The sequence below is a fragment of the Meles meles genome, chromosome 12 (assembly GCF_922984935.1).
Source record: "Meles meles chromosome 12, mMelMel3.1 paternal haplotype, whole genome shotgun sequence".
Classification (NCBI taxonomy): Eukaryota; Metazoa; Chordata; class Mammalia; order Carnivora; family Mustelidae; genus Meles; species Meles meles.
The window spans coordinates 58,668,713-58,811,150 of record NC_060077.1 but is presented as its reverse complement, the minus strand read 5'-3'; the positions used below and the strand labels follow the sequence as shown (position 1 = coordinate 58,811,150).

General features: G+C 41.9%; 6 protein-coding genes and 1 pseudogene across 18 annotated transcripts; 4 read left to right on the top strand and 3 right to left on the bottom strand.

Annotated features, from left to right (window-relative positions):
• Positions 1-26,018: 26,018 nt before the first annotated feature.
• On the top strand, positions 26,019-35,421 carry ZNF396 (zinc finger protein 396). Of its 2 annotated transcripts, none has more exons than XM_046024855.1 (5): positions 26,019-26,088; positions 26,867-26,949; positions 28,352-28,773; positions 29,457-29,598; positions 34,306-35,421. In XM_046024855.1, the coding sequence occupies exons 3-5, from the start codon at positions 28,357-28,359 to the stop codon at positions 34,758-34,760; spliced, it is 1,014 nt and encodes a 337-aa protein (XP_045880811.1). In that variant the 5' UTR covers positions 26,019-26,088; positions 26,867-26,949; positions 28,352-28,356; the 3' UTR covers positions 34,761-35,421. The 2 variants fall into 2 exon arrangements, with proteins under 2 accessions (XP_045880811.1, XP_045880812.1); XM_046024856.1 differs by having other exon boundaries at positions 28,292-28,773.
• A 915-nt stretch (positions 35,422-36,336) lies between these two features.
• Positions 36,337-36,976, top strand: LOC123954121 (coiled-coil-helix-coiled-coil-helix domain-containing protein 2-like). Its single transcript, XM_046024857.1, has one exon. The coding sequence runs from the start codon at positions 36,387-36,389 to the stop codon at positions 36,960-36,962; it is 576 nt and encodes a 191-aa protein (XP_045880813.1). The 5' UTR covers positions 36,337-36,386; the 3' UTR covers positions 36,963-36,976.
• Positions 36,977-56,130: 19,154 nt separating this feature from the next.
• On the top strand, positions 56,131-67,228 carry ZNF24 (zinc finger protein 24). 2 transcript variants are annotated; one of them, XM_046024854.1, is made up of 4 exons: positions 56,131-56,230; positions 58,105-58,605; positions 58,856-59,003; positions 61,620-67,228. In XM_046024854.1, exons 2-4 carry the CDS (start codon positions 58,186-58,188, stop codon positions 62,156-62,158), a joined length of 1,107 nt encoding a protein of 368 aa, XP_045880810.1. In that variant the 5' UTR covers positions 56,131-56,230; positions 58,105-58,185; the 3' UTR covers positions 62,159-67,228. The 2 variants fall into 2 exon arrangements, with proteins under 2 accessions (XP_045880810.1, XP_045880809.1); XM_046024853.1 differs by lacking the exon at positions 56,131-56,230 and adding an exon at positions 56,791-56,912.
• Positions 67,229-74,180: 6,952 nt separating this feature from the next.
• LOC123953905 lies at positions 74,181-75,023 on the bottom strand (annotated as a pseudogene).
• Positions 75,024-77,798: 2,775 nt separating this feature from the next.
• On the bottom strand, positions 77,799-90,172 carry LOC123954115 (zinc finger protein 271). Of its 3 annotated transcripts, none has more exons than XM_046024838.1 (3): positions 90,042-90,172; positions 88,983-89,201; positions 77,799-80,707 (listed from the first exon to the last, which is right to left on the bottom strand). In XM_046024838.1, the coding sequence occupies exons 2-3, from the start codon at positions 89,080-89,082 to the stop codon at positions 78,891-78,893; spliced, it is 1,917 nt and encodes a 638-aa protein (XP_045880794.1). In that variant the 5' UTR covers positions 89,083-89,201; positions 90,042-90,172; the 3' UTR covers positions 77,799-78,890. The 3 variants fall into 3 exon arrangements, with proteins under 3 accessions (XP_045880794.1, XP_045880796.1, XP_045880795.1); XM_046024840.1 differs by lacking the exon at positions 90,042-90,172 and adding an exon at positions 89,888-89,956; XM_046024839.1 differs by lacking the exon at positions 90,042-90,172 and adding an exon at positions 89,308-89,425.
• Positions 90,173-99,019: 8,847 nt separating this feature from the next.
• On the top strand, positions 99,020-111,608 carry ZSCAN30 (zinc finger and SCAN domain containing 30). 7 transcript variants are annotated; one of them, XM_046024848.1, is made up of 6 exons: positions 99,030-99,040; positions 100,194-100,296; positions 101,976-102,201; positions 104,336-104,861; positions 105,141-105,279; positions 108,902-111,608. In XM_046024848.1, exons 4-6 carry the CDS (start codon positions 104,454-104,456, stop codon positions 109,831-109,833), a joined length of 1,479 nt encoding a protein of 492 aa, XP_045880804.1. In that variant the 5' UTR covers positions 99,030-99,040; positions 100,194-100,296; positions 101,976-102,201; positions 104,336-104,453; the 3' UTR covers positions 109,834-111,608. The 7 variants fall into 7 exon arrangements, with proteins under 7 accessions (XP_045880807.1, XP_045880803.1, XP_045880802.1 ...); XM_046024847.1 differs by having other exon boundaries at positions 99,026-100,296; positions 102,123-102,201; XM_046024846.1 differs by having other exon boundaries at positions 99,026-100,296.
• Positions 111,609-113,881: 2,273 nt separating this feature from the next.
• On the bottom strand, positions 113,882-122,526 carry ZNF397 (zinc finger protein 397). 3 transcript variants are annotated; one of them, XM_046024843.1, is made up of 4 exons: positions 122,445-122,526; positions 120,536-121,030; positions 120,146-120,269; positions 113,882-117,451 (listed from the first exon to the last, which is right to left on the bottom strand). In XM_046024843.1, the coding sequence occupies exons 2-4, from the start codon at positions 120,950-120,952 to the stop codon at positions 116,403-116,405; spliced, it is 1,590 nt and encodes a 529-aa protein (XP_045880799.1). In that variant the 5' UTR covers positions 120,953-121,030; positions 122,445-122,526; the 3' UTR covers positions 113,882-116,402. The 3 variants fall into 3 exon arrangements, with proteins under 3 accessions (XP_045880799.1, XP_045880797.1, XP_045880800.1); XM_046024841.1 differs by lacking the exon at positions 122,445-122,526 and adding an exon at positions 121,797-122,419; XM_046024844.1 differs by lacking the exon at positions 122,445-122,526 and adding an exon at positions 121,261-121,322.
• Positions 122,527-142,438: the final 19,912 nt, after the last annotated feature.

Genomic DNA, 142,438 nt, shown 5'->3' with positions numbered 1-142,438 from the left:
CTATTTAACAAAGGTCTCAATAGACTAAATTCTTTCAACAGCTGACAAATCAGGAGAAGATATCTGCAATGCCAAAAACGAACAAGGTATTAATACCTAGATCCCACGTCGTCCAATGTAGTAGTCAGTAGTCACATTTGGCTAGTTACATTTAAATTATAATTAATTAAAATTAAATAAAATTTAAAATCCAGTTCCTTGATTGCACTAGTCACATTTCAAGTACTCAACAGCCACTCATGGCTAGTGCCTACCATATAGGAGGGCACAAATAGAACACAATTCCAAGGGCGCAAGCCCGTGTGGCCCAGCCATTAAGCATTTGACTTCAGCTCAGGTCTTGATTTCAGGGCCCTGGTTCAAGCCCCACATAAGGCTACCAACACAGCAGGGAGTCTCCCTCTCCTTCTGTCCCTCCCCCTGCACACACACATTCTCTCTCAAGTAAATAAATAAAATCTTAAAAAAAAAAAAGAACATATTTCCATCATCTCATAAAGTTCTACTGGACAGTGCTGCTCTAAAATATATATGGAAATCTTGCAGAACACAGAAAAAGATAGGGCACTTAATTAGAAAATTGGCAAAAGATATGAATAAGGCAAACCCAAGGGCTAAAAAGTATATGAAGAAAAGTTCAACCTCAGTAATGAAAGAATGAAGCATCACTTTATACTCATTTGATGGGCTAAAATCTGAAAGTTGGATAATATCAAACATTTGCAAACTTGAAGGAAACAGAACTTTCATACTTTGATGGTGAGAGGAAAGACTTGTGTAACTATTCTCAACAGTAAGCTGTTACTATCTAATGCAATTTTATGTGTACATACATCTGTGAGCCTGAAAGCCCCTTGTATCTACTCTGACTGGAAAGTTCTACATTGCTCACAGCAGTTAGAAGCAGAGAACTATACCAAATGTATAGTGGAAATTTTAAGGCAGCAAAAGGGCTATAAATTAAAGTTGAGGAATCTTTTTTTCCCTCCAGCTTTCTTGAAGTCAACTGACACTTAATATTGTGTAAGTTTAAGGTGTACAAAGTGTCAATTTGATACATTTACATATCACAAAATGATTACCACTGTAAGTATTCGCTACCACCTTCACCCATCATATAGCTAGGATTTTGTGTGTGTGAACACATTGAAGATCCACTCTCCTAGCAACATTCAAGTATATGATGCAGTATTATAGCTATAATCACCACACGGTTTGTTAGGGTCCCAAATTTGTTAATCTTATAACTGGAAGTTTGTACATTTTATCCAGTATCTCCCCACTGCCTCCACCCTCCAATCACCACTGGTAACTAAACACTCTACCTTGTTTCTCTGAGTTTCCATTTTTAGATTCTACATACGTGATATCATACAGAACTTGTCTTTCACCAATTTATTTCATTTAGCACAACGTTCTCAGGACTGATCTAAGTTGTCACAAATGGCAAAATTTCCTTCTTTCTCATAGCTGCATAACATTCCATTGTGTGTGTATCTGTATATATTCCTACACTTCCACCTATCACTTCTTTGTCCCCTCATGTGGTGAAGGACACTCAGGTTGTTTCCATATCTTGGCTATTGTGAATTATGCTGCAATGAACATGGGAGTGCAGACATCTCTACAAGATCTTGATTTTAATTCCTTTGGATATGTACCCAGAAGTAGGATTGCTGGGTCATACGGTATCATAAGAGAGTCAGACTCTGGAGGAGAGGGACAAATGGGAGTGGCACTCAGAGGTGAGGAAAACACAATTACAGCAAAATGGAGCTCGTGTTGACTGATTAAGACAGTATGGGATATAAGGAGTATTCCTGCCCTGGTGGAGACAGAAAGGCAAAGGTTAGGACTGAAAGTATAGCTCTTAGAAAGAGAGATAGTAATTCAAAAGGTCAGCCATATGGAAACAACTTTGAAGGGGAACTTCTGTATTTTCCCTTCACTTCCTAATTTACTGTCTCACTCTAGCCCCAGAGGAACAAGTCAAAGAGGAAATAAGATTCTTTGCAATTGGATTCTTCAAAAGTGGTAATCCGTAATACTTCCTCTCAAGGGAATCAAAGTATAGTTCAGGTTGAAGCTGGTACTTATCTAAATTTAATTTCACTCATAGTAAAGTACCAAAGACAGTATGATTTATACCTATTGGGTAGGAGGAGGAAAATGTGAGAAAGACTTTTAGTAGTAGTATCCTACCAGGAAACAAGGATGCCACAAAAACAGCTTCAGTATTTCCTATCACTTGTAGAATGAGATCATTCACCATCCTGCTCCTACTGACCCTTCCAGACACAATTTCCATCCCACCCCTAGTAATGGGAGCTCAGCTTCACCCACAGAGACTGACTCACTATTCTACCAGTAGTCCTTGAGATTTCCTAACCACCTGCCTGGAAAACATCCCTTGCTCATGACTCATTAGTGGCCTGTACAATCTTCACCCATCTCTTGTAATTCTTTCTTATCCTAAGTTAATGTCCCACTTATGAACTATTAAAGCACTTGCGGTCTACACCATCTATTGGCTGATATTTTCTTTAAGCATTTTGAAGATATCAGTCTATTGTCTTCCAGATTCCATTGTTTCTCCTTGGAAGTCAGTTATAAATTTATGGCTTAATACCTTTGATCCATTTTTTAAAATTCTTAACTATTAACTCTTCAAATACTGCTTCTGGCCCACTCATCTTATCCTCTCCTTATAGCATTCTTTTCTGTAACTTCTTTGTCTCTTATCTTTAATTCTGTGGTTTTCGTCTTTTCATCTCTCAATACTATATTCTGGATATTGTCTTCTAACCCATCAAAAAGTTATTAATTTTCTCTTCATCTATCTATTCTGCTATTGAACCCTTCCAACAGAGTTACTAATATCAATTGTTTTACATACAGTTCTAGAATTTCCCTTTGGTTTCTTTTTAATGGTTTATATTTATCTATCAAAATACTGTCACATTTCATCTCTCAGTGAATGCAGCAAGCACAATTGTTTTAAAGTCTGAGTTTTATAACTGCATTCTCTAGATCTCCCATGGGTCTCTGGTTTCTACTGATTGTCATTTACATTGTTTTTTTTCCTTTGCGTGCCTGGTCAGGTTTTTTTTCCCCAGGTAAAATCCACACAACATTCAAATAACCATTTAATGGCAATTCTGTGCCACTCAATACCTTCACAATGTTGTGTTAACACTACTTCTATTTAGTTCCTAAATATTTTCATCACCCCATTAAGCAGTCACTTCCTATTTTCCCTCCTTCCACTCCTGGAAACTACCAATTTGCTTTCTACCTCTATTTATGTCTTTATATTAAATGGGTTTCAGGTAGGCAGCACATAGCTGGGTCTTACTTTGCTTGGGTACCCTTCCCTGTACTGTCACCTGAAAACTCCCAAATAAGCTGGGACACTCATTTGTTTCCTTGATCTCAGGGATCACTGTCTTTTGTTGCCTGAGGTCCAGTCTCTTCAAAACCATTGTTTCATATATTTTGTTCATTTTTCTTTCTATGGTTGTTTCGAGTAGGAGGGCAAATGCAGTCTCTTGCTACTCTACCTTGGCAAGGAGCAGAATTCTGCCCTTTTATTTTATTGAAGATTTTACTTATTTATTTGAGAGAGAGAGAGTACAGCAGGGGGAGTGGTAGAAGAAGCAGACTCCTTGCTGAGCAGGACGCCAGATGCCAGTCTCAATCCCTGAACCCTGGGACCTCAGCCCAAGGCAGATGCTTAAATGACTGAGCCACCCAGGGGCCCTGAATTCTGCCCTTTTAAAAGACAATTTATGTCTTTAGTTTATCAGTTAAACTCATCCTGTTCAATTTAAAATTTGATTAATTCTATTTTAATTTTAGTTTTTTTGAGGTATGATGTCATTTGATCATGTTTTTACCAAGACATTCAACCATTCTGAAATCATTCTGTTAACTTACATTGTAACAAAATATGCCCATTTCTCCCAAGTTAACCTCCTTTGCCTATAACCAGCAAGTGCCAGACTCCACACTTTCTTTTTCCCTGGGAGCCGGTGCGAACTGCATGTGTTTATGACTAGGTGTTTCCAGTCATCAGACTAGAGCTCTCTATCCTAAAACTGGCGTCCTTCCCCTAGAATATCCATAGAACACTTGGCCTTTAGGCAAGCCTCTTCAGAGCTGTGGGGTGGGGAGGGAGTTTGGTTGTCTTAAAATCCAACATACCTTTTAGGTGTTGGTAGATTTTCAGAACTAATTTTCAATTACATGAAGATTTTTCTGAGTTATTTTCTCCTCTTTTCTCCTTCTTCAATAATCTGTTTTTATTATTTATTTATTTTTGTCAACCACCTGTAGTACTTCCAAATAATCCAGCTCTGTGCACTGTACTCCCCAGCCCAGTCTGTCCTAGAGTGGAACTTTGGCTAAGAACCACTGGCCCTGGGATATACGTGTGATCAGGTGCCATTACAGTCTTACCAGAGATGTCAAAGCTCGTCATGTCATCCCTACCTATGACTGACTACCTACTGCCTTGGCCTTAACATGTTAGAACCAAGGACTGTTTAAACATAAAATGGGCTTTTTTTTTATCGATGCTCAAACCTCGCCCATCGTAAAAACATCTTTCATGCAGTTGTTGCCCCATTTCTCCCCACCCTTTCTAAGCCAGAGTTGCTGAAAGAACTGCCTGCACTTGCTTCTTCCATGTTCTCACACCTAAACTGATTGCAATCTGGCTCTATACCCCACCCCCAGGTTTCATCAGCATTTCTCAAGGCTCCTGCAGTTGCCCTGTGGGTCTTGTCCTGCTTGCATGGATAGTGTCTAATACTGCAGACTCACATCCTTCTCTTTCCCTGCTTCTCCTTTACTTCTCCACTCTCCTTCTGCCCCTTCCTGTTTTTCTGAAGCCCTTTCTCTTCTTCCAGGAAAACCCAGAGGCTCATGTGGCTTTGAGGACCTCAACCTTGATGGAAGGATTGGGGTGAAGAATGAAGACTCTGTAGACCAGGAGTGTGTGCCAGGCCTTGGACTAGATCTTCAGCAGATTTCTGGGGAAGAGAATTAAGCCAGCTGGAGGACAGTGTGATGTTAATGACATGGCAGCTGCTTTCAGGTGTGGCACCGAAACACTGACAAGTCAGGATTCCTGTGGATCCAGAACAGGGCATTCCCATGGAAAAATGATTATAACATCTGAAATTTCATGCAAGCACAGAGCAGTATATCAACCTAGAATACTGAGTAAGGCTTCATTGTCTCAAAGTGCTAAGAGAAGTATGATTTATATATTGAAACTCCCCTCCCTGGGGGGAAAGAGCCATTCAGATGTGTTGTTCCAGTTTACTTTATACACGTATACGTGGTACAGAGAAATGACAGAGGACACTACCCTTCCATAGCTGCTGTTTCAAACACCGCGACCTATTAAACATGATTGTGTCTAATTACCAGCCTCAGCCATCCATCAGCCATGAACAGCCACTTGGAGAGCCCTAATGAGGCACCTAGCTAGCCCTTGCATCAGACAGATAATTCTCTACCTCAAACGAAAGAGTGAAGGCAGACGAGCTGAAGGAAAGCACAGGCCATCCAGCCTCACTCCCACTGCAGCATGTCCGGTCCTAAGGGTCCTTGGAGGGTGTCAGTGATGGTGAGAGCAGGTAAGTTCCGTTTGTCCTAGATTGAGACTGCATAATGGTCCAGACCCTGCTCAGCTCAGGGTGTGTGCATGCATGTGTGTGTAGGGGGGGTGGGGTGAAAGGTCTAAAACTTAATAATTGAATATTATACCATAGCATTCCAGTCACTGCAACCATCCAGATCCATTTCCCATCTATTTGTCCTCCCTTGAAGTGGAGCTCCCTGAAAGTTCATGCCCAGAAGACTTTATCACATGTGACTCTACTTCCGACTGATTTCTGTTTCTTTTCTTTCTTTTTTTTTTTTTTTAAGATTTTATTTACTTATTTGACAGAGACACACAGAGAGAAAGGGGACAGAAGCAGGGGGAGTGGGAGAGGGAGAACCAGGCTTCCCACCAAGCAGGGAGCCTGATGCGGGGCTTGAGCCCAGGAGGCTGGGATCATGACCTTAGCCGAAGGCAGAGGCTTAATGACTGAGCCACCCAGGTGCCCCAACTTCTGGCTGGCTTCTACTCACCTCCTTAGGCAGCAACTTGAGCACCTGACTGACTGAACCAGTCCTCTCCACCAGTCCTCTCTCTGCTGTCAGTTCCATGCCATGGATGAGCCACCGCACTCTGGCTTCTCAGTCTTCCCATCCTTCCCATACTCTCCCTTACCCTCCCGAACAGCTCAGCTACCGTGATGCCCACATCCTAAGGGATGCCCAGATCTCTGTTCTCACAAGTGAAAGTACCACCTTCAGAAGGCTGCTTCAAAGACTGCTGTTCTGACACCGCCATTTCCTGTGCTTCCCACTCACTACAGAATCCCAGTTCCGATATTGGACCCATAGGGCCTGGTCTGCAGGGCCAATGTTTCATTTTCTCTCTCATCTAGCTTAGACAACCCGTGGTCCAGCACATTAGCCCTTGCCTTCTGATATCCTTAACTACCCTGCAGCTCTCTTCTACCCCAGCACCAGTTAACCGGAACCATTCAGCCATCAGACCTGAGCAGCAGGTACCAGAGACAGGGATGCCATAGCCGGGAAGGTTCTTTCACAAATCTCAAATGACCACTAGCCCTGCCAGCCAGGTTCCCCCCATACCTTAGACAAATTCACAACCCCTTACTCTGAACAGTCTATTTCCCACCTTCCCCTTTCTGTCTGCTCCGCTATCCCATCCCAAGCTTTGCTGAGACCCACTGTTTCTGGGGGAAATGAAAGCCCTGTGCTCTGAGGAGTAGGACCAGAACACTCTTGGGCTGGATCCTGCACCAGAATAAAGCCCAGAGCCACTGCCACTCCTTATGTCCACTCCACGGACTCCTAACTCTGGCACAGAACACCAGGCTGGCCTTTCTGTGGAGCAAACAAGCTTCCTGGAGGTGGGGATCGGAGAGCATCACTCTTTTCCCATATGACGGGGTTAGTTCTTCCCTGCCCTGTGCAGAAACATGGGCAGCAACTAAGATTTTTTGGTTCCTTATGAGTAACAAAGGTCCTCTAGTCACTGTAAATCCAGTAATTCAAGTGTGGTGTCCAGAATAATAATAATAATAATAATAAAAAATAATAATAATTAACTTTTAAAAATTAGTTTCAGGGGTAGAATTCAGTGATTTATCAGTTGCTTATAACACCAAGTGCTCATTACATTAAGTGCCCTCCTTAATGCCCATCACCCAATTACCCCATTCTCCAGCAACCCTATTTGTTTCTGAGAGTTAAGAGTCTCTTATGGTTTGCCTCCCTCTGTTTTCATCTTATTTGATTTTTCTTTCCCTTCATCTATGTTCATGTTTTGTTTCTTAAATCCCACATATGAGTGAAATCGCATATTTGTCTTTGACTTATTTCACTTAGTATAATACCCTCTAGTTCCATCCACGTGGTTGCAAATAATAATAATTAACTTTAAATTTCATGTTTGGGCTGGGTTTTTCCTCCTCTGCCATGACACTGGCAGGGGGAAAAGTCCTAATAAATTTCTCTTTTCTCTCCAACCTGTTACATGATTTTCACTCCACCCTTTGCCATGGTTTCTGACCCCACCCAGGGTGGAAGTGAAAGTGGGGCAGGACAGTTCCCATACGATTTGGAATTCTATGATGATCTGGCCTCAGCCCTCCCCAGGAAGCGAGTGCTTTCCTTCCTGAGGTAATTTTGTGAGGTTTTCAGAGATTCCATGGAGTGTGTGGATCTTTTTCTAGCCAGTCACTCAAGACCCCTTCCTCAACATTTATGTGTCTGATTGAGCCTCAGACCTTACTCTGCTGTGGGGTTCTACTCATCAGTCAGCCTTCTAGGTTGGGATATAAAACAGCTTTCTCGCTGGAGTGGCCCACGTCTGGTTCTTGGAAAATACTCACACATTCCCTCTGCCCCTACCAACTGTGGCAGCACCAGGCCCTCCTACACAGCCCCTCTGGTTTCTCCCTCTACTGCACTGGCTAGGACCGGCACCACCAGCAGCTCTTTCCAAAATCCCTTCTCATATCCAGCCTTTTCTCAGTCTTTTAAACTTCTTTTTTAGGTCAGAGATAGGAAGTTAGCTGGGATCACAGAAGCAGTCTTTGGAAACCTCCCTTGTGAGTAGTCTTGACTATACCTGGGAAAGCAGCATCTATCATTCAGCCCAAATTGGGCCAATTCAGGCTCCATTTTCAAACCCTGCCATGCTAGACTACACGTGCAATGAACAACGGGTTGACTCATGGCTGCTGTAGTTCTAAAGCTGGAAAGCAGGAAAAAGCCAAAAAGCAGAAATGTCCTGCGGGGTGCTGGGCAACCGGATCAGTTCAACACATCGTGAGGATTCAGCCCTCCCTCAGGCCCAGAGAAGCTGCCCCGTTGCAGGCTCTATGAGATTTCGCTCCAGAATAGAAATAAAAACATTTGTATACAACAGGTGGTTTGTCATGGCAACCAATATGGCATCTTTTGGCCCGTTTTCATACCTAGAAACTCAAATGTGAGCAGAGGTGGCGGTGACTCCTCTGGTTTGGCCTGTGTGTGCAGGTGTCTGGGGCTGACTACCCAGATGGTGAAGCCACTGCACCCAGAACTGAAAAACTCACTCTTTCAAGCAGAGAGGAATTTAGTGCAAAGAGCTCTTTATATAGGTGTTCCAAGGACTGGGGTGAGGTGGAAGTTGCCAGAGAAGGAAAGGAGAGATGAGAGAAGCTATAAGGACTGAGTTATAAACCATGACCAGCACATATGGCAAATTGTATTTGACAAACTCAGAAGACAGAGCCTGAAGGAGCCTCTTGGAGATAATTCAGGCTTCCCTTGGCAATCTCACTTGAGTTTTACAGATGAAGAAATAATAGTAATAATAATAGCTACATTTTTTTAGTATAGACACTTAGTAAATACTACTTCATTTCTTACCTCATTTATTTTTCGAGACATTCCTAGGAGGTAATTACTTTCATTTTACAGACGAGGAAACTGAAACTCCAAGAGGTAAATTCACTTGCCCCAGATGCCCTGGCCAGGAAGGGCAGCAAAAGGAGGACAGCCTATGCATTAGGACCCCTGGTTTGGTCTGATTTCCATGACACCATTATATGGCACAAGGGAAAAGCTCAATTAAAAATCCTCTCCCAGTAACATTTGAAACATAGTACATACGTTTCTACTTCTCAAGTTCCGTCCAAAGCAAAGGCGTGGCTTTGAAAATACTTGTATTCAATTGAAATGCCAAGAATCGAGCTTGAAGAAGCCATAAAAGGAAAAATGGAAGCATGGAAACACTGCCAGCCATATTCATGAGAACCCTGTGTTTCTGGGGAGTCAGTTTCTGGGCCTTCAGAGAGTTAGCTGACTGGGTGACAGATGTGACCATGGGGAAAGAAGGAAGACAATGCTGGTGGTGGGAGAGGGGAAGAGGCGTAGAGACCAGGGAAGCTCAAGAAAGGAAACAGGCTAAAAGAGGAGAATAGTTGGTAAGAGAAGCTTAGAGGTCCTGCATAAGAAGGTAGCCAAGGCTTGATAGGTGAGAGTAAACCTTCAGATAAGTGGGGAGAGTCCTGAAGGAAAACACCAGTCTCTAAGAGGAAAGAGCCCTGGACAAGGAAATGGCCTCTGTGAGGAGAGGATGAAGTACACCAGAAGACTGCCCTGGGGTTGTGGTGGGCAGGGCAGTGTGGGTGTGTGCAGAGATCAGGGAGCCTGGAGTGAACATAGAACACAGCAGGCTGCAAGAAGCAAAGAAGGGAGAACAGACCTGGCTCTGCCCAGTGTTTGCAGGCAGAGTCTTGGTGGTGAAACCTTTCCTCCCCACCCCCAAGTCTTCTAGAGTATGATCTCCTGCAATCCCAGGGCCATCCTGGGCCCTCAGGGTTCTCACAGCTGCTATCTCCATGTGCAGGCTATCCCATCCCCACTGCCTCACCCAAATGCATCACTGACAATTCTCCCAGCTGTGCCCCCCCCCACGATTCCAACCTCTCCAGAGGAACACCCCCAACTCATGATCTGCAGGACCCCTTGGGCCCTTAGTGTGCCCTCCAAATGTACTGCTCTTTACCCCTCTGGGATCCCATTAGATTCTGGGTGCCTTGAATCACTCCTTCCTGGTCTGGACATCCCTTTAGTAGTGCCCTGAACTCAAAGATGGTTGTTTAGATGTTAACAATAGCATTTTATTGGGGCACCTGGGTGGCTCAGTGGGTTCAGCCTCTGCCTTGGGCTTAGGTCATGATCTCAGGGTCCTGGGATGGAGCCCCACATCAGGCTCTCTGCTCAGCAGGGGGCCTGCTTCCCCCCCCCTGCCTCCACCTGCCTCTGTGCCTACTTGTGATCTCTTTCTCTGTGTGTCAAATAAATAAATGAAATCTTTAAAACAATAGCAATTTGTCAACAATACCAAAATGGAAGTACACGGTTGGCTGGTAACAGCCAAAGGCCTGCAGCGAAAACAATGGAATTGAAAATCTTATTCATCTTGTGCCCTCTTGTGGAAAGGAGGGCAAAGAACACTGTGTTACCGCTTGGGAAGCTAGGGATTTACTTCTTTCCCTATCACATCCTTCTTCTCTAAATGTAGTTATTATAAGACAGTGTTAATGAATAAAAATATGTTTAAATATAAATGTATTATTCTGTTTAATTTTAATGTAATATTGTTCTATATTTAAACATAACTACAGTATATCTAAATATAGTTATGATACAATATTAATGAATCATGATTACCAAATTATGATTTATGAGTTCAAAAATACTGTTCAGAGATGAACCACAAAGTACTGTATAATTATGTTATTTCTGGTAACATCCTTGTATGTTTTTGCTCCTGAAAAATCATTACATGGCTTCATTTTTTTTTTTTTATTTGCTTAGTTTTCTAGGTACTTAACAAAATTAAAGCCCAAACTCTATACTGAAGCTATAAGGTCCTTTAATTTCTTTTTTAAACAAATCTGGAACCTCCAACAATACTACTTTAAAAGTTGCTGGAGCTCTCTTCAGTGCTGCCGCTCCAATGAGATTAATTACTTATCCTAGGATTCCACACTTGTTGCCTTTTCAGTCTTTTGAGGAATACAAGTTCAGAATTTTAATAAGTCAAATTCATAATTTTTCCCTTTGTGACTGTGCTTTTAGTGTCCTATTTTTGTTTCATAGCTTTAAGATTTATTTATTTGAGAGAGAGAGAGAGAGCATGCGTGCACACGAGCACACACACACACACACACACACACACACAGACAGACAAGTGAGGGAAGGGGCAGTGGGAGAGGGACAGAATCTCAAGCAGACTCCCCACTTAGCGAGAAGCCCAATGTGGGGCTGGGTCTCACAACCCTGAGGTCATCACCTGAGCCAAAATCAAGAGTCAGAAGCCCTACCAACTGAGCCACTCAGGCTCCTATTTCTAAAATCACTCCCTATCCCAATACCTTGAAGACATTTTGCCGTATTATATTCCAAAATCTTTATTGTTTTGCTTTCCACATTTAGGTCCACAACTGACTTGGGAATGATTTTTGTGTATGGTGTGAGGTAAGAATAAAATTTTATTTTACTTTTTCTATATATTTAATTGGGCCACATAATTTATTAAAAAGACCATCTTTCACCTACTATTCTGCAGTGCTATTCATGTCAATCATCAAATAACTGTGTATGTGTGAATCTATTCCTGGAATCTTTAATCTCTTCTACTGATATGTTTATTATCCTTACACTTTTCTAGTTACTGCAGACTTTTTTTTTAAAGATTTTATTTATTTATTTGACAGAGATCACAAATAGGCAGAGAGGCAGGCAGAGAGAGAGGAGGAAGCAGGCTCCCCGCTGAGCAGAGAGCCCGATGCAGGGCTCCATCCCAGGACCCTGGGATCATGACCTGAGCCAAAGGCAGAGGCTTTAACCCACTGAGCCACCGAGGCACCCCCCTACTGCAGACTTTTTTTTTTTTTTTAAGATTTTTACTTATTTATTTGACAGAGAGTGAGAGATCACAAGTCGGCAGAGAGGCAGGCAGATGGGGAGGGGGAAGCAGGCTCCCTGTGGAGGAGAAAGCCTGATGTGGGCTGGATCCCAGGACCCTGGGATCATGACCTGAGCTGAAGGCAGAGGCTCAACCCATTGAGCCACCCAGGTGCCCCTTTACTGCAGACTTTTAATACATCTTGACAACCAATAGGGCAAACCCTTCCACCTCATTCTTCTCCTTTAAGTGTGTCTTGGCTCTTCTTAACTCTGCATTTCTATATAAATGTTAATATCAGGCTTTTTTATTTTCCAGAAAAAGTGTTGAATTTTTTATTGGGATTGCAATACATCTACAGATAAATCTACAGATGATTTTAGAATAAATTTTCATTTCACAGTATCGGGTCTTCTAATCCTCCTAATCTAATCATTCCATTTATTTTGGTCCTCTTTAATTTTTCTTAATAATTTTTACTGGTTCCTGAATAATCTTCTCTATAAATTTCATTTTATAGACTCTGTTGGATTTTTAAAAATTGCGATGAAATATACATAACATAAAATTTACCATCTTAACCATTCAGTGTATAGTTCAGTAGTGTTAAGCATATTCATGTTTGCAACCAATCTCCAGAATTCTTTCCACCTTGCAAAACTGAAACTGTACCCATTAAACAACAACTCCCCCTGCCCCTCCCCCAGTCCCTAGCAACCTCCATTCTATTTTCTGTCTCTATGAATTTCACTGCTCTGTTGATTCCATTCATGTAAGTGGAATTATATAGCATTTGTCTTTCTGTGATCGGCCTATTTCACTTAGCGTAATATCCTCGATATTCATTCATGTTGTAGCATGTGTCAGAATTTCCTTCCTTTCTAAGGCTGAATAATATTACATTGCATGTATAATACCACATTTTGTTTATCTATTCATCTCTCAATGAACACTTGTTTGACTTCCATCTTTAGGCTACTGTAAATAATGCTGCTATGAACAAATACCTCTTTGAGACTGTTTTCAATTCTTCTCAATTTGTACCTAGAAGTGGAATTACTGGATCACATTTTTAATTTTTTGAGGAACTACAGTATGTCCTTTTAATTCTTCTTACATAATTATTTTTAAGTAATGGGAAAAGTCATATTAACAAACATTATAGAGTATATTTTTAAAAGAACTTTATGTTAATCCAAAGTAAAATATTTTATATAAATCACTGCTATATACAAAGCAAAAATTGATGAGTTTTTTTTTTAATTCCCAAGTGGTTTTGAGACATTATCTTTTTTTTTTTTTTTTTTGAGGCATTGACTATTAATGTTACAAGTACTTGTTAGTTAAATTAGGTTGGGAAACAATGTATTACCTGAAAGTGAATTTGCAGCAAGAAGCAGATTAACCAGTGAGGCAAGTGAATACGGACAGCTATTTAATTAAGGTGTATTTATTGAGTGTGTATTCATATGCGTGTTTTTGGTGGACAACAACAAAAAGAAAAAGAGATGTAGTCCTAAAAGAACTTAGGATTTGGTGGGTTGGGGCTAGTGGAAAGGCAGCATAACACATCAAATAATTAGAGGAAAATTACATTCAGAGTATAATTAGGTGCTAAAGGTGTGATGTAGTCAAATTCTACAGGGGAGGAAATCACTATAGGATGAGGTCATTGGAAGAAACTTCATGGTGAAACAAGCTGGGCCTCAAATTTGAGCAAAGAAGAAGAGACATTTAAGACTCAAAGAATCGGGGTACCTGGGTAGCTCAGTGGGTTAAAGCCTCTGCTCAGGTCATGGTCCTGGGGTCCTGGGATCGAGCCCCGCATTGGGCTCTCTGCTCAACGGGGAGCCAGCTTCGCCCTCTTTCTCTCTGCCTGCCTGTCTACTTGTGATCTCTGTCTGTCACATAAATAAATAAAATCTTAAAAAAAAAAAACCAAAACTCAAAGAACCCCTTTAGCAAAAGCACAGCAATACAACTGAGGACAGCCCTGTGGCTGTTTGACTTCCAAGTACCCCCTTCTACACAGTTATCGACTTCTGTGCATCAATAAAACAACTCCCAATTTTTCTTGTAACAAAACACAGCTATCTGTCTTAAAGGTAAAGTTCTCACCTTCTCCTCAAAATAGGGAGATACACAGCCCAACAGTCATTGTATTCATCACTGGTAATCTCAACTACTCCTCAAATTCAGGCAGAGTCCCACTGAATACTGTTACCTAATGAGTACACTGTGAAGTTAACTTTCGACTCTAGGTACATGAAAGAGAAGAAACTGGTCAGCATATAAAATGAACACGTATGTTTAACAGAAAATATACAATGCTACTGCTGTCCTGGTTTCTGCGATTTGCTGGGAAGCTATCAGTGAGAACTACATCTCCCTTCTTCCACTCCCCAGTCCACATTTCCTTCATCTGGAGTGACCCAAGCCGTCACTCCTGGGCACCTCCAGCTAACTCCCTGGGTTTCACAGTCCTTCTTGTCTGCATATATAGGAGCAACTTGAGTTCACCTCACCTAGAGTGACTTTTTTTTTTTTTTTTTTTTTTTGCCAGTTGGTTCAATGGCATAAGAAGTCCAAAATGTCCAGAAGGCATTCTCACTTTCCAGTTCAACGGAGCCACTGTGTCTGCTAGTCTCCCTTGGAGACTATGACTTTCATAACAGCATTGCTCAAGGTTTCTGGGGCAGGAAAAATAATTTTGCAAATGGGTTACTGAGTTTAAGAGTGAGAAGAGCCACTCCCACTTCTAACCCTGGATGCCCAGATCCATGTGTTCTGGCTATGCGGGCGAGAACACCCCATAACAGTCACTGATTCGAAGCATGTACTGTATCCTGTGAGACAGAATCACATTGTTCCGGGGTATGGTCTCCCAACTGGCACCACAAGTGAGTCTTCAATAAGCCATTTCTTCTCTCAGGTAGGCCATCTGCTCCTAGGTGATGGACTATGTGGGTTAAGACCAGTGGATTCCATAAGCATGAGCCCCATGCTGTATTTCCTTAGCTGTGAACTGGGCTCTTGGACGAGAAGCAGTGCTGTGCAGAATACCGGCGGATGGACAAAGGATTCCCTAAGCACACAGACGGTACAGCTGGCTGAGGTATTATGTTGAGGGAAGGCAACTCCACATCCAGAAAACATGTATATTCCAAGGAGGATGAATCTCTGCTCCTCTGCGAAGAAAGAGGCCCAGTGTCATCAGTCTGCCACCAGGTGGCTGCCGGTCCCCATGGGAGAGGTGCCATACAAGGGACCTAGTGCCGGCCTCTTCGGCTGTCAGGTCTGCTACTCAGCAGTAATGTTACATCACCACTAAGTAGGGGAAGCCCATGTTTTTGAACCCCAGGCATAGCCTCCATCCCCAGCACTGCAGCCACTTTGCTGAAGGCTCACTGAGCAATCACTGGGGTGACTTGGGCAAGAGACTGATTTAGACCCATGGAATGTCCCCCTGATTGTTAGCAGCCTCCTTTACAGTGCAAGGCCGTAGCTCACTGCACAGCAGAGAAGTCTCTATGGTGCCATGGTAATGGAATTGCTGGAAACCTTTTCTCCAGAGTGCAAGGGAAAGTCATTCACTGGGAGGTACCTCACTAGTGGCACTCGAGATCACAACCTGAGCCGAAGGCAGGCACTTAACTGAGCCCCCCAGGCACCCCTACAGATATAATTAGTTAAGATGAGGTCACACTGGATGAGGTTGGGCCCTAAATCCAATGCTGGTATCCTTTTAAAGGGAGATGAGACACAGAGCCACACTTAAAACAGAGAGAAGGCGGCCACGTGATGACAGAGGCAAGAATGCTAGCAACCATGACAAGCTGGAAGGATACAAGGAAGGACTCTTCTCTAGAGCTTTCTGAGGGAGTGTGGGCCTGTTAACACCTTGATTTCAGACTCCTAGCCTCCAGAACAATGAGATAATACATTCTTGTTGTTTTAAGCCACCAAGTTTGTTGTAATTTGTTATGGCAGTCCTAGGAAACTAATATAGCACCAAATGATTAGTTCCAGTTTGGGGAGAACCAACACATACATGAATATCTGAAGCCCTTTGCCTCGGGAGAAAGGCGAAAAGCAAGACCCTATATGGACAATGTGCTGAACACCCAAGATTATAGCAGATTCTGAAATTCTGCCATATAGCTTTCCTCTCATTAGGCTTTACTATCATACCAGACATGGTTCTTGGTACTGCGGGAAATTTCCAATGTCCGTCTCTTCATGTGAAAATGTCATTAAGCCATTATGCCTTATTCCAACGTATCCTCCTGCAGCCGCTCTCTGGCCCACTGGGCTCTCCTTCTCATGGGTTTTCTGTCTTCCCTGGTAACTGCTGTCCCTTGAAATCTATCTGAGCAGTCTATTAAATTTCAGAAACTGTCCCCTTTATCAGTTTGATCCTCTTTTTTATTCATGTATTTATGGAGCATGAATTAACTGGAGATCACTGTGCCAGCTACCTTAAAGGGAACAAATGACACAGAGAACACAAGGATGAACAGGACACAGACCCTGTCTGACATGCACCTGAGCAATGCTGACACATCTTGGAAGATCCAAGATTTCTACTGGGGAGATGATGGTACTCATCCAGGAGATAAGGAGGAAAAAGAGGCGAGTGGAGAGGAAGTGAGGAAGAACTCATGTTTAGTTTACATTGCCTGTGAAACAAACAAGGAGTGTCTCATAAAGTCATCTCTACAGGGAGGAGGCTCAAGAAAATGCTCGGGCTTAGGATATAAACCGAAACTCATTCGTTTAGAGATAGTATTTGAAGGCATATATGTGGAAATAGAGAAATAGCCCAAAGAGAGCCTAAGCATGAGAAATGCAGGAACCAAAGGCAGAAGAACGAAGAACATGAATAATATGTGGGATTGCCAAACAAGAGGAACCAGTGTAAGGGGTGTTCAGGAGAAGGAAGAGAACCTGAAGACAAAGGGGTAATGAAGGACAGAATTCAAAGTGGAAGAAGTACTGTAGTTAATAATGTGAAGTGCTGGGCTCCAGGGTGGGTGAGTTGGTTAAGCGTCTGCCTTCGGCTCAGGTCGTGATCCTGGAGTTCCGGGATCAAGTCCCATATCAGGCTCCCTGATCACCAGGGAGTCTGCTTTTCCCCTGACCTCTCTCCTCTCATGCTCGCTCTCTTTTTCTCTCTCTCTCTCACAAATAAATAAAATCTTTTTAAAAAATAATGTGAAGTGCTGAGAAGATAAGGACTAAAATAAGTGAACTGTATTTTGCAACGGGGAAGACAAGTGAAGGGCGAAGGGTGCAAGCTCCTTACAGAAGGCTTATAGAGAATGGGAGGTACGATTGTGGTTTATTCCCGTAACTGACGTTATAATACACATAATGGGAAAGTCAAATTGGTCTATGAGACCTGGAATGGGCAAGGGCAGTCCCTTCCCCCATCCGACTACTAAGTCCTGCTCTCAGAACTACATCCAACCTTCTATTCTTATAGCTGTTTCTATGGGGATTTACTTACATGTTCTAAGTAACTTAAGACAACCATCTCTTTTGATATTTGACTTTTATGTGTTATTAAGTTCATTTATGGAATAGAAGGATCTAGCGCTCTTATACAGCCACATTACCTTCATACACAGAACTCTCAAGACCCCCCAAACCTCCAATATACTTCTAACTTATTTTAGTTAGATCAGATTTCAGTGTTCATATTAAAATGACTATGGACATATTATTCATAACTAAGTCTTCCAATGTACTATAATTAAATTTCTTGCAAACCATTTTGTTTGCCTGGACTTAATGATAAATGAGTGTGGTTCCCCCCCCCCACCTTTGCTTACTCTTCTATGTACCCATCACTAACCCTGCCAACATTGCAAACTTTTAGTCCAAAGTATGTATCTCATCTCAGCGATGGAACATAACAAACACACCCAGTACCCAGTGCTCTATCTGAAGTACTTTGCCCCTTGGAAGCATGTGCCTTGAGCTCTCCATCTTCTTAGCTCCAAAACTTTCACCTAGGGTCTCCGTTATCACCCTCTCGAGAATTTCCCTCATTATCTACTATGTTGAATGCCCCATCCATCTTTTCTTACTTGGATTACTCTCTCTTTTAGGTAGACCTCCAGTAGCCTCCTGAGAAAGAGTGCATGGGAGATGACTTTTTTTTAATAACACATATCTGAAAATGCCCTTATTCCTTCTTTGAATATCATTCATCAAGGCAGGGTTTAAGTTGGAAATTAATTTTCCTTAAGATTTTGATGGCATTGTCCATCATCCTCTAGACTGAGAAGTCTAATATCATCCCATTTTACAATTTTTATTTTGCAGGTAGTTAGATTCTGGAAGCTCTTAGGATCTCGAATTTGTCCTATATTTTGAGAAATTCCAGAATGATACAGGTCTTCATCCTTTGTGCTGTGCATACAAAAGACTGGCCCTTTTAATCTGTGAATTCTCATGTTTCAGTTTTGGGGCATTTTCTTGGAAAACCTTTACTTAAAACTCTGACTTTACTCAGCACCACATCACCCACACTGGGGACTGGAGGTCAGAACTCGGCCCTTATGGGTCATTCAAAGAATCCACACTAGGAAAGTGTATATCATCTTTAGGTTGTTTGATCATCTCCAGAATATTTGGTAAAATGGTTTCTACTAAGAATCTCAAGCAGACTTCACCTCAGAGACACTGCTGAGTGGGCAATTAGAAACATCTCCACCCATATCTGTGCAATAATTAAACTAGTTTAAGTAGGAGAGGAAATGGGTGAACTAGCTGATGGGTATGAAGGAGAGCGCTTGTTGTGCTGGACAACAGATGGCTTATGGAAGTGCTGAATCACTGTGTTATACACCTGGAACTAATATTACTATTTAACTAACTGGGATCTAAATAATAATGCCCTGAAAAATGAGTGTGGGATAGAGATAAAAATAGAAGGAACAGTTGCTTATCTGTTTAAAGATCATTTAGAGTACTCATTCCCTTCCATCCCTCAGCTCAGTGGACGGCTACCATGTCTACTCACCTACGCAGAAGCCTACAATTTTCTTCTCTGGAAAGGTCTCTGAACTGTAATACACCTTGCATATATAGTAGCCCTCACTCTTATCCTAACCATCACCCCAACCCAAACCCTAGTCCTACCACTAACCCATACCTACAATATCTAAGTGTAACTCTTTCCCTAACCCTAACCATAAACCTAAACCTCTAGCAAAATCTCTGAACTACAAGATACCGGGCACAAACCCTTCCCCTAAACTTAACCCTTACTGTAACCCTAACCCTAACGCTAGAATTGAGAAAAGTGGGTTCCTGAACACAAAATAAGAAAAGCTGAGAAGCAGCCAAGTTATTCTGGGGAAGATCCCAAACCTTTAAGAATTGGTAATATTTCCGAAAATAGGTGGGAAGGTAGAGATACAAACAGAAGGAACAATTGAATTTCTTTTTAGAGACTATTTAGGTGCAGGTGGGTGGCTCAGTGGGTTAAACGTTTGACTCTTCATTTCAGCTCAGGTCATGATCTCACAGTTGTGAGATTGAGCCCTGCCTTGGGCTCTCTGCTCAACAGGGAGTCTGCTTCCCCTCTCTCTCTCCCTCTGCAGCTTTCCCAACTCATACACACACACACACACACACACACACACACACACACCCCACTAAAATAAAGAAATAAATATTTTTTAAAGAAAGAGTATTTAGAGCTCTAAATCCCTTCCATGCCTCAGCTTGGTGGATGGATGCCATGTAAAATCACACTGAAAAAAAGTCTGGAGAGGTCTCTGAACTGCAGGGTACCAGGCGCATACCATAACCCTAACCTGAACCCTATCACTAACCCAACCCCTAATCCTAACCAAATCCTATGGATAGGTTTCTGAACTGCAGTATACAAGCACATAACCTCCCCATGGCCCTAAGCCTAACCCTCCCCCTTCCCCTAACCCTATCCTGAACCCTAACCCTAGAGGTGAGGGGGTAAAGAAAAAAAAGGTAGGAGTGGCATATATATACAATGGAATATTACTCAGTCATTTAAAAAAGTATGAAATTTTGGCATTTGCAACAATCTGGATGGAGCTAGAAAGTATGATGCTAAGTGAAATAAGCCATTCAGAGAAACACAAATACCATATGATTCCACTTAAATGAAATCTAAGAAGCAATACAAATGAGCAAAGGGATAAAAAGAGAGAGAGAAAGACAAACCATAAAAGAGACTCTTAACTATGGAAAGCAAATGGATGGTTACCAGAGGGGAGATGGGTGGTTGGGAGGATGGGGAAAATAGGGGTTGGGGATTAAGGAGTGCACTTATGTGATGAGCACTGGGTGTTGTATGGGAGTGTTGAATTACTATATTATACAACAAAACTAAAAGTACTCTATGGTAAGTACTATACTAGTACTCTATGATAAAAATAAAACCTTCCAAAAAATAAAAAAATAAGTTTTAATTGAGACAAATTCACTATCAAATACCAAAGAAGCCACTCCAAAGATGGGCAAAGAAATTTCATTTACCAATTGTACGGTAACCTGTCTGATATTTGGGCCAGGTTTCCAGCAGCTTGAGTTTGGCTCTTCATTAAGTTAGTCCAGGAAATAGACATCGCCTTCGTTTCTTTGTTGCTAGACACCATGAACCAGCTCCTAGATTCAGTCAGCGCCTTGTTACTCAAAGCATTATTATCACCTGAGAATGTGCTAGAAATGCAGAACCTTGCGCCCTACCTCAACCTTACTGAATCAGAATTTTGCATTTTAACAAGCTCCTCAAGTGATTGCTATGCACATTTAACTTTGAGAAGCAGTGATAATGGGTCATGGACATCTGAGAATCAGACAGATGATGCGGACCAGGGGTCTCGGACTAGAAGCTAGGCAGGTGATGGAACTGGAAAGGGGCAGGTGGGGACTTTTAGCAACTGGGGAAAGCAGCCTCTAAGTGTTCACAGATAGCAGCTACTTCGCTCTAAGACACATTCATCCACAGGGAATGCAGGACCAGTATTCTTAGATTTTTCGATTTTCCAAAACTGAGTAGTGTGGATTTTTTAAATGTATTGAATTAAAATTTAAACTTTCAAATTGAATTTACAATCCAATTGCAAAACTGCAAGGCAACTAAAACACATCAACAGGCTAGTCTTTGTCAAGGTCAGTAGCTTGTGTCTTCTGTTAGACCCTGTCCTCAGAGAAGTACACATATACCCCTAGAAACACATAGTTCAGTGGTGTCCGTTAAAGCTCTGTACCATGATGCTTACGCTGTCAATATGATAATCATTGGCCATATGGGGCTACTGAGAACTTGAAATTTGTAAAAGTGACTGGGGAATTGAATTTCTAATTTTATTTGATTTTAGTAAGTTTATACTTAAGTAGCCACATGTATTTATTGGGAACCACATCAGGCACACAGATACAGAGCCCAGAGACCATGGATTAAAACTCCTCTCAGGGTAGCAGGAGGGGTGAAATAAAGGGGATTACGAGTGCACTTACCTTGATGAGCACTGAATAATGTATACAATTGTTGAATTACTATATTATACACTTGAAACTAATCTAACAGTGGATATTCATTATACTCAAAAAACAAAACAAAACAAAACAAAAACAAATAAACCAAAAAACTTTCCCAAACAAGCTTTCTGTTTGAGGCAGTTCTTTATTTAGCTAGTAAGGAGGTTCTCAACCTCAGCTGCTGTGGGAGACCAAAAAATGGTCACAAAGACATTAGGTCCTTATTCCTGCAACCTGTAAATGTTACCTTATTTGGGGAAAAGTCTCTGCAGGAGTGGTTAAAATAGGGATCTTGAGATGGGGGGGATTATCCTTGATACTTCGGCTAGGTCTTACATGCATTTACATGCAGGCTGACCAGAGGGAGGAACAGAAAGACTTGAGGATGCTGGCCTTAAAGACCAGAGTGAGGCAGCCACAAGCCAGAGTGCCGGCAGCCATCAGAAGCTATAAGAGGAAAGGACTGGATTCTTCCCTTGAGCCTCCAGAAGGAGTGCCGCTCTGCTGATGTCTTGATTTTGGCCAGTGCAACTGATTTCAGACTTTTGGCCTTCAAAACTGTTGTTTTAAGGCACCAAATTAGTGGATGTTATAGCAGTCCTAAGGAACTGATTCAGCTACCCACTGGAATTGCCTGGGGAGCTTTACCTACCTAATTAGTTTATTTAATCTTCTTCCAACAAGATGACTATTGTGATCCCTAGTTTATAAATGAGACAAGGATTGGTAAATTTTAGGAACTTACCTACAGTTAGCTTGGGGCAGAGTTGAGGAGAGAGCCCAGTTCTGTCTGCTCACTTCCAAAAATAGTGAACAAAGAAGAGGGAAATATCCAAGATGATTTCTAAGACTTCTGCCTGCAATTTGGAGCCAACAGCAGTTTCACTATCAAAGCAAGGAATCTGAGAAGCATGGCAGTTGAGGGTGTAAGTAGGGAAAGATAAACTCAGTCTGGGATGCTTCCTCAGTTGTTTTCCTAACTCAATATTTCATTCTTGTCTTCATGACAAGAATGGTTGGCATAGTTCGCTCATCCAAACTCCCACAGCTACTCAGTGTGCACCCACACTTGGACTTCCTACACACACTCTCCACCATTCTCTTAGAAACCATAGTTCCACTGCAGGCAAATTGCCTTTTATTTCTAAACCTCTAACTAACTCTGTATCCTTGTAGAAACATGGCAGCTTGTCCCTAACATACCTGCTTCATCTCAAGGCAAGGAAAAAAACTAAGTGTGGGTACAGACGGACAACAGATCCACACCCATGAAAGTATCTAACCATATGGAGAGGAAATATGATGGGATAAAGAAAAAGAGTGACTGGGGTGCCTGGCTAGCTCAGTCCATGGAGCATGCCACCCTTGATCTTGGGGTTGTGAATTCGAGCCCCATGTTGGGTGTAGAGATTATTTAAAATCTTAAAAAAAAAAAAAGAAAAGAAAAATACAGTGATGCAAAAGAAAAGTAGAAGAGTGCATATAATATTATTACAGGGACGCCTGGGTGGCTCAGTCAGTTAGGCATCTGCCTTTGGCTCAGGTCATAATCCGAGGGACCTGGGATCAAGTCCCACTTTGGGCTCCTTGCTCAGCAGGGAGCCTGCTTCTCCCTCTGCCTGCTAATTTCACTGCTTGTACTCTCTCTCTCTCTCTGACAAATAAATAAATAAAATCTTAAAAAAGAGTTAAAAAAAAAAGAATCTCTGGATGGGTCCAACAACCTGTATCTTGGGTGCCTGAGTGGCTCAGTGGGTTAAAGTCTCTGCCTTCAGCTCAGGTCATGATCCCAGAGTCCTGGGATCGAGCCCCACATCTGGCTCTCTGCTCAGCAGGAAGCCTGCTTCCTCCTCTCTCTCTCTATGCCTGCCTCTCTGCCTATTTGTGATCTCTGTCTGTCAAATAAAAAAAATTATTACATAGTAACTGCCCTCTTCACTGTGTTAAGTGGTTTATGAAATTCATAGGGTGTTTAATATGCTTATATAAGGGAGGCATTCAAGTATAGACCTTGTTTCATATTTATTTTTACATAATCTCATAAAATGTCCAACTACGTAGGGGGTATTGATTATCACCTATTATTCAGCCTCAGATTCAATCTACTGAAAACTCTCCTCAAATGTCCACATGACCCACTGTCAAACCTGCTCATACCATCTTTTTAAAAATTTGCATAAATGATACACTATCCAATCATCTGTTAGTCCACCCACCAAGCAAGCACTGGTATCCTAAATGTTTCCTGATCTGCCTCCATCCTCACTCCCTCTGCACTAGTTCGGATCTCTAACAGCTGCAGTCCAGATCTTCGCCATAGCTTCAGAGCTGGTCACCCTGCCTTGAGTTTTGTCTTCGCCCAAATCCACCCTTCACATTGCCATCACAGAATTCTATCTGAACTGCAGATAGCCTTGTGCCACTTATTCAAGATCCTGCTTCAAATTTTAGCTCATAGCCTTCTACCTGGCCTGCCACATCTTATAAAATCACTTCTCCTTTCATCCTCACCCTGAGCCTCTCATGCCTTGCCATCCTTCCATCCCAGCACATAAAAAATTTTTGCACTGGCTCCTCAGTTTGGACTACATGACACTCAGCTTTCCCCATCAATCCCAATCTTATTCTCTCCAACCCCCACCCCATCCCAGCACCTTCTTTGTGCTTTTCTAGCATCCTGTGGATAGCTTCATCAGAACATCTGCCACATTGTTTGCAACCCATCAATTTATACACCCTTCTTCTTAATTAGTCTATCAGTTCCTAAAGAGCAAGAATCTGTGTCTTACATTTGAATTCTCAGTGAGTACCATGCATCTGGTATATATGGTAGATATGCTCTCTAGGATCTTGTTCCTGCTAATTTTTCACTCTACTCCCAAAATTAAAAAAATAAAGGCAAACAAAGCCTGTCCTTTATCTGACATACTGTGAAACTTCCATAATAGTCTTTTGCATTTGTTGTTTTTTATTTTTATTTTTTTATTTCAACTTTGGGTATCATCTGCATATCGCGGAATTCAAACCCGTCACTTCACTCCTCACCTCTTGCCAAATCCTATGGCTTTCCACAGTTCCTTACTCTCTTTGCAGCTTCCAACTATTGACATTTTCTCCTTAAACTACCTTCTATCACTTCTACACCATTATCAGGCATTGACTGCTCTTGTTTCAGATGCCTCATCGCCTTGACTAAATTAACCTATCTCCCATCAGAGTAAATACATTCTCATTTGCACTTTTGGGCTACCTTGCTATTTGTGTCAGCAGCTACCTCAACAAAAAAAATCTTATCTTGTGAAAGTCCCTTATTGATGTAAGAATTTCTTCAAATTTAATGTCATGGTAGGTTAATTAAGATACAAGTTTCTCCCCTAACCCTTTAGGTGTGGTGTAAACAGAATAAAGCAGCCTCCTCTCCCTTTATTTCAGACTCCAGTATTGGCATACTTTTTTTTTGAGGGGAGAGGTCATGCCCAGGTCCCCCCCCCCCGTATTGTTGTTTATTAATTAACAAGTGGTTTTTAAGTATCCTCTCTTCTCTTCCTAAATCCCTACTTCCCTCCACAAGTACATTTTCCAAGAGTCCCTATGGAAAGTGGGTGGAAGAGGAAGCCAATATGTGGGGTTGTGGCCTTGTAGCTCATTTAGCCCCCAATTTTTTTTATTTTTTTAAAAATATTTTATTTATTTATTTGACAGAGAGAGATCACAAGTAGGTGAAGAGGCAGAGAGAGAGGAGGAAGCAGGCTCCCAGCCGAGCAAAGAGCCCGATGCGGGGCTCGATTCCACGACCCTGAGATCATGACCTGAGCCGAAGGCAGAGGCTTTAACCCACTGAGCCACCCAGCCGCCCCCCAAATTTAGTTTTAAATTGACTTAAGATTTACCGGGGGGGGGGGGGGGATATATATATATATATATGTATATATATATATATATGCCAAAATACGTGTACAGGTGGGTTCTCACCTTTCTAAGGGCCATTAGGTTCTCCCGTGAAAGCCTGGGGCAGGGGTGAGGGGTCAAAACCGTTCCTTAAAACAGCACTATTTGGAGCATAACCCCAGGGGAGCGGATGATATTAGGAGCAAGTTGTACTTAAAGGCAGAAAGTGCAGGAGTCTTTCCCCTCTGTGATCGTGAGCGAGTCACAGAACTTTGGGGCTTATTTCTTGTAAACTGGGAATAACCGTACTGGGTTATTGAGAGTAAATGGAATAACCTAAGTAGAAGCACCTTGAGAAATTAACAACGCCGGTTTATGTGAACAGGGACGCCGAGCAGCGGGACTCCTACCCGTCGGGGTTAACCCCTTCCCCTAACTCCGGGGCCGCGTCACACTGAAAGCCGGCGGCGGCCGCGGCTCGTCTCCATGGCAACCGCCGCTCCATCCCCGGCTGGCCCCAGCCCGCCACGGGGACCGGAAGCAGCTTCCAATCGAGCGCTTCCCCCGCGTCTTCCGGATAACGCGGGGTCGCTTTCCCCGGTCGCGAGGTGAGAACCGAGGCCTCTTCTGATACCCTAGGCCGCGGGGAGAAGCGTCCTCACCCGGGGGTGGGCGGAGGCGGCCGCGGACGTCGGCACCGCCGCCCAGCGGCCCTCCCGGCTCCTCCCTCCGCTCACGCCCTCTATTCCCGCCGCGACTCCTGTCGCCCCCTGGCGCTTCCCGCGGCCCCTACCTGGCCCCGCACCTCCTTGCCCCTCACCTTGTCGGCAAGCCCTTCGCTCCGTCCTCCCCGCGCAGCCCCGCGGCGCCTAGGCCGCAGCCGAACCCGCTCGGTTCCCAGTCCGCGCGCGCTCACCTGCGCTCGGCGCAGCATCCTCTGCGGCCGCGCGCCGCCCGCCGCCCGCAGTCTCGCCGGGCCGGGACCCGCGCGGAAGGGGCGCTGGCGGGGCGGGTAGGCGACGCGTCCGGGGACCCTCGGGCACCGGGCCTCAGCGAGCCGGCCCTCTAGGAGTGGGATTTTGGACTGAAAGTCCGTCCTCCGCGGAAGGACCCCGGATTCGGGGCTCTCGGCGAAGCCCCTGCAGGGAGCCCGAGGGTTGCTGGCCCGCTTGCGGTGTTGGGGGTTCGGTCTCCCAGTCTCCCGAGGAGCGCCGAGAGCTGGTGTGCAGGAGGCATGTATCGGCTGCTGGTGCTGAAGAGGCACAGTGCACCCCGGCCGCCCCTCTCTCTCCGTGACTTCCCGAGGCTGCTTTAGTTTAGGGTCCCTCAATGTAACGCCCTCAAACGGCTTCCAGACTCATGGCCTCAACCCTTCCCGCCGTTCAGGTCTCCACCCTACATTCTATCCTGGCCCAGTTTATCATCCAGGTCTGCTGCTCCTTCTCTGCCCTGGGACGTCAGCACCGTGGGTAAGTGGACGGCCTGGATTCATACCCCTTGCCCGTGGTCTCGCTCCCTGAGCTTGCCTTGTTAAGTTCCTCATCTACAACGCGGGCAGGAAAATTACCGTGCAGGGCTTTTGAGAGGATTTAAAAAATTTATATTTAAGGTGCTGAGAAGCTTGCGTCGTAAGTTCTCTGTGTGTCATTTGCTACATTGCAATCACTGTTGTATCATTTATTTGGTAACATTGTTGTCTCTCCTGCTAGAATGTAAGCTTTAAGGAGTCACAGGCTTTGTTCAGGTCACTGCTGTATCATTGGTGTCCAGAACAGCGCTTGATGAAGTCGGAGGGAAATGGTAGACTGCCTAAAGAGGAAAAACGGGCACGTACGAGATTTTTAAATTAGCCATCAGTTACCAGTGATGCATATACTAAAATAGGGCTAAAAGTGTCTTTCATCCCCCCTTTCTGCGAACAAGCTAATGACACTTGGGGAAATTGCTGCCCTCATACATCACTATGCTGCTGTTGACACTGTGGATCGATAAACAATCTTTTCTGTAATTCATTTGATAATACATAGCAATACATTTGCCACTCTCCTTAGAGCTGGATAAGCCAAGTCCTTGGGATATCCTTGACTAACTTGGGGGGAAAAGAATATATTCCTGAAAATGTGCCTCCCAACATTATTTATGATAGTATTTATGATAGTAATTTATGCTAGTAAAAATTTATGATAGTAAAAATTTGAAACAACTAAATATTCTATGATAAATGAAGGTAAATAATATATTATGGATCAGAAGCAGAATATGAATAAATGGAAGCACATTAAGATGGAAGAATATGAAATTATTTTTTAATAGTTCCTTTACTGTCAAAATAGTATGAATACTCTTTGATAGTATGAAACATGATGTTATATTTAATACTGTTTAATAGTAAATGTTGAAAAAAATCCACACGAAACTACTTCTCTCATGAGACTATTTCTTAGCACTCTTTGCAGCAGGCTAGAAAAAAATTAATTAGCTCTTTGAGCCTGCCCCAGAGTCATAATTTTTCTCAAGCTTCCCTTATGTCTGCTCTCTAGGAGTTCCTGCACAATCCCGGCTGATCCCTTATTGTTACACTTAGTCAGCCTCGTGTGCATGATTTGCAGAATAAATTGGGAATTACTCATGCATATGAATGAATGCATCTTAGGTCTTTGATTCTCCTAAGGAAGTATTCTTTGAAAGCATGGTTTATACTAAGATTAAGGGCAGTACTTTCTGTATAGCCTGTTACTAATCTTAGATGTGTTGTTCTAGGAAACATTTGTCTGTGTCATGTTCCCACTTGTTTCTTTAATCATATTTAAGGAGTGTCCTTAAGGAAAACGTCACCTTCTTGGAGATTAAAGCCTAGGTCTCTGTTCCCAGTCCAAATGTCTGCAGAGCTGAGAAAGTCATCACTCCTTCCACACACTTCAGAGGGGTCTGACAGCCCTCTGCGAGTGAAGATGGAAGAGGAAGAGCAGACCTGTGATCTGGACCCCCGCCTCCCCTGGAGCAGTGGCTGCAGCCCAGAGACCTTCCGCCAGTGGTTCAGGCAGTTTGGCTACCAGGAGTCCCCTGGACCCCGGGAGGCCCTGAGCCAGCTCCGGGAGCTTTGCCATCAGTGGCTGAGGCCGGAGGTAAACACCAAGGAGCAGATCCTGGAGCTGCTGGTGCTGGAGCAGTTCCTGGCCATCCTGCCTGACGAGCTGCAGGCCTGGCTGCGAGAGCACCGGCCCGAGAATGGAGAGCAAGCCGTCACTCTGCTGGAGGAGCTGGAGAAGGAGCTTGATGAGCCAGCTGAGCAGGTAAAAAGGCATCTCGTGGCGATGAGTGACCAGGTTGAGTCAGGAGCTCTGGGCATCACTGGGGATAGAGCTCTCAAACTGTACTCCTACTGGGGCGCCTGGGTGGCTCAGTGGATTTAAGCCTCTGCCTTCGGCTCAGGTCATGATCTCAGGGTCCTGGGATCGAGCACCGCATCGGGCTCTCCACTCAGCGGGGAGCCTGCTTCCCTTCCTCTCTCTCTGCCTGCCTCTCTGCCTACTTGTGATCTCTGTCAAATAAATAAAGTCTTTAAAAAAAAAAACTGTACTCCTACTTAGCACACTAAACACGGAGGGCAGTGAATGTACTTCCACCTGTGCCAGAAAACAGACTGTGGCTCTGCTTTCTTCCTCCCTTTTCCTGAATCCCAGGGTATTTTCCATGTAGTATCTTCTCTATTATTTTTTTTAAGATTTTATTTATTTATTTGAGAGAGAGAACCCAAGCAGGGGAAGTAGACAAGGGAGAGGGAAAAGCAGACTCCCTGCTAAGCAGTGAGCCCAATGGGGAATTGATACCAGGACCCCGGGATTATGACCTAAGCCGAAGGCAGACACTTAAGCCAGAATCACCCAGGCACCCTTCTTCTCTATTATTTTATCCCAAGTCCCAACAAGATTCCCTTCTTCAGTCTCAGTTATACCTCAGTTATACCTGCTTTCAGGTCCTTTTTGGACAAAATGAGGACACGCTTGCAGAGAAACTGGCATCTTGGGAAATCACTCAGGAGTCACCATGTAGCTGGATCAAGCCCGTAAAGCAGCAGCTGCCATTGGCTTCAAGGGAGTTCTACTCAAGACAAAAAGGTGAGAGGTGGGATTCGGTTCATGGGGACAACCCACCATGTGTCAGCCCACCACCCACATCCCAGCTGCTTCCCGCAAGAGGTCTCCAATCTCTGCTCCTGCCTCCTCTTACCGTGGGGTCTTCCACCATTAGAAGTTGTGCGAATGATCATCCTCAGTGTTTTATTCTTGTTTCTTTCCCAGAGAGTTTCATAATCTCTTTCAGATTTTTAAATCCTTGACATCATCTCCATGGGGATTTTCAAACCTTTTATAAAGGAGCATGACCTTTGGGGCTCCTGGGTGGCTCAGTGGGTTTAACGTCTGCCTTCAGCTCAGGTCCTGATCCACATGTCCTGGGATGGAGCCTTGAGTCAGGGCTCCCTGCTCAGAGGGGAGTCTGCTGCTCCCTCTCCCTCTGCCCCTTTCTCCATGTGTGCTCATGCACTCTCTCAAATAAACAAAATCTTTAAAACAAACAAACAAACAAACAAACATGACCCTTTTCTCAAATGAAATCTTGCATGGAGTTCCAGTACATAAAACAGACGAAAACACAGCTACCCTCACTGAAGCAGGAGCAAGCAGCGTCCATCCACAAGGACTCCAACTTGACCTGTTCCCCCCATGGTACCTTCAGGCAGCCCCTGAGGGACCCCAAAGTCGCAATCTAAAGACCACGGTCTACCTCCTCATTTTCTATCTAGCTTCTTGCTTGGTTACTGGTGCCATGTAGTATGAAAATCACCATATAGCTGCTCAGATGACTTTGCCCTCTCGTAATGACTTGAATATTTTCCTCTTCTCCCTCACCTCCTAAACTGGCCTCGGTGGCTGGTCACATCACTTTTTACAAACTTGCTCCAAAAAAGCTTGCATAACAGTCTGTTCTTTTGTTGCAGATACTCAAATATACTCAAAAATAATATACTCAAATATACTCAAAAATAAGAGCTGTGGGAAAAAAGCAAAGCAGAAGACGGGAGCTAGGTCTTCCTAAATAAAGTAGGGACAGAGCCTTATTAAATAAAGTGGTGGAGAAGGCCTCTTTGGTGAGCAACATTTGAGCAGAGGCCTTTCTTCTACATGACCATGCGGGATGAAATGGAAGTCAGAAATGAAGAGGGAAACCCCACTTGGGAGGATCTCCCCTTCTCCCCCTCCTCCCCCTCACATGGCTTCCATATTCCACGGGGTTGATCAGCTAAGTAAGGTTAGAGTTTTTCCAAGACACTTTTGATAAGAAAATCTAGGAAAAACAAAATATAAAAATGTAGAGACTTAGAAAGTAGTTCTCTTTGCTGACAGGTACCTGCTCCCAAGAGGCTTGCACTGGGCACTTAACGTCTCCAGTGTAGCAGGTGTCTTGGCTTAACATCAGAGGGAACCGCCCCTACCTCAGCAGCTTTTTCTGGTAATGACAACAAAGTAATCAGCCTCAAAGCCAGGTCTTGGGACCCCATTGTTGACAAGAACTACGTTCTACCTCTGAATTCCCTCACAGAGGCCTTTCTTACATTTGTTGTTTTGTTTTTCATTTTATTTTTTTCATCATAATAACTGTACTCTTTAATCCCCATCCCCTATTTCCTCTATCCTCCCAGTCCCTTACTGTCTGGTAACCATCAGTTTGTTCTCTGCAGTTAAGAATCTGTTTCTTGGTTTGTCTCTCTTTTTTTTCCCTTTCCTTGTTTTTTTTGTTGTTGTTGTTGTTGTTGTTTCTTAAATTCCACATATGAGCAAAATTATGTGGTATTTTTCTTCTTCTGACTGAATTATTTCACTTCCCATAATACACTCTAGCTTCATCCATGTCGTTGCAATGGCAAGATTTCATTCTTTTTGTGGCTGAGTAATATTCCAGTGTGTGTGTGTGAGAGAGAGAGAGAGAGAGAAAGAGAAAGAGAGAGAGAGAGATCACATCTTCTTTCTCCTTTCATCTACAGATGGACACTTGTACTGCTTCCACAGTTTGGCTACTGGAAATAAATGCTGCTCTAAAATAGGGTGCGCATGTATCCCTTTGAATTAATGTTTTTGTATTTGTTGGGTAGATATCCAGTAGTGCAATTCCTGGATTATAGAAGAATCCTATTTTTAACTTTTTGAGGAACCCTCATACTGTTTTCCACAGTGGCTGCACCAATTTGCTTTCCCACCAACACTGCAAGAGGAATTTCCTTTGTCTCCACATTGTCACTATCACTTTTTCTTGTGATTTTGATTTTAGCCATTCTCACAGGTGTAAGGTTGTATCTTACTGTAGTTTTGATTGGCATTTCCCTGATGATGAGTGATGCTAAACATCTTTTCATGTGTGTGCTGTCCATCTATATGTCTTTTTTGGAAAAATGTCTATTCTTGTCTTCTGTTCATTTTTAAATTGGATTATTTGTTTTTTTGGTGTCAAGTTGTATAAGTTCTTTATATATTTTGGATACTAATCCTTTATCAGATATGCCATTTGCAAATATCTTCTGCCATCCAGTACCTACTGGATGTAAATGGTAAGCCTTTTAGGTTTATGGATGTTTCCTTTGCTGTGCAGAAACTGTTTATTTTAATGTACTTCCAAGAATCGATTTTTGCTTTTGTTTCCCTAGCCTCAGGAGACATATCTAGAAAAATGTTGCTTTGGCTGATGTCAGAGAGATTACTGCCTTTGTTCTCTTCAAGTATGTTTATGTTTTCAGGTCTCACATTTAGGTCTTTAATGCATTTTTTAGTTTATTTTTATGTGTGATGTAAGAAACTGGTCCAGTTTCATTCTTTTGCATATAGCTGTCCAGTTTTCCCAACACTTTGTTGAAGAAACTGTTCTTTTCCCATTGTATATTCATTCCTTCTTCATTGAAGACTAATTGACCATTAAATTATAGGTTTATTTCTGGGTTTTCTTTCCTCTTTATTGATATATGTATTTATTTTTGTGCCAGTACCATACTGTTGTAATTACTGTCACGTTGTACTATAACTTGAAATCTGGAATTGTGATACCTCAAGTTTTGTTTTTCTTTTTCAAGATGGCTTTCACTATTTAAGGTCTTTTGTGATTCCATACAAATTTTAGGATTGCTCTAATTCTGTGAAAAATGCTGCTGGTATTTTGATAGGGATTGCAGTAAGTCTGTAGATTTCTTTGAGTAGTATAGACATTTTAACAATATTTGTTCTTCCAACCCATGAGCATGGAACGTCTTTCCATTTCTTTGCATTGTCTTGAATTTCTGTTATCAGTGTTTCATAGTTTTCAGAGTACAGGTCTTCTACCTCTTTGGTTAAATCTATTCCTAGATCTTTTCTTCTTTTTGGTGCAATTATAAATGAGATTGTTTTCTTAATTTCACTTTCTGCTGCTTCATTATTAGTGTAGAGGAATGCAACAGATTTCTGTACATTGATGTGTATCCTGTGACTTTACTGAATTCATGTATCAGTTCTAATAGTTTTTTGGTGGAATCTTTAGAGTTTTCTAGATAAAGTATCATGTCACATGCAAATAGTGAGAATTCAGCTTCTTCCTTACCAATTTGGAGCCTTTTATTTCTTTGCTGTCTGATTGCTGTGGCTAGGACTTTAGTACTATTTTGAATAAAAGTGGTGAGAGTGGACAGCCTTGGATTTTGAAGGTAGAGATCAGACATTGAAGTCACTTTGGAATTTGAGCTATCAAAAATGAATTTGAGAGAGAATCCTTACCATTTACAAAATGATTTCTATTTACACCAATAATAATGCCATTCACCTAGTACTATAAAATACATATAAGAGTAGAGATTTTTTTGTAACTGGGTACTCTGTGCTACCCTTGATTCATCTGAGGTGACAGTTATGCTAGTCTATAATCCTCCCCTTTCCCCCCCCCCATTTTGTATTTCTGACCTTATATTCCATATTCATTCTTGACCCCTTGGCTTTCTTCATTTATCATTATTAAACTTTTATTTATTGACCTTCATACTAAGTCTTGGTTATTACTACCCACTGCCACATCTGGCTGCTCTCTTTTGGTTGCCTCTCTGCTTCTCGCATAATTGCTCATCTTCTAGTCCCTTTTCTTCTAGAATTTTTTTTTCAGTCTCTGATAAAAAGATATATCAGATATATATCTTTTTACCTCTAGCTTTTTTTTTTTAAGATTTTATTTATTTATTTGACAGACAGAGATCACAAGTAGGCAGAGAGGCAGGCAGAGAGAGAGGAGGAAGCAGGCTCCCTGCTGAGCAGAGAGCCCGATGTGGGGCTCGATCCCAGGACCCTGAGACCATGACCCGAGCCGAAGGCAGAGGCTTTAACCCACTGAGCCACCCAGGCGCCCCTACCTCTAGCTTTTGCATGGAGATTTTCATCTTTTAATTCTCCTCAGTATATAATATATATACGCAGTATATATATATATAATATATATACGCAGTATATATATATATAATATATATTATATATATATACTGTATCTATACATATATACATATATATGTACATATACATACATATATATATATATGTATATATATACTGTATCTCCTCAGTATATAAATCTTTCCTTTTGCCTTATGGTCTTCTTAAATGTTTTGTGACTTACCATCACCATCTTCCACATTGTGGTGCTTATTTTATAGACATGCTAGCAATAAATAATCCGTATATATTTTCTTTGGATCATTCTATTTGCCTTTCTTTCTTTCCGAACAGAGAACAGTGACATTGCTTTTCTGTGTATTATTTCAGCTAAAGACACGAAAATTACAAATGTGAATTCAGCTTCGACACAGAAGACTTCTCCAGCTATGGAGCTGTACTCCACTGTTTCCAACACCCTTCATCTGGACGCTCCCCAGAGTTGCACGTGTAGAAGAGCCTGTGAACAAGACGGCAACTTTGAAAGAAGACGGAGAAACCCTTTTGGGAAAAAACAACACAAGTGTGATGAATGTGGCAAAGTCTTCAGTCAGAGCTCAGCCCTCATACTCCATCAGAGAATCCACAGCGGGGAGAAGCCTTATGCATGTGATGTGTGTGCAAAGGCTTTCAGTCGGAGTGCCGTCCTGATTCAGCATCGAAGAACACACACTGGAGAAAAACCCTACAAGTGTCATGAATGTGGGAAAGCCTTTAGTCAGAGCTCGAATCTTCTCAGACATAGGAAAAGACACACAAAAGAAAAAGTCCCATCAGTGTTGTAAGGGAATCAAAAGCATTTGCTCAGCGCTTTTTCAGCAGGAAAAGACACAAAGCACAAACACTCTTTTAGTATTTCATTGGTTTTAGTGGGCACGAGTTTGCTTTCAAAAGTCATGAAAGCTGCAGGAGGGAATGTAAAATATCTCTGCCAACACTGTTTGCTCTTCTGCTTGTCAATACAGTGTCGATTCAGATGTTCGAGATTCGAAAGCTTAATTCATATTTCCATCTCTAGGGCAGCTCTTGAACAGACATTCCCAAACATATTCTATCTCCATTACTAACACAAATCACAAACTAGCACATTTCTCTTTAGACGAGTTTTCCCTGTTGAGAAGGAATGTGTGAGTTACTCAGTATAAAAATAAGTATCTTCCTCCATTCCATAACGAACATTGGAATACCCAGACCAAAGATTAGAGCATGTTAAAAACTTTTACCATTTGTTTTTTGTTACCAGACTCAAAATATGAGAATAGGGTTGAGGAGGCCCAAAAGAATGTGTACTTTCAGACCAAATTATTGTTAGGGGGTAGATGAATAAAGACATCTACTCTCTTACAAAAATTCACAAAAGCCTATGCTATTGATGATACTAAGTAGTTTTTTTTTAGTTTTTTTTTTTTAAGACTTATTTATTTTTAGAGAGAATGTGTGTGTGAGTGGGGGGAGGTGCAGGGGGAGAGAGAATCTCAAGCAGAATCCCCTGCTGAGCGAGGAGCCCACGACCCTGAGATGATGACTGGAGCCAAAATTAAGAATTAGATGCCTAACCAACTGAGCCACCCGGGGCCCCCTAAGGAGTTTTCTATGTTGGAAAAAAATAATCTCCTTTACAATGTAATTTGGAAATAATCCAGTGAAAACAGTAAGATGGCTCTACATGTCTTAGGGAATGGCATGGGAATGTTGTAATAAACAGGGCTTTCTATGGGTGCTTATATAAGGTTTATGAGCATGTTAAAATGAAAAAAGGGAGATGAAGAAAGACTGTCCAAATAAGACTGATAGAACACGAATATGAGCAAGCATATTGAGACTTGTGCCACAGCTTACGTGGAAAAGGAAACCCTTAGCAGCTGACAGGTCTCCTTTGGTGTTCTTCAAGGCCCCTTTTCTGGCATAAATCAGCTGTGAGCATGTTTCAGGCATTGCAAGACAAGCTTTTCAGGGTCTTACGTACATTCTCAGTAAAGTCTGTTTCTAGACAAAAACTGTCTAGACACCAGCCCCTGGGTTTTGACACTCTTCCACAAAATTCTAAAGTTTAGTTTTAAGAGTCCACTGAGTTTTGCCCATATTTATGTCAATCAGATTTCCTGTTTAAAATGAATGATTATTTGTTATTACAATTATTCTGACAGTATACAGCATGATGTTCCCTTTTCTAGGGAATCTTGATAAAACTATTACAAGAATACATGCATTAAAATGTGTTCTATGGGGTGCCTGTGTGGCTCAGTGAGTTAAAGCCTCTGCCTTCGGCTTAGGTCATGATCCCAGAGTCCTGGGATCGAGTCCCGCATCGGGCTCTCTGCTCCGCAGGGAGCCTGCTTCCTCCTCTCTCTCTGCCTGCTTCTCTGCCTACTTGTGATCTGTCTCTCTGTCAAATAAATAAAATCTTTAAAATGTCAGCGCAGGCCCAGCCCGCCCCCCCCCGTGTTCCGTTCTCCCGCGCCGCCGAAGCCGCTGGGGTCTCCGCCAAGTCTCGGACGTCTGGAAGCGGGGCCGCTCCGCCAGGAACCATGCCGCGTGGAAGCCGGAGCCGCACCTCCCGCATGGCCCCTTCTGCCAGCCGGGCCCCTCAGATGAGAGCTGCGCCTGCAGCTCAGCCACCAGCAGCGGCTCCCCCATCTGCTGTTGGCTCACCTGCTGCTGCACCCCGGCAGCCGGGTCTCATGGCCCAGATGGCAACCACTGCAGCTGGTGTGGCTGTGGGCTCTGCTGTCCGGCACACGATAGGTCATGCCATCACTGGGGGCTTCGGTGGAGGAAGTAGCGCCGCGCCTTCAAGGCCTGGCATCACTTACCAGGAGCCTCCGGGAGCCCAGCCAGCGTACCAGCAGCCACAGCAGCAGTTTGGCCCATGTCACTATGAGATGAAACAGTTTCTGGAGTGTGCCCAGAACCAGGGTGACCTTAAGCTTTGTGAAGGTTTCAGCAAGGTGCTGAAACAGTGCAGATTTGCAAATGGATTAGCCTAATCAAGAAGTTCAAATTAAAGATACAGAAAATCATCTCTCATGACCAAGTTAATTTAGCATAAAAATATAATTAATAGTGAATATATAAAGTATAAAACGACCAGTTAAGCCTCTCCATCATTAATTACAGCTTTCTTCAGAATTGGAATGAAAAAGCATGTTCCTACTGAATAGAAGTTCATTGAGATGGTTTGAGTTTGGGGCTGGGAGGATGTTTGTGTGCCTCCTTAAATAACCTTTTGTGATGTTCTCATTTGTGAACTAATTAGAATAAAGTGATTTTTCTCTCAAAAAAAAATCTTTAAAATGTGTTCTATGTTGCCATAGTTACTCAATATTAAAGCAGATGTTAGAAATGAAAGTCCTTAACAGAAGGGAAGAGGGAGCTCATAGTGAACTTTGGAATCTTTGTGATGTGTTCTATTATCAGAAAATCCAACCACATCTAGTGCTTAGAGTAACTCCAGAAACAAACATGGGGTTACTGTGCTCTACTTAGAATACTGATAATGTACGATTGGTAAGGGGAGAAGTGAATGTAAATTGTAATTATAGAATTTTCTGACAGCAATTATACTTTGTAGCTCTAGCAATATGTGAAAGTATCTTCGGGCTCATTCTCTTTGTAATTAAAGGAACAAGCCATCTATGAAAGCAGTGAATGCCTCAGATATGTGTATTGTGAATTACTGCTTAATTATGGAAAGATAATTTCTTGTTACTATGAATAAAATGACAGAATGTCAATCAAGTGTGCTGAGGAAAGTTGTCTTCACTTGGTACTGCCATAAACCTTAAGAGATGACATTCTCTGCATTGTGAATAATCTGAATTTCTCCCTGAGAAAGTGCTATGAGTCATATCTAAGTACGTGACAAGTCTTTAAAGGGTGTTGCTGTGTCCTAGAAGTTACTCATGGACTTATATAGTCTCCTAATGCTAGTTCACTCAAATGGAGGTTTAATATGACTTGGGCTAAACTTGATTTGAAAATTAGCATGTTAGCAACCCCATTAGATTTATTTCTGTAGATAGTAAATACTCCCAAATGAAACGGATATTTTTATGAATTTCACTTCATCGTGGCCTTTAACATTAGCTATAATCCTATGCTCTCTTTTTACCTCTCATTCTCTTCAGAGACCAGATCACATGTTGGTCACAGCTCTTAAACCTTCTGGAACTGGGAATGCTTCTCGATGCAAAATCCACATGTGATGGTTTAAACAAGTAAGGCTTTGTAGCCAGAAATCTGGAGGTGAGTTGCTGCTGGCTATCAATCAGCAGGTGGACAACAACTGGTCTGGATGTGGTCTCTGCCCTTTTGGCCTTTCCCTCCTGCTTATTTTCTTAGGCAAGAGAGCTGTCCAAGCTCCAAGAATGACATCCTGGGCCAAGCCAGGAAGGAAGAGGAAAAGGAGCTCCAGTCATGGCCATCTCCTTTACTAGGAAAAGTAAAAGTTTTCCATGGAATCCCAACAAAATTCTGCTTACGTTTCCTTGTTGCAAAAGTGTTTAATAAAGCATGAGTTTTCAACCTCTAGACGGAAAATGGCAGGGCAGGTCGGTTTTGGCAATGACATTGGGTCAGCCAACAGTGTTTGCCACACTCCTTGGCCACCTTCCTTTTCATGGGCAGATGGCTGTTTGTGACTCCTGCATTATGGGGAAAAAAAAAAAAAAGGTAACTTACAACTTCCTGACATCAAATTTGTCAACGTACCTACACCCACCCATCATTTCCGCTCCAAATGAAAGGGGTCTCTCTTCTCCCTCACCATTCCTTCTCACCTCCGAAGAAGCTTGGCTGCCATCAGTTATTATCCTTCTCTTCTATTTCATCATCCTTTCCCCTCTTTGAGGATGCATCTCTCAACATTTAAATATGTGATGTGACTGGCCGTATACTTTTCTGGTGTATCTTTATAAAATTTTACAAAGGAAGAAAATGGCCCTTAGCTTTGACTTCTTCATATGCATCTATTTTTTTCAACCAGAATGATCTTTCAAAAACAAATATTTGATCATATCCCTTCCCTGCTCAAAACATGGGCTTCCCATTGCTTTTTAAAAATTTTTTAAGGTTTTATTTATTTATTTATTTATTAGACAGAGATCACAAGTAGGCAGAGAGGCAGGCAGAGAAAGAGGAGGAAGCAGACTCCCCGCTGAGCAGAAAGCCCGATGTGGGACTTGATCCCAGCACCCTGGGATCATGACCTGAGCCGAAGGCAGAGGCTTTAACCCACTGAGCCACGTAGGCGCACCCCCATTGCTTTTAATATAAAGTTTTTGAGGCTTTTTGTGATCTGACCACAGCCTACCACTTCAGCTTTATCCCTTGCCATTGCATCCTTCATATTCTATGCCAAAGCCATTCCGGATTAGCTAAAGTCCTTCTGCCTCCAGGCCTTTGTGTGGGTTCCTTTGGAACTCTTACCAGCTTCTGCACTTAACTCCTGTGTGTTTATCCTAGCCAAACCAAGAGGGAGATAGGAAACAAGAAGGCAAAATGTGATGCTTACACATTAACTGTAAAAAAAAAAAAAAAAAAAAAGAGAAATTTTAACTCCTGTGTGTTCTAGCTTAGATGCCACTTCTTCCAGGAAGCCCTCTACCCTAACACACCAACAATAGATTGGGGACCACTCCCACACCCTTCTATTCATTACATAGCAGTCTGTTCTTAACTGATATTACATTTATCATACAAAATGTCAAGCTGCAAATGTGGTCCAAGAAGAGGAAGATGAGTGACACTTGGGGAAGAAAGAAGTCATGAGATAGCAAAAGAAAAAAGTGAAAAAGCCCTCCCATCTCCTGGAAAGGGTGAGGCAAAGAGAAGGTCTGACACAGGCGTTCTTCTACCTCTGCGCCCAATCCCTGCAGAAATGCCAGAGGGGATTGGGAGAGAACTTGAAAGGGGAGAAGGCTGGGCCCACCTGCTATTGAGTGCATTGGCAGAGCAATTGCTGAACAGCCCTTCCGTCCTCCAATACTGGACTACTGTAAAAATGGTAACGCAGTGTCGGGCAAAGGACCTCTACCAGCTAACATATGACTTATGGCATATGGCAGTTATGACTTATGGCATATGACATATGGCAGTTCTCCATGCTCATTGGGAGCCCTGGAAAAGAGCCGATTGCTCCACTGGAGAGCTGGGACCATTGCACAAAGGAACTTTGTGGATCTTACAGCTAAAAGCTGCAGGACCTGGCTGGGAGTCTCACCCATACTTTAGAGGGTGGCTAAAACCAATGTAGAGATGACAAATGAAGGGAAAGATACTGGCCTCCAGCCTAACCAAAAGAACAAATCACTGGTTGCTGTAGGTTAGGTGAAAAGACACCACAGCAGACTACCCGTGAAGGCTAGAGACGAGAAAAGAAGGACAGCAAGCCCTTCTGAGACCCAATCCACAGCACGGCCTCACCTAGGCGAATGTAAACCCCCTCCCCAGATATCCAGATGGCAGCAAAGGGCAGAGGAAGTAAGAGCCATGTTAGGGAGTTGAACTTAAAATGGACTGAATAATTGAATTCTTTCACCACCACCCACCCACCCAATGGGGTGGGAATTCAAGCAGCAAAAATATCAGTTATAAGAAATTAGCTTCATTTTCCTTTGCATATTTGAGAAGAATTGTGATAACTTTTTACCCTGCCAAATGGGCACTTATATCTGCTTCTGTGTTGGTGCTATTTTATGTTTCTTGAAAACATGAACTGACCCATTCACTGGTGTTTCTGAAGCATTTGGCACAGTACCTGACCCATAACAGGCACTTGGGTATTTGTGGAATGAGGGGTGCCTGGGTGGCTCAGTCAGCTAAACGTCTGCCTTCAGCTCCGCTCATGATCCCAGGGTCCTGGGATCGAGTGCCACATCAAGCTCCCCACTCAATGGGGAGTCTGCTTTTCCCTATCCCTTTACCCCTCCTCCCCATCTGTGCTCTCTCTCTCACTCTCTCTCAAATAAATAAATAAAATATTTAAAAAAAATACTTGTAGAATGAAAATATTTGCAAATTGTATATCTGATAAGGGATCAATATCCAGAATATATAAAGAATTCCTACAGCTCAACAAGAACAAAAACAGCAAAAACAAACAATTTACTTCAAAAATGGGCAAAGGACATGAATAGATATTTCTCCAAAGAAGACATACAAATGACCAATAAGCACAGGAAAAGATGTTTAATACCACTTATCATTAGGGAAGTACAAATTAAAGCCAAAATGAGATATACCCCTTAGGGTGGCTTTGATTAAAAACAGAAAAAATAAGGGATACATCAGTGACTCAGTGGGTTAAGTGTCTTCCTTCAGTTAGGGCATGATCCCAAGGTCCTGGGATCGAGCCCCACATGGGGCTCCCTTCTCCTCAGAAGGCTACTTCTCCCTCTTTATCTGCCTCTCTCCTTGCTCATGCTCTCTCAAATAATAAATAAAGCTTTTTAAAAAATACAAAACATAACAAATATTGGCAACGATGTAGAGAAATCAAAACACTTGTGCATTGCTGATGGGAATGTAAAATGGCACAGTGGAAACCAGTTTGATGGCTCCTCAAAAAGCTGAACATAGAATTACCAAATGATCCAGCAATTCCACTCCTAGACATATTATCCAAAAGAACTAAAAGCAGAGACTCAGACAGATACTTATACACCCCTGTTCATAGCAGTATTATTCACAATAGACAAAAGGTGGAAATAACCAAGTGTTCATTAATAGATCAATGGACAAGCAAGGTGTGATATATATATGCAATGAATGTCATTTGGCCTTAAAAACAATGAAATTCTGGGGGTGCCTGGGTGGCTCAGTGGGTTAAAGCCTCTGCCTTCGGCTCAGGTCATGATCCCAGGGTCCTGGTTGATTAAGCCCCAGGTCGGGCTCTCTGCTCAGCAGGGAGCCTGCTTCTCCCCCTCCCCTCTCTCTGCCTGCCTCTCTGCCTGCCTGTCTGCCTCCTTCTGATCTCTGTCTGTCAAATAAAAATTAAAACAAAAACAAAAACAAAAAAACAATTAAATTCTGATAATGCTACAGCATGGATAAAACTTGAAAACATGCTAAGTAAAATAAGGCAAACACAAAAAGAAAAATATTTTATGATGCCATTTATATAAGGTACCTAGAATGGCAAATTACAGGGACAAAATAGACTAGTGGTTACCTGGGCTGGGGGAAGAGGAATGAAGAGTTATTTAGTGAGTACAGAGTTTCTATTTGAGGTGATAAAACGGTTCTGGAAATGGGTAGTGTGATGATTGCACAACATTATGAATGTATTTAATACTACTGAATTATATATTTAAAAGTGGGTAAAATGGTATGGGGCGCCTGAGTGGCTCAGTCAGTTAAGCATTGGACTCCTGATTTCAGCTTGGGTCGTGATCTCGGGGTCGTGAGATCAAGCCGTGAGTTGGGCTCTTTTTTTTTTTTTTTTAATATTTTATTTATTTATTTGACAGAGAGAGAGAGAGAGATCACAAGTAGTCAGAGAGGCAGGCAGAGAGAGAGGAGGAAGCAGGCTCCCCGCTGAGCAGAAAGCCCAATGCGGGGCTCGATCCCAGGACCCTGAGATCATGACCTGAGCTGAAGGCAGAGGCTTTAACCCACTGAGCCACCCAGGCGCCCCTTGAGTTGGGCTCTTGCTGTCAACATGGGGTCTGCTTTACATGCTCCCTCTCTCTCTCTACCTCTCCCCCTCATGCCTGCTCTATCTAAATAAATAAATCTTTTAAAAAATTGGTTAAAATGGTAAATTTTATGTAAATGTTGACATAATTAAAAACAAAAGCATTGAAGGAAACAAAAAGGAAATTACTTTATATAATCCCTGCCCTAATAAAATTTATATTCTAGCAAAAGTAGAAGCAAAACCATACAGAATGAATGTTGTTGCAAGGCAGAGGATCTGGAAGACAAAATCCAGACAAGTGTTTGGTGAAAGCACTGACTGAATGTGAGCCCAAATAATGCTGTCTTTGCCACTAACATTGCGGGCAGCAAATGAAGAGACTATACCAGCAGCCCTAGAGGAAGATTGGGATGGACTATATCTGTAACAAATCCTGGACAGTTAGTAAATAATATTAAAATCAGTTGTACTTTCCATCTTGAATACAAAGTATTTCCTTGTGGGGCACCTGGGTGGCTCAGTTGGTTAAGCGACCAACTACTGATCTCAGCTCAGGTCCCGATCTCAGGGTGGTGAATTCAAGCCCCGTGTTGGTCTCCACACAGGGCATGGAAACTATTTTTTTTTTCCAAAAAACATTTCCTTGTATAAAACTATATGCTAAATTAGTTTATTGATTCCTGAAATTTTACCTAATGGATGTGCCTTATTATTTGGGTCTCTTAATCTTACTTGAATTTGAATTTAGCTCAGATTAACTAGTTTGTCTTCGACTGAAGGATTATTTTTATTCAGAGGCAGAATGACAGGGTTGGCAGTTTATATAACGTGTGCAACTCTAGTGTCAACTAGGATCTGAAGTTCTACTGAACTGCATTGAATTTACCCGCTTTTTCTCCTTTATCTCCTAGCCCAGACTCTGCTTCCCAGTCTGAAACCCAGAAGTGCACACAGAGAGAAAACAGGAAGAACTCCAAGAGAAATGTAGAAATGTACTGTGTCTGGCCTAAGTGGTAGGAAAAAGGCTCCTAAGGGTCAGAAAGAATGGGGGAAGTCTCTATCCTTTTTTCTTTTGTTTTCTTTTTTAGAGAGAGAGTGAGTTGGGAGAGGGGCAGAAGGAGAGAAAACTAGAGAATCTTAAGCAGATTCTATGCCCAGCGTGGAGTCTGACACAGGGCCCAATCTCACAACCCTGAGATCACCCCCTTAGCAGAAATCAAAAGTCAGATGCTTAACTGAGCCACCCCGGCGCCCCAACCGCATATCTTTTTTTCTTCATTTGACTTCTCTCCTACTGCAACCTACAGGCAACACTATGACCATGGCAGCAGCAACACAGCAATGGCAAGGGGTCCTAGGGAAGTCACCTTAAACTCAGAGGGAGGGGAACCTTTAGCTCTGATCAGAGGAGCTATTATTCCAAGAGCATGGTGCCAATCCCTGGGCTTTTATTCTGTGTCCTATCACTGACTGACCAGGATGCAGACGTAGTTGAGAGAAGACAACAGCAGAGCAAGGAAACGATAACCTGATCTTTCTGGCTGGAAGACTACTAACAGAGGCCTTGGGGAGCCAGAAAATGTTGAATTGATTGCAAAGAATAGAGAGATGAGGGTAATCCCTAAAAGCAATGTCTGAACACTTCTGCTCACCGCTAAAGTGCACATGCATGGGTGTGACCTTGAATTGCTGAGCACAGGCACTGAGCACTGAGCTCCAGAGTAGACTGCTTCCTCAGATCCAGACTGGCCACCAGGTGGCATGCATAAAGGACTGGAAATGTTTGAAAACTGAACTGACTTTGGAACCACAGCCCACACAGAACTTGTGGCCAGACCCTACCTGGGGCAACTGCCTATTAAAACAAACAAATTAACTTTCTGCTTAGGATTTAAAATGACATCCAGAATCTGATAACATACTATCAAAACATGCAGGATACAATGCTAAATTATTAGGCACAGGAAGAACCAGGAACATCTCAATTTGCAAGGAAAAAGAAAATCAAATTATGCCACTGCCTAAATGACACATGTTAGAACAGTCAGAAAAAGACTTTAAATCAGGTATTATAACCAAGCCTAAGAAGTAAGGGTGAATAAATGGAAAACAGAAACATCAGGAAAGAAATCAAAGATAAAAAGGAAGACACAAATGGAAATTTTAGAGCTGAAAAATACAACAACCAAAGTAAAATAGTCACTGGACGGGCTCAGCGGAAGAAAGTAAATGACAGATGAAATAGTCACGTATACAGATCAATGGAAATTACCCAATTTAAGCAACACTGGGAATAACAGATTGAAAAACAAAATTCTTAATAAACATAGGCACAGAAGTCCTCAAAAAATATTACCAAATTGAATTCAGCAATGTTAAAAAGAACAAACACCTGAACCAAGTGGGGTTTATCCCATGACTATTAGGTTGGTCCAGTAGCAGTTTCAAAAGGAAAAACCACATGGTCATATAAATTGATGCAGAAAAAAAATACTTGGCAAAATTAATCATCCATTTATGTTACAAATAGAGGGAAACTTCCCCAGACTGATAAAGTGCATCTGTTAAGAACCGAGAGTTCACCACACACCAATTAGAAGGGCCAAAATGTGAAATGTTAAAAACACCAAATGCTGGTGAAGATACAGAACAACAGGAACTCATTCATTGCCAGTGGGAATGCAAAATGGCACGGACACTTTGGGAGACCTTTTGGCAGTTTCTTACAAAACCAAACATACTTTCAACTTATGATTCAGCAATCACGCTCCTTCATATTTACCCAAAGGAGTTGAAAAGTACAATCACACAAAAACTTGTACACAGATGTTTATAGCAGCTTTAGTCATAATTGCCAAAACTTGCAAGCAACCGAGATGTCCTTCAGTAGGTGAGAGGATGCATAAACTGTGGTACAAACAGACAACGGCGTATTATTCAGTGCTAAAGAGAAATGAGCTATTAAGCCATGAAGAGATACGGGGAAACTGTATGAACATGGTACTAAGTGAAAGAAGTCAATCTGTAAATACTTTATACTGTATGATTCTGCTATATAGTGGACTTCCTAGAAACTATGAAGACAGAAAGATAAGTAGTTGCCTGGGGTGAAGGGGATGAGACAAGCAAAGCACAGAAGGTTTTTTAAGAGCAGTTAAAATACTCTGTATGAGGGTGCCTGGGTGGCTCAGTGAGTTAAGCGTCTGCCTTCTGTTCAGGTCGTGAGCTCGGGGTTCTGGTATTGAGTCCCACAATCAGCTCTCTGCTCAGCAGGGAGTTTGCTTCTCCCTCTCATTCTCCCTCTGTGCTCTTCCTCTCTAAAATAAATAAAATCTTTAAAAAAAAAAAACCCTCTGATTGATATCATAATAATGGATGTGTTATATCCATAATAATGGACATAATAGAATGTATAATATTAAATGTGAACTCTAAGGTAGACCATGGATTTTGGGTGATTATGATATGTCCATATAGGTTCATCCTTAGTAAAGTTATTTACCATTCTGGTAAGTGATACTGATAATGGGGAAGGCTATGCATGAGTGGGGGTTGAAGGCATATGGGAAATCTCACTATCTCCCTCTCAATGTTGTAAACCTAAAATTGCTCTAAAAAAATAAAGTCTTATACAAAACAGGGGCACCTGGGTGGCTCAGGGTTAAGCCTCTGCCTTCAGCTCAGGTCATGATCTCAGGGTCCTGAGGATTGAGTCCCACATCGGGCTCTCTGCTCAGTGGGGAGCCTGCTTCCCCCTCTCTCTCCGCTGCCTCTCTGCCCACTTGTGATCTCTCTGTCAAATAAATAAATAAAATCTTTAAAAAACAAAACAAAAATCCTAGAGTCAATATCACACTCAGTTATGAAAGACTGAATCCCTTCCCCCTGATGACCGGCAACAAAGAAATTATGTCCAGTTTTCCATTCCTACTCAACATTGTATTAGAAGTCCTAGCCAGTGCAATACAGCAAGAAAAAGTAAAGTAATATAGTTTGGAAATTAAGAAATAAGCTTTCCCTATGCTCACTTCGGCAGCACATATACTAAAACTGGAAAGAAATAAACTTTCCCTTTTTGTAGATAACATGATTATCCACATAGAAAATTGCACTGGATCTATAAAAATCCTCTAATAGAGTTGTGATGGTTAATTTATGTGTCAACTTGACTGGATTAAGGGATGCACAGATAACTGATAAACCATTATTTCTGGGTATGTCTATAAAGATATCTCCAGAAGAGATTAGCATTCAAATCAGTAGACAGAAGAAAGAAGTTCATCCTCACCAATATGAGTGGGTATCACCCAGTCTGTTGAGAGCCTGAACCAAACTAAAAGGCAAAAGGCGGGCAATTTCGCTCTCTTTGCTTTAGTTGAAATATCCTTCTTCCCCTGTCTCTAAAAGAGCAACCAGACTGAATTATATCATCAGCTTTCCTTGTTCTCCAGTTTGCAGACAGCCCACTATGGGACTTCTCAGCCTCCATAACTGCATGAACCAATTCCTCTAAGAAATCCTCATTATATATATGTTCTATATCCTTTGTTTCTATTTCTCTGGAGAACACTGATTAATACAGGAATTTGTCAAGGTTGTAGGATAAAAGTCAATACACAAAAACCAATTGCAGTTGACCCTTAGACAATGTGGCATTAGGGGCACCAAACCTTCTGCACAGTCAAAAATCCATGTAGAATTTTTGACTCCCCAAAAACTTAACTATTAATAGCCTACATTTGACCAGAAGCATTACCTATAATATAGTCAATTAACACATATTTTGTATATATATTCTATACTATATTATGATAAAGTAAGCTAGAGAAAAAAAGGTATTAAAAAATCATAGGGAAGAGAAAATACATTTGCTGTACAGCACTGTATATATATATCCATAAGCAGATCCACACAGTTCAAACACATGTGTTCAAAGGTAAGCTATGTATTTTAAATATTGTCAATGTACAACTAGATATTTTATTTTATTTTTATTTTTTATTATTTTTTTTTAAAGATTTTATTTATTCGACAGAGATCACAAGTAGGCAGAGAGGCAGGCAGAGAGAGTGAGAGGGAAGCAGGCTCCCCGCCGAGCAGAGAGCCCGATGTGGGACTCGATCCCAGGACCCTGAGATCATGACCTGAGCCGAAGGCAGCGGCTTAACCACTGAGCCACCCAGGCGCCCACAACTAGATATTTTAATATATCATTTTAAATAGCTCCAAAAACCAGTCCCACTCAGGAATAAATTGAACAAAACATGAGCAGGATTTGTACATTGAATTCTACAAAGTACTAATGAATAAAATCAAAGAAAATCAAGCATTGGAAATATAGTCAATACTATCATAATAACTTTGTATGACACCAGATGATAACTACACTTATCAAAGTGAGCATTTCATAATTTATGTAATTGTTGAATCACCTGAAACTGATATAATATTGTATGTCAACCGTACTTCAATTAAAATAAATATTTTTTTACAAATTTTATTTATTTATTTATTTATTTGACAGAGAGAGAGACACAGTGAGGGAACACAAGCAGGGGGAGTGGGAGACGGAGAAGCAGGCTTCCCACTGAGCAGGGAGCCTGATGTAGGGCTCAATCCTAGAATGCTGGATCTTAATCTGAGCTGAAGGTAAACGCCTGACGACTGAGCCACCCAGGTGCCCCTAAAAATAAAAATTTTTTAAATTTTAAAAATCAAAGATCAAAATGAATGTCAAGATACAGTGTATTAATGGATTGATGGACTCAATATAATTAACATACAAATTGTCCTTAAATTGATCAATAGATTTAATGCAATTCTGATAGAAATTCTAGTACAATATTTTTGTAGATATAGGCAACTAATTGGAAGAGTTGCATGGAGCACTAAATGAATTAAATATTTGAAATAATTTTGAAAAAGTAAAACAAAATTGGATGATTCATGCTACCAGATTTTTAACTGTTATAAAGCTATAGTAATCAAGAGTATGGTATTATCAAAGAGACACATAGATCAGAATAATAGGCTAGAGAGTTTGGAAACAGACCCACAGAAATATGGTTAGTTGATTTTTCATAAAGATGAGAAGACAGGGTGCCTGGGTGGCTCAGTCAGTTAAGCATCTGCCCTTGACTCAGGTCATGATCCTGGAGTCACAGGACAGAGTCCTGGGATCGAGCCCTGCATCGAGCATACTGCTCAGTGGGAAGTCTGCTTCTCCCTCTGCCTCTGCTCGTGCTCTCTCTTTCTCATTTACTCTCTCTCAGGTAAGTAAATAAAATCTTTTAAAAAAAGATGAAAAGGTAATTTAATGGAAACAAAAGAAACTTCTTATCAAACAGAACTGGACATCTGTATGCAAACCTTCCCCCTCATGCAAATCCTCAACTTATAATTCACACGTTTTACTAAAGCCAATGCAAAATAAGTCATATATTAATATTAAATATAAAAATATAAAATTTTTAGAAGAAAACATGAGAGAATCTTCATGTCCCGGTGTTATGTATTCTCAGCTATGACACCAAAAGCACTACTTCTAAAATTAAAAAATGGATGAATTATATCATCAGCTTTCCTGGTTCTCCAGTTTGCAGACAGCAGTTCATCAAAATTAAACATTTCTCTCTGTGAAACACACTATTAGGAATAAAATTCAAGCTACAGACTGGGAGAAGTAATTGCAAATGACAACATAAGAGACTTGTATCTAGAATATGCATAGTACTTTAAAAATTGAGCAACAAAAAAAATTTTTTAAATGAGGTGGCATGGGGGGTGGAGGTACTTGAACAGACACTTCACAGAAGAGTATTTATGGATGGCAAATAAGCAAATGAGAAGTCGCTCAACGTTATTAATCTTTAGGGAAATGCAAATGAAAACCATGATGAGATATGGCCATACACATCTTAGAATGGCTAAACAACAACAACAAAAGATAACAGCAAGTGTTGGTGATTGTGGAGCATCTGGAACACTCATACGTTGCTGATGATAATGTAAAATGGGACAGCCATTCTGGAAAACACTTTGGCAGTTTCCTATAAAAGCAAGCATATAGCATATAGTGTGTGTGTGTGTGTGTGTGTGTGTGTGTGTGTGTGTGAGAAAGAGAAAGGAAAAGTGTTGTGGCCAGCACGACAAATTGACCAGGAACATGAGTGTAAGAGGATGGTGAAAGAAAAAGACTTGAGAGACAAAGAGATGGGGGCAGGAGGAGCACTGAGGAGGATGTCCAACAATGCCGAGTTTATTCAAGGCAGTGAGACATTATATAGCCAAAGTAACTATTTTTAACTGATTGCAAAAGAATTTGCTACATGCATAAAAAAACCCTCCAGACTTCCCCATTATCTACTTCTCACGGTCTAAATGCAGACCCTCCAAGGCCAGTGATCTCTGTTTTCAGATAATTCCTTAACCAGCTGCACTGACTCCAAAGTAACTCAAAACATAGTTTACAATGGTGCAGTTCATGGCTCGTGCAAGCACAGCACAAACCTATAATGATTTGTTGACCAGGCCTCTTTTGCCTACTCCAGATAAGCACCTGCAGGCAATGGCTGATGTTAGTACAATTATTCCGTACTGAAACTAGGAGTAATAACAAACCTGAGAGTGATTCATGAGCTGTGCTGGAACAGCAAGGATCAGTTATAAATTTATGACCCCAACCAAATTGCTCTCATCTAACTAGTAAACGTATGGGAAATTGCGTAGGTGAGCGTACAACACATAGCACAGACCCTTTGTCAGTGCTACTCAACTTTTCCATCCTAAACCTTTTGTTAGGCTATTTGGACTTTAAAGGAGACACAAGTCAGGGCCTGGTTTGGTCCTCGTCTCAAGCCTTATCGTGGCCTCCCACAGAAAAGACCCAGACTCTCCTTTCACTGTGGACTTCATTACAATGCTAAAACATAGCTATCAACATATTTCCAGTTGCACATTTTACATATTATTCACCAACATTATTCTCTAGGCAGATTCTCTAGAGAAGGGGGAAAAGCCATACATAAAAAATACATTATACATACTATAGATATAATTTCTTATATATGTAATTTTTTAATGCTAACTTTCTAAATTCATATTTTATGTGCCATATATTATTGATTCTGGCTCAATGTTTCAATTTATTTAAACTAAAATAAAAAGTCAAGCAGAGTTGCGCAGCAGAAGCGTGCTGGGCCCATAAAGTAAAAAGTCATATGTTTATATCAGTCAACTGCTATAACAAAATACCATAGACTGGGTGGCTTAAATAACAGGAATTTATTTCTTATAGTTCTGGACGTTGGGAAGTCCAAGATCCAGAGGCCAGCTGATTTGGTTCTCTGGTGAGGACTCTCTTCCCAGCCTGCAGATGACCACCTTCTCACTGTGTCCTTATGTGTCCTTATGTGGTGAGGAAAGAGAGGCAGCAAAGCTCTCTCCATCTCTTCTTATAAGTGCACTAGTCCCCACCTTCATAACCTCATATAAACCTAATTACTTCCCAAAGGGTCCATCTTCAAATACCTACACATTGGGAGTTAGGGATTCAACATGTCAATTTGGGGGGTGGGCACAAACATTCAGCCCATAATACTATATTCAGCAATACATTCAGCAGTATAATACTATACTCAGCATTCCCTCTTCCAGATATTTACTTTATAGAAATCAAAACTTATGTTCACCCAAGGCCTGTCCATGAGTATTTACAGTAGTTCTATTCATAATTGCCCAAATCCAGAAACAACCCAAAAGTCCTTCAATGGTTGAATGGCTAAACAAACTATGAGAGCTGCAGTAAAATACTACTCAACAATAAAATGAAATGAACTGGGGTGCCTGGGTGGCTCAGTGGGTTAAAGCCTCTGCCTTCAGCTCAGGTCATGATCCCAGGGTCCTGGGATTGAGCCCCGCGTTGGGCTCTCTGCTTAGCAGGGAGCCTGCCCCCCCCCCTCTCGGCCTACTTGTGATCTCTGTCAAATAAATAAATAAAATCTTTTTAAAAAATAAAATAAAATGAGCTATGGAGACATGCAATAACATGGATGAGTCTCAAAGGCATTATGCTGAATGAAAGATATGTACAAGCTTACATTATGATTCCATTTATGTAATACTCTGGAAAAGCCAAAACTATTCTTTTAATTCTTTTTTTTTAAGATTTTGTTTATTTATTTGATGGAGATCACAAGTAGGCAGAGAGGCAGACAGAGAGAGAGGGGGAAGCAGGCTCCCCGCTGAGCAGAGAGCCCAATGTGGGGCTCGATCCCAGGACCCTGGGATCATGACCTGAGCCGAAGGCAGAGACTTTAACCCACTGAGCCGCCCAGGCACCCCGCCAAAACTATTTTGATGGGTAATAAATTTGATGGGTAATAAATTAGTTCTTGCTATGGGTTAGGGATGTAGAGAAGGGATGTAGAGAAGTTGTGAGTACACCCTGAGTACATCCTGAGGAAGTTTTATGGAATGATGGAAATATTCTGCATGATTTTGGTGGTAGTTTCACAAATCATGTATTAAAATTCATAAAGCTATATGCCAAAAACAAGTGCCAATTTTATTGTATATTGTTTTAAAAGAAGTAGAACTCCATGAAATAAGCAAATAATTGAGCAAATAAAGCCAAAAATGTTGATTCTTCAAAAAAAATAGTAAAATTGATAAATTAATAGCAAACTGACAAAAAAAAAAGCAAACCAAAAACTACTGATTTTAGGAATGAAAGCGGGGACATCACTACTGATACAAAAGACATTAAAAGGATATTAAGGAACTAGTATGAACAACTTTATGCCAATAAATTTGACAACTTACATGAAATAGAGAAATTTCTTGAGGGACACAAACTACTTCCTCTTACCTCTCATTGACCAGAACTGAATCACATGCCCATTCCTAGCTGCCAGAAAGGCAAAGTGAGTATATGGCAAAGAGAAACAGAATGGTCATGGAGGGCTTAGCTCAATCACAGCTTACTCTCTATGGCTGGGCACAGTGTTGCCTCCCCCAATCAAACAATCAGGACTATATTAGAAGTAATGGGGAGTACTTTTCTTTTTTAAAGATTGATTTATTTATTTGAGAGAAAATGAATGAACATACACACCTGCAAGCAGGGGGAGACGTAGAGGGGGAGGGAGACAAGCAGACTTCCTGCTGAGCCGGCAGCCAGAGAAGGGCTCCAGCCCAGGACCTGAGATCACCACCTGAGCTGAAGTCAAGGCTTGACGCTTAGCTGACTGAGCCACCCAGGCGCCCGGAGAGTGTTTTATGTAGGGAGTTAACAATGCCTACCACATTTAGCTACTTGCAATCAAGACTCCTGGTACAGTGCACTTATTGGCTAAAACAGAATATTTAACCAGTGTACTTTAAATACCCAGAGGGAAATACTTCTCAACTGGGAGGAAGGACTGAGACCTTCAAAGTAATTGATGTAGAAAAGCCTAGAAAAGATTGTGATTATTTTTGAATGAAATCTGGTTAAGATTTCACAGGTCTGAGGGCTGTACTTTCCTTCCACTGTGAAATTTTTTTCTACTTTGCTTCCTCTATCTTTGGGTGCCTCTCTTCCCCTTCAGCACACTCCCTCATGTAGGTGTCCCTCCCTGCGTGTGTTATTTTCTTCTTTTACTGGAGTACTTCTCTACTGCCTTATAAATACTAGGGGTTTTTTGTTCATCTCCTAAACAAGACAGTAATATTAAAAGAAGGAATCATGACTTCACTGTAGTCACGTCTAGGTCTCTAGAATCCAGGTAGTATCTACCTGGTTTTTGTTTTTTACCATTACTTAATGAGTGAGATGCTTTCAAAGCAAGGTCTAAAGATTTAACTGGTAAAGAAATAATGAGGCTTTTTTTTTTTAAATTTTATTTATTTATTTGACAGAGAGAAGATCACAAGTAGGCAGAGAGGCAGGCAGAGAGAGAGGAGGAGGAAGCAGGCCCCCCGCGGAGCAGAGAGCCCCGATGCGGGGCTCGATCCCAGGATTCCGAGATCATGACCTGAGCCGAAGGCAGCGGCTTAATCCACTGAGCCACCCAGGCGCCCCATAATGAGGCTTTTTAAAACTGAGACAGATCAGTACTTACGTAGACAGTGAAGCCAAGAATTGCCAAAAGGTGCCAGTTCCCCATGAAGGATCATCTCACATCAAAAGGACAACTCCAAAACAGAAGGAGTCAGATGACTTCAACTTGAGTTGTGGAATGCTTTGTTGCCAAAGGGCTAATGCCACGCTGTATCTGAGCCTTTTAATAGTCGGCAGTTGTAGGCCAGGCAGGTGAGGCCGACACCCTCATCACAAACCAGCAAGCAATGAAGAACTGTCTCAGGACAGCCTCCTTATTGCAGCTCCTCGGAAGCCTCTCGTGCTCTCATCTTCTGGGAGAATAACAACATTGTTCTGCCAAGACTCAAATCAGCTGCAGTTCAAGCCTCACCTACATGACCTATGTAGGTATGTGCAGCTGGTGTGGAGATATTCCTTACTCAGGTTGCTCAGAGGAACATGATGCTCTATCTTGACTGTATCTTTAAGATGGCAACAGGGGCCGCCATTCAGGAAAGAGCCCACATAATGGGGCTCAGAAGGATGGTGTTTCAAAGTGGGTGTTGTGGGTCCCTGCCCTCAAAAGAATAAATTAAAGAAGGAAACCTCATTATGGTTTCCATTTACTCTCTTAGAATTAGGAATAACAAAATGAATCCCAGGCAAAGAGTTTTTTATAAAATTTTGCAACACTTTCGGGGCGCCTGGGTGGCTCAGTGGGTTAAAGCCTCTGCTTTCGGCTCAGGTCATGATCCCAGGGTCCTGGGATCGAGTCCCGCATCGGGCTCTCTGCTCCACAGGGAGCCTGCTTCCTCCTCTCTCTCTGCCTGCCTCTCTGCCTAGTTGTGATTTCTCTCTGTCAAATAAATAAAATATTAAAAAAAAAAAAATTTTGCAACACTTTCAATGACCCCAGAATGTTTGGTACTGTTTATCTTTTTTCTTTTCTAACTTTAATTAGATGTAAAAACTCTTAAAGAAAAACGAAAATGCCTTGAGCTAGCCTTTAGGGTCACTAAAGAGTGAAAAGCTGAGAAGAGCAGCCAAGCAGTTTGGTGGCAGTAGCCAAGTAGGAGAGTGAAGTGGCAGGATTTTGTAGCCTCCTAAATGAGGAAATAGAGAAGAGGCACCAGTTAGCAGGAGTTCTGGGGAGACAAAGTTCCTGTCAGGTAGTAAATTAGTGCTATCCCATCAGCAGCTTGCTCTCATTCATGAATCCAGCAGAGGCTGAGGGCAATTTATGAAGCCCTGTATGAAGCAGAAAGCTGAAGCCTGAGGATCTTGAAATGTTTCTGGAAGGCTGGAACTGCACTTCTAACAGAGACCTTAAACAACAGGGCTCTTTTGTGCGGTTTCTGATGCCTGACATGTGACCTAGCAAAAGGGGCAGTGTGGCAAGCCACAATTCATTTATTTAACAAATATTTATTGAGTTCTCTATGTACCAGGCAGTTAGCATCCTAGAACTAGGTGGGGATACTGTGGTGTACAAAACAAACAAGGTCCTTGACCTTATGGGACTTACATACAAAAAAAAAGAAAGAAAGAAAAAAAAAGTAAAGAATGGGGAAATGAATAAATGAGATCACTCTACTCTGATAGGAAGCGTGGGGAGACTACCAGTAAGGCTAAGAATCCAGGGTCCCAACGAGCCTAAGAGCTGAAGTCAGAGTCGGGAGGCAGGGAACAGATCGCAGGGGCCCTTGCAGGCCAGTGTGAGGAGTTTTTATATCACACTTAAGGCAGTAGGGATCCTTTGAAGGCCTTTAAATAGGGGAATGAAGTGGGCTGGCTTACTTTTCAAATGAAAACGTCAGCAGCTGTTTTGTGATGTAAAATGTCAAGTCTGAAGTCAGAAGATGACCATGCACTCTGCGAATTCACTGAGATCACTGCCAAAGCTCTTAAGAGTCTCATCTTGCTTGCCTGACAGATGATTTGGTCAAAATAAAGATGCGTAATATGTGTGGGAGCCGAAGGTTGAAGTCATGCTTTGGTTTCAAATTTTGTCTCCCCCTTACTAGTTATGAGCTCTAGGCAAGTAATTTACTTGTGCCTCGGTTATCTATCTCGGCTGTGATATGGGGACAAAAAAAGTTCTTGCCATCCAGACCTGCTGTGAAAACAATATAGGTAGCTGGTCCAATGTAGCAAGCACTCATAAATACTCGCTTTTATTACTTCTTTCAGAGGGTTACAGTGAGCTTCGTATGAGATAATACCGCCTGTGAGACGGCTTATGAAACCGTAAAGACGATCTTAATGGCAGAATTCTCTCTTTCTTTTCTCTTTCTCTTAAGCGGAACACAGAACTCCCGGATCTATGAGGAGAGAGGCGCAATGCCAAGCGCAGCCTCAAAGCGGTCATTGTCGTCTTGCCGCCCCTCCCCCGCCCGGAGCGCATCTCCATGACAACGCGCGGCTTCGCCTCTCCCCGCCTCCTGGGACCCGCAGACCGGAAGCAGTCCGCGCCGGGGGCTTCTGGGAAACGGCTTGTGAGCGGCGTTTCTGCGTCTGCTTTGGACAGCGAAGCTGCTGCGAATCCTGAGTTGGAGGTTTGCGCGAGAATGGGGGGAAGGGGGTGAGGGGGCCTCTGGGCTAAGAGGCTGCGGACCTCTTGGCAGGAGGCAGCGAAGAAGCTTGGCGGGGACCTTCCTCGGCTTCCCTGGAAGCGCGGAGGACAGGCCGCGGTCGCCGGGTCCAGTAGTTGGGGGGCGGATAGGTGGAGAAGGAAAGCCAGATTGGACTTTCAGCACCATCGGAGAATCCCCCATCTCCTCTGCCCTCCGCGACCCTCGGTTCTCCCCCTCCCCCATCGGCCGGTTTTGTTCTATTTCGAGGCCTGGCGTCTCGCGGAGGGTTCTGGGACTCGTTTTGGGCGGAGGTGGGAGAGGGCGGGCCTTGCGCGGGTGCTGCCGGGGCTTGTAGTTCCGCCGGACGCGGACGGAAGTGCCGTCGCCCCGACGCTGTTGGGGCAGTGTGGCCTTTGGTCATCTGAAATCCGCCGGCGGGAATAAGGGGAAGAGGGTCTGGTGGACGCCGGGGCGGGGACGGGGTTTGCATGAAACTCCGCGGAAGTGAGGCGAGATCACCTGGGACGTGGCTCCGCTTCCAAACACTGTAGCGACCGCGGGCCTTTCCTCCTTGTGCCTCCTTGACGGGCCAGGAGCAGGCTGCCGTTAGAGGACATAAAAGGGAGAGATTTCTTTCCTATGGAATGATTGAGTCTGTGATAAGGTAGGGTCCTGGAATAGGAACCAACGAATCTGTTGGCTAAACCCTATTTAAAAGGCCGCCACACTCCAGAGTAATTAAACGTGTTTGCGTTACTTCTCTGATAAGGTTTATTCTGATAACTAGCCTTGTTAGGGTTACAGGAAGTTTTGTGAAATCTTTGGTTTTCAGATTCCGGGCCCTAATAGATACACGGAGTAGCTGCATCGCTCATTCCTAGTATGTGTGGTAAACAGTGGCATGGGCATGACTGTGCAAATACAAGGAAAGGCTCAGAAATCACAGCACAAGGTTTCCCTGAAGGTAGAAGCTGGGAAAACTGTGAGTCATCCAGTGTGAAATGATGAAACTGAGCCGGCCGATGCAAGAAGTTAACGGTGTTATTCTAGTCCCTTCTCTTCATTGAATTCGCGGTGGTTGGTGCGGGTCATTATGGATTTAAATGTAGTTACGGTGTCGTGGGTGACTGAATAGTATTTGCATTTCATGGCACCTGGTGGTTAGGTTTCTTTTCTGTATTAATCTGTTACTGAGCAAGTGGATATTTCTTCACACACATTTTAAGCTCAGGGAGTTCTTGAACATTTAAAAGATCTTTCTTAACTCCTAAAAGCATTTTGTTAAATAATTTTTAAACAGATAACAGAAAAAGCAGTCCCTGCTTTGAATTGACCTGCATAGGTCAGAGACCACAAGTCTTGAGTTGCAAGTAATGTGTTCCAGGGTCAAATGCATTTAAAAAACACTGAGTTGGGCAGGTTTCTACTTGGACTCTTTTGATTATTGAAATAAGGTTTGTTGACTTAGCAGGTCACATATGGGCCAATTTTTTTCTAAAGGACTGGATAGTAAATATTAGGTTTTTCATACACTACTCAACTCTGCCTTTGTAACATGAACCGTGGACAAATAAAATTATTTATGGACTCAAACATTTTAATTTCTTATCACTTTCACACATCATGAAGTATTGTGGTTTTTTACAACCATGTAATAATGAAAACTCTTAGTACACATTGTACGAAAATCTGTAGCAAGCCAGATTTGGCTGTAGTTTGCCAGCTTCTGTAGGTTATTGATTGGAATTTTTAATCTGGTAAAAAAAAAAAAAGTATCTTTTACTTCCTTGTCAGTATATGTTCAGATTTTTAGGATATTTGGTTATTTACGTTTGTTTTAATTTCTTGTCCCTCAGGAGTGCCTGTGAAGAAAACGGTATTTCCCTGAGGCTTGTATCCTGCCTTGATTGACTTTTCTTTAAGTATTATAAATCAGGATGTCTGCACAGTCCGTGGAAGAAGATTCAATACTTATAATCCCAACTCCAGATGAAGAGGAAAAAATTCTGAGAGTGAAGTTGGAGGAGGATCCTGATGGTGAAGAGGGATCAAGCATCCCCTGGAACCATCTTCCTGATCCAGAGGTTTTCCGACAGCGATTCAGGCAGTTTGGATACCAGGATTCCCCTGGGCCCCGTGAAGCTGTGAGCCAGCTTCGAGAACTTTGCCGTCTATGGCTCAGGCCAGAGACACACACGAAAGAACAAATTTTGGAGCTGGTAGTGCTGGAGCAGTTTGTTGCCATCCTACCCAAGGAACTGCAGACCTGGGTTCGAGAGCATCATCCAGAGAACGGAGAGGAGGCCGTGACAGTGCTGGAGGATTTAGAGAGTGAGCTCGATGACCCAGGACAGCCAGTGAGTCTGCTCCTGTCACTCTCTTGGGTCAAAAGCACTGGCATAGCAGTAGGCAAAGCTCCTTAGTTAATTCTGCTCAAATTAAAAATAATGTTTATCCCCACCCTGCCCACCCCCGCACTGTTCCCCTCTAACCATGCTTTGTCATACCGGCCCCTGCAGAATGTGTGTCGTTATGGTTTCTCTTGCGTGTTTTTAGTTCTGTCTTGTAAGATTTCTTCTCACCTGAGCCAAACTTCATTTTTTCCAGGTTTCTCTCCGTCGACGAAAACGAGAAGTTCTGGTAGAGGAAATAGTTTCTCAAGAAGAAGCTCAGGGATTACCAAATTCTGAGCTTGATGCTGTGGAGAACCAGCTCAAGTGGGCATCCTGGGAGCTCCATTCCCTAAGGCACTGTGGTGAGGACCAAAACTCCAAGTGGGCTAGAGGGATAAGGGGAGTGTGGGCTTTTTGTCCAGAACTCCTTGCTTGTTCCCACTAGGGGATAGGGAATAATCACCTTAACCTGGTTTTGTAGACATAGACACACTACAGGATCTTGATTCTTACAATGGTTTGCAGACTGCAGTTTTAGGGAATAATCACCTTAACCTGGTTTTGTAGACATAGACACACTATAGGATCTTGATTCTTAAAATGGTTTGCAGACTGCAGTTTTTTTAATTCTTAGGCATTAACATCATCAGCCTTTTCTTCCCTTTACCTCTTGAAGACCTGCCCATTTCAGGCTGACATTTGCCTTAAGTTGAGCCAGCACCCACTTGTAGATTAGGTCCCTTATTTATTTATTTATTTACTTATTAATATTTTATTTATTTTTTGGAGAGAGAGAGTGTGTGACAGAGATCACGAGTGGAGAGGAGAGGGAGAAGCAGGCTCCCCACTGAGCCAGGAGCCAGACGCAGGGCTTCATCCCAGGACCCTGGGATCACGATCTCAGCCGAAGGCAGACACTTAACCACTTAACCAACTGAGCCACCTAGGCGCCTCTAAGTCCCTTATTTTGCATGCAGTATTCTCTGTCATCTGTTTCATATCCTTTCAGTCTCCTGCCTAATCCTCTTGGCATAATAGGCTTACCTGAAGCCTCTTCAAATCCATTCTTTTTGTTGCTGACCACTGAAGTCTTTCTAAATTTTTTTTTTAAATATTTTATTTATTTGACAGAGAGAGATCACAAGTAGGCAGAGAGGCAGGCAGAGAGAGAGGAGGCAGGCAGAGAGAGAGGAGGAAGCAGGCTCCCTGCAGAGCAGAGAGCCCGATGCGGGGCTTGATCCCAGGACCCTGGGATCATGACCTGAGCCGAAGGCAGAGGCTTTAACCCACTGAGCCACCCAGGCGCCCCGAAGTCTTTCTAAATTTTTGATTATTTTTGTTTTTTCTTCAACATCCTACTTAGAGCCTTTTTTTTTCCTAAGAAGCATCTTTTGTAGAAATGATACTTGGATAAAACTTTAATATTTTCCAGGTATTTATGCAAAAACAGGCTCTGTGCCTAAAATATGCTTTAAGTACAGAAAAATAACTCATGATTATAATATGTCATTTAAACTAGTCTTTCCCAGTGTATTGGCAATCGACACCATAGACTAGTGTACTTTGATACAGCCCAGTATGTTCTAAACCTGCTGGGTTTGTGTTCATATTTATTTGAGACTGCTTTGGGAATCTTTCAGTGAGGTAGTTGTAAATAATGCTGGTATGTGCCAGAGATGGGGTCTCATCACGTTTTCTTCCCATCTGAGAGGACCATGCTAGGGAACGAGAACTGGCGGGGTGAGACTGACGTCTGCTGAGAGCCTGTAGTTTTACATGTTTCGTGAAAACAGTTTTCTCTGGAAGGAAGTTCCGGAACCACTATCCATGGTCATTGGAGGTGATATTTTCTTGGGTAGAAAATTTCTCCCCTGCCTGAATTTTCGAATAGTTTTCCCCTATTCGTAAATGGCATCATTTCAGGGGTCTGGTCTCTGTCACACTGGGGAACTTCTTTCTTTCTGTGCCATTTGTCCCCACATAACTTTAACACTTGTTTATCTGTTGTTCATGTCTCCACGCCTCCGTGATCCACTGCACCCTTCAGTTGTTAGTCTTCTCTCTTGACTTTATCTCTTTTGTAATTGTTATAGAATTGCTCACTGTTTACCACTTTTCTGATTGCTGCTGCTCACCCTCTAACTGTGCTCTTCAAAGCTTGAAGTTTCAGGAAAGTCTGAAATGAGACTTGCTCATACTGCTTCTTGCAGGAGTTTAATGGTCCCATGTTGGTAATTCAGGTTTTTGTTTCACTGGACTCACTTAACTGAGGCTCAGAAATAATAACTCCTCTAAGTACCACGCCAAATACCAAGTAGGGCAACCTTCATTTACAGGAAAACTGTCACTTTGCAAGAAACTTTTGAATATATGTGTTATGTCCTGAGTTAACAGAGAATACCCCCAGTTTATCTTCAGTTTCTTATTAGGACATCTTCTGGGTTCTGCTTTTAGTGTAGTGTTGGCTGTAATCTGCCTGGTCTTGCTCATTTCAGAAATAGTCATTTTTCTGACGGATTGCTTGTTATTTACACCATAATAATCTGATGTAATTTCTCCCTTCCTCAGAACAAAAAAATATTGTAATGACTTCCTGATGGCCAATTTTATATTTCTTAGGACATTTCAACCAGACCTAGCTTGTATCACTTTGTCTGACAATCTTAGAATTTGCCATCATTCTGCCCGTTGTTGTCTGACTAGTATTATATAGCCCACGTGCTTATGTTACCACTTTTATTCAGGTGCTAACCTTTTAATTCCTCATTATGTTAGCATGCCATTACCTCCCTTAGCCTCATAATCGGTCATTTCCTTTTTTTTTTTGGAGTAGGCCACCTTACCACCAGTTTTCAGAGTGCTCTTTGTAGATATATGCAGGCTCTTTACTTTTAGTTCAGTTTTACTAAATTTTTCTTTAGGTCTCTCTCCTTCCAGAATAGAAAACGAGTGATAATAACATTTTTTCTTTATTTCAGACAATGATGGTAGGACTGAAAATGGAGCACTAGCTCCAAAGCAGGAGATTCCTTCAGCAGCAGAATCTCATGAAGTTCCTGGAACTCTCAATATAGGTGTTCCTCAAATTTTTAAGTACGGAGAAGCCTGTTTCCCCAAGGGCAGATTTGAAAGAAAGAGAAATCCCTCTCGAAAGAAACAGCATATATGTGATGAATGTGGAAAACACTTCAGTCAGGGTTCAGCCCTCATTCTTCATCAAAGAATCCACAGTGGGGAGAAACCCTATGGATGTGTTGAATGTGGGAAAGCATTCAGCAGAAGTTCTATCCTTGTGCAGCATCAGAGAGTCCATACTGGAGAAAAACCTTACAAATGTCTTGAATGTGGAAAAGCCTTTAGCCAGAATTCTGGGCTCATTAATCATCAGAGAATCCATACTGGGGAGAAACCTTATGAATGCGTTCAGTGTGGGAAATCTTATAGTCAAAGCTCAAATCTTTTTAGACATCAGCGAAGACACAATGCAGAAAAACTTCTGAATGTTGTGAAAGTATAAGAAATTACAAAAAAAAATCAGCACTCAGGTCTTTTTCTTCAGAAATGAAGACAAAATTAAAAACATGAAATGATAAATAATAGTTTTATTTCCCTATATAGACTGTTAGAAAATCCACTGGGAAATGTAGAAAATCTTCACCCACCATTATTTTATCTTGAAAGAAACGATGTCATACCTGCCTAGAAACTGAAATTTTCAACTTAATTCAGGTGTTAATGCCTAAATCTTCCATGTGATATTTATATTATTATTTTTCCAAAAAATGAACTACCTGATTCTTTGTCCCTTGAAAGTTTCCTTTTTAGACAGACATTATTTCTTTTTTGATCATTAAAATGTTCTTTGCAAGGATACATTCCCTTCTACATTAAAAGGCAACATAGGAATTATAAAACCTGAAAACCGAAACCATTTTTAAAAGATTTACCCTTCTGCTTCCTTTTACCTAGTTTGAATATGCATTTCAGAAAATAGAAGATAAAGGATGACCAAAAGCCTCAAAGTAAAATGAGCCTTAAAACTCAGATAAGTGATGGTGATAAAACATCAAAAAGTGAATGGGACACCTAGATTGGGCAAGACAAATACTTTGATCCAAGAATTGAAGCATATCAAGAATTTATCTCAGTGTAATTATCTGCCTGCAGGGAAACTCAAACACCACTTATACTGTCTAATTTGATGGCATCCCACTAATGAGAATAATGGTCTCCTGTGTTACCAGTAGAAAGTGGACAGTGAACAGTAAACACTTGTAAAGCTATGGGAGTAGACATTCTAACACTAGGGAAGAATTTGTAGTGAACGGCAGTGTTGAAGGGCAAATGTAAACAGGAGGGTAATGGTCTGTCTTGGCTTTTAGAAAATAAGAGACTTGAAGATCTAATTTATTATTTTGCCTTTTTTTGGTTAAGGACATAAAAATCCATGACAGGTAGGCAACAAGTATCAGGTTTGCTGTTTTATTCTTTTGGTACAAAAGGGTTGCACACCAGGCTAACAAAACAGCCATGCATTTATTATTAAACATTTTCTACCGACAAGGCACTGTGCTAGGTACTGTAACCCTACCATAGGTAGGTAGATATTTCTTCCACTGTAAATCATTGGGGATTTGGTCTAAAGCTGTTTCATGTGGGTTAGCTGTTTCATGTGGGTTAGCTGCTTCCCTCTGAGCAGTCCTGGGGGAGGTCATCTCTGAGATTGGCAGAGCCATAGTTCTCTTACCAGGGTGTCGTATTTGGGGGAAAAGAAGACTCTGCTCATAGAGCTAGCCAGCTCTCCAGCAATCTTCAGAGGTGAGTCCAAGATACTCTTAACACAGTTTGGAGGTTTGTGGGTCTTTTAAAAAAACTAATCAATCTCTAATAGCATTGAGGTTGTACTTACATGTTAAGTTGAATGGATTGTTCTATTTAAAAATAATAGGTTATTAACAACTAGTTTATTAACTATCAGAATTGACTGAACTATTTTTTTTTTAATTTTAAGTCTTAACACATTTTAAAAAATGTATAAAAAGTAATACATTGTAGTAGTAGGATTATATACTCCTTGGCTGAGAATCCCAAGTACTGTGGTTTTACTGTTTAGTGGAAAACTCTGGAAGTTAAAATAGAGAATATGAGGAAAGACTTTTTTATAGGGGGCATTAATTGTGTGGAGAATGACCCATGTGAATAAAAAGATTTCATAGTTCCAGGGATTTTGGTTACATCTGGTGCTTGGATCAAATTTGAAAACGGAAGGTGAGATTTGCATGAGCCTGTTAAAAAGCATAGTAATAAATGCAAGGCCAGCTGGTGGAAAAGTGAGGCAGAATGGAGCTTGTTTATAGATTTCCTGATAACAATTAATTATAAGAAATGTGCTTTATAGATTAAGATTTATTGAAGTATAAATATGTAGTAATGATATAATGTATTTTAAGTTATACAAGAAAATGTAGGGACTTTTGTTTGGGTCTTTTTCTCTTTGTGGCTGAGAGGAAACAAGTCAATGTCCAATAAAGCTATAAACTCCTCCGCTCTAAGATAAAACAATCTTGAGTTGATTTATTTATTTATAACTGGCTTCTTTCCAAGTAGGTTTTGAGGTGGCAAAATTTTAGTACTTCTGCTGAAATGACAGAATTCTTGTATCAGAGTAGGTAAGAAGGGAGCAACCTCTCAGTAGCTAGAATTTCACCCTTTTTTTAGACTTACATCTTTCCTGTATACAAAGAAGCTTCCCTGTGGTACGTTTGTCACAAATGCCAAAGATGTTTGGTATCATGTCAGAGCTTAGAAAAAGTGGTGTTAGACTTGGCAAATACGAGTTTATCTTGTCAGCTCTGATACCTGTGCGTTGTTTAGAAGGGATTCTGAGGCTAAGGCAAGGCTCTGTGGGAAAACTGGGCTGGACCCAAAAAGACTGGATGAGGGTATATGGGAAAAGAAATGGTAGTCTGTGTACTCACCATCTTCTGTTAGGCTAAAGTCCCTAGACAAATTGATTTAAAGTAACTCTTCAGTGATTTATTATTTCATCCAGACATTAATTTATACCCCCGCAGGTAGTCACAGTTAGCAATTCTGGGGGCTGCCCAGCCTCTGATGAAGTGGTGTCCATTGCCAAGCAGTGCCATCTGTTTGGTTAGTAAAAGAGCAGTCACTGTTAATGGCATGCAGACCACTGATAACTGCCCAGTAGCTACTGAGCATTTGCTGATTATTGCTAAAGTTTTTTCTGGTTTTCTTGGAGGTTAAACCCCCAAAATTTGACTTAGCAATGTGCGTATCACATTTAGTAAATTGAAGGGAGGGTTGTACATATTGCAATAATCTGCACACCAGGCATCGGATCAGTCACTATACCTATCTCACTTAGATTGGTAGACAAGGAAAAAAAGGTTCAGAGATTGTGTGACTTGCGTGTGGCCAGTTAGATCTAAAACTCAAGTCTAGAACTGTGAACTTAACAGGGATATCTATCTATTCACGGTGTAGTGAGTGAGGGCTGTTCAACCTTGATTGCTAAATGTCAGTACGGAAATATAAAATGGAAAAAGGACATTCCTCTTCACACTCTTCCTCAGAAGTAATACTTACTTGGTTTGCTATTCTTCCAGACTTAGGAATATACATATTTAAGCAAAATGTTGTTAATAGTTGACACTGAGGTTGCTGTGCACGGGCACTGTTGGAAGCGCTTTGCCGTGGATTAGCTCTTAGTCCTCACAGCAACCATATGAGGTAGGTACATAGCCCCGTTTTCCATGTACTGCACTGAAATTGCCTCCCCTCCCTCTCACCTCGATGTAGACATTGTTCTTTATGGCTGCACACTGCTCCATTGCATGAATACACTGTAATTTATTTAACCCCTTATTGATGGAAAAGAAGTTCTTTCCAATTTTTTATTATAAAGGGATAGGTACCATCCTTATCCATTTATTTTGCTGCCTGTGTGGATATTATTTCTGTAGGATAAATAGCAAGAAATAGATTTATCAGGTCAGAGAATGTGCGCATTTAACGTGTTGAGAACTAGCACCAAAAAGATGGTACCAATTTGCAACTCCCATGAGTAGAGTGCCTGTCTGCCCCCACTCCCACCAACCCTGAATCCTGAATGTTTTTACCACTCTGGTAGGTGAAATTTGTCTTTTTATTAATAAGGAGGAACATCTTTTTATGTTTATTGGCCATTTGCATTTCCTGTTGAGAGCTGTTTGCCATTTTTCTTTTTTTAATTATGAAAGTATAGATGACTACCATCTCATTATACTAAACTTAATACACAAGTATAAGAGCAGAGAGGCCCTTTTCTCCAGCACTTCCAGTCACATTCCACCATCCACAGTTTGGCATAAATCCATCTAGCTGCCTTTCCATACATTTCCATATGAATATACATAACAATAACTGCTATTTTTACATAAATAAAATGATATATATGTATTGTTCACCTTCCTTATTTTTGGTTTTCCTTTAGTCTAAAAAAATCCTGGGGCTTTAAATTTCTTTAGTGGTTGATTAGGATGCAATACTATGAAAATCCCATTATTCAACTATTCCCTTTTTCTCTTGCTATTTACACTGCCAAAGTAAACATCTTTTTCATACATTTCTGTGCACATGTGTGAATTTCTTTAGGATGGAGTTGTGTGAGGTGGATAGTTGGGTCCAAGGATATGCTTTCTGCTTGACCCATCTTAGCCTTCCCAAAGGTCTTTATAACTTTCTATTTTTACCCTATGTATGGAAAGCGCTCATTTCCCCACATAGCCTTACCTATGCTTGGTAATTGTTATCTGATGGGCAAAAAAGAAAAAAAAAATCATCTTGTATTTCCCTGATTAATGGTGAGGTTGAGGTTATTTTCATACGTTTATTCGCCACTTCTATCATGGATTGTTTGTTCATGTCCTTTACCTATAATAGCTTTTCTGTTGGGTTATGTGTGGATCTATGTTGGGTGTTTGGGGGTTTTGTTGTTGTTGTTCAGCATCTCTTTCCCCATTGTCTGGTAACAGAATCCTTATTTATTTGTGGGGAACCCATTCCCTGTGGCTTAGATGAGTAGGTGACCCGGTTTGGCCTTCCTGAGTCCTGCAGCTTCTTAGCCACAGTGATTAAAAGAATGGGCATGTAACTCAAGCCAGGCTAAAGAGAGCTCTCAACAGAACTTCTGCTGGAACTATTGGAAAGAAGGCTCTACAGAGATTCTATGAACTAAAGACTGTGTAAGCCTGAATTTACACCATGTGGAGAGAGTCTGAGGAGAAACTCAGAAGCTAGCAGAAAGAAATGAGAACTCAGTTCTGATGTCATTTTTCTGGAGGCCCTAGATCCAGCTGTGCCTAAAGCCTGCCCTACCTCCGAACTTTAAAGTTTTGTGAGCCAATAAAGTCCCTTTCTTGTTTAAAATAACTGAATTGGGTTTCTGTCCTGATTAATATAGGTTCTTTGTATTTTCTTATTGAATTGTAGAAAAGCTTTGTAATTCTAAACTCTAGAATTAACACTTTATGCACTATATAGGTTAATAAAATTAGCATGGCCTTCCATGACTTGGCCTCTGTCAGCTTCTGCCATTTGTTACTCTACCCTGTCTGCACCACACACATAACATTTTACATTCCAACAATAACAAAACATTGGCGTTGGAAATGTGTGCATGAGAAGCTTTTTGCACAATTGTGTCTGGCATTGCTCTTCCATCCTTCATAGAGATTCATTAATCTAGGACTCGGGACTGGGGATTATGCTGCCAAGTCTATGCTGTATCCACCTCCAACCACTGCTCTTTGAATATTCCCCTCAAACACCCCCTGTATGTGACCCTTGAAGCCCCTCCCCATGGCATAATTTTGCCCTCCCCTCCCCAAACAATTCTCTGGGGCCCTAATTTTATTATCAGACCTGGGGATTTGAAGTTGCTAACGTGCAAAACTTACGAGTTCACGTCTATTGCTTCTGTGTGTGAAAACTACACACAGCAGTAGAAAAAGGAAATGCATATTCATAAGTCATGTGAATGAATGATGAGAAAATATTGGGGAAAGAAGGGAAATTTGAGGAAAGATGGGAATAAGTATAAGAAAGCAAGCCATGAGACTAGAAGAAGGACGTTCCATGTGTGGGAACAGCAAGTGCAAAGAGCTTGATGTGGGAGCAATGCCTGATTTGTTCAGGAAACAGCAAGGAGGCAGAGTCACTGAAGAAGAATAAACACGAGGTAAAATAATGGGTTAGCCTGCGAATAAATGCGGGAAAGGGGACCAGTCATTGGTAGGGCTATTACTTACTTTGAATGAGATGGGAACCCATTTTGTGGCAGAGAAGTAGCATAACTGGGTGCTAAGAATAGAACGAAGTGTCCAGCTCCATATGTAAATTCTTAAATGCTTCTTTGCATATTGTCTTTATGAAGGCAATAATAGGATTTAGAAGTGAAAATCACCAAAAAAGTGACCCATGAGTCTACAATCTTAGTAACATCCCATTAACGTTTTAAGTTTCTCTATACACATATATAAATGTTCTCTCTATACCTATCCCCATCTGTACCTATTACGCTGATATTTACAACAGGGGGAAAAAGGAAAGAGTAAGATGCCCGTATCTTGGTTTGTTAATGCCTTCTTTCCTCTTAACTTTGGATCATCTGTGCTGCTGCCTGAATCCTCCACTGGCTTTAAGCTGTCCTTTCATACTTATTCAAAGGGATATTTCAAACATTCTCCATCTTGCAGTATCAATTTTCCTCTCCTGGATTTTTTATGATGCAAATTTGTTTTGTTTTTAAATCATGAACACACAAAATCCATTGGGCCAAGATGACCAGATCTAACTTGCCTGAACAAACGTAAAATATATTCCATAAAGGATCAGAGAGATGGGATCCCTGAGAGATGGGAAACAAGTGAAGCAACCTTGGGTTGTCTCAGTTTACTACCTGGAGAGAGTTTCTAGGCCTCAGCACAGGAGAGGAGAACTCAAGCGGAGCCTGGCACACTCCCTAAGTTGAGAAGATGAGCAAGGGATCCTGGGAGGCCACAGTGGTGGCTTTTACCGGGCAATGTACCAGATAGGAAAGAACTAGACAGGGAACACTGGAGATCTGCAGAGGGGACCCCCTCTAGTTGAATACTGATGAGCACATTTGTATAGGGAAAACTACCTGAGGTGGGGGAAAAAACATCCATAAGGATGAGAGAGAAAAATCACTGGAGCTCACCAAGGGTACCTGTTAGAAAAATCTCATAATTCATAGGACGTCTGAACATTGGTTCTCAAGTGCAGATTTGCCTGCCACTATCGCCCTCTCCAACATTTGGCAACATCTGGAGATGTTTTTTGATTGTTATAACCAGACAAGATGAGTTCTACTGGCGTCTTGTGGGTAGAGGCCAGAGATGCTGCTAAATATCCTACAATGCATAACAAATTAACCAGTCCTAAATATCAATCTTGCTGATGGTGAGAAACTCTGGATTTGAACAGTAGGAAGGGTTCTGCCTCCTTAGTGGAGAAAAACTGAACCCTAGACTCATATTCCCTAAAAGATACTTCAGAGTAAGAACTGAGAGGATAAAACTGTATCCAAATAATTTAAATACATCCCAGAACAAAACTCAAGAATATATTTTTAAAAATCCAGCACCTACCTGCTAAGGCACAATGCATAATGTCTGGTATCCAATCAAAAATTATAAATCAAGCAATGAACCAGGAAAATACAACCCATAATAAGAAAAATCACTCAATTGCCCCAGAAATGATAAAGAATTAATAGACAAGCACATTAAGACAATTATAACTACATTCCATATGACCAAGAAGCTAGTGGAAACACTGAACATGTTTGGTAGAGACATGAAAGGTATAAAAAAACAACCAAACTAAATTCTAAAGACAAAAAAACTACAATGTCTGAGATTTTAAAAAAACAAAACCAACAAACAGATGGGATTAATTGTAGTTAATGCATAATAGAAGAGAGGAAGAAAAAAATTATATGACATACCAATAGAAACTCTCCAAAATGAAAAATAGAGGAAAATATTGAGAAAAAATGCGTAGAGCATCGACTTGCTGTGGTACAATGTCAAGTGCCTGATATGTGTAATCATAGTCTGAGTCCTCAAAGGCGAGAGAAGTATAGAGAAATAGTTGAAAAAATAATCTATGGAATGCAGTACTTATGGGGAAATTTATAGCAATAAAACAGAAAAAAAAAAGTTGTGGGGCACCTGGGTGGCTCAGTTGGTTAAGTGCCCGACTCGATTTCAGCTCAGGTCCTGATCTCAGGGTCCTGAATCCAGTCCTGCAGCAGCCTCTGCGCTTGGTGTGGAGCCTGCTTGGGATTCTCTCTCCCTCTGCCCCCTGCCCCCACTCCTGTGCACTTGCTCGCTGTATCTAAAAAAAGAAAAAGTCTTAATTCAGTTACCTCACCTTCCATCCTAAGAAACCAAAATAAGAACAAATTAAACCTAAAGTACAGAGAAGAAAGGAAATAGCAAAGATTAGATTGGAAATCAACAAAATAACACAAAAGCTAGAAAAAATTTCTATATTCTTTTCAAACCAAAAGTTAACTTATAAAAAAGATTAATAAAATTAATAAACTTCTAACCAGATTGTTGGGGAGTGGGAAGGGGGAATGTGGGAAAAGAAAGAAAATAAATATTATGTCAGGAATGAGAGATGTGACATCACTGTATGTTATACAAATTCTTATCCACCTAAAGAGTTGTAGTAAAGTTTGCTTGCCTCAATATTGCTGATTCCAATACTCATTTACTAGACATCTACTGGTTACACCTTCAGGAGTATTTTGCATAATTGACATATTTACATTTGGCTTTGAGAACAACATGTTTGGTTTTTCTCTACCTCATGGGGCATTTCTCCTCAGTCTCAAGGCAGCTCTCTCTTCATCTCTCTGGACTTCTACATGCTGTGGTGGCTCAGGGCTCAGGGTTCAAGTCTCCTTTTCTATCTATATTCTCTTCCTGGGTGATCTCATCTGGTCTTATCTCCTTAAATTTTACCGATGGCTGCAAAGTCTGTATCTCAGCCTACACCTCTTCTCTGAACCACAGGCTCATATATCCCAGCAATAGCCACTCTGATGCCTGCCTTAGTCTGAGTTCCTAAGGAAATAGGGCCTAAGATAAAAACAAAAACAAAACCCAAAACGACAAAAACAAAACCTTATTGCTAAGCCTTTTTTGGGTGATGCAAACCCAGAAAAGTTTGAGGAGGGTTAAATGGGAGGTGAAGGAAGGAAGGAGAGCACATACAAGCGGGTGTTGCTGGGGCATCTAACAGCTTCCCAAAAGCTGTTTGCTTAGTCTCACTGTGCGTTCTGAGCACCAGCACGGTGGGGGAGCTCACCGTGACGGCAGAGGAGGGAGAAGACATTTCTGCAGACTCTCCTGCCCTCTGGTGTGTTTCTACCACTGAATGAGAATTCCTCCACACTTCCAGGTGGTAACCATTCAGCCTCACACAAGAGGAGCCGCAGGCCAGAGGTCAAGTGCAAGTCAGTAGCTCCCTGGACCTGCAGTTCTGTGGCCCTGCAACCGCAGGGGTGGATGGTGCAGGCAGTGGTCTTAGAGGGTTATGGGTATCCGAGCAGAACACCCACTCTGCAAATAGGAAGCAGCTTGTAAAGTGTTTGGAACAATGACTAATTAGGCATCTTAAACCTAATATACCCCAACGTCAAACCTTTAATTTCTCCCTGTTCCTCTCATAATCTCCTTTATCTTAGAGAGTGGGGGTTTGTCCTTCCAGTTGTTTTGGCCCATAGCCTCCCTGCTTCCCTGCTTGCCCTACTTCACTCAGTTCACAGCACAGCAGTCAGCTCACAGAGAAGCTCATAGAGATTGCAGACCACGTCACTTTGGCTTAAAATCCTCTTCCTTTTTCCTCCATTTAATAGTCAAAGGGGCACTGCATCTGCCACTTACTCTTAAACTACTTGGAAAAAAACTCTACAGATGATAGATAGATAGATAGATATCTGGTTAAACAAAACAGGTAGAGAATTATAAAGAAATTGTAACAAAATGCCAACACCTGGGGAATCTGGGCGAAGGGTGTATAGGATTTCTTTGTACTATTCTTGCAATTTTCTGTAAGTTTGAAATTATGTCAAAAGTCAAAGTTAAGGAAAACATAATGGCCCAGTAAGGGTGAATTACTAAAGGAAAATCAGGGTGGGTGCTATTATTGAGAAAGCTTGGGGTGGAGCTGGGGTGGGGGGAATACAGAGAAAGCAACTATAAATATCCACCATAACCATAATTTAACGTGATGCTGTAAAGCTGTGCTTACAGACATGTAAAATGTTGTTAACGATGGAGAAAATTCACATTAAAATGGCACACATCGAATTTCTAGGTTCACAAAATAGACTTGAGACAGTGACTTTTCTTTATTCTTTTACATATTTTACATATTTTTTGCTTTTTACATGAGTCAGCAGTACATTTATAATCAGCAAAAAAATCAAAATCAATAAAATTTAGAAGGAAAGTTCTCATTTAGGTCAGGAGTCAGCAAATGTGGCCCTTCTGTAAAGGGCCAGATAACAAATATTTTCAGCTTTGCAGGCCCTACAGTTTCAGTTGCAACTCTGCCATTGTAGCAGAAAGCAGCCATAGATAACACCTGAACAAATGGGCATGGCTGGATTCTATTAAAACATTTACAAGAACAGGTGGCAGTACCTAGTACTTTGCTGACCTGTAATTTAGATGGGTACACTTTTCCCTAAAGAATGGCTTACAGGCAGGGCACCTGGGTGGCTCAGTTGGCTAGAAGTCTGCTTTGCCTCAGATTATGATCCCAGGGTCCTTGGATGGAGCTCTGCAGAGACCCTGCTTCTCTCTCTCCCGGGCTTGTTCCCTTTAGCTCTATCACTCAAGTGCATACATAAAATCTTAAAAAAAAAAAAAAAAAGGCTTACAGGCAAGAAATATTCCCCTTCCTATGGAACTTCATATGGGGCCCCCTGGACCAACTGATGGTCTGAGAATTCCACTGGCTCCATGCTCTATCATTGAAGAAGTAAGTTAAATGAAATTCAGTGAAAATATCTAACTCAAACCACATTTATAAACAAGTAATAAACTCTTTGCCTAGAGAAGTGTTATGTGGTAAGTATGCATTGCATGATATTATAGATGGATTTGATCTGTCAGAGAACTGGATCCCAACTGTCCGGAAAAAAATACTCCTTTTACTATGCCCTGGAGGCTCAGCGGCTCCTCCCTGACTGCTGGAGTGATCAAAGGCCTGAAGGGAGTGCGAAAATCTAGAAAAAGCCGGGGTCCTCCTGGTCTCGTTCCAGGAATGAAATCTTGCTCTGTAAGGAGCATAATCTACAGCTTCCATAAAATTCGCTGGGTAATGTACAATCTTTTCCTATTATAAGGGCCTATTTAGCCACAGCAATTCCATGTGGTTAAACAGTGATTTTGTTGTTTATGCAGTAAAACTTAAACTGGCCCTGCCCCCGCCACCCCCCAGGGGAACTTACTTAAAAGCAATTCTGGGAAACTAGTAAAATATGGTCGACCATTCCCAGGTCAGAGCCCAAACATAAGGGCTGGTCAGGCCAGGTGAAGATATCCAATCATGGAGCACGCATACTCTCTCCCTAGCTACCAAGGAGTGTGGGCCCCGCCTTTTGGGCCCCTTTTGGGTGCCAATTCTGACCAAGGTGATAGGCTAGTTCAAATATCTACTATAGGGTTAATTGTAATTCAAATGGCCACCCGTGTGTGACCTAGCATGACTATGCAAGTTTTTCTGTGTTACAATCTGATTGGCCACCTGCGTGTGGCCAGGCTCAACCACATGGCCTTTGCCCTTTAAAAGGTAGTCTGTAAGGCAGGGAGGGGTCGCCCTCTCCTTAAGAGGCGGCCCCAAACGGTTGGTTTGATTCTCGATGCTTGGCACGAAATAAAGCTTTGCTTGACCTTCGCTTTGTATCAGTCTCGCTCCTTTGATTACGGACCCATCACTACTACCTTGAAGAGGCTGTGGAAGATTGGTTTACTTCTTCCTTTAACATCTGGAAGTATTCCTCACTGTGGTATCTGGCCTGGAATATTTATAAGAAAAATTTTAAATTACAATTTCCTTAGTAGACCCCAAATTGTTTAGATTTTATATTTCTTCTTGAACTAATATGGGATAACATTTCAAAATTTTTGATGAAATTATTAGTTGTATCCTTTATATTCTCTCTGTAACAGCTGTAGATGTGCATTGATGGGCACTTTTGTGCTTCTTACACTGACAAACAGTACATCTCTCTTTTTTTTTCCTTGATCAGTTTTGCTGGGGCATCCTCAATTTTATTTCTTTCAAAAGCTGAACCGAAATATTTGCTTTCTGTTTCATTAATTCATGCTCTACAATTTCATTTCATTTTTTTTTTAATAAACCGTGTATTGTCTGTCGACCATATTCCCATTTTCAATTTAAGGGTCTGTGGAAGAACAGCTTAAAGCCACTCAGGAGTCAGTCATTCCTCTCCATTCAGGGACCTGAGCAGTGGGAACTGCAGACCACACTTCAGGAGGGATCCGCTGACATGGCACCGAGGTCACCCACATGCCTTCAGAGTGGTCTGCGACCTCAGGTTGAGGAGCGGTAAATCCAGGAGCCGGAGCCGTCCGTTCACTCTGAAATTCCTCTGTGGTCACAGCCTTTTCAGCAGCTGTCTGCTCTGCCCCTACAATCTCTTCAGAATCTCTGTGGAAGGAGAGATCTGGAAGGACCTCCTCTAGCCGTACCCAGGACCTGGTGCCACGCATGCGCAGACCTCCCTGGGTGGCATCCTCCACATCAGACCCAGTGAGTGAGCTCCTTGCCTATGGGATGGTGATGTCCACGTACAGCAGATGGGTTGCTCTACTATGGCTGTGGTGGGCAGGTCAACACCAGACACGTCTGCGAGAGGTCGGTGTCAGCCCTGGCAGCAGTAACCACCAGAAGTCTTTGTTCCTGGAATGCTCCCTGGATCTGGTTAATGAAGGCTCTGGGAGTGAAGCAGCCAGCCACAAATGGGGGGTCCAAGGACAGCAGCAAACTTCCGCACAACTCCCTGGCCAGTATTCCTGAAGGTCATGACCCTGACATCAGTTGGGTTTCCATGGCAACAATGGCCTGAGCTGCCAACAGAGGATACTCCTAGGTTCTCTCCAAATTTATGCTAAAGATGCCATCACTTTTCCTTTTGTAGATGTACTGTTCCACTTAGAAGTCAAGTTGGTACCACCTGAGTGGGTTCCTGCTGCAAGGAATTTGAGAACACCCTCTTCCTTCATTTGAAGAACATCAAATATTCTGGACATTGTGAAAATTTCCCTTTAAGATATGATGGGAACCCAGAACAGCACTGTATGAATCTCTCTCTACATTCTTTATTTAGATTTACTTACTATTCTTTTTCTAACTTCTCGCAATGGATATTTAAATCAGTGAATTGTAACCCTTTCTTTCCTAATACAGGCACTGTATGCTATAAATTTCTCTTTAATCAGGGCTTTAGTTCTTTAGTTCTTTCCCACAATTTTTACTGTTATCCAGACAAAGATACCTTCCAAGTTTCCACTATGCTTACTTCTTTTACCTATAGGTGATTTAAATTGTCTTGATTTCTAAACATTTGGGAATTTATTTTTTAGTGTGCATGTGTTACTGGTTTCTAGCTAATTTTATTGTTGTCTGAAAACATGCTAAGCCTTCCTGTCCAATGTGGTAGCCACTAACCAGATGTGACTATTTAAATTAATTAGAATTAAATAAAATGTTGTTCATCAGTCACATTAGCCACATTTTAAGGGCTCAGTAGCCACATGTGGCTAGTGACTATTAGCTATGTGATTACTGTATTGAACACTACTGAAAAGAACCTATTAAGTTCTATTGGACAGCACTACACTAAATTATTTCAGTCTGATGAAATTTGCTGAGGCTTGCTTTACAAACCAGCACATGGTCAGCTATGGTAAATGTTCTTTGTACACCCCAAAGGAGTTTTCTGCCAGTGTTGGTTGCACTGTTTTCTATATGTCAAGTAGGTCATTTTATTAACTTATCCTGTACGTCCACATGTACTATATTCTTTCTTTTTTTAAATTTATTTGACAGACAGAGATGACAAGTATGCAGAGAGGCAGGCAGAGAGAGAGGAGGAAGCAGGCTCCCTGCCCAGCAGAGAGCCCGATGCGGGGCTTGATCCCAGAACCCTGGGATCATGACCAGAGCCGAAGGCAGAGGCTTTAACTCACTGAGCCACCCAGGCACCCCCACATGTACTATATTCTTAAACATTTTTTTTTCTGCTTGTTTACTGAGAGCTGTGGGAAAGTCTTCCACTAGGATTGTAGATTCATATTTCTCATTTTATTTTTGCTGTCAATTTTAGCTTTACATACTTTGAAGCAAAATTATTAGATGTATATACTTTGGAATATTTGTATTTTCTAGGTAAATTGACTCTTATCAATAAAAATGTCCCCTTTTATCTATAGTAAGCCTTTGGTTTTAAGGTCTACTTCTTGTCTAATATTGGTACAGCAATTAACAGCTTTCTTTTGGTTAGTGTTTTAATGGAGTATCTTTTTCTGTACTTTATTTTTTTTTCCCCATACTTTAATTTTGAATTCCTTGGATCCTTGCTCTTACAGTGGGTCTTGCCCAAGCAAGTACCCTATAAACTATAAGAAATGCAAGAATTTTTCTCAAAGTTCATTTATATGTAATTAATTACTGATGTAATACAATTACTGATCTACCATGTTCCTTCTCAATGCTTGTTATTGTCAGACTTTAAAAAATCATATTTATATATATGTAGTGTTACTTTTGTAACTCATTTCTAAAACCTAGTGAGCAAGTGGATTTAGAAAACTGGGGAAAGTGGAGAGTGCAGGATGGCTGTACGGCAAGGTGCTTAGCAGTGCAATTCGCCAGGATAGGGACCTCAGGAGGAAGATATCATGGGGCTGTGTAGTAAGCAGTTGGCTCTTAAAATTTATCCTCAGGAGAGAAGGGTAAACTTGATACAAATTTCATCATCCTATTTCTTCACTTTTTAAATTCTCCAAAGAATAACTGCTAATTAATCATACCTTTTCCTACTCCCTTCTCAACTTACTGTCATGTCAATGCCTCTTAGCTCTTCTGCTTATGACCCTCATGCTTTTGTTTCCAGACTTCAAAAGTTTTTCTTTCTGCTCCTTCCCCATTTAACTTTACTCTTCTGAAGGCAGTAAGATGATCATGCCATTCCTTGGTTCAAAGACCTCAATGGCTTTCCATTACCTTGAGAACAAATACAGAAATATGAAAGTCAATCCTATCCTAACTAGTACTCTTCCATTTTACATGATACTAAATGCCAGAAAGTTGAAGTGCCTGCTCGTTTAGCATCATACTCCTTAAGTCTTTTCTCATACTTCATTTTGATTTGCACCTTATTCTTACCCTCTTAAGTACATGTTTTAGTCATTATTTGCAAACACTTGAGTGTAAGGGCAGGAACCCTTCCTCTCCCCTTGAGTAGTACTCAGTAGTGCCTGACACTGAATGTGTATTGAATGAATTAATGACTAAGCACATACTCCACATCATTTCTTACACTTTCTTGCTTCTGTGACTTTGTTGACTACTCCCTTCCTGCCTCTAATCCCATCCTTCAAAACTCAAATCTCAGGAGCTCCCCAAACTTTTTCTTTCCAGTCAGAATTGAACCCTACTTCCTCTTATAAGCATCTTGTCTACCTCTATGATTGTACTGAGCCATGTGTTTTCTGTATACATCAGACTTTATCACATATGCTTTGTATATTCTGTATATACCACAAAACCTAAAAAAAAAAAATGCCTTGCACATTATAGATAACAGTAACTGTTAAAGTGATATAGTAACTGGATGATTATAGGGAATATTCAGTGTATAGCAGTGGAATCTTAACAAATGGTTAATACTGGAAAAACAATTTTAAATTGTTATTTTTAAATAAGTTTCTATTTTTCAGTTGAAAACTTTGCATATAGTAACCTATTACTGTATGTATATCAGAAATCAACAAAGTCTGATAAATGTTGCCACTTGAAAAAAATCAGTGTCTTTATTTTTAGACAGAATATGGTATACAAATTAGTCATGTGGGCACTACTTCAGCTCTCATTTTTATCTATAGATGACAGAGTGCTAGACTCTGACATATGGAATTTAAAAAATTGTCTCACATATTTAAGAAACTCTGATAAAATGGTAATGTAGAAGAAGTTATTTCAAACCACTGGTAAATGGGCTGCATTACTGAAAGCAAGGTAAGTCCATATTCTCTGTGCCTATTGCAGGAACCTGAAAATTCCTACTTTTTAGGAAAACCAAAACTAGGGCAAAGAAAAAAATTTTTTTTCTGAGAAAATAGGGCACTGGAATTATGTAGTTAACAAGTTTAATACCAGAATAGCATAGCATGTTCACACACAGAGAATTTAATGACAGATTAAGTAATGTGAGCATAAGGTAGGACTCTCTGTTGTCAGGTGGTAAGTGACATGCCAATTATGAGTGAATGCCAATTAAGATATAGAAGGGATTTAGGTTTTCCCCACATTCTCTAAAGTAACTTCTCCAATATGTAATAGATAATTAGGGCTCACTAAAGGTTTGAGATGACACTAATACATTTCTTTCTGAGCTGACTGCACACCCCATCACACTGATCTTTACAGTATCTGATAAGGCTCTGCATTAATATTGTTATTTATTTCTTATAATGATAAAACTCTCCCCTTGTAGATTATACTTGAATAAAAGACCAGAGACTTGTTTTGTTTTTTCATTATGACAGAAATTTCTTTCCATTGTTGTTGACATTCAGTAATATTTATTCATATTGAAGGTTTTCTCAATTACTCATGGAACTCAAAATCTTAAGTTTAGTAATTTCTGAACTCTCAGTTAAGCTTTCATTGTAGAACTTGTGTTTTCTGTCTAGTGTTTCCTTTTAATGTAGCACAAGAGTTGAGCACTGATTAAAACCGTTTTCATAATCAATAGCATTCCTAAGATTTTTTTCTGGTATAGTGTCTCTGGTATGAAATAAAGTCTGCAAATACTCTAAAGGTTTTCCCACATTTATCATACTTAGCCTGCCTTCCTCAGAATGGACTGTCTCATGATTAATAAGCCCAGAGAGCTAGCTAAAACTTCTGCTGCATTGGACACACGTGTGGGGTCTCTCCCCAGTGTGGATTCCCTGGTGTTCAGTAAGCTCAGGGCATGTGCCGAAGGCTTTCCCACATGCATCACATTTACATGGCTTTTCACCAGCGTGGATTCTTTGATGGTTAGTGAGATCAGAGCGTCGACTAAAGCTTTTGCCACACTGATCACATGAATATGGTTTTTCTCCAGTGTGGATCCTCTGATGTAGGATAAGAGCTGAGCACTGACTAAAAGCCTTTCCACACTCAGGACATTGATAGGGTTTTTCCCCAGTGTGGATTCTCTGGTGTTTGATAAGGTCTGAGTTCTGGCTGAAACTTTTGCTGCACTGTGTGCATGGGTATGGTTTTTCTCCAGTGTGAATTCTCTGATGAAGAATAAGGTCAGAACTCTGGCTGAAGGCTTTCTCACAATGATCACAATGATAGGGCTTTTCCCCAGAGTGCACTCTCTGATGTTTAGTGAGGTCTGAGCTTTGACTGAAACTTTTATTGCACTGGTTACATGCATACGGCTTCTCTCCAGTGTGTATCCTTTGATGTTTAACGAGGTCTGAACGACGACTAAAACTTTTAGTACAATCATTGCATGGATAGGGTTTCTCTCCAGTGTGGATTCTCTGATGGAGAATAAGATTTGAGCTCTGACTAAAGGTTTTCCCACACTCATCACATTCATAGGGCTTCTCCCCTGTATGAATTCTATGATGTTTAACAAGGTCTGATCTTCGACTAAACATTTTGCTGCACTGGCTACATGGGTAAGGTTTCTCTCCAGTGTGAATTCTCTGATGATTCATGAGATCTGAAAGTCTACTGAAGGTTTTGCTACACTGATTACATGGATAGGGTTTCTCTCCAGTGTGAATTCTCTGATGCAGAATAAGGACTGAGCTCTGATTAAAAGCTTTACCACATTCATTACATTTATAGGGTTTCTCTCCAGTGTGGATCCTTCGATGTTTAATAAGATCTGAGTTCTGACTGAAACTTTTGTTACACTGATTACATGGATATGGTTTCTCCCCAGTGTGAATTCTCTGATGCAGAATAAGATCTGAGCTCTGACTAAAGGCTTTTCCACACACATCACATTTATATGGTTTCTCCCCAGTGTGGATTCTTTGATGTTTTATAACATCAGAACTCTGACTAAAATGTTTGTTACACTGGTTACATGTATAAGGCTTCTCTCCAGTATGGATTCTCTGATGCTTAACCAGATCTGAGCGCTGGCTGAAACTTTTACTACAGTGACTGCACTGATAGGGTTTTTCTCCTGTATGGATTCTCTGATGGATGATGAGATCAGAACTCTGACTGAAGGCTTTCCCACATTCATCACATTTATAAGGTTTTTCACCAGTGTGGACTCTTTGATGTTTAATAAGGTCTGAGCTCCGACTGAAACTTTTAATGCACCAAGTACAAGGATAGGGTTTCTCTCCAGTATGAATTCTCTGATGCAGAACCAGAGCTGAGCTCACACTAAAAGCCTTTCCACACTTATCACATTCATAGGGTTTCTCCCAATGGGTTCTTCGATGCCTAATAAGGCCTGTACTCCAAGCAAAGCTTTGCCCACATTCATCACAGTTATGCTGTCTTCTTTTAAAGAAATTTTGATCTTTCTCATTTAATTTATCCCCAAATTCACAGAATCCTCTGCATTCAGAATCCTGGAGAACATCATCTCTGGGGTTGCCAGACTCTTCAGGCAATTGTTCAATTTTTGTTGTAATTTCCTCCTCTGAAGTCACCTCTCCAATCTTGGTCTTAGTCTCACCACCTAGAACAATAAAAAATCCAAATGGAATGTATTCTTCATACCATATATCACAATATGAGAGGGCTCTAAAACACTGAAAATTATCCTCTGAAAGAGCAATAAGGAAGAATCAATAAGTAATGGATCATAATAACCATGTATTGAAACGGTTTACCAGATTTGTCCTGTATATGTTTGTCACAGGAGATCTGGGAATACTGAAACCTAGTCACAGTAGTTATGAAAGTTTTGACTAAATTAAAACGAATACACAAGCAACTTATTAACATAAGTAAGGTAAGCAATATGAAAGAGTACTTGAGGGATAGGGGAGAAGAAAAGAGAGAAGGCGGCAGTGGCGCCTGGCTGTCACTGGGAAGACCACCAACCAGCCTGATCAGAGGCTACTATTGGGGATTAAGGCAACCTCTGTTCAGTATTACTAGCCAATGCAACAAGACATGAAAAATAAATGAGAGATACAAATGAGAAAAAAGTCAAACTGTCTTCACTTGTAGACTACACAATCATGTATACAGAAAATTCTAAAGTATCTCAAAAAAGTTATTAGAACTTATACATGAGTTTATTAGAACGATATATAAAACCCAACTGTATTTTAATATACTACCCATGAAAAATTAGAGCCTAAAATTAAAAACATTTTTTAATTACACCAAAAATAAAATATTTAAAAGCAATTCAAGGGGTGCCTGGGTGGCTCAGTGGGTTAAAGCCTCTGCCTTCAGCTCAGGTCATGATCCCAGGATCCTGGGTTCGAGCCCCGCATCGGGCTCTCTGCTTGGCAGGGAGCCTGCTTCCTCCTCTCTCTCTGTCTGCCTCTCTGCCTGCTTGTGATCTCTGTCTGTCAAATAAATAAATAAAATCTTTAAAAAAAAAAAAAAAGCAATTCAACAAAATACATATAATATGTTTATAATGAACACTACAAAACATTGCTAAGAGAAGTTAAAGAAGACATAATAAACAAAAATATATGTCATCACTTATGAAGAGGAAGATCTAATATTGTTAAGATGGTGGATTTCTTCCCAAACTTTGCTATAGGTTCAATGCAACTCCAATCAAAACCACAGCAGGCTTTTTTCATAGAAATTGACAAACTGATTCTAAACTTTATGTAGAAAGGCACAGAAGAGCCTAAACAATTTTGGAAAAGAAGAACAAAATTGAAGAAGTTATACTACCAGATTTCAAGCTTTATTATAAGGCTACAGTAATCAAAGCAGTATGGGACTGCATAAGGACAAGCATATCCACTAATAGAAAAAGACTGAGTCCATAAATAGATCCAAACATTTATGTAAAACTGATTGTCAACAAAGTTGCTAAGACAATCAATGGTGAAAGGACAGTCTTTTTTCAACAAAAGATATTGTTATATCTTTCCAGCTACAACAGTAACACAAATTAACCTTCTTTCCTTATGCTATACACAAAAATTAACTAGAAATGTAATATAAACATAAACATAAAAACTACAACACTTCTAGAAGAAAGCAAAGTACAGATGACAAAAGTTAGGCACAGAACTGTGAGAAAATAAATTGCAGTTTAAGCCACCCAGTTTGTGATACTTTGTTATGGGAGTCCTAGCAAACAAATAAAGCATGTTTTTGAACTGTATACATTTATGGAATTATATCACATGTATTCTATGGTTTGTTTGTTTTTTTTTGCTCAACATTATGTTTGGAAAATTCATCCATATTCAATTGTGTAACTGCAGTCTATTGATGTTCACTACCATAGTGTGACATATACCACAATTTATTTAGCCATTCTCCTTCAATGGACAATAATATTTTGTTATTTCAAACAATGCTCATATGAATCTGCTGGTACATTTATCTTTACGCACATATTCAAGTGTTTCTCCAGGTTACATAAACTTAGGACCAGAATTGCTGGGTCTTATTGTTGAGTTTGAGTTCACACTGTTCTATATGCTAACCAATATTAAGTCTATCCTCTTTTTAACCCACTGCAATCAGGCTTTTATCTCCTTAGCTCCATCAAAACTGCACTTATCAGAATCCCTAATAAGCTCTATCTTAATAAATCTAATGGTCAATTCTCAATCTTCTTCTGTATTTATTTGACATACTTGATTACTCTCTTAAAACATTTTTCTTCTAACTTACCTTTCTCCTACTCTCCATAAAACAGCATACTTAAAAAAAATTTTTTTGGGGCGCCTGGGTGGCTCAGTGGGTTAAGCCGCTGCCTTCGGCTCAGGTCATGATCTCGGGGTCCTGGGATCGAGTCCCGCATCGGGCTCTCTGCTCAGAGGGGGCCTGCTTCCCTCTCTCTCTCTCTCTGCCTGCCTCTCTATCTACTTGTGATCTCTCTCTGTCAAATAAATAAAATTAAAAAAAAAAATTTTTTTTTTATTTATTCATTTGTGAGAGAGAGAGAGAGAGAGAAAGACAGCAAGAGGGCACACAAGTAGAGTGAGTGGCAGGGATAGGGAGAAGGAGGCTCCTGGCTGAGCAAGGAGCCTGATGCAGGACTCGATCCCAGGACCCTGGAATCATGACCTGAGCCAAAAGGCAGACGCTTAACTGACTGAGCCACCCAGGCATCTCCAGAGTAATCTTTATATGTTATTATCATGTACAAAATGTTCCAGTGGTTTCCTATTACACTGGGAATAAATTCCATGTCCTTACTATGGCTCAGAAGGTTCCATCCCGTCCTTTCTCTCTCTGCTCTCATTGCATTCCCATTTCCTGTCTACCCCAAACTGACACTGTTCCTGCTACATTAAAGGGCCTCTGGAATTTGCTGTTCCCTGTGCCTAAAACACTCTTCTCTCAGATAGCCATATGGCTTGTTTTATCACTTCTCTTATATCTCTAACCAACTGTTACCACCTCAGAAAGGCAAAATACTTGGAGAGGTCTGCATTTTTGAGACAACAGATACCACAGTCAAATGTGCTGAAACGACCAATATTAGTACCCTGACTCAAAACTTTAAAAAAGGCTTTGCATGGGTCCAGGTTGCAATGTAAGCTGTCCTATCACATGACTTTACTAACCAGGATAACCAATGGTAAGCAGCATCTGCAGTAGTCAGGGATGCTGTATTAAGGCTTCTGCAAGCCTCCAGAAGAGAACTACACTGGAGTAAGGCCATACTCTCTTCTGCCAACAATTTTCTAAGTGAAAAACAGATGCTGACTTGCTCTTGGGCACTAATAAGACTTAATGCTTCACCACAGAGCACCAAATGACTACTACAAGCTGATCATTGTGAACTACCTAGTTGACCCTCCAAATCCCAAAACCAGACATACAAACCAGCATTCCATTATAAAAGCAAGTATGGAAGACAAATAAATTGCATGTGCTAGTGATGTGGGTTTCCCTATTACTCCACTAATCCCCTCCCTATTAGCCAATATTCATGGCCTAATGGGAATTCCCTCTTATCAGTTAACAGAGGAGGAAAATGTACATAACTGTGTTATAGATGGGTCTGCTCAGTGTGTGGACACTAGCAGAAAATGAATCTCTCACTTACACCCTGACTCTGAAGTGACCTGAAACATACTGGTAAAGGCAAATCCTCCCATTAGACAGAATTTCAGGTATACACCTGGCTGTCCACTTTCATGGAAGGCAACAGAGCCTAAGATACACATCTGTACTGATTCATGATAATGACTAATGGGTTATTGGTTAGTTAGGTAGCTAAAACAAGCCTGGAAGATTAGAAATAAGGATTATAGAAGAAAATTATAACAGACCTCCTATGATGGGCAAAGAACGAATGTATTTGTGTCCTGTGTGAATACTCACCAAAGGGCATCCACTTGAAAGAAGCCTCTCAATCAGATGGACATGGTGATCCACGTTGTGAATGTCAATCAGCCTTTTTACTAATGTTTGCCCAATGGATTCATGTACAAAGTAGTTATGGAAGCTATGTGTGGGGTCAACAATATGTGTCTACCTACAAGGCTGCTATGCCCATTATCACAGCTATATAGCCATGCAGCCAACTGCTGGGACCAACCCTTAGCCCCTAATATGGTACAATTCTCTGGAGAGGAATAAGCCCACAACTAGGGGGCAGATTCATCAGACTTGGCCCCTTCTATCATGAAGAGGGCAAAAATTTGTTTTCAAAGGACTAAATATATAGTCCAAATACAAATGTGCACTGACCTAAGAGAATGCTTTATTTATTACCATGGTGATTCTATACAATAATACCTCCAGAGGAGTAGTTTTACAGGGAAGGAAGTACAGCAATAAGCTCACACACACGTAATTCATGGGTCTTACCACACGTCCCATCATCCAGAAGTAAGTGGATTTCGATAATAGTGGAATGATTTACTTAAGGCTCAGTTACAGTACCAGGCTAGGCAACAACACCCTAAGTTTGGGGTGCTGTCCTACAGGATGCAATATGTGCCTTAAACCAGAGGAGAATAAACAGTGTTGTCTTCTCTATGGCCAGAGTACTTGTGCATAGGAGCCAAGGGTAGAAGAGTAGTAAAAATGTCTCCTTTCACTATAAAACTAATAATCCATTCATATCATGAATTATATTATATTTATATTCTTAAAGATTTGAGAGAGCACGTGAGTGTGCGTGCGCATGTGGGTGGGGACAGACAGCGAGGGAAATAATCTCAAGCAGACTCCCCACTGAGCAGGGAACCTGATGTGAGGCTTAACCCCATGACCCTGAGATCACAACCTGAACTGAAAATTAAGAGTCAGACAATCAACTGACTGAGCCACCCAGGTGCCTCCATATTATTTTTAATCCCTATCCCCATAATCTTGGGCTTGGTGAGTTTGGGGTTCTGGTTCTCAAAGAAGAAATGTCTACCATGGAACAAAGTCATGATTTTGTTAAATCTGAAGCTGAGACTATCTCCTGGCCATTTGGGTTCCTCATGCTGCTGAACCAACCAGCAAGAGAAAGGGTTGCTCTGCTGGCTGGGATGACTGACACCAATTGATACTGGGGGGTTGGCTGCTGCTACATAATAAAGGCAAGGAAAAATAGGCATGGAAATCAGGTAATTCAATGTGGGTGCTTCCTAGTTCTCTCCTGTCTAACGGCCCAGTCAATGGTACACTGAAATAACATGGAAGAGACAATCATCAAGGACTCAGATCATCCAGGAAGAAAGGTTTATGTTACTAAATTAGGTAAAGAACTCTGCCATTGAGATCCTGACAGAGGGTAGAGATAACATGGAATGGGTGATGGAAGAAGATGTTATGATTATCAGTTTTGGCTTTACGAATAGTAAAACTTGTAGCAGTGATTTTAAGTTAATTATGACTTTACCCCCTTTACCTTACTACCTAATATGAGAAGCACCAACAGCAGTGAAGTTTTCATGTTTTAGGGGGGGAGTATAATTTAATTACAAGTCAACCTGTGAAGCAGAAGCTTAAAAGACTGTTTTTCTCTGTGTTAGGAACATGATAAACCAAACAAAGGACAAAAGTAAACATTATAGGTTAAAAGGGGTAGACTGTAATGGGATATTCTCCTTTTGCCCCTCTAGACCTACTGTTCATGTTTCTCTGTGCTCCAAGAGGTTGATACTAATTTTATGGACTGCAGCACTTGGGATTCTGTGTCCTCTGGCTTGCAAATAGATTTGGTCCAAAGTAGGAGGAGAAATGTAGAGTGACCAACTATCCTGGTTTGTCCAAAACAGATGGGGATCTTGGGATATGGGACTTTCAGTGCTAAATCCCAGGGGAAACCAGGTTGAGTTCTTCACTCTACATCCTGACTCCCTTCTTGCTGGGCCAGGACTTGCAAGTGACTGTGCTTCTTTTAGCAAAGGCTATGGCTCCTACTGGGCATCTCTACCCTACAGCTATACTCTCTAGGATCTGGTAATTAGTCTCTCCCTTTGTAACACTAGGCCTAAAGGTAGTAACTGCTTATCATTTTTCTGGTCCCAAAGCTGTACTCTACCCCTTATTAATTTCTGTAATCCTGCCCATCTTCTTCATGAAATGTTGAATTACCCAATCTGAATGAACCATCTGTTTCCTGCTAGAATCCTGACTGATATATCCTGGTTTATTTTCTTCGTAACCATTACCACTATCTGATATTCTACCATATATTTATTTATTTCCTATTTCCCCCATCAGACTGTAAACTCCTTGAGGGCAAAGGCTTTTCTGTTCAGTTCACTGCTATATGCGAGCACTTAGAACAGTGTAAGAGTAGCCCCTCAATAACTAACCATATTATATGGTCAGCAATAATTAATAAGCTATAATCTGATTAGATAATAAACATTTATCAACAATAAGTATTTGTTAAATAGGTGATTATTTATTAGAAGGACACATTGTTAGTAGTGACTATCTTTTCTTTATTTTTTTGAAGATTTTATTTATTTATTTGTCAGAGATAGAGAGAGAGCAAGCACAAGCAAACAGAGTGGCAGGCAGAGTCAGAGAGGGAAGCAAGCTCCCTGCTGAGCACAAGGAGCCCAATGTGGGACTTGATCCCAGGACTCTAGGGTCATGACCTGAGCTGAAGGTAGCTGCTCAACCAACTGAGCCCCCCAGGCATTCCAATGACTATCTTTAGATGATGGAGCTGTACATTATTTAAATTCCCTGTTTTGTGTCTTTCTGTATTTTATAAATGTACTTTAGTATAATTAGATTATTCTATAGTAAAAAAATGTTCTTTCACACATACTCTAAGAGACACAAACACATGCAATATGTATATTAATTTATACAAAACTGCAAGAAGGAGACTCAATTCTGTAGTAATTCTCACAAAAAATGAGAGCTAGATGCCTTACAATAGATTCTTAAGGAAAGACAAGTTCTAAATATAGAAGAGAGAAACAAAACAAAATAAAGATACGTCAAAACTATAAAGAGGCAGAAGATCTGGAGTAAAAAAAAAAAAAATGACAGTAAAATTTCACAGGCAAAATAGCAGCAATGAAAGGACCAAAATCAGAAAACAGCAAAATATGATGTGAACATAAGACCCTGCAGAACACTTGAATAAGAATGGGATTAAAGAGGCGCCTGGGTGGCTCAGTGGGTTAAGCCTCTGGGCTAAGGTCATGATCCCAGGGTCCTTGGATTGAGCCCCGAATCGGGCTCTCTGCTAAGCAGGGAGCCTGCTTCTCTTCCTCTCTCTCTGCCTACTTGTGATCTCTATCTGTCAAACAAATAAAATCTTAAAAAAAAAAGAATGGGATTAAAATTATCTAACTAAAAATAACAGTGCCTACCATTTATAAAGAATTTACTAATAGTCTGGTCTGTGTGCAGAGCTTTATATAATGTAATATTACTAGTGCTCGTGGTGTTTGTTATAGTAGTAAGGGATCCCAACAAACCCTATCTCCAAATAACTATATCCTTGTATAGTTCTTTTCCACAATGACTCTGGAATGTCAGTATAACACAAACGTAAGTTAGAAAAGTGCTTATGCATCCCAAGGCTTGCCCTCTCTCTGTATGGGAAACTGGCTGCCCTGTGAGAAAGTCTGGGCTGGACAGCAGCAGGTGGGTGACCCCAGCCATGACCAGCACCAACAGCCAGACATATATGGCTGATACTCAGACCTGGCCCTAGTTGAGCCTCTAGATGACTGCACAAGTGATCCCAGACAAAACCAGGAGAAAAAACTGCCAGCTGAAACCAGCCCAAGTTGAGGACCTACAGAACCATAAGAAAATAACATGGTTTAAAAATGTCTGATGTTTAAGGTCACTAAATTTGGGGGTCCTTTATTATGGAGCAATAGACACAACCCTCAAAATAACCTCCAAGATTTGAGTTACTACATACTTATAAAATAAGGAAGCAGAATCATTAAAAAAAAAAAAAAATGCAAGTAATTTACTGAAGCTAGTACATGACAAAGCTAGTATTTGAATCCAGGGTGTCAGACTCCAAAACTTTAATTAGCCCCTACAGTACTTGAAAAAGATGACTTGAAAAGATTTTAAAGGGAAAATATGAAACACTGACAGACTGGTGATAAAGTGATTATAATGGGGAAAATGGGTAACTGGGAACTTAAGGAGAGGAGGGAACTCCATGAGAATCTGACTGCCAGAATTCACAATAAAGCTATGTGACTGTGCTTGTAGCACTCAAGAGATGATACTGCCTAATATAGTGAGGGATAGGGAACAAAAAATACCAATAGCCCTGGAAGACACTAACACAGCACCATTAACAACCTGAACCCCACCACCTGAACCGCCTAAGAAAGATAGAATGTACTGCTTCTCACCTGACAGAAGGTGGTGTTCTTCAGATTCATAATTGAAGTGGATCTCCATGGGCTGTAACTGGACGCTTGGCACCTTGGGGAGCAACTGGAGAATTACCATTTCCTCAGTAAGCTTTTCTTGTCAGCATAGGAGTATGAAACCTGGAGGCAACGGGGCACCACTGGGCTTGGAAGGCAATCATCGTGGAGACCGGAGATATAATTTCGGAGAAACATCCTCTAGATGTAAAAGTGAAGGAGAAAACAAAATCTCATTTAATTTCCAAGTGGTTTTCTCCCAGAATTTATTAAGCTTCCTCCCTCATGATGAGACTCAGACATTAACCATTTTGGACGTGTAGTCTCCATTCCAAGGCTAGAGACCTTCAAACATAACTGGGGGTTAAGGCTCCTGAAAGAAGCATGTAACTGGGAAGATAAGGCAGGGGAGGGCATTATAAACTTTTTTTTTTTTTAATATTTTTTATTTATTGGACAGAGAGAAATCACAACTAGGCAGAGAGGCAGGCAGAGAGAGAGGAGGAAGCAGGCTCCCTGCGGAGCAGAGAGCCCAATGCGGGGCTCGATCCCAGGACCCTGGGATCATGACCTGAGCCGAAGGCAGCGGCTTAACCCACTGAGCCACCCAGGCGCCCCTAAACTTTTGTTTTTCAGCGGTTAACGCGGTATTCGCTGCCTCTCCTATACCGCCCCGGCACTACTGGTCACCGTCATTATCCCTCTTTCCCTCCTTCCAGCGCTCGCACATTCAGGCTGCTTTTTCCCGGCACGCTCTGCCGATCTGCGAGGATGCACAACCCTTCCAGATTCCACGTGCCCCCAAAGTTTCCGGTGTTCATTCGGTTGAACCCAAGGCCGCGCAGGCGCTGCCCGGGTACCCAAAGCACGCCAGGCCGAGGACCCACCGCGCCAGGAGCAGCGCCCGGAGGCGACCCGGGCGGCCGGGACTCTCTACGGACTCGAGAAACCCCACAGGGTTTCCTGGCGGTGCCGCAGGGCAGCCCAGGAGGCGAGATCACCCGAGGTCCCCTGGCTCCTACGACTTTACATCACCCATACCTCGACGTGTCCTTCAGGTCCCTGTCAAGCCCCACGCGCTGCGAAACCGCCATCCCCGCATCCGCTCTAGGAAACTGGGAGGATTGCTCAGCTCTATGGCGCGAGGGGCGCGCGCCCCAGCGCAGGCGCGAGGGGCCGGCTGCAGACTGGGGGCGGGTTGAGGAGATTTAACCCCTGAATCTCCGCGTAGCTGATCCAGCCCCGCTGTAGCAAGCGACCTGGTCCCTTGCTGCCGTACCTGCCGGTTCTTGAGAATGTCGAAACATCTTTCGGGAAAGCTCTCTGGGGCAGGGTAGGTTTTCTGACTACAAAATGAGTTCTTCCTTATTATCTCTCTCTTTTTAAATCCCCTCGCCACCTCCTATTCATACTCGCTGGTGTGCTTCCATTCTAAACTTTCTGCCTGTCGTCTCTGGATTTCCCCCCTAGAACAGTGGTGTGCCTCCAAATCACCTGGAAGCCTTGTTAAAAATTTTTACTGGGCCCCAACCCTAGAGTGAACCTAGAACTCAGGGTCATAGGTACTGCTGCTGTTGGCTCTGGACCACACTTTGAGAACCATTGCCCTACGAATTAATTCCTGACTTGCCGGGAAGCTGGATTTTGATGTACTTTGCCATCACCGAAGGCCATAGGGGTCTGTTTCTAAACAGCTTGCTTAAGAGGAAATTTAAAACAAACAAACAAACAAACAAACAAACCATGGAGACATAGGAAAATGAAAACACAACAGCCCCCAAATCTTTGGGATGCATCAAAAGCTGTTCTAAGAGGAGGTTTATAAAATACCAGCCTACTTCAAGAAGCAAGAAAAATCTCAAATAAACCAACCAAAAAATACACCTAAAGGAGCTAGAAAAAGAACAAATAAAACTCAAAACCAGTAGAAGGAAGGACGTTGATAGAGACATCAGAAATGAACAAAATAGAAACTAAACAATTTGCTTGCCAGTACAATCCTCATTGTGGCTAAAAGGTCAGGGTGAGAAGGACCTGAAATTTGGGGGAGCAGGGCACACATTGGATAGGAAAGGATATTGTTGTGTCCTTGGAAATTTCTTGGGAAGTACAGGGGGAGTTAGGAGAAGTATTGAGACATACGAGATGTTGGGAAGAGGTACAGGTTTGAGAAAGTGGTGGCTGGCTGAAATGATGGTTGAGGTAGAAGTAAATGGCTTTGTCCCAGCCCAAGACACTCTTCTGATGTATGAAATCTTAGAGATGTATAAATGAGACTCTGATATTCCTTGTAAAGAACGTGTTTGGGTCCAGCCTCCCAAGAATGGAGTGAAGATACTTTAGAAAGAAGACAAAACAGCTTCACTGTGATATAACAGACATACAATAATAAGCAAATATTAGAGTATATAATTTGATAAGTTTTGCATATGCACAAAATTGTGAAACCATCACCACAATCAAAATAATGAATGCATCTAGCAAATTCAGAAGTTTTCTCTACCTTTTGTATCTCCTCCCTCTTCCCACAGCTCCCAACCACTGTTCTGCTTTGTGTTACTAGAGGTTAGTTTGCATGTTTTAGAGACTTATTTAAATGGAATCATACAAAATGCAGTCTTTTTTGGTCAGACTTCTTTCACTGAGCATTATTATTATTTTTAAATGATTTATTTATTTGACAGAGATCACAAGCAGGCAAGAGAGAGAGAGGGGAAAGCAGACTCATGTAGGACTCGATCCCAGGACCCTGGGATCATGACCTGAGCCAAAGGCAGAGGCTTTAACCCACTGAGCCACCCAGGTGCCCCCAATGAGCATTATTATTTTGAGATTTACCTGTATCATGGTTGTCTATCAGCGGTCCATTGCTTTTTTTTTTTTTTTTTTTTGGCTGAGTAATATTCCATTAGCTATATATGTATCACAATTTGTTTAACCACTCACGAGTTGATGGGAATTTGGATTATTTGCAGTTTTTTTACTATTACAAATCAAGCTGCTATGAACATTGTTGTCCAAGACTTTATACGGACATGTACTTTTTTCTCTTTCATGGTAGTTGTATGTTTAACGTTTTGAGAAACCGCTACACTGTTTGTCAGAGTGGCTGAACCATTTCACATTCCCACCAGCAGTATATGAGAATGCCATAGCTGACATACTACTTTAAACAGGTGTTGAGTAAAAGAGAATGAGAAATGTAACCATAGGTTAATTCTTATGTACAAAGGTGAGGGTTTTGTTCACTTTTTACCTGGAAGTGATGATGTGACTGTCGATTTTCTGAGTGTTTAACCAAGGCAATCAAACTTTTTTTCAGATTGTGCTAGATTTGTGGCTTTGTGGAGTTTTACCGAAGATGTTGCATTCTGAGGCTGGGAAGCCAGCTTAGAATCTAACAGTTTGATCAGTCGGCCAGAACAACCTGAGACCCAGCTGTGGTCCACACCAGCTGACACTGAAGACGTTCCTATCAGTAAGGTAAAGGAATTCAAAGTTTCCAGAGAGATCAGGAGTGATAATATGGGCATGGGAAACAATAAGAGATTCTCCAGAATGAAACTGATAAGTCACCCACCAATATTCTACCTGATTTCCATTTCCTATTCCATTTCCTCTTGGGGGAAACTAGGCCAAACTAACAAATGTCTGATTTATGCATAGATTCTACAGCAGTGGTTCTTCATCTTTTGGGGATAATATAACTACTTTGAGGATAAAAACTACAGACCTCTGGGGCACCTGGGTGGCAGATTGGGTTGAGCCTCTGCCTTCGGCTTGGGTCATGATCTCAGGGTCCTGGGATTGAGCCCCTCATTGGGATCTCTGCTCAGCGGGGATCCTGCTTCCCTCTCTCTCTCTCTACTTGCAGTCTCTCTCTCTGTCAAATAAATAAATGAAATCTTAAAAAAAAAACCAAAAAACTATAGACCTCTTCCTCACAAAGTTGGACTTAAGGACCTACTTCTTATCCTGTATTGCTTATCATGTATTATACTGTATTAGAAATCAATTTCCCTTGATAGTTGGACTTCATAAGGAATGAACTTAAATCTAAAAATCAATCCCCAGGTCCAGGTAAAAAAGGGAAATAAATCCAAACTGTGAAGCCAAATGAAAAATTTAACATTGCTTTTTTTTTTTTTTATCTTTTTTTTTATCTTTTTTTTTCATTTTATTTATTTTTTCAGTGTAACAGTATTCATTCTTTTTGCACAACACCCAGTGCTCCATGCAAAACGTGCCCTCCCCATTACCCACCACCTGTTCCCCCAACCTCCCACCCCTGACCCTTCAAAACCCTCAGGTTGCCCCAACCTCCCACCCCTGACCCTTCAAAACCCTCAGGTTGTTTTTCAGAGTCCATAGTCTCTTATGGTTCGCCTCCCCTCCCCAATGTCCATAGCCCGCTCCCCCTCTCCCAATCCCACCTCCCCCCAGCAACCCCCAGTTTGTTTTGTGAGATTAAGAGTCATTTATGGTTTGTCTCCCTCCCAATCCCATCTTGTTTCATTTACTCTTCTCCTATCCCCCTACCCCCCCATGTTGCTTCTCCATGTCCTCATATCAGGGAGATCATATGATAGTTGTCTTTCTCCGATTGACTTATTTCACTAAGCATGATACACTCTAGTTCCATCCACGTCGTCGCAAATGGCATGATTTCATTTCTTTTTAACATTGCTTTTGATCAAATAAATATTTACACGTAGGCTACTGCTGTTTGATTTTGAATGGCACGTCTAAATTATAGACAACACAACAACTTTGAAATATTAATATGCATGTCCAATTGACTGTGTCTTTTTAAAAACAGAACAAATGCTGGGGTGCTGGGTGGCTCAGTCTATTAAGCTGCTGCTTACCGCTCAGATCATGATCCTGGAGTCCTGGGATCTGCTCAGCAAGGAGTCTGCCTCTCCCTCTGCCCCTCGTTCCTGCTTGTGTTCTCTCCCTCACTCACTTTCTCACTGTTTCTCTCTCTCAAATAAATAAATAAAATCTTAAAAAAAAAAAAAACAAAAAACAAGGGCTGAAAACTGAGATTCAGAAAGCAAAATAATGGTATCAGTTCTTAAGGTTGACTTTGACAGAGATGAGTAGACTAATATCCCAAACACCAGAATTCTCCAAGACCTCTAGAGTTGAATTCAAATCAGATCATTTCTTTTATATTCAATCAGTGAGGTCACTGGTACCAGTTTGAAAAGTCTTCAACTTCAAAACCAAGTCACAGTCATTAAAACAACTCTTGGTCTGTACTTAACACATTGTTGTGGGTTGATTTGTGTTCCTTCCAAAAGATATGTTCAAGTCCTAACCTGTGGTACCTATGAATGTGACTTTATTTGGAAATAGGATCTTTGCAGATGTAATCAAGTTAAGATGAGATCATACCGGATTAAGGTAGGCCCTAACCCAGCAACTGGTGTCTTTATAAGAAGAGGTAAATTCAGACACAAAGGAGACTCATGGAGAGGAAAGGACACCATGTGAATGTGGAGGCAGTCATTAAAGTGATGCATCTACAAGGCAAAGAACACCAAATATTGACACCAATTACTGGAAGTTAAGAGACAGGTGTGAACCTCAGGGTCTTTAGAAAGAGGATGGTTCTGCCAGCATCTTGATTTTTGGATTTGTAACCTCCAAACTGTGAGCGAATACATTTCTGTTGTATTAAGCCACTCTGTAGTACCAGAAGTGAGGAGCTGCTTTAACAAATACCTAAAAATGCTGATGTGGATTTGGAGTTGAGTAATGACTAGAATTTGGAAGGGTTTTGAGGCTCATGATAGAAAATATCTGGTTGCCTTGAAGAGATTGTTGGTAGGAGTATGGATGTTAAAGGTGACTCTGGCAAGGGCTTGGAAGGAAGTGGAAAGGAAAATAGAGAACTTTTCTGTCATCTTAGAGAATACATATATTGTCATGAAAAGAATTTTGCTAGGACTAATTAGCATTAAATATACAGGTGAGGTATCAGACGGAAATGAAGAAAACATTATTGAAAGCTGGAGAAAAGGCGATACTTGTAAAGCAGCAGAAACTTGACTGAATCAGTTCTGCTATTGGGTAGAAAATAGGATTTTTAAGTGTTGAGGTTGGATGTTTAGCTGATGAGCTTTCCAAACAAAGTTTGAAAAATGTGGCCTGATTTTTCCTTGCTGATTATAGTAAAATATGGGAGGAAAGAGATAAATTGAGGAAGGAACTATTAAACAAAAAGGAATTAGTACTTGATAATTTGGAAATTTTCTCAGCCTATCCTTGCTCTGGAGACAAGGCCATGGAGCTGGACAACCTTTTGCTGGATAGATTGGGTGTGTAATTCATGCATCCAATCAACTACCTCAACAGAAACCAGAAATAAAGTGCAGTGATTCAGGAAGGATCTGAGAAGAACCCCTGCATATAATTGGATCTCCTTGATATCCACAGACACCAGCATGGTTCTTGAGACTCTTATATCGTCAGAAACACTGCAGTATGGACTGAACTGGACAGAGAGAAAAAAAGGAAGGAAGCTTTCTGGGAAATTGCATGCAGGAAATGGGGTGCCCAGTAGGCGGGTCCACTCCAGGGCTGAGAGACCAGGGCCACCTTATCTGAGAGGGACTGATAGGACTTACATTGGCCCAAGGGACATATTGAGCCACAGAATAATTTGGGAACTCTACAAATATTTGGAAGTTAAATAGCCCATAAATAAATAACCTATGGTTTAAAGAAGAAATCACAAAGGAAATTAGAAAATATTGAATGAAAATGAAACACAACATATACAATTTTATTAGATGCAACCAAAGCAGTGCTTAGGGAACACTTATAGCTTTAAAATGCCTACATTAGAAAAGAAAATTTCTTATCAGGAACCTAAGTTTCCACCTTAAGAAGCCTGAAAATGGGCAGCAAACTTAACAACAAAAAAGCAGAAAGAAAGAGTAATAATGATTAGAGTAGTTGTGAGTGAAACAGAAAACAGAAAAACAATAAAGAAATATCAATGAAACCAAAATTTTGCTCTTTGAAAATATGAACAAAAATTGGCAACCTTTAATATGTTAACCAAGAAAAAAAGAGACAGATTAACAAAAGCAGAGAAGAGGAGACATCACTACCAACTGTATAGTAATTTAAAAGAATATCAGGGAATACTATGAATAACTTCATGCCAACATATTACACAACGTAAGTGTCAGACAAATTACTTGAAAAATACAAATTACTAAAAGTGACTGAGGGATGGACGTCTGGGTAGCTCAGTCAGTTAGCCATCTGTCTTCAGCTCAGGTCATTATCCAGGGTCCTGGGATCGAGTCCTGCCTTGGGCTCCTTGCTCAGTGGGGAGCCTGCTTCTCCCTCTACCTGCCTCTCCCCTGCTTGTGCTCTCTCTCTGTCCCTGACAAACAAACAAATAAATAAATAAATAAATAAATAAATAAAATCTTAAAAAAAAAGTGACTGAAAAAGAAATAGAAAATATGAATAAATGTATGAAAAGTAAAGAAGTTGAATTAGTAACGAAAAGTTTTCTAACAAAGAAAACCGCAGGCCCAGATGGTTTCACTAGTAAATTCTGTTGAACAGTTAAAGAATACCAGTCTTTCACAATCTCTCCCAGAAAACAGAAGGGCCAGTAATTACTTTGATACCAAAGCAGACAAAGACATCACAGAAAAAGAAAACTACCGACCAGTATTTCTAACAATATAGATGCAAAAGTCCTCAATGAAATATTAGCAAATTAACTTCATTAATATAGGGGTGCCTGGGTGGCTCAGTCAGTTAGGTGTCTGCCTTTAGCTCAGGTTAGGATCTCAAGGTCTTGGGGTTGAGCTCCATGTCAGGCTCCCTGCTCTGTGGAGAGCCTGCTTCTTCCTCTCCTTTAGCCCCTCCCTGTTGCTTGTGCACACGCTCTATCTCAAATAAATAAATAAAATATTTTTAAAAATTAACTTCATTGATATGTAAAAAAAGATTATATACCACAACTCAATGGAATTTATCCTAGTAAGTTGGTTTCGTATTCAAAAATAAGTTATTAATATTCAAAAATAAATTAATGTGGTCAGAGATAGAAATAGATATAGAGATATAAATATCTTTCCATAATGTTTATCAATAATAGAATGAATATTGGTTTAATGATACCATGTAACATTATTAGAAATGAAATATATAGTGTACACTTACACAAAACAGTATGAACAGATTTCACAGTGATGAATTCATCCTGACTTTAAAAAAGTACATATCGAATTCCATTTATATACAGTATAGAAAGAGGCAAGACCAACTGTATCATGTTCAAAGTTCAATGTAATGGCTATCTCTCAGGGCTAGAGGAGGGTGGTGACTTGAAGAGAGCACAAGGAGATTTCTGATGATGGATAATATTCTGTTTCTTCATCTGAGTGCTGGTAACACGAGTATGTTCAAAAAATAATATGTGCACTTATTTACTTGTAAAATCAGCATTACTAAACAATTCTCTTTGGCTGTCCTGTATTCACAGCATCAAAACACAGACGAAAATGCACCATTTTTTATTAACAATTCATTTTATTTTCTGAGACTCCACCTACCAATCCTGTCTCATTCTCTCCCCATCAGGTCTGTATTCCTCTTTTCTTCTATCTTCAATTTTTCTTCCTACTCACATTTTACCTTTTTTCCCCTAAAAATATAATTAGGTGCCTAGTATTTTTAAAAACAAACACCTTTCAATCCTGTTGCCTAGTCCAACCAAGTGTCCTTTCTTTTTCCTTCTTGCACGATGGCATTTCTCAGAAGGAATTATCACCTGTTTTCCGTATCTTATCCTACACTTCTTAACCCGTGGCAAGTAACATTCCACAGATAACATCTCTCAAGCCCTTCCTCTGTCCCTTCCCTTAATTCCAGGGTCACCAAAACTCTGGCCTCCTCCCCTTCTCTGCCAGACTGCTGGTTACCTGTTTTCTCTCCTGAAACACTTGTTGGCTTTTAGGATTGAACCATCTGGGCTTTCCTCCTTCTAGAAGTTTCTCTTTTCTATCTGTTCTTGCTCATCCCACCCCCAAACATAGCTATTTTATAATTTCCTGTTTATTTTCCATAAGATTTCCTTTGGTGATCTCATCCCCTTCTCCATCGTCAGTCATATTTTCAGATACTACCAAATTCTAAATTCACGTTTCTAAACGTCTGTCTGCTTTTTCTTATCCGTTTTGCCCTTCAATCCAATCTACGCAGTAGCAGATACTGCCCCGAAGTACCATTCTTGCCATGTCACATAAAAATGGCCTGCACTGATTACTAAAAGCATTTCTAATTCCCGAGCCTGGCTGGCATTTGAAACTCTCCAAACCTGACCCACCGCATCCCTCATCCTAGGTTCTAGCCCACGAAAGTGGTGGGCTAATCCCCCCCCCCACCACCACCACCATGCCCTAAACTTCCCACTGCTGTGCTCTCCCACAGGCCACTCCTCTAAGTCAACATTTGTCCAGTAAGACTCAGCCTGAGTAGCGCCTTCTTCGGTCGAATTATTCTGACTATCCCGCTACGTCTTCATGCCCTTGTCCACGACGGCAGGGTCGATCCTCAGCCTGGCCCCCTCGCCAAACCTGGGCTGGGCCCTTCCCCTCAACCTCCACGCACTCCTCTAGTTAGCTTCTAGAACCGTCACTGGGGATAACGTGTTTGTGGTGTACGAATGCAGTTTTGTCCTCCTCTTCCCCAAATTTAGAGAGGCAGGGTTCTATTTTTATCTCCTCGGAGTTCCACCAGGCGCGTGCTCTCTATATAATTCTTTTGTCCTCCTTCCGTCGCCTGTCAACCATTTTGAATCAGGGCTGTCCCCACCAGGTCCCACCGGAGACGCACTCCCCCCTGCTTCGCGGCCCTCCCAAGCCTGGGCGCGTGGCGCCCGCCACAGAGCTGCAGTCCTCCCGGCTTCCTAGAGGGGCGCGCCCGCCCGCACTTCCGGCGCGCGCGTCCCGAGGCGGTTCTGTCATTCCCTGGGGTCGGTGCGGCAGCCTGCCGAGCGAAGGGTGAGTGAGGCGGTCTGGCAGCGCGGCCGCGGGTTCTTCCCAAACCGCCCCTGTCTGGCCTCAGTCCTCCCCGCCGCTTTGCCTTGGCCCGTAGCCTGTGGCAGTACCAGGTGGCCGCCCCTCCTGGATGCTTCTGTCCGCCCATCCATCCGTCAGTCTGTCCATTTCTTCATGCATTTGTCTGTCCGTCTGCTCACCCGCCGCCCTAGCGTCCTTTGACTTCGCCAGCACTTACCCGGCGCCTCCTGTGTCCCAGGCCATAAGCCGAGCAATCGGAGATGAACTGAGGCAATCTTTCCTCCCCCTTAAGCGGCCAGAGCTCCCTCTTGAGTCAAGTCTCAGCTGTTCGTCTTAACTTCCCCAATCTAGCTAGATTCGACCCTCACAGCCCTTTCCACTTTCCCCTGCATAGTTCTTACCAAGACTAAGTTATGTAATTATGTGTCCTTTCTGTTTAACGTCTGCCTCCCTACTAAAATCTTAAGTTCTATAATGGCAAGGACACGGACTTATTTATAACTCTCTGCTGGGTACCTAGCGCAGGGCCTGCACAAAGTAGGCATTCTGTAAATATTGTTAAAGAAATGGAAAAACACAGGACCTCCTCCCCAGGGCACTGGTGTGGTGGGGAAGGCAGTTCAGCAGACTGCATACCTAAGAGCATGGACTCTGGAGTCAGACCGTTTTGTTTGAGAACAGTCCAGACTACATCACTTCCAAACCATGGGACCTGAGACAAATTATGTAACTTCTCAGTTTCTGTTCAGTAAAACAGTAGAACCTAGACCATAAAGTGCTGTGAAGATGAACAGGTAGACCGTGCTTGATTGTACGATAAAAGCTCAGCGTTTTCTGTTACAACTAAGTAAGAAAACGGTGCAGATGCATTAAATAACAGCCATACTGCCGAAAGCAGTTTTGTCCAAAAGTGTCCTGGGGGTTCTTGGGTTGCTTGGGTTAAGAGCTGGCTGGGGCCAGGCTCTCACCTCCCAGAGGGAAGGGCCATATTTAAGCTCAGTGCTTCCGGCCCTCCACAATGGGTTCCCTAGACAACTCCGTAAACACCGGCACTTGCAAACACAGTTCTGGTCCCAAGCAGTCGCCTATGGCTCCCACTGATAAGGCTGCTTTCTCATATTTACACTATGAGAAGGTGGAAGGAGCTCTTCCCTGAAGCAGCAGCACCTCCCTAGGATTCTCTTTTGTGGGGTGATGGAAGAATCACAGGACCTGTGATCATTTACTGAGCCTAGCTGGTAAGTTTCCCCAATAAAGCCTATTCTATAACCCATGCCTTGTGATGTGGAATTTTGCCTTTCCCTCGCACCGTGTCTGTCATGCATTGAGAACCTGTTCTGGACCCAGTGTTTTAAAATATGAGTTTTATTATTTCGTATGGTGAGGCCAACAGATCAGGAGATGATTGCCATTCAAAAGATGGTTTGTTACTCATAGTTCTCAAGAGGAGCAAAAGGAGGAGGCACGCCATGTCCCACATGGTCATATGGCAAAAATCACAGGTTCAGTCAGGAGACCAGGTGCGGGGAAGTTGGGTGGGAGCCTTTTTTGTGGTTTCCATGGGAAGGACAGGGTGAGGCAGGGTCAGCAGCTTTAGGATTGGCTAGTTTGAATAGCTTCAGGGGACTCTGAGGCATGGATAAACTCTCTGGCTTGTTCCTAAGTTTTTGGCATCTGGCCCTGGGTGATTAGGGCAGGGGAATGGAGGCCCTGGATGTGAAAGCCCAGTGTAGGAAGTGGTGGGGTGTGGTTTCAGGGTTGGGTGGTTTGTATATGAAAAGCACACTTGTAGTTGAGTTTATTATCTGTAGGAATCTGCTAGCTCTGAGAAGGACCATTCCTCCAGTGTAAGCAAGGCCCAGATGTCAAAACCCCAGGATAAAAAGCTATGCTTAATACCCTAAGCACTACTCTGCATGTCTTATGTTACTTCCAATTCCTGTAATAACAGTGCAATGAGAGTACTATTAATTCCATTTTTAGGAGAGGAAATGGAATCTTAGAAAGGTTGGTTGGTGACTACTGTCACACAGCTATTAAGGTAGTAAGAGGCTGTACTATGATTCCAAACTGTTGAGTCACTTAACTCCAAAGGTGGTGTTCCTCCTGTGAGCTCAGTCATTTTTCTGCAGTCTGAGAAGTGCCATGGAAACATCTTTCAGTCCTTACTAGATACTTGACAGTGTTGGCCACTGCCTCTTTGAAACTCTCCCCCCGGCCCAACTGTGGTGATATTCATTCATATATATGGCGCCTGCTTTGTGCTGTGCATTGGACTGGGTGGTAGGGAGTGGTGAGCAAAAATGCTGATTAACTTAGAGTTGAATCGTGGAGAAGACGTGCATTAATGCAGTTGTCCCACTAAAATATATAAACTGACAAAATGAGAGCAGGGCTCTGAGAGAAAGGAACAATTCTCTTTAACTGTGTCTCTTATGATTCCTTGACTGACCCAGCCCCACCTGCACATCAGAATCACTTAAAGAATGTTTTACAAATATAAAACCAGAAGTTCTGACTCAGGCTGGGGTGCAACTCAGGCATCTGTAAAATGAGATCCCCCCCCCCCCACATTTGCTTTTTAAAAACTGGTCAGAGGAACAGGGTCAGATTTGCAATTTTGAAAAGGTTACTCTGGTTACAGTATGAGCAGACCGTGTGTTATTTTATACTGTGACAGGACAGTTACTGGGATGAAGATGGTAGTGGCAGAGATGGGGAAGGGCAGATTCTGGAAACAGGCAATAAGTAAATAGGACTTAATTTGTATTAAATACAGGAAGGAGGTGTTAGGGATGCTTTCCGTTTTCTAGAAATGCAGCCAGGTGGATGTTCCTATTTCCTGAGGGGACCACTGGGAGAGGAGCAGAATTGGAGTGGGAGAAATCATCAATTGGTCATGGATGTGCTGTTTTAGGTCCTTTCATGAAATTCAAGAGGCATTATGGGAGTGAGGAACAGAAAATAGGGCTTGTGCTCAGATAAGAAGTCCAGAGTAGAGATGCCTGTGAGACAGTGAAGACAGTACCAGACTTAAGGGCTAACCTATGAACCTCTGATGTAGAAGAGGTGTGAAAGATGGAAGAAGGAAGAGAGACAATGCTTTATGATGGAAAACTTCCCTTCAGCCGCATAACATAGAGGTAAGTTGATGAGGCATAATATTTATAATAGAAATTTAGTATCACAAACATTGAAGTTAAAGGGCAAGACCCATGACATAGACCAGTGATCATTAAGTAAAGCACACATATCCATGTGATGTAGCCCTTGGTAAATGCTGTATACACAGTGATACATAGATCTGATGATGCTTTGTTATGGGATTTCTTAAATGGTAATTACCACATAATAAGAACTAAAGAAATGTATTTAGTATTTTTCAAATACTAAAAAATTAAGAGGAAAAATATCCCAGGTTTCTCTGCGTTTAGACGTGTATGGCAAGAACACAGTTTAGGAAATGCTCTTTTGTTAAGTCTCTCACACCTAATTTTGTCATAAATAACTCAGGAAATGATACCCCCACCCTTTCAGTCACCAGCGCCAGAAGAAAACTCCTCTTCCAAACCCTTATCCAGGGTGTCCCTAATTCCTGTCAAGTCTCTCATGTTTATCTTTGGCTCCCATAGCTTAGGCCCTCTCGCCCAAGTGGTTGCCACAGACCCTTCCTCTGCCTTCTCCATACCCCTTCCTGAGTGGGCAGATGGACCCTCCAGCCATTCTCATGGCTGTGGGGCTCAAATGCAAACTCTGCAATACAATCTTTCAGACCCTTGGACTCTGAGTGCCTCCTTTCTCACTATTCCTGAACTATGCCCCAGGCTCTGGCCTATTTTTTGTTATTGTTTGTGGTGTTTTGTTTTTGTTTTTGTTTTGTTTTTGGCTTTTTAAAAAACATGGGTACATATCGGAAGCATTTGGAGGCACTTATCGAAGTCTTTCCCACAGAGATTCTGACTCAGGAAGTCTATTGTGGGGTCCCTGCTCCATGGCTGATTCTGAGCCGGAGGGGACAACCACAAGTCTGGCCTCCCTAAACCACCGGCAAACCCCCCCCCCCCCTTCTTCAGTGCAGTCCTCCCACTGTTGTCTTTGCCTGAATAACCTGACTTGAATCTTCACCTGCCCATTCTTAATCAGACTCTGCTGATGTGTCTTCCCCCCCGCAGGCAGCTCTCCCTGATCTTAGTTGTCTCTGTGTCTGCTACCATGCCTGCTTCCCTCTATCCTTGGATTTATCACACTGCATTTGCAGGTTTACTCTAAGGAGTCTTTGAGGACAGAGCTTTTAATCCTGAGAATCCTGTTCAGTAAACTGCCTAGCACATAACTCAAGTATTTGTTGAAATAATGGTGAAGGAACTCATTCCTCTTTCTTGGTACTGTCTTAGAACTTGTGACTTAAAGTCAGGAATTCTTTGTACATTCGCTCTGGCCATTCTCCATGACACTTTCCTAACATTTTCACCTTCATTTAAAATGTGTAGTATCAACCAAGATGATCTTGGGCTAACCCATTCTGTAATAAAAAAAAAACAAGTGCTTTAGAATTGGGCAACCCTAGGTTCATGTCTTGACTTTGCTATTTACCAGGTTGAGGCCATGGGTAAATTAAATTGCTTAACTTTTAAAAATCTCAGTTTCCTCATCAGTAAAATGGGGATAATAATACCTCATAGTATTATTGTCAAGCCCCAGTAAAATAGTATTTGTAAAGTGCCCGGCCCATAGTAGGTGTTTATTAAGTGCAAATTCCCTTTTGGGGAGACCCCATGGCATAATAAAACTCAGTACTTTTGTTGCAGAGTCTGGTTCTGCTGCTTACAGGCTGTGTATCTTTGGTTAACTTATGTATCTCAGGAGTTTCATTTGGAAATAGGCATAGTTATGATTGTTCTTTTGGAATTACTAGGGAAATTGTATAAAACATACATTAAATGTCCAGCTAGTGTTGGCATCTAGTAGGTACTCAATAAAATGGTGATGATGATGATTATTATTCTGCAGTGTTTTTCCTGCTTTTCATGATCCAGAAGTATGATTTATTATCCCTGATACTGACCCTAACATTATTTCTAAAGGTTCAGTTGATTTCAGTGATTCTTAAATTTTCTATTTCCTATCCTGGAAAAATCCTAAATCATCTATAATTATTGTTTATCTGGTAGCTCCCTTTTAGTCATTTTTCTTTACAGAGCTATACTCTCTGGTGACTTGTCTTTGAAAACCTGCATTTTTATTCTAAGCCAATTTTTTTCCCCTGTGTAACATTAGCATTGTCTATCTCGGGAGTCCCCTGAAGAATCAGAATTCAGAAGGAATCTCTTAGACAAGGGAATCCATTCCCTTCCTGACTCAACTGGGCAGACTTTTCAGACGGTCTCTGCCCAGAATGTCAGGAAAAGCTGCAGGCCTGGCCTCCCATGCTCCAGAAGAACAAGAAGGACTTATAATTGTGAAGGTTGAAGAAGAGAATTATGTTTGGGGGCAGGACCTTGGCCTTCAGGGAAACACCTGTAGCCTGGAGACCTTCCGCCAGCGTTTCAGGCAGTTCGGCTACTCTGATTCTGCTGGGCCCCGGGAGGCCCTGAGCCAGCTCCGGGAGCTTTGCCATCAGTGGCTGAGGCCAGAGGTGAACACCAAGGAGCAGATCCTGGAGCTGCTGGTGCTGGAGCAGTTCCTGGCCATCCTGCCTGATGAGCTGCAGGCCTGGCTGCGAGAGCACCGGCCCAAGAATGGAGAGCAAGCTGTCACTCTGCTGGAGGAGCTGGAGAAAGAACTTGATGAGCCAAGGCAACAGGTAAGAAGTAGGTGATGTGTTTGCTTGTTTTATCAATTATAAGTTAATGGGGAAGCCATTATGAGTGGCCTTGACGGCACCGCTATCAGAGAGTTATGAAATTTTTGTCTTTTGGGTTATTATTTGTCCATTGGGATCAAGGCACTGGGGCTTTTAATCCTGTTGTTTTCTGTCTAATCATCTGAATGAGTTTCTGGCTCTAACTGCCTTGCCCATTGTTCTAGGGTTTTTTCCTTCTGTATCCTCAGAATCATAGTGCTGGTACTTGATTACTCCTAGGACACAGTTCATGGCCAAGGGATGATCTGGAAGGAAATGACTTCCATAGGAGCACTGAAGTCTCTGAGTATACAGCTCCAGCCTTTGGAGAACCAGTGCAAGAGTGAGACTCAGGAGTGCCAGACTTCCCCTGAGACAGGTGAGGAATTGCAGTCTATTTGGGGTTGAGGATGATGGTACGGATATCAGCTGTGACATAGTGCCTTTTCTTGACAGTCACTTGTGGCTGTCATTAAGTATGGTGGAACAGCCCCCTCCTTGCCTTGAAATATTCTTCCATTGGCTGTGCCTAGAATCTAAAATTCCAATATAATTTCTAACTTTGGATTAAGAATTAAGGTCTTCAATAAAATTCTCTAATACCCATAATATTTAAAGACCAAAATACTGTGTTTTTAAGTATTATGGACCACTGGCAAGGCACTACCTAAAAGGGAGATGAATTATGTATTAGTAACTGAAATACATAGTAATTTAAACAAGGAAGTTCAATATTAAGAATTATGGACTATAATGGGGTTAATTACTGAGTGGTTAAAAAAAACGAAGAAGAAAGAAACAACTCTAAAGAATACAGGAATAACACATGTAGGGAATCTTCAGGGCTGAGGCCAAGCACCCAAGGAAGGCACAAATCTGTAAGAGAGTACCACATCTTCCTAGACAGCATCTCACTGCCTCTGATTCAATCTGCTTCCCATCTCTCTGGTCATCTTAGCACATTTCTCTCGACATGTTTCAGTTTCTCCACATTCATTTGAAATACAGGGATCAAAAAAAAAAAAAACAACAGAAACAAAAACAAAAAAACCCAAACTTTTAGTGAGAATCTGTTTAATTTAAAATACACGATAGGTTCATTTCCCAACTCTTATGTGTTGTACTCCATATGCTTTTGTTCCTTCCCAGTAGTACCTTACTGTTGTGGACTGATAGATCTTGTTGTGCTCATCTCTTTTTAGTCTTAGGGGTCTTGGTTAGCCCTGCCTCTGAAGAGTTAATGTAGAGCATGTCACATCTTTCACCTAGATTGTGAGATTTAAATCACTGGGAAGCTCCACCTTGCAAGGATTTTAAGAGTCACCATGTCGGGGCGCCTGGGTGGCTCAGTGGGTTAAAGCCTCTGCCTTCGGCTCAGGTCATGATCTCAGGGTCCTGGGATCGAGCCCCGTATCGGGCTCTCTGCTCCACAGGGAGCCTGCTTCCTCCTCTCTCTCTGCCTGCCTCTCTGCCTGCTTGTGATTTCTGTCTGTCAAATAAATAAAATATTAAAAAAAAAAAAAAAAAGAGTCACCATGTCATTTTTACAACCTTATATCCTTGGCTATCATTTTCCCATAGGTACTGCACTATCCTAACAATAGATCTCCTAGATCTCCCTGGAAGAAGAACCCGAGATACGGAGATTTGGGTGCATGTGATTTATTTAATTATTTTTTTAAAAAAGATTTATTTATTTATTTGACAGAGAGAAAGAGATCACAAGTAGGCAGAGAGGCTGGCAGAGAGAGAGGGAGAAGCAGGCTCTACTCTCAGAGTAGAGAGCCTGATGCAGGGCTCAATCCCAGGACCCTGGGATCATGACCTAAGCTGAAGGCAGAGGCTTAACCCACTGAGCCACCCAGATGCCCCAAGGGTGCATGTGATTTAAAGGAAGCAGTGCTCTTGAGGAGAAATCTGTATAGGAGTGAGAGAAGCAGGGTTAGGAAGGGAAGAGATCAAGCCATGATGTGGTCTTGGGTAAAACGTAGCCTTGGCTTAATATCCTAATCCCTGCCCCACTCCTCTCGAGCATAATGGCACTGCTGAGTTGTCCCTTCTTTTTTTTTTTTAAGATTTTATTTATTTATTTGACAGAGAGAGAGCACAAGTAGATAGAGAGGCAAGCAGAGAGAGAGAGAGAGAGAGGGAAGCAGGCTTCCTGCTGAGCAGAGAGCCCGATGCGGGACTCGATCCCAGGACCCTGAGATCATGACCTGAGCCGAAGGCAGTGGCTTAACACACTGAGCCACCCAGGCGCCCTGAGTTGTCCCTTCTTAAGGTGTGGGTGGGGTGGGGGAGAGGCAGTAAGCATATAAATAACATCCTCGGCCAGATGGTTCTCATCAGCCAGGGCAACTTTCCAGAGAGGGCGGCAGCTGTGGGTATTAGGAACCAACACTCCCAGCACCTGGGGGAAGGAGGCACTAAGTTCATAAAGCAGGTCTGGATGGGCAGCGCAGCATATATCTACATAACATTAAGGCTAAAAGCATGTTTGTTAATGTGCATTTAAAGCCACATCCCTAGGCAAAAGTCTTTTAGACCACACAGGTCTCTGTCAATACTAGGGGACATAGGGGAAAACTGCAGGCCTTGATGTTGAGCATCTTTGAATCCTGGCTCTTCCAGTTATGAACTCTGGTCTTACATAGGTGCTGTTGCCTTTCTGAGCCTTTGTTTCCTGATCTGTAAAATGCAATCAGGTTTAAAGGACTACTGGGAGGATGAAAGTAAATGAACAGTTTTTTAGGTTTTCCTCCTCAAAATAATTCAGGTTTCCTCAGCCATCATTTAGTAGTCTCCTTCTGAGTTACCAGAAATCTAGAAACAAGAGGGGCCGGTTATGAGAGCTGAAAGTTTGGCTCCAGGTGGTCGCATCTGTCTCGTTGTTTCCATCTGCCTTTGACCATTTGCATATAAGACAGTGAACATATAAGACTTCCACCTGACCCCAGAATGAGTCAGGAAACCACAACATTCCTTTTCTTATGCTCTGAGTGTCTTACTCTATTTACTTATAGTTGTTTGATTCTAGAACTTGCAATTGCTCTAATGCATTCTTGTTCCTGCTTATGTACCTCTGCTCAGTTTGCCCGGAAAGAATCTCCTAATCATATATTCTGCTCTCCTACTTTTCTAGGAGCACCATTTATTCAGGTTTCTTAGTTCTTTTTTTTTCTCCTGAACACTCCTATTATCTCTTTTCCTTTTCCTCATTACCAAAAAACGCTTCTTCTCTAACCCAGGATTGTCTCCTAGCTTCTTGGCCTCTCACTGCTACTTCTCTTTATCACCATCTCCTCTAACTAATGTCTTACCCTGCTCACCATCCCTCCTCTCCACTCTCATTCTATTTTTCCATTACTCTCTGAGGGTGCCACCTCTCACCGCCCCAGGCCACTTCTCTAATTTCTAGATTGGGAAGCTAGTTCTTTTTTTTTTTTTTTTTTTAAGATTTTATTTATTAATTTGAGAGAGAGAGAGAGAGAGGGAGAGAGACAGACAGAAATAGAGACAGAGAGCATGAGTGGGGAGGAGAGGGAGAAGCAGGCTCCCCACTGAACAGGGAGCCTGCTGCAGGGCTTGATCCCAGGACCCTGAGATCATGACCTGAGCTGAAAGCAGACACTTTACCAACTGAGCCACCTAGGTACCCTGGGAAGCTAGTTCTTTTGTTAATTAATTAATTAATTAAATTGACAGAGATCACAAGTAGATAGAGAGGCAGGCAGAGAGAGAGGAAGGGAAGCAGGCTCTCTGCTGAGCAGAGAGCCCGATGCGGGACTCGATCCCAGGACCCTGAGATCATGACCTGAGCCGAAGGCAGCGGCCTAACCCACTGAGTCACCGAGGCACCCCGGGAAGCTAGTTCTTAAGAGTTTTCCTCCTTTTAAGGAAATACCCATTTCATTTGGGTAACTTTCAATTCTAGTTATAATAGATTCCTTTCTTCCAGTATGGGGATCCAATGACACTAGTATTTCTATTCACATTTTTAGATGGCACGCTGGCAAGTGACAAGGTATTAACAGCAAAACAAGAAATTATTGAATGTGTAGCGTCAGCGGCCATGATATCCCCAGCAAGACTTCCTGGGGAAACTCCTTCACAACAGGTAGTTGAAGAAGCTTTGGGAGGTCTGGACAACTTTGAGAAGCCAAAAGAAATTGCTGCAAGGAGCAAAATGAGTCCACTCCCTTCCCAGGAAAGACATCTTAGTCTGTCAACCTTCAACAAGAAAATCTCCACTGAAGAGTGTGACTTTGAATGTAACCAGAGTGAAAGGGCTCTCGGTGTGAACTCAAATGTCTTCACAAGACAGAGCGTTCATGCTGGAGGAAAGGTCTACCAGTGCTTGGACTGTGGGAAAGCCTTTGGCCAGAGCTCGAAGCTGATCAGACATCAGAGAATTCACACTGGAGAGAGGCCTTATGGATGTAAAGAGTGCGGCAAAGCTTTCAGTTTGAGCTCGGACCTTGTTAGACATCAGAGGATTCATAGTGGTGAAAAACCCTATGAATGTTGTGAATGTGGTAAAGCTTTCAGGGGCAGCTCGGAGCTCATTAGACATCGGAGAATTCACACCGGAGAGAAACCATATGAATGTGGTGAATGTGGGAAAGCCTTCAGCCGGAGCTCAGCCCTCATTCAGCACAAGAAAATTCACACTGGAGACAAAGGCTATGAGTGTACTGAATGTGGTAAGGCTTTTGGTAGAAGCTCTGTCCTTATTGAACATCAAAGAATTCACACTGGAGAAAAACCTTATGAATGTAACGAATGTGGAAAATCCTTCAATCAGAGCTCAGCCCTCACGCAGCACCAGCGAATCCACACTGGGGAGAAGCCTTATGAATGTAGCGAATGTCAGAAAACATTTAGGCACAGGTCAGGCCTTATGCAACACCAGAGAACTCACACAAGAGTTTAACTCTTGGGTAAGGACTGTACAATTGTGTGATACCAGGGATTTGGTGAGGTTCCCACCGAGGTGAGAAGTCTCCTGAGAGCAGTTTCTGTCCTTCCAGTAAAGTCAGTATGTGCTGTACAAGGAGATCCACACAAAGATGGTTGTTGATGTGCTGCATGGGCACCTTCACAGTAAAGCCAGGTCTGGGGCAAAGATCCTGAAAGAGCTCCTCATAAGATGGGCTGAGAGGTGGTGCCTCCAATGGCAAGGATTTCTGTGTAGCAAGAAGAGCGTGCATTTGGCAAATGGAGGCATGTGCTGAGAGTCATTCGGCTCTCTAAAGTATTCAATTGTGAGGGTGAAATGTTGAATCATGCCCTAGATCAATTTATAGTTCATTCTGCCCCCTTGCCAGTTCTCTTCTTGACCTCAAGCTTCCTGAGGTCAGTTTGTTTATTGTGCACCTGCTATGTGCCAGTCATCGGGGCAGACATAGCATTGCCCTCCTGGAGTTGGGAACTAATGGGATAAAGATTATATATATATATATATATATATATATATATATATATACACACACACACTTGCCATATATATATATATGGCAAGTAATTACATTAAAGAGTGATAAGTGCTTTGGTGGAATAATCTAGGATTCTGTCAAAATACATGGCAGGGGCACCTAGCCTGGTCTGCAAGTCACTGAAGTCTTCCTCAATGTGATGAAATCTCTGTTGGGAAATAAAAGTGGATATAAGCCGGGTCAAGGCAAGAGGGAAGAAAACATTACAGACAGGTTATAGCACATACGAAGGCATGAAGAGAGTATCTAGAGATGTCTCTTCACGAGGACTCCTCTAGCAGGAATGTGTTCATGTAGACCCTGGTTCGGAAGCTAGGACACGTGTTGGTTCCTCACTTCCTGTTCATAATCAGTGAGCTGGGTAGCCTATCCCAGACCCAGAGTTACCTAAAGACCTCAGGACAGTTAGTGTGATGGTAGACTTTGCTGCATTATATGGAAAAAGGCATGTAGGTACACTAAAGAAAGAAAAAATGTTGGAAGCTAGAGGGACAGTGTCGGTGTCCCATAACCCTAGGGCTCAGGAAATGGGAAGCTGACAGGAACCTGGGAGTGGGAGGTATGCCTTCCCAGCATCCGCTATTCCTCATTTCCTGTCTTCTCCTTACATCAGGCTGGAAGATACTAAGATACTTGAAGGCAATGAGTGCTTATTAAATTACCTCCTTAGATTCCTTAAAACTCTGTTAATTTTTATTTTGGCAGTTTTAATTAGACCACCATTAACTGCTGAAGGCAATTCATATGTAAGAGAAGGTTTGATTTCTCTTCTAAGATATCCTGATTTCCCTTCCAGATACTGTCTCTTTTGAAGACTTGGTGATCAAAGCTGTTGTGGGTAATAGGGAGGTGAAATTGGGCAGGGTTGGGTGGGTAGGGGGGCAGTATTTGTATCCACAGGTTGGACGATTTTCATTGAGTGAGGTCAGTCGGAATTCTGGAGAGACCCTTCAGATGGATGGAGTTGCTTTTCCTCTAGGTGACAATCAGATGATTTCATGTATTTAATTTTATTTAATAGGTTTTAATTTTATTTAATAGGTTTTTTTCTAGATTGTGAATTAATTGTAAATGTTGATAATATAGAAAATGAGAGGGGTGCCTGGGTGGCTCAGTGGGTTAAAGCCACTGCCTTCAGCTCAGGTCATGATCTCAGGGTCCTGGGATCAAGCCCCAAATCTGGCTTTCTGCTCAGCAAGGAGTCTGCTCATCACCCCCCCCCCGCCCCGTCTGCCTCTCTGCCTACTTGTGATCTCTGTCAAATAAATAAATAAAATCTTAAAAAAAAAAAAAGCTTTTAAAAAAATAAAGAAAATGAGAAAGTAGAAGTCACCCTAACCCCACCACCCATAAAAATACTGTTAGTATTTTGCATTCTATTATTTTTTTTTCTTTTCCCAGCCCTAGTATTTTTTGGTAAAAAATCATGTTTGATAAATCATTTTTAGTAACTGATTTTAACATTTATACTTTGAGTATATACTTGAACTGTTTCGTATTAGAATGTAATACAAGATGTATTGTAATAAAATTGGAATCTTAAGGTTTGTTTTGAAATGACTTGTTCAGGAATAGGAAGCCTAGTAACACAAGTGGAGGTGTGCTGGGAGAATGGGGGAGGGAATTGTGGCAAGAAATCAGGGAATGGGTGTGCTTGGCTTTTATTTTCTCGTCCAGGTGTCTGGAAACATGGCTAGTCCCTTGCGCTGCAGTTCACCAAGTGAAGACACAAAATTTAGGGGCAGCTGGTTGAGAAACCATGGGAAAGAGAACAAGTAGCCTGTTTAAACACACATACACATTGTGTCCCCTCCTTTAGGAGCAGGAGCCTCAGAGACTGCCATGGACCTCCCCTTCTCTCTCAGCAGGTCAACAGAAACATGTGCAGAAAAACCCTAAAAACCTTTAGATTTGTGATCATTTGCACCAGCCAACAAGACTGTTGCAGATAGTGAAGTTACTGAGTAGCAATGTGTGTTTCTGACTCCCCAGGAAGCAGGGAGCAGATGGTTATCAATGGTGTCTGCCCATAGAGCTCACCCTTCCTCTTTGCAGAAACGCTCTCCAGGTCAGTTTCTGTTGCATGGGAAATATTCTAATTGGCAATCCCCGACTTGGAAGATTCACTTAATGGGGCAAGAGAAGCAAAGGATTTCATAGGAGAGTTTGGAGACCCCAAGGTCAGATTTGCTTATATTTCCGGTCTCCAGCTGAACAGAACTGCCGTCTATGGAAATGAGAAGGGAGAAGGTGAGAGGTAGTAAAGTGGTATTAAGCACCCTGCCTAAATTACACATCTTTTTTTTTTTTTTTTTTTTTTTTGGATTTATTTGACAGGGAGAGAGAGAGATCATAAGTAGGCAGAAAGGCAGGCAGAGGAGGAGGGGGAAGCAGGCTCCCTGCTGAGCAGAGGGCCCGATGTGGGGCTCGATCCCAGGACCCTGAGATCATGACCTGAGCTGAAGGTAGAGGCCTAACCACTGAGCCACCCAGGCACCCTAAATTGCACATCTTTTAAAATCACCTTTGATATCTACCTTATATTGGTGCTTGCTCTCTTTCATAAACACATAGAACTTTGAAGTTTTAACTCTGAAAGGTCATCTACTTCAGCTCCTTTAAACTGAGAGTTGAGTTCTGAGGTTACTTGCTCTTGGCTGCAGAATTCATGGAAAAGCACCAACGTGAACAAAGGACTCTACTTCAAGGTTATTGCTTTTCTCAACTACAGATATCCTTCATGGAGATAACTTGTATTTGCACAGAGATTTGTAATTTGCAGGACTTTTCTGTACACTAATGTGAGATGGTTGTGTCTGGCACTGTCACTTAACAATGAAGTCGTCATGGATCAGGGACGCCTGGGTGGCTCAGTGGGTTAAAGCCTCTGCCTTCAGCTCCAGTCAAGATCCCGGGGTCCTGGGATCGAGCCCCGCATCGGGCTGTCTGCTTGGCGGGGAGCCTGCTTCCCGCTTTCTGCCTACTTGTGATCTCTGTCAAATAAATAAAATCTTTAAAAAGGGGCGCCTGGGTGGCTCAGTGGGTTAAGCCGCTGCCTTCAGCTTGGGTCATGATCTCGGGGTCCTGGGATCGAGTCCCGCATCGGGCTCTCTGCTCAGCGGGGAGCCTGCTTCCCTCTCTCTCTCTCTCTGCCTACTTGTGATCTCTGTCAAATAAATTAAAAAAAAAAAAAAGTCATGGGTCAGAGTTAAGTTAGACAACCTTCTAGGACTTGGGAGGGACAGAGATGCTACAGAAAGCATGTGCTTTCCTTAGTATTTCTTGACTATCCTGGGTGCTCATTCCTTTTAACCTTTTTTTTCCTCAAAGTTTAGAAGTATTTACTGTAGGCAAGTTTGGAAGACAGAAAATCACAAGGAAAAAATTCAATCACCTATAATTCTATCACCCAGAGGTAGCCAGTGTAGCACTCTGAGATTACATATTTCCAGGATTTTTAATGCATAAATATATTTTTACATGGAGTCATACTGTACATGTTTTTTACTTATGATATGCGTCATTTCTTTTGACATCAGTCAACATCACTTTTTTTTTTTAAACAGCTTTTAAGAGTTTGTATACATTCATGATGTTTTCTGAAGCATACATTTCCAGGTATAATTTTAAAGTCAAAAGGCAATGGTTAAGGCTTCTGGTACTGATTGCCAGAGATCCTAACTATTCACAGCTTACCAGCAGCATTGGAGTCCCAACTTCCCTGAATATTTGTGAGGGGGAAAAAAGTGCCATCTCTACTCTTGCTTTAATATACATTTTTAATTCTCGCAAGACTGTCCGCTTGTCATCCACTGGCACTTGTTCTTTTGTGATTTGCTTACTGAAGTACCATTTTTTCTACTGGAACTTCATGAAGATACACTGTAAGGAGATGGCTCCACAGAAGGGTTTTGTTTTCCTTTTGCCTGGGTTCGAAGTCTGACCTCACCACTTTTTAGCTGTATGTTGACTAAGCCATGATTCTAAGCCTTCATTTTCTCATCTGCAAAATATGTGCTGTCAGAGAAACAACAAATATATACAAAGCCCTCAGCAAAGTACCTGTTATGTTTCTTTGTAGGTTAAGAACTCTCTGTAAAGAATCTCTCCCGTTTGTAACATGTGTTGTATCAATTCCTACTTAACAATTGTCCTACCCTTTTCATTTTGAGTCCTTATCTTGGGAGAGGAAAGGGAAGAGTTGAATATGAATAACTCTTATCATGTTACTTTGTTATCCTAACCCTTTTTTCTCACCTTCTTTCTCAAAGCGTGGGGATTTAGCCCACTGGGCATTCTTACTGGTTAGTGTCTGTTATGTATGTATGTTCCAACAAGAGCATTCTCTCCTTATCCTCCTGAAAACTCTTCTTTTGCTAAGCTCAGGATTCTAAATTCCCAGATTTCTATTTTTGGCAAGGTGTTTGAACTCTGACCAGTTGGGTATTTAATAGGTTTTTCTGTTGCTAACCTATATCCTGTCTCACATTGCACTGAGAAGCACCAGACTAGGGATACTTTTCCTGCTGGGTCCTCCAGAAGACGGTAGTCTCTGGATAGACCAGGACTGTTACCTTTTGATGCCCCTTCCCTTCAGCATTGTCTTTAAAATTCTTAAGACTGAAATACTGCAAAATGATGACATAAGGCAAAACTGAACACATGTGAGGTGCCTGGAGGCTAAGTCACAGACCCAGGGACTGACAAATATTGTTTAGCACCTGAGCCCAAGGGAGTGTACCAGAATTGTGGGGGTACAGCCCCAGAAACAAATGTGGTAGCCATAGCCGCTTCCGACCCAGAGCCTTGCAGGAGAGCAGGAAGCAGACAACAGCTCTGGTAGCCTCAAGAACCAAAGAAGCTCTTCTGTTCAGGAAAGAGAAGATTTAGAATTCTAACAGGTACTTAACGTTGAGGCTAGGCTGGGCTCTTTCTAACCACCCTGCCTTCCCCAAACACACACAAGATCTAGCGGAGCCTACAGGCAAGAAACTAGTTATTAACCCTTTCCCTTGGCTCACACCAGACCACAACAAAGCTCCACTCTACCCTGTGGCCCAAGGACTCGAGATTTTGTCTAATAACAGATGCTTCTCTGTAGGCTTCTACTTTGCTACAGCCATGTTTCTTACACACCTGACTCCACTTCAAAAGGAACTCAACAGTAACACTCCACACATAATGGCCTTTTCTCAGATGTGCCGTTCTTCCTGACCTTCGTCTGTTCCCTCTGCTGGGAATATTGTTCCCTAGCTTGACTGCCTACTTCCCTGGCTAACTCCCGTACATTCTTCACTTTGTTTTTCTCAGAAACATTCCCTGATCCAAGGTTGGCTCAGGTACTCAATGTCACAGAGCCCTGCTCATGCCATGATGCCAGTTTGCCTTGCCCATTCAACCAGAGACAGTCTGATTCCCCGTTGTATTCCTAGTGCCTGGCACAACACAGGCCTTCAAAAAGTTAACTGCTGGATAAATTAATTTGTATTCTTTCCACTACCTCATTTCTGGACTGCCGTGGGCTCAACACATCATCTATGAACTGCTTCCCCATCTCTCTTGCTGCCCTGTCACTGTTCTTAATTGGCCAGTAAAATTCTGTATTCCTGAGACAAAATGTCCCTCATACTGTCCACACCATATCCCAAATCTGGCATGTGGACAATCAGATGTGGTTGACAGGCTGGGTTGTTGTACCCCCTTCATGACATTCTCATGGAAAATGAGGTTTCAATGTTATATTCCCATTTTTCTTATTTCCTGAGTAATCCTAATGGTAAGAGGAAAGCTGGAAGCAGCGATTCGTCCATCTGCTGCTCTGGTTAGTCCTAGGAAACTTTCAAGGAATAATTTGCAGTAGCATCAGGAAGTGCTGCTCAGTTAAGTTGGAATGACTCCAGACCTGGGAGTTTACCAGCCTGGAGTCTTGTTCCAAAAAGTAAACCCTTTCAACTAACAAAGATAAAGATCTGACCAAAATATTTACAACATTCATTGTACTGCCAAGTTACTTGACAGTGTGCACCCTCTGATGGCGCAGGAGGACTGATCTGTGCCTGAAAGCCTTCCCACATTCATTACATATGTAAGCTTCATCCCCAGAATGGATTCTCTGATGCTGAACAAGGGCGGAGCTCCTTTTGAAGGTTTTGCCACATTCATTACACTGATAGGGTTCCTCTCCGCTATGAATTCTCTGATGTCTGATGAGGTTTGAGCTCAAACTGAAAGCTTTTCCACACTCACTACATTCATAGGGTTTCTCTCCACTATGTATTCTCTGATGGGTTATCAGCTCTGAACTCTGCCTGAAAGCTTTTCCACATTCATTACATTCATAAGGTCTCTCTCCCGTATGAATACGCTGGTGTCTAATAAGCTTTGAGCTTTGGCTAAAGGTTTTCCCACACTCGTTACACTCATAGGGTTTCTCGCCAGTGTGAATTCTTTGATGTATAATGAGATAGGAACTTTGACTGAATGCTTTGCCACATTCGTTACATTTACAAGCTTTTTCCCCAGTATGAATTTTGCGATGTCTAATGAGGGCTGAGCTCTGATTGAAGGCTTTCCCACATTCACTACATTCATATGCTTTCTCACCACTGTGAATTCTCTGATGAATGATAAGGTATGACCTCAGACTAAAAGCCTTCCCACACTGGTTACACTTATAAGGCTTTTCTCCAGTATGGATTCTCTGATGTTGTGTTAGAGAGGAATGCTGTTTGAAGCTGTGCCCACATACATCACACCTATAAGGTCTCTCTTCTGTAGGAACTTTCTGGTAAGTTATAGAGTTTGTACTTAGAATCAAGCTGCTTTGAGGCTCAGGATGGTCTCTCTTTCCTAGAGATTTGTGTGTGAAGATTACTTGACTAAAACTGCCCCCTTGGGTAGGGAATCTTCTTAATTTCTCCCCTATAGGACTTTCTTGTTGCCACTCTAAATTGCCGTCATGTTCACTAACTCCTCCAGATGAAGGCTCCTGGGGACGTCCTCGTGATTTTTCTCCTGAAATGTCCTTCTTGGTCACTGATTTGTGGCTCTCACGATCTGAAATGATAACAGCAAAAACAGACTGTTTTATTTCTCTAATCACTCTCAGTACCCACTTTCCACATGAGAGAAAACAGGCTTCTCTACCCACAAGAGGTCGAGGTCCACACCCATCTTTCTTTAACTGCCCAATACTGGCCCCTCCTCCTTTCTAGTATGAAGGCCTACACCTACAGTTTGAAGTTTATTCTTTCCTGCTCCCTCTGAAACTTCAGTTGATCAATTAGCTACTATTCCTTTCCTATTATTTTCACCCTTTTTCTCTGCTGATTCCTGTTCATTAGCATTTAAATAAGCCCAAATTTCTCATGTTTCAAATCAAGCTCCTTGCCTACACATATGCTTCATGCAGCCTCACTTCCACTCGGAGTAAAGCTTTTTGAAAAGAGTTATCTGTACTCCTCTCTGTTCTGCAATCTGGTTTCTGCTTTCCCTGGACACCCCCTCCCTGCCACGCCACTCTCATCAAGGTCACCAACTTCGTAACAGCTTAATCCCAATAAATACTTTCTGGATCTTATTTAGTTAGCTTCTCTGTAGCATGGACACTGAGGACCACACCTTCCTTCTAGAGACATTTCTCATCCAGCTATATTAGCCTGAATTCTGGGGCTGTTCCTTCTTAGATTCAAGGCCTATCACTCAAACACAAGGTTCTTCAGATTCTGTTCTGGGCTCTCTTGTATCCTCAATCTTCACACTCTCTACCACCTAGGTTTCAGTCACTACTTATGTGATAAGCTAATGTCTCCCCAGATCCCCGATTCTATTCTATTAAGCTCTAGATTCTCATCTCCAATGCTAATTGGGATATCATTTGTGAATATTCCACAAGCACTAAAATGGCTCAGATAAAACACATCATATTTTTCCCCTTGTTTCCCACTTCCATTTACACAACAGCACCATCATTCACCAAGTTTTTCAAGACTAATACCTGAGTATCAGCCCCAACTCCTTTCCCACATTCTCCACTTGTAACCATGACCAGCTACTGCAATGCAATTTGAAATGCTTGTGAACAGGAGGCAACTTTGATCTTCCTTCTCACCAGAACACATCTTGACTTAGTCACTGGGGCCATTTAGATTACAACAGGCTCTAACAGGACTCTACTCTTGCCTTCCTCAAGTCCATCCTCCACTCTGCAGCTAAGTTCTAAAACACAAGTCCAATCAACTACTCTCTTGTCCAAAACCTTTTAACTGTGCTCCACTGTCCTATCCAAACTAATCAGGATGATCTCCAATTTTCACAACCTGGGTCTCATTTTCCTCTCTGGTTGTGTTTTGCCATCTCTCCCCTATGAATTCTCTATTCGAGTTAAACTGAATTACCTGTGATTCCCAGAATGGGTTGTGTTCTCTCACCTTCAGGACTTTGTGGCCTTACTTGTGTGATACTATAATACAGGAAATACGGATTTGGTCTGCATCCTCAGTTCCTGGCACAGAGCTTTTAAAAGCCCTTGCAATCTTCTAAGTGGTAGAGGTGAGAGGCGTATCTTTTGTTATTCATAATAAGCCCCTATCAACCAGTACCTCAGTTTATGCTTATGAGGTAAGGCGGGAAGGCTGGGGGCTGACTGCCAAAGGAATGAACTATGTGATTAGAAGGTTAAACTTTCTGCCCCACCTTTAGACCTCCATGGAAAGGGAATGGAGGTTTAACCATCAATGGCCAATGATTTAATCAACCATGTCTATGTAATGAAACTTGTATAAAAACCTTAAACAAAGGGGCTTAGAGAGCCACAACAGTGGTGAACCTCTAACTTCACAGGGACAGAAGCAAGCTGGATCTTGCCCTCTTGTACCTCTCCATCTGGCTGTATGCTTGCATCCTTTATAAACTGGTAAGAGTAAGCAAGGTGTTTCTCTGAGTTCTGTGAGCTATTATAGCAAATTATGAAACCTGGAGAGGTGGTCATGGAATGTCAAATTTGCAGCCCAATCAGACAGAAGTGTGGGCGAGCTGCGGATTCATGACATGTGATTGGCGTCTGAAGTGGGGGGTGGGGAGGGAAGCAGTCTTGTGGGACCAAAACCTTAACCTGTGGGGTCTGCATTAATTTTAGGTAATTAGGCTCAGAATTAGAATTGTTTAAGATGAGGGAAAACCCCACATATCCGGTGTGAGAGGTGCTTTGAGTAGAAAAAAGTGTTTTTCCTTTAGGATGGGACACTTCCTCTTGCTTATTTATCTGGTTTTCTCCTTAATCATAGTTCAGATCTTAGTTTAGGTGTTTCCTCCTCCAAAAAGTACTCCTTGAACCTCTAAGGTTGGGTTAGGTGTGTTCATATGTGCCCCCATAGTACCTAGGGCCTACTTTTATTCTGTAATTTATTATACTATATTGCCATTGCCTTTTTGCTTGTCCACCACCCCATCTAGATGCAAGGTCTTGAAGACAGAGACCCAGTGCCTCCCACAGCACCAGACATATGTTAGCACCCTATTAAGTTATATAATCAAGGAATAAGTTAAGAAATGACAGGGAAACTGAAACAGGAAGAGCTGACTGCACTTCATGAGGGTTGCTGAATACAAAGTTGCTGAAGAGGGTACATCTGGTCTAGAGTAAGACAGGTGAGATGCTCACATGCGGCATCTTTGTAAAATGCAATTAATTCTGTACCCTCAAAACCAGAGGCCTGATAGCGGTTCCCAGATGAGTTTCTACTTTCTTACCACTTTTGGGGGAAAGGCAAGGTTCCCAGGGTTTCAGCTGTGTCTTTAAAGGCTGCAGTTGGATGTTTGTTAACTCCTGGGATGTTCCAAGACCTGTCAAATCCTTCCATGGCACTGCTGGTCCCTGAAATCAGGAAAAGTGGTTAGCTTTCTGAGAAACTCCCTAGGGAAAATGCTGAGTAAAAATTTCAAAGAGGGCAACGAAGACAACTCCAGGGATGAGTGATACGGAAAAAGAACTATTTAAGGACAGAGATAGGTATAACCACAGTAGTCACTACAGGGTATGGTTCGGTGGAGACAACTTTCCCTTCCACTGCTGTGAGGATGGGATTGGGAGGATGGGATTACATTTCTCTTCCCCAATATATCACATCTCTCTGTTCCCACCTGCTGCTGCCCTGCATCATCAAATTCCCTCTCCAAATCCTCCAACAGGGTCACAGCTTCCTCTCCGCTTTTTGGACTATGTTGCTGAACCCAGATCTGCAGCTCCTCAGGCAGGATGCTCAGAAACTGCTCCAGCACCAGCAGCTCCAGGATCTGCTCCTTGGTGTGCAACTCTGGCATGAGCCACTGATAGCAAAGCTCCTGGAGTCGGCCCAGAGCTTCCCGGGGTCCAGGTGTCTCCTGGTAGCAAAACTTTCTGAATTGTTGGCGGAATAATTCTTGGCAGGATCTGGTGCTCCCACCCTGCTTACATTTCTGACCCCAGGAAAGGCTTTCTTCTACTTTCACTAGTATTAGTTCTTGATCCTGAGGACTCTGAGGTACCAAGGTTGAAACTGTCCTGGATTCCACAGCCATTCTGGCCTAAACAGCGGAGCAAAAAGCTCACTACCACTGGGTACGGTATTTCGGTTTCTTTGAGTAATCTCTTTGTTCCTGAAAGATATAAAAGCACTGTTAACTTATAGCAGTGAGAAAGAAAAAATCTTGTGAGAACTTACAATAAAGGTCAGTCATCCCAGTAATGTATGGAGAGGGAAGAGGTTTGAGACTATAAAATAATCAAGTGACAAACTAAAGATCACTCGCCCATTTATTATCCATTTAGAACTTTTACCATTAAGAATAGAAGAAATTATTTTAGAAGCAAAAGAATGCAGTATTACCATGAATCACATAATGCGAAATCTCCTTTTCAGTTCCTTCAATCCTGATGGTTATCAAGGAGAAAAATCTGTCTTTAATTTGTAGAATTCCCTTTTTAATAAAGTATAAGCCTCAGGCTTCTAAGGGTAACAATATCTAGCTAGGATTTAATAATGCTGACTTTCAAATTATTTATTGTTAGGGGTGCCTGGGTGGCTCAGTGGGTTAAGCCTGTGCTTTTGGCTCAGGTCATGATCTCAGGGTCCTAGGATCAAGCCCAGAATTGGGCTCCCTACTCATCAGAGAGCCTGCTTCTCCCTCTCCCTCTGCTTGTGCTCTGCCAAATAAATAAATAAATAAAATCTTCAAAAAATAATAAAAATTTATTTTTAGTTATTTTCTACCTATAGCAAATAATGCTGACTTCCATTTGCAGGAGTAACAACATTTTTAAAACTTTATATTAAATATGAGTGGATTTAAGTAAAAACTTTCAATTGCCATTTGATCGAATTTAGTTTCAATGTATTTCTTCAACGAACGCTGAGGCACTTACCATGGGCTCTGTCGTGAGCCAGGCATAAAAATACAAAGATTTTTGCTTTTGAATAAACGGATCTTCAGAGGAATTAACCAACTGTTTGTTAAATGCTTGCTGTGTGCTCAAAACCACATCCATTATCATAGAGACACAAAAGCAGCAAAAAGGTCAATCTCCGTTCTCAAGCTTAGCATTTAGGGGAACAAACATTTTTTTTAAAGTGAGATATGGCAACAGATAATCACGTATTCAATTTTGTGATATAGCTCACACAGGACCTGATTCGAGGATGGGTGAGTATCGACCGGAGGGTATGCCCTTGAAACTGCGGAGCAGATCAATACCATCTGATCCTAACGCTACAGTTAACTTTAGAGGTTAGAACAGTTAGGCTAGGCATCAGTCTATTTTCACAGCCCCGCTAAACGACAGCATTTGCGAAGTCACGGGGTGGGGGGAGGAGTAACTGCCCTTCTCCCCGGTAAGCAAGGGCTTGAGCTGGCCTCCGCGGGCTCCCAGGACGCTCGGAAACACCGCCCGGACAAGGGGCCGCGCGACCCGGGGATGGCCAGGCCCAGGGAGCAAGGCCCCTTCGCCTCGCGCCCGCCGTCCGGGCCACGCGCCCTCCCCGCCCTCCCTCCGCTCGGGGCCCGAGTCCCTCACCGCGAAGCCCAGCAGCGGCCAGGGAGCAAGCCGCCGACTCGGAGTGGCGAGCCACAAAGACCGGAAGTGCGCTCCCGCGGCCTTCCGCTCGCGAGTCCTCCGGAGCCTCCGCGCGCCCCACCCCGTGCTCCGAAGCAGCCAATCGGCGCCGCGGCTCCTTCGTTCCCACCGCCTTCCGTCTCCGGCGCCCCGCCCCACGGAGCGCAGAGGCCCACGCGAACGAGAGCTGGGAGGGGGGCGTCCTTGGGAGAGGTCGCTGTCTCCTGGAGCACCGCTCCTCGCCTGGGCTGCCTGCTACCCAGACCTCCACCGCCACCCACCTCCCGTGCACCACTCCCTGTCGTCTCATCTGCAGTTTTCCAGAAAAGTATTAAGATTTGCCTGTAGGCTGAACAAAAAATGACAGCCGCTCCTGTTGACCTCTCAGTATGCATACCATTTCAGCCTTACGAGAGCTCTGTGCTTAGCTCTGTTATGCCCGCTGTCCAGCCGTAGACACTGCCCAAAGTCAAGGCCCGTCGAAGTCCCCGTAACTCAAGGAGACTGGTGTCCCAGGCTGACTCTAACGAGGGGTATTCCCATTTTTCTCTGGAACCTAGTTGGCATTAAGACTTAGTGATTACATTTAGTAGGTGAAAATGATGTTTCATGTCGTTTTAACTTGCATTTCATTTAGATCAGAGACCTTGAGATTAAGGTATTTTCTTTCATGTCTTTGCACCATTTATGATTTTTTAAGGAAATGGCTTTTCCCATTTTTTAAATTGAGGTGGTACTATTTTCCTTTTATATTTGCCATAGGTGTTTTTTTGTTGTTGTTGTTGTTTTTTTTTTTTTACTTGCAAGGTTATCAGCTCACTTGTTACAAATACTTCCTTTAATTTTCTTTAAAATCTTGGTACAAGGTGGTGTGTATACCTGGAAACATCTTCTGTAAGCTAAGGCTATTAAGACGCATATTTGGAAAAAAATAACTAGCTTTCAGAGTGCTTAAATCTTAATCACTGTGGACCAACTATGGTAATTTTACAGATCAAGAGAACGAATAATATTACCGTTTGTTTCAGTTATCCGTGGCTGCATAAATCGAGCAGCAAATGTTTTATTGTTCCCAATTCTGTGGTCAGGAATTCAGGCAGGGCCTAGCAGGGATGCCTGGCTCCTGCTCTCTGAGGTGTAAACTAGCACGGCTTAACTGGAACTAGAAGGTCCAAGAACGCTTCACTCACATTGCTGTGGTCTTGGTGCTGCCTGTTGGCTAAGGTTACTTGATTCTCCTCTATAAAGCTTCTCTCCATATAGTCTCTTCATCATTCAGGAGGTTAGCCGATGCTTTCTTTTTTTTTTTTTTTTTTAAAGATTATTTATTTATTTATTTGACAGAGAGAGAGAGAGATCACAAGTAGATAGAGAGGCAGGCAGAGAGAGAGAGAGGGAAGCAGGCTCCCTGCTGAGCAGAGAGCCCGATGTGGGACTCGATCCCAGGACCCTGAGATCATGACCTGAGCCGAAGGCAGCGGCTTAACCCACTGAGCCACCCAGGCGCCCCAGCCGATGCTTTCTTATAGGGTGCAGGGGTTCCAATTTCTTATAGGGTGCAGGGGTGAAGGAGAAAGGGAACAGGCTGGTTCTCTTAAGGCCTAGGTTTGGAATTGGCATTATATTAATTCTGCTGTATTCTATTGACGGAAGGACAGGACTCATGGGAAGGGGAAATAGACTCCAGCTTTTAATAGGAAGAACAGCTTGAACATAGAAGGAAATTTAGACAGTTACCTTTGCATCCAGTTTACTTCACCTTCTTATATAGAGAAGCCTACTACTTAGGAGTGGAACCGTTGAAAGAAAGAAGGAATGCTTTCAATTGCAGTAATAGAAAACCTTACTAAATATCCATATTTAAGCCTTTTTATATTTATTTATTTAGTCACAGAACAGAACCATTTTATTAGAACCCTGCTGTTTTGTTTTGTTTTTAATTATATTATTTGTTTCAGGGGTACAGATCTTTGGATCATCAATCTTACACAATTCCCAGCACTCACCATAGCACACGCCTCCCCAGTGTCCATCCCCCAGCCACCCTATCCCTCCCACCCTCCACCCCGCCCAGCCCTCCATTTGTTTGTTTCCTGATATTAAGAGTCTCTAATGGTTTGTCTCCCTCCCCAGTCCCATCTTTTTTTTTTTTTTTTAAAGATTTTATCTATTTATTTGACAGAGAGAGAGATCACAAGTAGGCAGAGAGGCAGGCAGAGACAGAGGAGGAAGCAGGCTCCCTGCGGAGCAGAGAGCCCGATGCGGGGCTCGATCCCAGGACCCTGAGATCATGACCTGAGCTGAAGGCAGTGGCTTAATCCACTGAGCCACCCAGGCGCCCCATCCCTCCCCAGTCCCATCTTATTTCATTTTCCCCTCCCTTCCCTCTATGAGTCCCTGCCCTGCCTCTCAAATTCCTCATATCAGAGAGATCATATTAAGCCTTTTTATTATCCCACATAGCTACATGTGTGGAGGTAAGGCCATCCCTAGAGTTGGTTATTAACTAACCAAGTATGTCAAATATGGCTTGATAATATTGTGAAGGACACAGGTCCTTTCCTTCTTTCTGCTCTGCCATTTTTAGATTGGTTGGCCTGTTTTCCAATCTGACTTCCTCGTGGTCCTGAAATGACTTAGTTTCAGATTACAGATGATATCCACAAGCAGGAAAAGGGAACCCCCTTATGTTCTGCCCATTGTTAAGACTAAGAAAGCCTTGGCCCTCAGCAGATTTCCTCTCATATCTTAATTAAAATTATTTCAACTATCTATGCCTATCACCAACAAGGGTTGTGAGGCATCCACAATGGGCTCAGGCCAATTGAGATTCATATCCCAGGTGTGAGTAGGGAGGTCAGCCTCTCCTGAAAGACAATCTGGGGGAGGTAAACAAACGAGATTATGTTAAAAAGGCAAAAATGTTAAGGGCAGCATAGTGCAGACAACACTGATTCCATCTTTGGCCCGCATCTTGTTCACACCCTCGCAGTGACTTCCCCTCCAGGCTGTAGGCTCCAGGCCCTGTGGAGGTTAATGCATCCCCTGACCTGAATGCAGGAAGGCTTGTTCTGATCTCCCCTAATGTGACACACAGAAGGCACCACTTTAGATAACTAGTAAAGATGACTGGCGCACAGAAGATTCCACTTGAGATAACTATCCTGTGACCTCCGCACCACGCAACTCACTGTCTAGAAGGTATTAAGGTCTGGATTCAGCTGGGAGTAGCTGCCTTGTGTGCTGGATCCTGTGTGCCTGATTCTTCCTGTAAGTTCCCGTGAGTAAGACTGTAAAGAGTCATGGTGTCACTTGTGTTGTTTTTCTGGGGCACCTGGGTCATGCAGTCCGTTAACCATTTGATTCTTGGTTTCGGCTTAGGTCATGATCTCAGGGTCGTGAGATTGAGCTCCATGTCGGGCTCCCCACTCTCAGTGCCGTCTGCTTGAGATTCTCTCTCTTTTTCTCTAAAATAAATATATTTCTCAAAGTGCCTTCTCAGTTTGGAGGATACTTTACTAACTCTCCTCTGCCTTCTAAAGGCTGAAAAAGGGGATAGGTTGATGAATGCTGAGTGTGTTATAGAAGCATTTACTTCATATAGGTAACCTGATTTACCTCTATATAGGTAATAAAGTGAGGCACTAAGGAAGAAAAAAGATTCCTGTCACTCCTTGTAAGAAGGGGTGTATTTAAAATATAAACCAGTTTCTTAGTTACAGGAGATGTAAGCTGGGGATTTATGGGTAGGACTTGGTTAAAATTTCTGGTGGGAGAGTAATTTGTTACTCTTAAGAAAGAGCCTTAGAGGGGCGCCTGGGTGGCTCAGTGGGTTAAGCCGCTGCCTTCGGCTCAGGTCATGATCTCGGGGTCCTGGGATCGAGTCCCACATCGGGCTCTCTGCTCAGCAGGGAGCCTGCTTCCCTCTCTCTCTCTCTCTGCCTGCCTCTCTATCTACTTGTGATCTCTCTCTGTCAAATAAATAAAAAATAAAATCTTAAAAAAAAAAAAAAAAGAAAGAGCCTTAGACAACATTTTCCAGTTACATGATGTCTTAGTCTGTTTGAGCTGATATAATGAAAATACCATAGACTCGGTGACTTATAAACAACAGAAATTTATTTCTCATGGTTCCACAGGATGGAAAATCCATGATCAAGGTGTGTAGGTTCAATTTCCAGTGAGGACCCTCTTCATGAAGTTCAGAAAGTCGTGATGGGTGAGTAAGGCTATTTATTCAGTAAATTTTAACTGTTTGAATTACTGTATCACATTCAACAGTGCTCTCCTTCAACTTCATGGGCAAGTTAATACTCCTTGAAAGTCTCTTCACTGTAAACCACTGTTCGGTCACAAATGACAGAGAAAATGGCTTCTTGCTGCTTCAGGGAAGTGGATGGAATTAGGTGAAACACTAGTAAGAAAAGTGAGGGATTCAAATGAAATACAAGAGAGGCTTTTTCACTTGAGTTACCGCTATGAATCCTGGAGCATAAACTCCATCGGGCTTTGGTTTCCCACATTGTCTCTCTAGTATGGCCCGGCACACCGCCATATAAAAGAGAGGAGCGGGTCCATTCAAGCAGTTGGACAAGGAGCCGCTGAGGTGGCCCCAATGCCTTAGCAGCTTATGTAAGCAAACCAAAACCTGAGCTAGCGTGGATGCCTTTGAAAGCCTCAGAATTGAGAACTAGAAGCTTAAGGATAGCTAATGACAAACAGCCAACTAAGCCTTCTCAAATTAGGCAACAAGTTGTAGCCAATCAAAGAAATTTCTTTGATTTGCTTCTCCATTTTTGCTATTCGGCCTTTCCCTTAGCCCTGGCTGGTGGAGCGCCCCAGGCCATTGCCAGTTTGGTGCTGCCTGCTGTTCCCTGATGTTTGTTCAAAAAAAACTTCTTCAAAATGGGGGTTTCTGGGTGACTTAATTGGTTAAACGTCCGACTCTTGGTTAGGCTCAAGTCGTGATATCCAGGTCATGGGATGGAGCCATGCATTGGGTACCATGCTCAGCAGGGATTCTGCTTGGAGATAGTCTCTCTCCTTTTCCTCTGCTCCTCCTGCTTCTGGTTGTGCCCTCTCTTTCTCAAATAAATCTCCAAAAACAACAACAACAAAACAACAAAAAACTTCAAAATTTTTGGATGTGAGGGCAATCTGGCTGTCTCCCCGGTGATGGAGAGGGTTGATTCGCTGATCTGGCTGGCTAGGCGCATGTCCTGTTTCTCCCTCACCCCTCCCCTCACGTCCGCCCCGAAGTTGTGCAGTTGGTTGAAGAGGGTGACCCTCCCTGATAACGGAGGACTCTTCCTGGGTCAAGGGTATGCGAGTAGCTAGTCGCTCCCCTGCTGGAACCTCCAAACAAGTTCTCAAGGTCCATTAGTAGGAGAATTAGGGTGGTCAAGCTTCAAGGATTCCAGACCCTTCCAAATGAGGCACGGCACGGGGCAGTCTGCCTTTCTTTAAAAACAAAACAAATGAAAAAAAAAAACCCACAAAACTTCAAAATTTTCATGTACTTCCATTTACTTTTTAGTAGTGCTAAAACTAGTGATCATAGGTATTTGAAGGGTTCAAAGATGGCAAGTGTTCAGAAAGAAAAAATATTTTTTAAAAGATTTTATTTATTTGACAGAGAGAAATCACAAGTAGGCAGAGAGGCAGGCAGAGAGATAGAGGATAGCAGGCTCTGTGCTGAGCAGAGAGCCCAATGCAGGGCTCGATCCCAGGACCCTGAGATCATGACCTGAGCCGAAGGCAGAGGCTTAATGCACTGAGCCATCCAGGCACCCCAGAAAGAAAAATTTTGAATAACAGACTTTTTTGAAACCCAGGATTTATTTTAATCTGGTATAGTAAGAGGCCAGACATGGTGATAACGGCCGGGGGGGGGGGGGGGGGGGTTATTTACAGTTCCCTAGAGGGTGGAGGCACTGCATGCCATACAGGGCCACGTGGGGTTACAGGGAGAATCAGACAGAGAATTGGAACTAAATTTATTTTTCCTTTTTAAAAATATTGCTGGGAATTAGCTGGGTGGGGATGTTCCCTATCAAGGAGAAGGCAAAATGCCTGGATGAGGCTTGCGGTTGGAGGGTTTGTAATAGATTTCCTGAATGCTTGATGGTGGAGATATTTGTAAAACAAAAGAAAACCTTGGACCGTTAGCATGAGCTTGCATCTCCAAAATGCCATATCTTCAGCTACAAAATATCAGAAATGCGTACTACACCAGCATATTGTTACTGTTACCCTGATGTCACCCCTTCAGCTTTGTATTATTTAGAGACCAATAATAGACATTGTAACGGAATGAGACAGTGCTCATTTGTAGTATGCAAAACAGTAAACAAAGACCTTATTTACCAAGTTGATCTTTTTGCATGAATGTAAAAGAAAGTCCTTGAAGTTGCTCATGAGGTGCATGTTTACTTACCAAGCCTAGCAGAGTTAAAGCTACAGGTATACTCTTCCTGTCCTACTTTTCTCCCTTTCATTTCAGCATAACCACAATCACCAGTCTCCTCCTGGCTCTTAATCCTGTCCGTCACTTCAGGAAGACTTTCCTTAGGATTCTGTTCTGCCTTGAACAGAGTGATCATTGAGTGATTCAATGAAGATAAATTCTAAGATTAAGTTTGGTTGGTGGGGGGAGTTGGTGCCTTTCTAAATGCAGAATATGAGTAATAAAACCAACAATTCAGCTAAAAGCTGAGTGAAACATTTCCTGATGGTTTCGTGAGCAGAAAACAAGAGGCTGGAGAGAAAGCTTTGTAAAAAAAAAAAAAAAAAAAAAAGTTGTAGGACTTGGGTACTAAAAGACCTTCACCTCATTTCGTTATTATTTGTGATAAGGTGGAAATGTTTAAAAATCTCATCTGATTGCCTTGTGCTTGTAGTATTTGTCTATATTCTTTGTTGTAGCAATCATTTAGAAGGAAATCTAGGTTTTATTTGAATTTTTCTACAGAACAGTGAATGTATTGAATACCCATTGGGTTTCTCTCTGACTGTGCCTAATGATAAATTTATTTTAAAAAAAAGATTTATTAGAGCATGTGTGTACACACACACACACACACACACACAGACAGGGCGGGGGGGCGGGGGTCAGAGGTGGGGGAGCATAGGGAGAGAAAGAGAAGCTGACTCCCCACTGAGTAGGAGGCCTTCCCTGGGGCTCCATCCCAGGACCCTAGGATCATGACCTGAGAAGGCAGGTCTCCCAACCAACTGAGCCCCTGAGAAATTAATTTTTGCTCTTGTCAGGCATTACAGTGGTAAGTGACTAACAAGTTTATATACTACCCAGTATTTAGGCCTTCTGAGGGCCATATACATTATTTTAAATTATATTTAAATTATATTAAATTATATTTAAATTATTTTTCAGAAGGTACATGCTAATTTGCTTACCTTTTCTGGATTTATTTTGCTTTTAAAAATTATGTTATGTTTGCGGTTGGGCGCCTGGGTGGCTCAGTGGGTTAAAGCCTCTGCCTTTCGCTCAGGTCGTGATCCCAGAGTCCTGGGATCGCGCCCCGCGTCGGGCTCTCTGCTTGGCGGGGAGCCTGCTTCCTCCTCTCTCTCTCTGCCTGCCTCTCTCCCTACTTGTGATCTCTATCTGTCAAATAAATAAATAAAATCTTTAAAAAAAAATTATGTTATGTTTTAGTGGTTGAAATTATACTACGTCAGGTAATCACACTTCCCTTTATAAGTGGTGACTTCTTTTGTTGATTATTAAAAAGATCCAATTGAATAGCTATTTGGATTTGCCTGATGGTAAGAATTATTTAGGATCTTTTTAAGGCTAACCCGTTTCTAGGCCTTCAGTTAGAACACCTAAGGAGGGTTCTTAGAATTTGTGTTTTTGACAAACACCCCAGACAAACACTATCAAAATCCCTCTTTTGTCTTTCTTTATAGTCCATCTGCATTCCTATCCTAAGATGCCAACGAGGGCCTGTCAGGAGAGACTTGAATGAACTGTGGAAACAGTAAAATCTCCCCCCACCCACCCCACGCCACAAAAGCATTAATTTCATTAAAAAAAAAAAATACACCAATGGGAGCCTGGGTGGCTCAGTTGGTTAAGCATCTGCCTTCAGCTCAGGTCATGATCCCAGGGTCCTGGGATTGAGCCCTGGGGACTCTCTTCCTGCTCAGCAGAGAGTCTGCTTCTCCGTCTTCTTCTGCGGCACACTTACTCTCTCTCCTCTGTCTCAAATCTTTTCTTTTCCTTTTTTATGATTTTATTTATTTGAGAGAGAGGGACAGCGTGCACGTGAGAGAGCGCACAAGTGGAAAGGAGAGGGAGAAGCAGGCTCCCTGTGAGCGGGAGCCCAATTCAGGGCTGGGGACTGGATCCCAGGACCCTGGGATCATGAGCTGAGCCGAAGGCAGACACTTAATGGACTGAGCCACCCAGGCACCCCTGTCTCCAATAAATCTTAAACAAGAACAAAAAACCTATGCACCATAGCCCAGTGAGGTCATATTGGAGAGGGACATCCTCAGCTGCCCAGAGGCCTGATGTTAAATTAATATTGAGTGAAAGCCTTTGGCGGGGGTGGGGTGGAGGGGAGGGGTAGGGTGGTGGCTTGGTGGTGGCAAAGATGTCCAGCTGCTTTTACCTTTAAATGGGAAATTGAGGCACTTGACCACAGAAAAGCCAGTGTGACCAGATCTAGTTTGCTTGGCTTTTGGGTCTTTGTATTTACTGTCTGATTGGTTGGGTGGCAAACTGAATAGCGTGTTTTGACCAATCCCTTCAAAGTTGCCCTTTGAAAGGAAAATTAGGGCAGCTGAATGTTAGTTTGCTCTTCCTCCAGAAAGATATGATCAAACACGGGAGAAAATGTTTTGATTGATGGCTCTTTACATACTAACCTTTAGAACATATTTACCTTTGAAAAGGGTTTTGTTGCTCTCTTATCAGGGGATACAGAGAACTGCTTGACAGAGGTTTGAATCGGAGTTGAATGTCCCATAACCCGTGTCCTGTTTGCTTCTAGGGTCCAAGCAGGAACAGAAACGCTATTTTCCGATTTTCAGAAAATTTTATTATTTTTTTAAAGATTTTATTTTTAAGTAACCTCTACTTGAGTGGGGTTCAGACTCACAACCCCGAGATCCAGAGTCATACGTGCCACCAGCTGAGCTAGCTAGGTGCCCCTTAGTTTGTTTTTTAGTAAATGAATTAAGGACTACTAGGTTTAATATTGATTCAAGAATGCTATTTAATTTAATTCTATGAAAACCAGGTAAAGGATAAAATACTGTTTTCTTTGACTCTCTTGAGTATCTGTTTTTACCCTTGATTTGCGTGTTCTGGATTTATTTCACAGGGGCATGGAGGTTGGCTGCTCTCTGCTTTTGGTGCCTATGCTTTAAGGACAGGACAAAAATCACTAAAAACAAAAATACCTGCTGGACGGAAGTGTGCTTTTCAGTGACAGCTGAGAGTGCTTAATGCTTGCTCTTTAAGAACCAAAGATACCATATTTTTGCACTTTCTAAATGTACCGCACATTACCATTCCCTTTTAAAAAGGGCGTATTCAAAAATTTTAAAGCTGTAATTTATACTAATATGATTTTTGGAAATTATGGAACTATGGAGATAAAGATACATACTTCAGCCTTACTCCACCTGACACCAACATTTCTTATATCATTCCTCTAAAGTTGAACTTTTGGAGGCAGTGACTTTGTAATTGCCAGCACCTTGTAATGGCCTCTTATCAATCCCTATGTATTTTGAACGATAACATTTGTCACTGTTGACAGCCTATCCCTCCCCTCCCCTCGGCCCACCACTTGGCCTAGCTAGCTCTTCTTTACTACCTACTTTCTTTTTTTTTAAAGATTTTATTTATTTGAGATAGGGCATATGTTCATGGAGGGGGGGTGCTGCAGTGGGAGAGGGAGAAGCAAGCTCCGCACTGAGCAGGGAGCCCATCGCAGGGCTCAATCCCAGGACCCCAGGATCATGACCTGAGCTGAAGGCAGACTCTTAACCAACTGAGCCACCCAGGCTTCCCACTACCTACTCCCCCACCCCTATTTATTTATTTATTATTTATTAATTTATTATTTATTATTTATTTATTTGACAGAGAGAGATCACAAGTAGGCAGAGAGGCAGGCAGAGAGAGAGGAAGGGAAGCAGGCTCCGCGCTGAGCAGAGAGCCCAAGGCAGAGCTCAGTCCCAGGATCCTGAGATCATGACCTGAGCGGAAGGCAGAGGCTTAACCCACTGAGCTACCCAGGCGCCCCCTACCTACTCCCTTCATACCTAGTTCTTTATACCACTGCCAAGCTCATGTTCAACGCTCTTCTCTTCATAAATATTCCTTCTCTAGGAGAGTGACTGCACTCTATTTGTGTGTAAGTCATGCCCAAATTTGTTTCTCCATCCCTGACTTGTCTACTGAAGGAAAATGGCTTGTCTCCTCCTCTCCCTTCTGATACCCAGTGTGTGGGTTTTCCACATCCAGTGGTCGTCCAGTCCCACACCTGGGCGAGCCACAGTTCATTCAGCTCGGCCACCAGGCCCTGCAGGTTAGGGGCTCAGTCCCATGACTGTCTCCTCACTTCAGACACCAGTCACAAGGAACGGGTATCCAGCTTGCCCACACTTCTCTCTGACCTGGCCATAAATTGGAGGTTCCCGCAGTCCCCATAAGGTTTGGGCATTTGTTAGGCTAGCTCATAGAAATTGGGGAACACCTGACTTACTGTTGTTGGTTTCTTACAAAGGATCCAAATGAACAGCCAGATAAAGAGTTAGGGCAAAATCGGGACGAGTCCGAGTGCAAGAGCTTCTGTCCCCACAGAACTGGGGTTGTGTCCCCAACCTGCAAGCTCTCTTCATTGGTGTAAGGTTCCTGTGGAGGTCCTATTTCCTAGTCACAATTGATGAAGTCATTGGCTACTGATGATTCACTCAATCTCTATTTCTCTCTCCTCTTCCTGGAGGTTAGAAGTAGGGTACGGGACTGAGAATTCCAGTTTTTCTCATCATGTGGTTGGTTCCCCTGGCAACCAGCCCTCCTGCTCCCTCCCTTTAGCTAGGCAGTATTCCCCCATGCTTGACAGGGGCTTCTTGTGAATAACAAAAGCCTCTTTTCTTACACCTAGCTCAGAAAATCCCAAGGGTTTTAGGAGCTCTGTGCCAGGAACCAAGAATGAAGTCCAGATAGTGGTTTCTTCTTACATTACAGTATTCCATCTACCAAGCCCCAGATCTTAATTTCTGGTTTGTATGAACATCTATCCGAGCACGGTGAACAGTCCAACAGTGTTTCAATATTCACACAGCCAAATCCCATTCAACTACCTTCCTTTATTTTGAATCTATCGATAATAAATAAAAGTGGAATTATTATAATAGAGTAATTGTCTTTATCAACTTGTTTTTTTCTTCCCGATGTCATGACTAAGCAGAAATCTAGGGCCAGTGTAAGGGCAAATTAATCGTTTTTAAAGTCTGGTCCTATTGAATTATCATCCAAAATAGCTCAAAATTGTTGTTTTTACATTTCCACTATTTCAATTCAGGCCTTTATGGTCTGTCTTCTAATAGGTTTTTAATATCCTTGATTTTTATCTGGACTCTTATCCTAATGCATCTTTCAGATTGTTGCAAGAATATTAACATGAATCTGATGAATCGTCCTGTTTGTAAATCTTTGCTGCCTTGCTATACCCTCTACTTAGTAAGGCACACACCCTTACCATTTCATTTAACCTCTTCTTCCTTTGGACCCATATTCATTGATGTAGAAAGACATTAAGGTTCACAGCCTATAGCCAAGAAAGGATTCTTGAGAGGTCTTTGGTGCAAATAAAGGTGGTTTTATTAAAGCACGGGGACAGGGAAGATGGGAAGAAAGAACAGTACTAGGGTCATGAGGAGTGACCTATTACATACTTTCAAGTTGGGAGGTGGTAGGGATGGAGTAAGCCTCCCATGTATTTTGGAAACAAGGTTTCCAGGATCCTAAGGGGGCTAATTATTGTTAGGAAAAGGTCATTTATTGCTGCTGAGTAAAAACTCAGTCCTGAGACTCTTCAGATGTATACTGGTGGGTCATGTACTTGGGGACAATTGTCAGCATGGGTCCTGGAGGGGAGAGATGAAGTTTCCAAAGGAATTTTTATATGTTAAAGTAGACATACAGGATCCTGGGGATTGGGGCAAGATTGCCTTTGTCCTTAGCAAAGTATTAACATTCAGGCAGCTGAGTTCCTGGAGGAAGGTCATCCTGCCTGTTTCAAGAACTTTTCAATGGGCTGTGGGTAGTAAGGAAATTTACTAATTTTTCTTCTGCCCTAGTTCCCACATCGTTACCCATGTGTGTACTTGGACACCAAAGCTGATGTTCCATTTCTCTCCTGCTACTGTCTAGTTTCTTTACCTTTGTCCCTACTTTAATAACATTTTGCTTTTGGTTGCATTGTTCAAGGACTGTGTATGTTATTTTCCCTATGAAGCTTTGCTTAGCCCTTAGGGCTCTGTTACGATCTGGTCTTCTTGACTTAGAATAGTATTTCTTGGATCTGCAAAGCACTTGAACATATTATTAAATTAAAAGTACTTTTTAAAAAAGTTATTCTTAAAATGTTTTTATTACCATTTAGTTTTTTGTTTTGCTGAGAAGTGGAGCAGTGGGGCACCTGGGTGGCTCAGTCATTAAGTGTCTGCCTTCAGCTCAAGTCATGATCCCAGGGTCCTGGGATGGAGCCTTGCATCAGGATCCCTGCTCCGCGGGAAGCCTGCTTCTACCTCTTCCACTTCCCCTGCACGTGTTCCCTCTCTCGCTGTGTCTCTTTGTCAAATAAATAAACAAAATCTTTAAAAAAAATGTGGAGCAGAGAAAATTGACTAACTACTGCCATCATTATTGTTATCCTCGCTTTGACACACATTGAATGAATGTCTGGACCACTTGCATAAAATTGGGGTAGATCGGGGCAGAGAGCTCTAACAGTTGGTCCTGCATTTAGCAACTCCATGAACTCTACAGTAGGCCTGGAATGATGGGAAGTGACTGTGCTTCTCCTAGTGAAAAGATGATCTATTAAGTCTCCACGTTTCCTTTGAAATTCAAGGTCATAATCAGATTCATACTCAACATACTTACTTTTCTTAAGATTTTATTTGAGAGTGAGAGAGAGAGCATGCATGACCAGGGGAGAGAGCAGGAGGAGAGGGAGAAGCAGAAGTAGGGAGCCCAAGGCAACGGGACTCCGGGCTCAGTCCTAGGACTCCGAGATCATGACCTGAGCTGAAGGCAGACGATTAACTGACTGAGCCATCCAGGTACCCCCACACCCAACACATTTCTAAGCATAGTGGCTACTCCTTTACAGAATTTTAAACAAGTCTTGAATAAATTGTGTGCAGTTAAACAAGTCTAGTCAGTTTAGTCTTGTGTTTAAATAGCAACTGATTGCTCAGTCACCTAGGAAACTGGATGGAAACCAGGGACTTGAGTAAAAACTCTCTAAATAGAGAACATGTCAGGATCTCTTAAAGCTCTCGAATCAAGGATAGTATTACCAGTTTGTGTAACTAAGCATGACAACATGGCAGAATAAGATAAAATTATGAAAGCACACAAGTGAATGCATTCTAATGACCGAATCTAACCAAACCAACCAAAAATAAATTCAAACAAGTAGTAGTTAATTTAAAAAAATATAACTTACCCAACATTTTACTATAGTTTTATTGGTCTGTGAAAGGATCCCATGCTAGTCTCATCCTACAGGTATAATAAAATACATGAGGATGTTGAATGTCAGTCTAAATAGATGTAACTATGCCACAGGGTGGATACCTCTATTTTTACTTAAGTGTTTACTTGTACAAAGGAGGAATAAATTAATCCACCTTAAAATACGCACTAGTTTTTGTAGTTGATTGTATTATTGTTAGTATCTGTTAATATAATTGTATATAAAGGGTTAATAGTATAAACAGTAAAATACATCCCATATTAATTGCTTATGAGACCAAAAGCTCATCAAATGTGCATATTAGAGATATTCCAGAATATTCAAGCAGTCTTCAGTGTCCTCCTTCCCAAGCTCCCTTGGTTCCTTTTCCTCTTTGGCTTCGCAGCAATCTTGCTAGTTTGTGTTGTTACACTTGTGAATTAACAAGCAGGTGATAATGAGCAATAGCGGTGACCTTGGATCTAGTTGTAAAATGGATGGCTTCAATTACCTTTACAGCTTTGGGAATATGGCTTGGCTGGAGCCAGTTCAGTAAACAGATTTTTGTTTATCCACTGTTTAGTACTTCTCCGTCAGTTTTAAGAGGGAAAAACTCTGTTTTGGTGGTGGTGGGGGGACTTTGTTGGGGGGGGGGCAGGGGAGCTGTCACAGAATTCTTGCAACCTTTCCTTGGAGCATGCTGCCACCTGTTGGCCAGATAAAGCAGGGCAGCTGCAGTGGGATTCCAGGGTAGGCTGGAGTATTATTTCTCATTCCCATTAACATTTAACACTTTTAGGAACCTAGAAAATTCGGATTTTCAACATCTAGGGGATTCATCAAGTATTGGAATTATAGAGAAAAAGACTATAACAGCCTAAGGAACCAAATAATCTGGAACACTTTGCCTAGAGTTACGTGAATACAAAGATGCTATAAAAAACTCAAATACAGGGGCGCCTGGGTGGCTCAGTGGGTTAAAGCCTCTGCCTTTAGCTCAGGTCATGATCCCAGGGTCCTGGGATTGAGCCCCACATGGGTCTCTCTGCTCAGCAGGGAGCCTGCTTCCTCCTCTCTCTCTCTCTGCCTGCTTCTCTGCCTACTTGTGATCTCTGTCTGTCAAATAAATAAATAAAATATTTTTTTAAAAAAGTAGTCCTTTTATAGAATACTAACCTAAGTTATAAGTCAGGAAATAACACATTTACAGTATTGGTAAGCGATCATGAAAAGCAATGTGATCATTCTTACGACACCAGATATTAAATCCAAATAAATTATAAATATGTACACTTGTGCAGCCTCTAGTAATTTCTAAGCTTTAGTTATTAAATTGTTTATATCTTAACTACAGAAATCATACATGATTTGCCTAAATTTTAGTACTTTTCCTTGGGAAAAGAAAAGGGAGCAATCTTTACAATGAATAATAGACACTTTAGATAGGTATCTGACAATATAAAGTTGGAGTTAAAGTTTTCATTATGGGGGACATAAATTTAAGTCTGCATATATCAGCTGTAAACTCCTACAAATATTAAAGAATATTTGCTCTTATCTGCTTTTTATTTTCCATAACCCAAGCTGGGGTTTCAAGTACCTCCTCCACACTCCCAAAGCCTCTATACATACTGTTCCTCATTCTGCTTTTCTAGAATTCTGTTGATGCCTCTGTATCACCTTCTAGACAGGTTTCCAGAGAGCAGACCCTGTGTCTTTGATGCACTGTACAAGTCACAGAACCTAGCAGACTTCTTGGCTCAGTGGTGCTAAATAAACATTGGTTTTTAAACTAAGTAACAAAAATTTAGGTGTCATAACACAGATTTTATTTATTAATGACATTTTAAACATACAACTTCTTCATTTAGGCCAAAGTTAGTTTTCGTATATGTCATCGCTTTTAAAAAGTGATAACAGATTTACGAGACTGAGTAAACATGAGATAAATTGAATTTTAAGAGATTCACCAGAACACTTCCTAAAGTTGATTTTTTTCTTCTTTATACAGCTCAAAAGTAGGTGTGTTCGAGTTTTTTTTAAAGATTTTATTTATTTTTGAGTTTTGAGAATATGATTAAGTTTTGAGAATATGATTCCCTTCTACTTTTTTTAAATATGGGCTCAAATGCTGGACCCTGAGATCAAGATTTGAGCTGTGATCAAGAGTCAGGGGTTCAACGACTGAGTCACCCAAGTGCCCCAATTCCCTTCTACTTTTACATCTATTTTGTTTAAAATGAAATGGCAAGCTGCTGGCCTGGAATGAATGAATGAATACATGAACAAATGAGTAGGTAAATAAACACACAGTGCACACACAGTACGCAACACACACAGACAACAAGCTGTTGGCCTCTCTTTCTCAGGCTTTAGGTTGCTGCTGTAGGAAACCATAGCTCTTTGGTATTTTCTGGTAGTTCCCTTCCTACTGCAGAAGACATGTTCTCTGCCCTGCCAGTAGCCAGCTTTCAGTGTTGTCCTTTTTTTTTTTTAGATTTTATGTCCCTTTAAAATATGGCATTTCTAGCTCTGAGAATTTGATGAGAATCTGTTGTTCATGCCTTTAAAATTAGCTAAAATTATAGATCATTGTTCCTATGTTGAAGTAAGCCTTAATGAATTTTTTTTTTTTTTTTTTTGACCGTTGAACGGGAAATCCTATTTCATCGTTTTGACCCAGGGGCTCTTTGTAGCATCTTAAAACTTCTAATCTCTGATTAGAAGGTGTTAACCAGAATATTCTCCACCTTAAAAAAAAAATTGGATGGGATGCCTTTTTTTTTTCATTTTTAAAAAATTTAAATGCAATTAACATATAATGTATTGGTTTCAGAGGTAGAGTTCAACAATTCATCAGTCCTACATAACACCCAGTGTTCATTGAATCACGTACCCTCCTTAATGTCTATCACCCTTTCTCCACATCCTCACCAACATCTGTCATTTCCAAACCAGTTAGTTTTAGCCATTCTGACTGGTATGAGGTGGTACCTCATTGTGGTTTTGATTTGTATTTCCCTGATGCTGAGTAATGTTGAGCATTTTTTTCATGCGTCTGTTGGCCATTTGGATGTCCTCTTTGGAGAAATGTGTGTTCATGTCTTCTGCCCATTTCTTGATTGGATTATGTGTTCTTTGGGTGTTGAGTTTGATAAGTTCCTTATAGATTTAGGATACTAACCTTTTATCTGATATGTCATTTGCAAATATCTTCTCCCATTCTGTCAGTTGTCTTCTGGTTTTGTTGGCTATTTCCTTTGCTGTGCAAAAGCTTTTTATCTTGATGAAATCCCAATAGTTCATTTTTACCCTTGTTTCCCTTGTCTTTAGCTATGTTTCTAGGAAGAAGTTGCTGAGGCTGAGGTCAAAGAGGTTGCTGCCTGTGTACTCCTCTAGGATTTTGATTGATTCCTGTCTCCCATTTAGGTCTTTCATTCATTTTGGGTTTATCTTTGTGTATGGTGAAAGAAATGGTCCAGTTTCATTCTTCATGTGGCTGTCCAATTTTCCCAACACCATTTGTTGAAGAGATGGTCTCTTTTCCCTTGGATATTATTTCCTGATTTTTCAATGATTAGTTGACCATAGAGTTGAGGGTCCATCTCTGGATTTTCTATTCTGTTCCATTGATCTATGTGTCTGTTTTTGTGCCAGTAGCAAACTTTCTTGGTAACAATAGCTTTGTAATAGAGCTTGAAGTCCAGAATTGTAATGCCTCTAGCTTTGGTTTTCTTTTTCAGTGTGACTTGGGTATTTGGGGTCTTTCTTGGTCCCATAACAATTTTAGGATTATTTGGCCCACTCTGTGAAAAAAGTTGATGGTATTTTGATAGGGATTTCATTGAATGTATAGACTGCTCTAGGTAGCACAGACATTTTAACAATATTTATTCTTCTACTCCATGAGCATGGAATGTTTTTCCATTTCTTTGTGTCTTCCTCAGTTTCTTTCATGAGTGTTCTATAGTGTTTTGAGTGCAGACCCTTTACCTCTTTAGTTTTATTCCTAGATATCTTATGGTTCTGGGTGTAACTGTAAATGGGAATGACTCCTTAATTTCTCTTTCTTCTGTCTTTTTAGTGTATAGAAATGCCAACTGATTTCTGTGCATTGATTCTATCCTGCCACTTTGCTGAATTCCTGTATGAGTTCTAGCAATTTTGGGGTGAAGTTTTTGGGGTTTTCCACATGGAATATCATGTCATTTGGAAAGAGTGAGAGTTTGACCTCTTCTTTGGTGATTCAGATGCCTTTTATTTCTTTTTGTTTTCTGATTGTGGGTGCTATGTTGAACAATAGCAGTGATAGTGGACATCCCTGCCGTGTTCCTGACCTTAGGGGGAAAGCTCTCAGTTTTGCATGGGATGCCTTTTAATAGAGGTTAAAATGAATAAAGTAACCTTTAAAAAAATATGCTTAAGGGACTCCTGGGTGGTTTAGTAGGTTAAGTGTCCAATTCCTGAGTCTGGCTCAAGTCATGATCTCGCGTCATGAGATTGAGCCCCATGATGGGCTCTGCACTGGGTGTGGAGCCTGTTCAAGATTCTCTCTCTCCCTCTGTCCCTACCCACCCTTAAAAAAAAAACTGCTTTAAAGTTGTCTGACCTTTACATATGAAACCAATAATACATTATGTTAATTAATTGAATTTATATTTAAAAATAACAAAAACTGGGGGTGCCTGGGTGGCTCAGTGGTTAAAGCCTCTGCCTTCCGCTCAGGTCATGATCCCTGGATCCTGAGATTGAGCTCCACATTAGGCTCTCTGCTCAGTGGGGAGCGCTTCTCTTCCTCTCTCTCTGCCCTCTCTGCCTACTTGTGATCTCTGTCTGTTAAATAATTAAAATCTTTTTAAAAAATAACAAAAATTGTTTTTAATACAATTTTGATAACATTTTGAATCTATTCCAAAAATAGTTACAAAATGAAACCATTTTGTTAGCTACTCAGTCTCACCTACCTGTCTACCTGTTTACCTTCTGGATAACCAGTATAAATGTTTTGTTACATACCATTACAGAATTTCTTTGTGCATATATGTAAGGAAACAAAATATATTTTACCTCTTTTACTCAAAAGGTAGCATACCATATACTGTTTTCACTTTGCTTTTTTAAATTTTCTTTAAAGATTTTTCTTGTCAGAGCATGCATACACAAGCAGGGAGAGCAGAAGGCAGAAGGAGAAGCAGTCTCCCTGCTGAGTAGGGAGCCTGATGTGGGGCTTGATCCCAGGACCCTGGTATCATGACCTGAGCCAAAGGCGGATGCTGAACTGACTGAGCCACCCAAGTATTGCTTCACTTTGCTTAAAAAAAAAAAAACAAAACTAGTAACAGGGGCGCCTGAGTGGCTCAGTGGGTTAAAGCCTCTGCCTTCAGCTCAGGTCAAGATTCCAGGGTCCTGGGATTGAGCCCCACATCGGGCTCTCTGCTCGGTAGGGAGCCTGCTTTCCGCCCTGTCTCTGCCTGCCTCTCTGCCTACTTGTGATCTCTGTCTGTCAAATAAATAAATAAATAAAATCTTAAAAAACAAACAAACTAATAACACACCTAGAGATCTTCCTATATTATTAAAGAGCTTTCTCTCTCTCTCTCTCTTTTTTTTTTACAACTACATAGCATTCTAGCCTGTAAAATTAGACCATTATACTCAATCAACAAGCCTCCTACTGATGGACATTTATGTTGTTTTTACATCTTTTGCCATTATAAGCAATCCTACCAAGAATAACCATATACATTTAAAAATAGGATATTGAGGGGCGCCTGGGTGGCTCAGTGGGTTAAAGCCTCTGCCTTTCGCTCAGGTCATGATCCCAGGGTCCTGGGATCGAGCCCCACATCGGGTTCTCTGCTTGGCGGGGAGCCTGCTTCCTCTCTCTCTCTCTCTGCCTGCCTCTCTCCCTACTTGTGATCTCTATCTGTCAAATAAATAAATAAAATCTTAAAAAAAAAGGATATTGACCTTTTCTTGTTTTTGTGCATGTCTTTTTCTCATGTATTTGTGTGTTGGGGGGGGATCTTTTCTCCATGAAGAGCTTTTTTGATTTTTATGTAATCAGCTTTGTCAATTCTTTCTTCTATGGCTTCCCCATTTTGTATCATGGTTAGAAAAGCTGTCCTTACATCAATGTTATGAAAGAAATGTCTACTTTCTTTAAATAGTTCTATTGCTTTATTTTCACATCTAAGTCATTGATCCATTGAGAATCTCTCCTGATGT

What these genes read in the sequence shown, in the direction of transcription:
- ZNF396 (XM_046024855.1), top strand. Translation starts at nt 28,357, where the DNA reads ATGTCTGCAGAGCTGAGAAAGTCATCACTCCTTCCACACACTTCAGAG. An exon ending in TTGATGAGCCAGCTGAGCAG is followed by an intron (nt 28,774 to 29,456) that starts GTAAAAAGGCAT and finishes ACCTGCTTTCAG; the next exon opens with GTCCTTTTTGGACAAAATGA. An exon ending in GTTCTACTCAAGACAAAAAG is followed by an intron (nt 29,599 to 34,305) that starts GTGAGAGGTGGG and finishes GTATTATTTCAG; the next exon opens with CTAAAGACACGAAAATTACA.
- LOC123954121 (XM_046024857.1), top strand. Translation starts at nt 36,387, where the DNA reads ATGTCAGCGCAGGCCCAGCCCGCCCCCCCCCGTGTTCCGTTCTCCCGC.
- ZNF24 (XM_046024854.1), top strand. Translation starts at nt 58,186, where the DNA reads ATGTCTGCACAGTCCGTGGAAGAAGATTCAATACTTATAATCCCAACT. An exon ending in TCGATGACCCAGGACAGCCA is followed by an intron (nt 58,606 to 58,855) that starts GTGAGTCTGCTC and finishes CATTTTTTCCAG; the next exon opens with GTTTCTCTCCGTCGACGAAA. An exon ending in CCATTCCCTAAGGCACTGTG is followed by an intron (nt 59,004 to 61,619) that starts GTGAGGACCAAA and finishes TCTTTATTTCAG; the next exon opens with ACAATGATGGTAGGACTGAA.
- LOC123954115 (XM_046024838.1), bottom strand. Translation starts at nt 89,082, where the DNA reads ATGGTAATTCTCCAGTTGCTCCCCAAGGTGCCAAGCGTCCAGTTACAG. An exon ending in AGAACACCACCTTCTGTCAG is followed by an intron (nt 80,708 to 88,982) that starts GTGAGAAGCAGT and finishes TTATTGTTCTAG; the next exon opens with GTGGTGAGACTAAGACCAAG.
- ZSCAN30 (XM_046024851.1), top strand. Translation starts at nt 104,454, where the DNA reads ATGTCAGGAAAAGCTGCAGGCCTGGCCTCCCATGCTCCAGAAGAACAA. An exon ending in TTGATGAGCCAAGGCAACAG is followed by an intron (nt 104,862 to 105,140) that starts GTAAGAAGTAGG and finishes GATTACTCCTAG; the next exon opens with GACACAGTTCATGGCCAAGG. An exon ending in CCAGACTTCCCCTGAGACAG is followed by an intron (nt 105,280 to 108,901) that starts GTGAGGAATTGC and finishes TCACATTTTTAG; the next exon opens with ATGGCACGCTGGCAAGTGAC.
- ZNF397 (XM_046024843.1), bottom strand. Translation starts at nt 120,952, where the DNA reads ATGGCTGTGGAATCCAGGACAGTTTCAACCTTGGTACCTCAGAGTCCT. An exon ending in ATGATGCAGGGCAGCAGCAG is followed by an intron (nt 120,270 to 120,535) that starts GTGGGAACAGAG and finishes TCCTGATTTCAG; the next exon opens with GGACCAGCAGTGCCATGGAA. An exon ending in TTGCCTTTCCCCCAAAAGTG is followed by an intron (nt 117,452 to 120,145) that starts GTAAGAAAGTAG and finishes TTATCATTTCAG; the next exon opens with ATCGTGAGAGCCACAAATCA.